This window comes from Hoplias malabaricus, chromosome 6 (genome assembly GCF_029633855.1).
Source record: "Hoplias malabaricus isolate fHopMal1 chromosome 6, fHopMal1.hap1, whole genome shotgun sequence".
Classification (NCBI taxonomy): domain Eukaryota; kingdom Metazoa; phylum Chordata; class Actinopteri; order Characiformes; family Erythrinidae; genus Hoplias; species Hoplias malabaricus.
The window spans coordinates 23,611,503-23,755,681 of NC_089805.1; the positions used below are offsets into that span (position 1 = coordinate 23,611,503).

Consider the following 144,179-nt stretch of genomic DNA (forward strand, 5'->3'; position numbering starts at 1 on the left):
TTCACGTTATTATTTAATGTCCTAATATTGTGGTGTGTCTCACTTGTCCATTCATTCATTACATCCAGATCAGACGTATGATTTATATGATTTATGTGCTCTCAGTGAGCTCTGTCATGCTACTGAAGTAAGTCTATAATACTGCTGTCAAGCTTCTGACTTGATGGAGAACATTGGATCACTTTACACCTGAACGTTGACCACTGCACTGGTTATTGGGTTGACTGGACATTAGATTGAAATAATGTTTTTAAAAATGGCTTTATGGTTATGTTCCTTTGTACCTTACTGAAATGATTATACACTCTTAAAAAATAAAGCTGCTGTAAGAGGGTGTACAGTTTATATTCTCTGTGTGTATCTGGTGTGCTGATTGAGATCTACTGGGATCAGGGCTGGTTGTACAGTCTACATTGTGTATTTATACACACTGAGCTGTTTGGGGAAGTTGTCTGCTGATGGGGGGGGGGCATCTACTAGGAATAGTGGTAGTTAACATGTGTAACGGCAGCAGGAATGAAGCCTGTCAATAAATGAACTGACCAGGGCTGTCAGAGTCTCATGCATGGAGGTTGTTCTCCAGTATCTTCCAGTCAGCTGTTTGTATGCTGCTCTCCCAGCAGAGCACTCCTTATTATATGGCTGATCAATAAATGAAGCAATTCAACTATTGGATGCATATCTCCCATCCCTGGAATCAGTTAAGTGAATGCAGGTTTTACAAACTTGCCACAGACCCAGACAACTTTAATAAAATTCATATTATTAAACACATTTATGGTCAGTGTGGTGGCCCTTAAAAAGACATTTTTAACACACAAAACTGAAAAATAATGTCCATAATTGTACACACTCCATGCTCCAGTAGGTCAGTCAGTCAGAGAAAGACAAAGAAAATAATCACATCTCAGTATATATTATAGACAATGGTGCAGGCAATGATGTTGATATTAAAAATGTATTCACTGTTGATGTAGACATTGTGAATGCCCACTGTGAGAAGTATCTGTGAGTTTTGATTAGATAGTTATCAAACATGTCAATTAAGAGAATCTGTGGACTTCTGTGCATAACCTGAACATTGTGCTCCGATATTAATTTGTTCTGTTGAAAAATTAATAATTAATTTCTTAAAATTGTGAATCAGTCATATATTATTAGGAATATAAATGAGATGACAAATCCTAGAAGACTTCAATGTTAAAACACAAAACCAGAATGTTTTGATATTAAATAGTAAATAGTTCGTAGAAATAAACACAGTTAAAGGAACTCTTGCAAATTTGGAACAAATCCACCGGCATTCATCACTCTATAGAGACTAGAGAATCAAAAGGGCCAAAACTCATAGAAGGAGCTTGTGTCAGAATAAATGCCTTTAGCTTCCAGAGTGTGCAAAATGGGCTGAGTGGGCGGGGCTTAACATTAGCAGCCAATGACTGTCTAGATCCCGACCCCGTCAGAAGTCAAAAGCGAGAAATTTCTGGAGGCGAAAGTGGAATGAAAATGAAAATGGATTCTTCAAGAATATCAAACTCAAAATAGTCGATTATATACACAAATATTCTGTTTACGAACCATTTTTATAACTCTGAATATTAATGAGAGTTTTCTCAGTTATAAAATGACATTTATTGCTTATTGATTATTTTTTTTTGGTTCTCAGAACTTTAGGACCTATTTTGACGCCATAGGTTTCATGAATCCCAGCGAGCACACACACACACACATCTGAAAACGCATGGTGCTATCCCCAGCAACAACCAGAAAGTATAATCTTGTATATAAAAAGTATGCACAACACTTGTACATTTAAAAAAATGTTTTATATAATGTTCTGTAATTTTATAACTTAACAGATAAACAAAAGTGAACTGGATGAGTATTAAAAATCCTCTTCATTAATACGAAGACAACAAAAGACCACATCTACACCTAATACCAAAATCTAAAAACAAAAAGTCCACATTTGAAAATTTCTGCTACGAATGGAATGGATGACTTTCCATATTCTATTAGTTCTCAATTTTTGGGATTTACAATTTTATATTCCTGGTTTCCCTGGACTTGAGCTGCCCCAAAGTGGTGGTTTAAAAGTTTAAAAGCAAACTCCTTATACAGTAAGCATCATCTGTTTAGTAGGGTAGATAGTGCAGGAGGTTTAAGAGTTATTTGGTAAATCAAGTCGGAGGTGGTTAACCAGGCTCTGTTTTTAAAATGTTTTTTTTTTTCTTTTTTTATATCAACAGCTGAAACGTATGTCTGTGTAATAATATACAAGCCTTGATTACATCAGAAAATATATTTCCAAACTGTAAAAATAATTTTTATTCCTGTCAGTTCCATCTCTGTAACAGCTCTCAGGTTCAACTCTTGTACTGAACTACATAAATGCTCCTATAGCAAAGTACGAAGCGTGCCAGTGTTCCCACCCTCTGTTTACAAACTTCTCTGGCTGGGCTTGTGCTGTTGGACCGCACGTCACTTGACACACTGGTTTCGACGCTGCAAGGCTCCTGGCACCAAGAAAAAACTACCCCATAGTTACTCTTAGGTTGTGATATTAGCAAGTAGTTACTAATGTTATAACATGGCTCACGTCACTTTGTGCTAATGCACACAATTCTGTTTTTCAGACTATATTTGTTAAATGACATCGGACATATGTCCTATATATTCACAAAGAATATCTCTACAAAAAAACACCACAAAACAAACAATTTGTCTTTCATATTTATTTAGCCTGGTGAACTCAGTCGTGGAAAGATTAAAAAAGTAAAAATCGTTTCCATGATTTTATGCCAACTGCCTGGCTTCTCAAACCGTTTAAGATATGGAGAGTTGAAACAATACTCTGTGATTTTTACTTTCTGGACCTAAATTTGCCACCTCTGGGGGAAACATATATGAAATATATATGGCATTAAAATGCAGCTTTGTTTCTATAAACTAAATTCCACATAATACATAGCATATTTGAAGCTGAAATGTTGCTCTCTCTTAACTTGGCACTCAAGCTACTATTATATACATATACACACCTCGTGGTTTGAAGCAAATCTTTATTCACTTACGAGTTACAAATATGCACAGATCTAAACTACTGGATAAAAGCTTCAATTACTGTTAGCTGTATGAGCTAACAATGTGGACTTTTATTAAAGTATATACATTAATTCATTCATATACATGTATAAAACGATGATTAATTAAAGTTTAAAAAAGAGTCATTAAGGAATCATCTCATAAACATGATATAGCAGCTTAAAAGTATAAGTGCAAGCCATGCTCTTTGCAAGTGGTTTTTTTTCCCTTTTAGCTGCCATTATTACTGTTCACGTAAAAATGATTTGGGCCTTTACAAAGACAGGCACTTGGTTTATAAGAACGGTGCAAAGGCAGTGATGTCTTTGCTCAATTAAGTGTTTTTAAGCAATAGGCACATGAACTAAAAGTAGACATTTCCCTGAATCAAAGTTATAAAAATATGTACTAAAATGACAACTTTTTGCTCTTTTAAGTCCCTCCTTAAACATTCTATTGTTTCTGTGTTTCTCATTGTCCAACGCCAAAGACATTTAACAAAGCCATACTCCAATATGCTTAAACCAATACAAAAACAACACCAAAACTCCAAATTATTAAAACATATGGCCAAGTAATTGTAAAGCTCTCACTTTAACAGCTATGCAAGACCACAACTCAAAATGCATCACCAATCATTCAATAAACCATGCCAATTATGCATTTTAGGTATGATCTAAATATAACTTTTTACAGCCAGAATTGTTGTTCTCCGAACATAATCTAGTATCTCTACAATGGTAAGTTGACAAGAGAAGGTAAAACTTCTCACCACTATGAACATACATGCAGAAACTATGTATAATAAATCATTCATTCATTTTCTGTAACAGCTTCATCCTGTTCACAGTATCAAGGTGGGTCACTGGGCACAAGAAAGAAATACACTCTAGATAGGGCTCCAGTCATTCACAGGACATCACACGCTCCGTTAAAAACACACACACACGTGTCCACTTTTACACAACCAAGCCACCTGCCAACATGAATTTATTGGATTGTGTTAGGAAACTGGAGCACCTGAAGGAAAACCATGTAGGGCCCTGGACTCTGCAGCTGTGCAACGGTGACACTACCTGTTGCACCACCGTGATGCCCTATCGAAAAAATACGTTTTGGACCATTTGTATTGATTCTTTCATTATAGAGTTTTGACTAAAGTTTAGGTTAAAAAATAAAAAACCCACAAAAGCATGTGAGGTTTTGGCCTGACAGCAACAAATAGGAATATTCGTTGCTATGCTGGGGGTACAGGTTAACTATATAAGTATGAGTGCCTTCTGAGGATTTAATTGGTGTTTTTCTGTATCGCACAAGTAAAACAAGTTTTACTAGCTTTTTACCTTGGTCAGTGATGGAAGAGAATTTTGAAATATTGTTTTTCTGTTATGAAAAATGTCTTTCTAATAAGTCTCACAACAATTTTCCTTGTTTTTCACTCATCCCATTCATCCTCAACCCTAAGCATACCAAACATGTTATTCAAACCAGTGGCATGAGACATGCCTCCTCTACCTCTGTTGCCCCTGCCCCTTCCACCACCTCCCCTTCCCCTTTTACCTCGTCCCTTTCCTTTGCTATTGCCTGGTGTTGGAAGTGGTGCAGAACGAGGAGCTTGAACCTGGTCTACTATGCCCATTATCGCCCCGAAAAGGATAGAGTACAGATGGAGAGCAAAAGGAGACCCTGCTAGCAAAGATTCAGGCAGTTGACCACTTCTAAGTGCAGACTCCAAGCCATACAAAAGTGTGCCGCTGAACAGCCTGAAGAGTGTGAAGGAGAAGGAGAGAGAAATAATATATTAGTTGATATTTATCAAAATCTATTTGTAAATATTCTAGGACATTACAGAGTTCAAACACTTTTGTATTAAATAAAGCTAAGAGCAGGTAAAATATGCATATCCACTTATCCAGTGTAAAGGTTATCAATATAAGCCCATACTTGCATTTAAAATCTGAAAAGTTACAAATACTGATCTGGACAGTGCATCTATAACTGCGCAAACAGTCTGTAAAAGCAACATTGGCACACCCTGGTTAGTAACATGCCAATACTAGTAAGTTCACATAGATTAAAGCCATACAGTACCAGGCACTTTGAGGCTCAGGAAGTGGGAACAACAGCAGCTGGTTCAAATAAATTCCTGCCCACATACAGGTCTGCCATTGGCTAAGATTATGAGCCACACCCAAGTCTAGGCCTCTCTTTTGACCAGAGTTCAATCTCAGTCGACCCAGTCGCTCACAAACAGAGGCAGTGCCAGCACAGGAACACAGTGGATCTATAAGATTAAGAACAAGAAAAACAAGAAGTGATGAACCACTGTGTGTCTTACAGAATTGCAAAAGTTTCATTTAAGTATTGGCCAATCATGATGGTCGTTATTTTACAGGTTCACATTTAGTCTAAATTAGGGCAGCACAATCCTGTTTGTTTGTGAGTTTTCATTGGTGACCTAGCCATTCACAATACTGATCAAACATAATGTTTCCACATGCTAAGGAATCCTCCAAACAATCAGTGTATTGCAAACTGTGTCACAGTTATAACATGTAACAGTGAGGTATGCGTTAAGTATTAGGTGTACAAACACATTTTAAAGAGTTTCTGGGTAACGTGTAATTGTAATTCAAAATGTATACCTTCTCTTTTGCCGTTTTATGGAAACAAAGAAAAAGTAAAACAAGTTCATGACCGCTAACATTTAAATTACTATCTTTAAACTGTCTAATACAAAACTCACATGCAATTTTGGATACAATATTATTAATTTAACTAATAAATTCTTCTCTCTTGCCATTTACAAACTACTTAATTAGGTTTCTTTTGTTGTTGTTGTTTTTTTTAATACTAAATAAGAGTTACTAAAAATTACAAAAAACAAGAAAATATTTGAATTCTGCAATAAAATTTTATGTTACACAAAAACACTTTAATAGTTATCTGTATACCTAATGCATTGTGCTGATCTAAATACAACACACGGAAATAGCCGTTCTCACCTCCAGTCGAGAGCCTTAGTCGGCAGAGCTCCCCATACACCAGCCCAAGTAGTAGGCCTTGAAGTACTGAGGGCCTTGGCTTCGGTTTGGAAGAGTTCATCCAGAAATGTGTTACACACACAGGAAGACACAGGTGTGGAGGTAAAGGTTGCAGCACAAACTCCATCACCCCCAGTGTACTTAACAACACACTGAGTCTAACTGGTACTGGCATCTAAATGATAACAGGGATATGATTTTACAACAAATTACACTTGAAAATAGCTCATAAATGCTAGGATTGTCAGTTACACCATTTAAAATAGTTGACATTATCTATGAATCAAAAATGATTAGGCGATTTCCTACTGAGCTCACTCACAACAATAAAAACAACAAATGTATGTACACAGCAAAGTGGTTTCCTTCTCCTCTAAAGTTACTCTTTGCAGAAACATGTTTTTCTTTGGGCAGCGATGATACGCACTGAACAATCACTGGATTAGGAACACCTACCTTGTATCTGCATTCATTGTCCGTTTTATTAGCTCCACTGACCATGTAATTGCACTTTGTAGTTGTACAATTACAGACTGTAATCCACCTGTTTCTCCGCATACATTCTTATCCTCATTGAACCCTGCTCTTCAGTGGTCAGGACTGCCACAGAACAGATATGATTTGGGTACTGGGTTCATTCTCACACTGATGTGAAACTGGTGTGTTAATGTTGTGCTGGTATGAGTTGATCAGACACAGCAGGGATGCTAGAGTTTTTAAACCACTCAATGTCACTGCTGGACTGGGAATAGTCCACAAACCAAAAATATCCTGCCAACAGTGTCCTTTGAGTGGCGTCCATGTGCCCACTGATGAGAGACTAGAGGAAGACCAACACAAACTGCACAGTGCCAGATGAGCTACTGTCTCTGATTTTACATCTACAAGGTGTCTAACGATGTAGGTGTGTCCAATAAAGTGAACAGTGAGTGAACACAGCGTTTAAAAACTCCAGCAACACTGCTGTGTCTGATCCACTCCTACCAGCACAACACACACTAACACTACCTCAGTACCACTGCAGTGCTGTGAATAATCCATCACCCAAAATCATACCTGCTCTGGGGTGGTCCTGTGGAGGTCCTGACCATTAAAAAGCAGGGTGAAATGGAGTTCAGAAAATGCAGAGAAACAGGTGGAATACAATCTGTAATTGTAGAACTACAAAGTGCTCCTGTATATAGTGACGGGCTTATGGAAATCACATTATTGTTCATTAACCCTTTACTTCTGAATAGATGTAGTCTTAGCTTACCTTGTCTAAAGTGTTCAGATTCAGTTGTGGAAGATGGTTGGGGAGGTGAGCTTCCACTGGAGATCTCTTCAAGGTAAGGTCAAGCCTGTCATACTCTTCCACAACACATGGGCCACTGGAGACCTGAGACTGCCCGCTCGGTGCCCCTGTACCCTTCCCCCCTTTTCCTCTACTTTTCTGTCCCTTTTCAGGATTACCTCTCATAGCCCTTTCAAGTAGAAGTAAGCCATAGATGGCCTTGCGGATGCTCAGTGAGGCTTCATGACTACTGGGCAGACGAGTGTTCTCCACTTGAGCTATAAGAAGAGCTCTTTGAAGAACTAGCACATCCAGCACAAGAGGAGGCAGCCTGCATGACATAAGCGCCCTCAAGAGCCACTCTGGTTGGGACATCAAAGCTGCTGGGAGAGTCTGGATGTCAGGCAGTGCTGGTCGACTGGTAAAGAACTGAGCCAGGCTGCTGTTAGGGGGTAGCTGATAGTTTTGAATCCCAGCCAAAAGCTGTGATCGAAGGTTCCCTTTCCGCTGGCCACCTAGGATCTCAAGCACTTCCTCCAGAGCTTCCACCAGGCTTGAAAACTGAGACAGCCAGAGCAGCAGACCCTCAATTCGAGGGTTAGAATGACTCCCCCTTCCTACTGGGACCCTCTGTAACTCCACTCGGCTAAAAAACATCTCCGGTATTTTTGCAGGTGTGTAGTCATTACCAGTGATGACAGCAAACAGGGGCAGCAGCTGCTTGTTCATGTGGTTGAAGTGTGAACAAAAGCGGTTAACAGTGAATCGACGGGCAGGGATATAACGCTCTGGGACCTTGCCACAAACATTTTCCCACTCAAAGAATGTGAAAGGCAGGTAACCACTGTTCAAATCAAATATGTAGAAGTCACTGTCATTGGTCAGCACAGGACATTTCCACTGATGGGCCAGAGAGGCAATCTCAAAATCAGCCTCAGAAATACACTGCACCAATGGAACACCAAGCTCACTGAGGACCTGTCTAAAGACTTCCCGTGTGAGCAGAGGAAGAACATAGCCATTAGACCCTCGGGAGAGAGAGTGAGCTTCACGGATCTTGCTCACAGCTCGCTCACGCAGAGTTTTGAACTTCTTGTCTGTATGGTCCATCCCACCATCGACAACCACGAATGGGCGTATGTTGCATTCTGAGAGTGCAGAGAAAAAACGGCGCATCAGAACCGCAAACAAATCATAGTCTCCACCTCTCACTTGGTCCAACCCAGAGCTGAAGTATAGACGGAAGTACAGGCTGCAGCCATCAATTACAAGGTGGGTGTTTTTCAACTTCAGGTCTGTGAAGAACTGTCGATTTCCTTCCACGTAACTTGTCAGGCCATGAACTCCCATATTGCAAAATATGCTAAGAAGAAGAAGAAGAAGAAGAAAAACACACAAACCTGATTAGAACAAATTAAAGCAGTTACTGTGCTCAACAAAACTATGAAAACAGTAAACACATGGAAATATTTTGGTTTAATATCTGGTTTCAGAGGTTTATGCTCTTACTTATTTGATTATAAAGAAATAACGTAGCCCCATTCTGGCCATTGACTATAAACTTCAAAACACATCTATTTATTACAATGAGATAATCAATTTATATTTTAAAAAAAATAATCTAACGCTTTAAAATGGCTAAGATGTAACTCTACACTTTTGTTCACTTAACTATTAATATGCAATTATATTCCCTATCTCTATCTCCACTATACCCTGGCTCCCTATGTTGCACGCCCATTCAAATTCATGAGAATGGTTTCGTGTTTATGACATCAGAAACACTGGTGGTCTGATATCGCCCATCTGAGAGTTTTTTGGAACACCAGTTTCAAACAAGCAATGGCACTAACTGCTTATTTTATGCATGTTGTGTCTTGCATATAAATCTATGAGAATGCACAGACATGTTAGAAAAAAAACTTTCGGTGTAAAAGAATTTTAACCCTTAAGACTGTAAAGGGGGATTTAATTTCTCAATTAAAAAAAAAATTTAAATCAATGTTTATTCCTTAAAACTCCCGACATCTTGAACCCATCTACGTTTAATATTAAGCTTTGTCTCCGCATGATGTAAACAAAGTTTCAGGACGTTCTCTCCTGATTAGCCTGTTCACTTTAGCTAGCCTCTGTCAGCAGCTCTAACGGTCACCTCATATGCTCTTTCTTCTTCGACTCCGGTGGTACATTGCTAACATTTGTAAACCTCTCCAAAGCTTGAAATGTCTTACTTTAATCAAAACGTCTACACAGAAAGCTCATATACAGTGAACATTTTCTGTTTGTTTCTGTTCTTCCCGCACTCCCCTCAGTCGCTGCTTCCTTCCACTGGAGAGGATTACACCACCCCGCCGCTTTAGCGCCCTCTGTAGGTTACTGGAGGAAATGCCTTTGCAGCGTCCCCTGACGGACGGAGAGTCATAATATATTACAACTGAAAAGTAGTATTTTAGGTTTTTTTTTTTTTACACAGTTAGTTGTTAAGTGGAATCCTTCAGTGTTGTTTGATGTAAAACCGCGCGCAAACTTAACCGTTAGCTTTTTTTTTCTTAAGTGGGACTGTACTAGCACATAAACGGTTTTATTTATTACCGAACTTGGGGGGAGGTTTTTGTTTCTTGGAATAAAATAACCACCCATACTTTAATATTCTGAAAATACTTGTATGTGTGTTTAATTAACATCAAGACCTTTTGGAAGTTTTTTTTACCCAAATGCAAAATATGGCTGTTTACAGAAATTAAATGAAGAAAAACTTCTTTCTGCACACTTCCCCCAATTGATATCATAAAAGTGACCAACGGTTCACAAATAAAATAACCGATGTGTGAGGACCATATGTGTAAAAGAATCACCACTTATTGGAAAAATGGAATGTTGGAAAAATGTTTTAAGACCAAAGGCTTTATTCTACAAAGCAGATTTTTCACTTAAGTTAAAAGTCAAGTCTAACCAATAGAAGTTAGTGACAATTCTGGATAAAACTCCAAAATTCTGCTTTGTGCTACCCTCAGGTGGACCATTTTTACTATCCATAAAACAAATGATTATTTCTATTTGCGCACAATTAAACTTATTTAAACGTGTCTATAGAACAAATTATAAATAATATTAATTTATTACAATTTTCCCTCTCGTTTTTACCATTTTCACCAGTGCCTGAATCACCCAGACCTTAATGATATAATATTTGAGTGAAAATAAAAAACACAAAAATAATCTTAATTTTCTCCTTTATTTCAGCTTTGCAATGGGAGCATTGTGTTTCAAATCATAGTTCCTTTATTATTTATCCCTTGTAATTTTTCTAGAAAATGACATTTTTTTTCTGGCAACCTTTATTCAGCAGTGTAACAGACCTGTCCAAAACACAGACACACATAGGCCGTTTATGTTCTCTTTCTCTCTCACACACACTCACACCTTCACAGATAACAAAACTAAACAAAAACAAAGGCATACATCTTGTGTTGAGCTGATTCAAATGGACATGAGGCTACTGCAGGAAGGGCAAAATGTTTGATGAGGTGTCAAGAGGTATATACACACAAAGTGAATACCAATATGCATACATCTGAATGAAATATATGTTTTTAAATGCATGATCAAGAAAAAAAGTCACATATGACAAGATGGGTAATATGTAGTTCCTTTTCACTGTATGTTGTATGCAAGTTTGTCCTTGTGTTCTGGGCAGACCTCTTGCTCCAGGAGAGAAGTGCTTGACACGAAAGCAAGAAAAAATATTAAGTGTTAAGGAGACCATTTTAGATCAACTCAAGAGCAAGAAAGGAGAATAATGCTTTAGACAGGTCCAGAAATGGAACTAACCACAAAAAGAATGTCGACGATAAGTGAACAATCCAGCAATTCATTCAGAAGAGAACTAAGAACAGGGCAGGCTAAAAATGGTGTGCGAACTAAGAGGAAGCTGTTTGGCTTTTACCACCAACTGAAGTTTGGTAGGAAGGGAGTAGTTTATGGTAGAACAGTGGTTCTTAGCTCAAGGCAAGAGAGATCACTGCCCTGTATATTTTCAGGTATTCTCTTACCCGGCACAATTCATCCAGGAGCAGAAAACATCTGAAGGTGTGCAGGGCAGTGGATACAAAGAATGGAGTTGAAAACCACTGTGCCAGAGAAATTGAACAGTTGAGTAGAGGACAATGAGAGGATATTTGGGGAAGAATTTGTAGGGCAGGGATAACGAGTGGATATGGTTTCAGCTGCAGGAAGGGGATTTCTAGGGTTGACCTGTTTAAGAGAGAAATGTGCAGGGCAAAAAAATAAAAAATAAAAAGGACTACAGGTGGTTGATTTAATTAGTATGATTGAACATATAAGTAAGATGTTTTAGTATTGCAATAAATGAGATAGAACACAAAAGTCTATTTGATACATAGCTACTGTCTCCTTCCTGGTTCAGTATGGACTGGCATTGGCCCTGCTGACTCGATGGCTGGATGTAGCGATATGGGCACGAGGTGAGAGAGAAATGGGTAGCTGGGAGGAAGGTGAGGGAGACAGGGCTAAGGAAGGCGGGAAAGAGAGAGAATCCTGAGTTTTGGGGACGGCTGGTTTGCAGGCAAGCATTTGCAGGCCGGCGGGGTCCATGTCCAAGTGCTGCTGATGTGGTTGAGGGGTCCTCGGTGAGAGCTCCAGGCTGCCCACTGAGATGCCTGAGTCCGTGCTCTGGCTGCGGCCGCTGGCCGTGCACGCATCCTCCTCGGGATCCATCTCCTCTTCGTTTTGTAGCCACTGGAGCTCTGTCTCCTGCAAGGGGAATGACCTTCGCTCCCATGGCAGCACAGTCTGAAACAAACACCCAGTTCAAATAAGGCTCACAAATGTGTAAATGTGTTCTTACAAAGCTAATGCTGTGAGGTTGGACAAGCCCTAGAGAACATTTAAAAAAATTCCACTATCCTTAATGACATTAATGAGAAAGGGTTATAATGAATAGATTGTGTTAGTGTTGCTTCTTCAGTCTACAAAACAAGCTACTTTAGCATGTCTCAGGTCACACTAAGAGCATTAGGTTACTTTTCAGCACCTGAGTCTGTTTACACATTAAGCTGAGTAAAAGGTCTGTCAGTGTTCTATAAACTGTATCCCGACTGGCAACAATATATTTAAAAGGCAGCAACAGTGTGCAGAGTACAAATATGTATGTTGTATTTGTACAAATCTCTATTAGTAATGACTCTATTAGTCATTAATTTAAATCAACTTAAATATTCAAAAAGGTAAACAGTCAGACATCTCTCACCACTCGCACAAAGATTTATGACATCATTTCTGAGAATATGAACTTCAGTACAATAAGGTTTACTGACATCGAGAGGGGGAAAGGAGGGGGCTCAATACAGATCTTTTCAGCTTCATAATCACCATGGTAACAGCTAAAATGAGGTATCTGAATGAAACATTAAGTACTTAGCACGCATACACTCTGGCACACACACCTGCTGTTCATCCTCCATCTGGTAGAAGGGATCATCTGCTCCAGAGTACAGGGGGCTATATGGCGAGGTGTCCCCCTCAGCAAAGTGCCCCTGCTTGGGGTCTGGTGAGCAGGGTGAGTGCTCGAACCCCCTGGAGCTCTTCCCATCCCCATGATAGGAGGAGGTGGATCTGACAAACAAATTATGCTGCTAAAGTAGGGTGAACGGATTTACTCCGGATTTAATTATGATGATGTATAACATTTATATCACATATAAAAAAATTAGTCACAGTTTTCTGAGCATATATATATATATATATATATATATATATATATATATATATATATATATATATATATATATATATATATATATATAGCTGTTGTAGTCACATGCTATGCTTCCTTCAACAAATATCCTGATGTACAGTTTTCAAAATTATAATGAGTATTTGAACATTTGAATATTCAAAACTAGATTCATACCTCTTAACACACAGCAGAAAGATGAAATATGCGCAAAATACTGGCCTGTACAATAAAGGCTTGTATTGTGAATACAAACAGAAATTCTGTTCAAAGAATTCTAAGGTTTTCCTCTGTTGAAAGGAGGTCACATATTGAAAAGTACAATATGCTGGGATTTTATTTTAAATAACTACATCTAACAATGTACAGTTTGGGGAAAAAAATGTAATTGTATTCAACTTTATTGCTATGCCTTTATATAAAATCTGTCACTACTAGTGGATTTTTTCCATTCCAAATTTTAAATATGAAAGAATACACTCATTATATGCATTGATGATATGATGTGTATTAAGATGTCTGAAAATATCACAATACGTTTGCCATGGCAAAATGTAAAAGATCATGAATGACTGTTCAGACTCTCACTTACTTACATGTACGTGTGTGTGTGTGTTATATATATACAAACAAACGAATAATAAAAAAAAAAAAACTCTCTCACACACTTTCTCTCTCTTTACCTGCCCCGGCGGCGTCTTTGAGCCCAGCTCCCCCAGCGGCTCCTCTCTCTGCTCTCCCATGCAGCATGCCGCTTCAGAAACACAGCGTCAGAGAGATCTTCCACCTAGGTTCATGCACAAACAAATACAGGTTGATGTTTTTAAAGCATTCTGAAGTGTAAATTATATCATTCAAATATTCAAAGCCATTAAACTTACTTTGAAAATCATTAAATTGCATTAAATTTTGCTGATGCCTGCATATACCCATTATACATAAAATACTCCAAAACACACATTTGACCACACATTCACACAAAGAGTACTGTAATGTATTACAATAAATACAAAAACAAATACAGTAAAATAAGGAGAGATCTGAAAAGAGATAAACCAACACAAACAGAAAATCCATCCATCCATTATCTGTAACCGCTTATCCAATTTAGGGTCGCGGGGGGGCCAGAGCCTACCTGGAATCATCGGGCGCAAGGCGGGAATACACCCCGGAGGGGACGCCAGTCCTTCACAGGGCAACACAGACACACACACATTCACTCACACACTCACACCTACGGACACTTTCCGTAGTACAATATGCATCCATCCATTGTGATGTGTGTTTTTGGACTGTGGGAGGAAACCGGAGCACCCGGAGGAAACCCACGCGGACACGGGGAGAACACACCAACTCCTCACAGACAGTCACCCGGAGCGGGAATCGAACCCACAACCTCCAGGCCCCTGGAGCTGTGTGACTGCGACACTACCTGCTGCGCCACCGTGCCGCCCACAAACAGAAAATAATTTATTTTATTTATTTATTTAAATTATTTTGCACAGAATTGTATGTATGTATGTATGTATATGCTTTTCCATCCCCCACTAACCTGCTTGTTTAACACAAACAGAGTGGTCTTCTATGCCAAATATTTCACTAGCCAACCAAAGCTATACTGCTGTACTCCCAAGATGCAAACATTGTCCAACAGAGTACTGAACGCTGTGGATATCCCTTTCTGTCCTTTGAGTGCATGTCTCTGAAAATAGTTGCCAGGAATTGGATGAAACTGGGTAATTGTCCAAAGTCAACTGAGACCTTTCTCATTTTTCAAAGTTGTTGCTGACCTCTCTGATAAACCTCCTCTGGTACTTGGTTTTGGCAGTCTGAGGGTAGTACAATACCTTTTATACTCCTTAATGGCATTTTTAAATGTACCAAAAAGCTTTAGAACTACAAGGTATATTTTCTTATCCACTATCATCAAATTCAAAATGGGCAAAACATTTTTCAAAAAAAAATAAAATAAATAACATTTCTCAGTTTCATCATGTGAAATATTGTCTTCAATTGATTTTCAATTGAATAAGTTTTAACTTATTCACACATCATTGGTTTCTGACCCTGACCCTGACCCCAACTATCCTGGCAATAGGGTTTGCACACACGTTGAAAACTAAAACAGGTAATTGCTCACCTCAAATTTCTCTTCGGGTCCTTCCCCATTAGATTGGTGGGATACTTCTGAGAATTTTTCAAAGTGACCGCCTGCGTCCACCTGTGCCTCCGAGGCCCCACAGACCGAGACCAGCTCTCTCCAGCTATAGACATAAAGCAGACAATTTAGGGACATGGAATATGTACAGACAAAAAAATGCATGTCTATGTTTTAATAAAAAGTGTTTTTATAAACTGTTGGAAAATAGAAAAGAACCCTACACTGTGCATGCGAGATGCAGAAGGATTATTTGCACAATGACAGATCACTACAAGCCCTACATATTAAAAATGTTAGAAACAGACATAAGCAACATTGTACTGTACAATGTCTGTGTATATTCACATAATTTTGTTTGTTTTAAACACAGTATCCGCAGACATATTTGCATTTGTACTTATTATGATCATGAGCTGTTGTGGGCTATGCCTTAGCATTAATTTGGTGCAATTTACTGATTCTGTAATTTAAAGATTCATTTGAACTTGTCCTTAATAATAAAGTCCAAAAGATCTGCTGTTTTAATTCATTTTACGTACGGGAACTTTAAATTTGGAATGCAAGCACAGAAATGTTAAAATATTAGTTTTACGAGCTGTTAAAATGTCACATATTTTTGTGAGTCCTACATGCACTGAATACAGATATTTCTTCATCACCTGACAAACTTTTGCCTGGGGATTCCAGTGCAGGATTTATACCATAGCACCTTCAGAACCCTGACGTCAGCAGTTAGAACAGATTACATGTTGTTGACCCATGCATTTTAACAACCTTTTATTAGTTTTACCTGGGGGTGATAATCTCTTTGTACTGCAGTTTCTGCACTCTAGCGCCTAGTCCAGCCAGGCCCAGAGGCATTACCAAGTTATCAATGTCAAATGAGCTCTCTCCTCTCCTCCTCCGCAAGGGCTGAAACAGAAATGATAAAAAAGAGCAAGTATCAGTTACAGTGCACAAACACAGTTTACATACATACAGGAGAAGGGAAAAAAACATAATTTCAAGTAATTTTGGAGTATTTCTACTGTGATGGACAGGAGAGGAACTAAAAATGAATTGAACTAAATGAAGAACTAAAAATGGACATACATGTTTTTGATTGGACTGTGGTGATACACACAAACACAGACGTATTTTGACATTTCCACCTTAGTATTTACCTGTGTGGGTGTATCTATGGCTGGGGGTGTGGCTGGCAGAGAAGACATATCAGAGGCTCGATGAGGGAGAAATCCTGGGCCGATCAAACCTCTCTGGATCCTACAGCTGGAACCACCTAGAAAACATGTTTTTATGAAACTGTGTTCATATTCATGTAACAGTACCTTCCATTGTAGTCATTATCAACTTCAATAACAGAAAACTGTTCATGCATGGTTTACTTAAAAAACAAATTTTAGTCTTAGACATTTTAGACATGTTTTTATGATGCATTCTGACAGACTGCAAAAGACTACAAGAATGATTTGGGGCTAAATGCCTTAGTTTAGCATTCTGGGATGGCTTATTCTAAAGGTCACAGCACACTGGATGTACTGTGCTATGTCACCCAGCATCCAAAAATCACAACCAAAGGTTTTTAATGAGGGTAAAGCACTGGTGTGGACATTTGGTGACAATGCATGGTGGAACTCAGTGACAGCATTTTAATTAAATAAATGACTCAAATAAAACCCACAATTAGTGTTCAGAAAACCAATACTAGACATCTTACCTAGGTTAAGCTAATAGTCTTTTGTTGTATTGTGAAATTTTAGTTAGATGATACAAATAATGGCTAAAATGATGTTTATGAAGAGCTATAGTGCAACACATTCTATGTAGTATAGCTACGCTTTAATAATTATTTTTTGATTGTGACACGACAAGATCCTATGTGGCAAGGCAGGGCCAGTGTGTTGGTCTTCAGAAAGTAAATAAATCCAGAATTCTGCGCTTTGGAATTTTTTTTTACAGCCTCAACCACCTTTTGAGGGAAAGAATATTTAACAGGTCCTTTTATGTAATTATGCTGCATGCTGAAGTTCCTGAAAAACTGAACTCAAAAAGCTTCATGATTAAAGAAGATGAATTATAGTTGTGCTGTAATGAAGCTAAGTAAGAGAAAACTCCAGACCAAAGGTATGATTTATTGTTTCACTGATAAATAGTCAAGAGATTACAGAAATATTATAAGTCACAGACCGAAGAAACGATTTACTTCTTTTCTTACCAGTGTTGAACAAAGGGGGTAATGCGTTAGGTGGTCGAGGACACACCAGCCTCCGCCTCGCTCTTCCCGCCCTCTGAGGGCCTTGGCCCCTCCTACTCAACCATGGCGAGGATGCTGCCCACTGCACGGCACTGTGTGACTGAGGCCCGGCCAGCGGGGGCATCTCACAACGTAATGCAAGAGGGAAATCTGCAAAAAATGTAAATAGGACTTTAAGTAAAAGAGCAAGGTCACGTCTCTATCATCTGGGTTTCAAATGAAGACAGATAATGTGAACTTGCCACGGTGACCCCAAAGATGCAAATTTAATTTCCTAACCAGTAAATTTAGAGTGTAAAATATAAAAGACATTGATTAAAAAGTTATTTTAGCCATGGAATAAACACAAACACATTCTGTGTCTGAGAAAACATTTTTAGGAAAAATTGCACTCTGAACTGAAGTGCCTGCTATGTTTACACTGACCTCCTGTCAGTTATTTTAAGAGACCCACATCAAAGCTCGTTACTCAGCACTCATCTTAGAAAGCATGGCAGAACCCAGTAAGTGCCCCATACCAAGAGGTGCTTATACTGTGGGTGAAAAACCATGCTATGCTGCCAAAAGGACTAGATGAAAAACGTGATGAAAACAAGAGTGAAACAGTGAAAGTGCTTCTTCAACATGGCGAGAATTATGACAATCTATACAGGGAATGATACTGGATGATGATTTAGCCACATTCCTCCTGGACAAGTGTATAAATAAGGGCAATCAACACACGTTAATGCATGAGATTTATCTGGAAACATTAACGTGTGAATAGTTTTTAAAAGATGAAAATAATTTGACCAAATTTGGCCAAACCTCCTCAAATAATTAATTAGTTTAACAGAGCCTAGTGACGTGTTAGCAATGTAATTATTAGGCAATGTAAACACAGTGTTGCTACTGTTGAGATCATCATTTATGCTGACATATTGATTCAGTTTCATAACTAACTCTAAATCTTAGTCTCTCTCTGTCTGTCTCTCTCACTCCTCATATTCGGCACAATTTTTCCCCCTCATGACTGCTTTGTTCTGCAAATGTATCTCTTATAAAGTTGTTGGAACTGGAATATGGAGATATTTAATTGTCTGAGCTGTGAGCTGCATGCTACAGTTTTCTCAATTACGGCTTGTGTCAGAGCGTTCGTGTGTTTGATGTTAATTCTCTTACTGAAAATTTTACTCAGAAATTCCATTTCAAAAATAATAAAAACGGCTTTAAAATTATATAAATTGAAAAGGACAGTTAACTCTAATAAGTTTGTCATGCATACCACCCTATACACTCATGTTTTATCTCCCTTCCAAAAAATAAGCAAATACTAGCATTTTAACTTTCGTTTAATGATAATAACAATGTGCAATTATTTGTCATTGTACAGTATACAACAAAACCGGTCTTGTGCGTTTATCTGCGACAGTGAGCACACACTTCTGAACTAGGGGCTGTGAACACACACCCAGACCGGCAGGCAGCCATGGTTAATCATGATTTAATCACAGAATCGTTGTGATTTATGCATTTACATTTCTTTATCGACTGACACCGCTGATGTAAACACATTCTTCCTAAAATACAATGACAGTCTTTACAACAAACCTTTGTTTTCATTACATAGCCAGGTAAAGGTTTTGAAAACTCTGATAAAGTAATCGATCTACTTAGCTGTGAGAGGTCCCACAGCTTGAATCTTGATTAAAGCACCTTTAATGCCAAATGTCAAAAGAAAGCGTTAGAACTATAATTTATGGAGCACCCATAGGGTTTCATTCCTCACATGTAAAAAAAATATATGTGGTTGTTCAGATTCGCATTGCATTGGTCAAACGTAAATCATTTCATGCTTGTGCTCAAAGTTTCTGTGTAAAATCGCCACCATAAATCCTAAGCAAATCAAAAATAGTTACAGATTTTATCAATTAAATTGATATTTCAGCTCTGCTCCACACTTTCAGTGGTTCACAAAATCATGATGAACTCATCACCTCCAGAATGTTTCCGCATTTACTAATTCAGTTGCATATTCACTCACCCAAACGTAACTTATCAGTCTCAGACATAACAACATATTGTTACTGTCTTCGCTCTGGGAAGCAGGCTCAGGGATTGCATTAAAGCTGGGTTAATATGTCAACTGTGCTATTGTATATATTGCTTTAGATTCAGCATATAGTGCACTGTGTCAAAAGCAAATTGCAAATGAGACACTCCACTCATAACTTAACCAAAAAACATACTGTAAAACCACTAAATTCAAGGTCAAATAACTGCTTCTGTCTGACGTAACCTTACAAATAAGTCATGGAATATAATTTACAAGCTATTTAATGTAGGACAGGCAAAACTCTTTGTATGCAGCACTGCGATTAGCTTAGAGCTAACATAAGAGTAAATTACCATATGAGTGGTAACAGAAACTAGCATTGCTATCAGTAACAGTACTTGAAATTTATAACCTATAGTGCCACAGGGTTGCAGGCACATACAGCTCCAAAAGAGACTGCAACAGTTTTGAGAACTTTATAATTCACCTTCCAATATGTACTTAAATACCTCTACTGGTCAAGAAGGATCATGGTCAATACATTTTATCACATATTTACAATAAGTGATTTGATTACATTTTATTAACATGTAGATGACACCCACCCTTTTTACCTTATTTTAAAGTTCTGTATTATATGAATGCATTCTTTATTTTATATTTGAGTAGATAGCTACAGCAAAAATCACACATCATATTTCACAGTGATACATTTTACATTTAATAATTACAATACCGACAAAATAAAGCAGCTTTTCTATGATTAGCTTACCAGAGGGCATGGAGAGAACAGAATGAACACATGGATCCAGCACAGGCTGATGCATCCACGCACACTTCTCCTTTTTCCCTGGGGGGTGAGGGGGAGCAACGCCACATAAGACACACACCGTCGGGGGTTCGCAGCAGCATGGCAAGGTCACAGGCTAGAAAAGGACAATACACACAAATAAGGGTGGGGGAGAAATAGAATATATCAGCTTTGTTTCTGCATACTGTATCAGTAGTGGAGATATATATGTATACATACATATACACACACACACACATACCAGCTGAAGAGACACTGCAGCTGAAAAAAAAGTCATACAGGCTATGACAAGTTGTCTGAACAGAGCTGTCACAGCTTCCTTCATATAAAACTGTATTTCCGTTTTGTCCCCTTCTTTTTCTCACTCATTGAGTATGCAGTGGTTCACCAGTTTTGGTAGATTCTATCCATGGCACACTGGGAACCTGCCGTCATAGAGAAGCTCTGGCCAAACATTATGACCGTAAGTTTTCTAATTCGCTCAGACACTTAGACTTAAATTATGTCACCTACTGCATGGACTTAGCTCCTGATATTCTTGTTTGTTAGCTGAGGACATGAGTCAGAATAGCTCAATCAAGAAAAGCACCAAACTCTGAATCCAGGTCAAAGTGTAGATTGGGAACATCTAATGCATCAGGATTCTGATCAAAATAATGGAATTCATGACAGTACCAGCATTATCAGGATCTTATCAATCAGTTTTGTCATTTCAGGTCCAAGGTTTATATTGGAAAGCTATTTATGGAGTTTTAAACTAAACGTCTTCTAAGCTAGTCACCTTTGATCCAAGGGCAGCACATCCCTCCAGGCGCATAAGCCTGTGCCGGCGTTGCCGCAGTAACGGGCGAACCCGTGCTGCAGATGAAGGTGGACTAGGTGGGGCTTGTGTTGAGTGGGTGAAGTCTTCCATCTTCCTGAGAGGATCACCAACAGTGGATAACCTGATGGACATCATCATCTGTCAGCCCACATGTCTAACTTACAAAGACTATGTGCATGTGTGTAGGTGTGTGATCTGACCTGCATTCAGAGGATGCATGCGGGGGTCTTGGTGCTCTGAGGGGTGTTTCAGGTATTGAGTGAGTTGCTCTCACCTATGAAACAACAAATACATTAAATTTCAAACATCCAAAACATAAACCTCTCTCTTTAAAAGGGATTGCTCGTCTAGGAAGAAAATTCATGTTCCTCTCACCCCAGCTGATCACTCTCATTGTTATTGTTCAGTGATTTTATTTTTATTTTTTTACTGGCATTCTGAGCTTACAGTTGCTTGTCTATAACATAAAATCCTCATGACTGAAAAACTTTATTATTTACTCAGTGAAGGGAGCTGAAAGAGACCTGACGCAAAGACACCACCTTCTTGTTGGACTAGTAAGTAACAACATATTGTTGCTGTTTCTGATGTGTTGCTGCATTCGTTAGTGAAAAGTATTGTTGACGAAAGTGCTATTTTCAGGTTTTTGAAAGATACAGATAAGTGAGCTTGAGCTTGTGGCTGCTAACTTTAACCTGATTAGTGTATATTTAGCTTTAAGTATTGATTCTGGTAATAAGAGCTTTTCTCTAGTTCCTGTGTGGTTTTAACAGCCAGAGTTGCACTTTGTGTCAGTGGAACCAAGCTTGTTCATGACAGTGATATAATTTGCTTTTTTTGAGCATTACCAATGAATTCAAACATTTAGCAAAATTGCCAACAGAGAGAGCAAGAGCATGAGTGAGCAAGTGAGTGAGTATGTTTATCACAAGAAGCCCTGAGAGCTAGTGGTGACTGATGGCTCAGAGGCTCTGTGTGTGTGTGTCTGTGTGAGAGAGCGAGAGAGAGATGGGTGTTACTTCACAGTATGGTAAAACCTACTCAACAACAGGTAGGGTGAGCCCAGGACACAAACAAATAAATTCCTACATAGTATTTTTTAAGCTGCCTAAAATAAAGCCTTAGAAGAATAAAACGTCTGATTTATACTTCTGCATTGACTCAAAGCAGAGCCCTCGCCATAGGCTACACAAGAGCCCTAAGCGGTTGAGCATTTATAATTCTTCGTTGGTGCCTGAACTGTTCTGCAATTACACTGCCACACCACTATGGATGAATCTCAAACAACTCCATCTACACCATGTAGTATACAATGCAGTGGTGTAGTAGGTTTAGTTTTATAAGTCTTTAAAGTGCACTATTTAGGGAATAGGTCTTTGTAGGGGACACAGCATACATGGAGGTGCCAAGAAAGAAACAAATACAAAGCCAGCACATTTTCCCTGTGTGGTCCTGCTTCTTGTTGCTTTATATTTCTTCCAGGAGATGATCGCATTTTTCCTTTGTTCAACATTTTTATTCATGCCTGAAATCCAGACCATGTCTGAAGAAACCTCTTGTAATTAATTTGCAGTCTCTGTGTGTGGAGAAGAGGAGTTCATGTTTCTGAACTTCCTTGGTTCCAACTTAATGTCTGTCCAACTACTGACCAATCATATTCATGGTGGTCTGCGACACAGTTACATTTCTGGAGAGGTGCACGTCAGGCTACGGAGTAGATTTAGCGTCGCCACTTTGCCTATGGTGTAGGTTTGATGCAGAAGTATAAATTGGGCTTTACTCCTACTGGTTTTATTGATGCAACATGGCTTCTCTATTGTTTTAGAACAGATGTTATACATGGGCACAAACCATTTTGTTAACCATTTTGTCTGGCTTCCAATTCCACATGAAAACAATAAGAAAATATCAAAATGCTCAAATACCTTGCCCTGTCTGAGGTGTGTGTAGAGTTCTGTCAGCGCACGAATCCGATATTCCAGCTCTGATACCTGAGCCTGTAGCCACACCCACCTGCTGCCCAGCCATGCCCTGTCCCTCATCCACTGCCATTCTCTGCTCATACGACTGAAAAGAGAAAAAAAAAAACTGTCAGACACTTGAGCTATTGATGGTTGAGGATTGAAAAAACAAAAGCAGCATTCAATGTTTCAAAGCATGTCTGACTGAAAAACCAACATCTGAGCCAGAATTAAATCATCAAGTAGTAAGTAAATCAGTGTGACCAGATGTGTGATTTAGAAGACACAGGGCCTCCTCAAGTGTCTTGGACAATGTAGAAGACATGGAAAAAGAAATGGGGCAGAAACTCAAAGGCAATAGATGGAAATTCCAGGAATGAAAGAGCACTCCTAGTTTGGACTTTTGTTAAGTCATCAAGTGCCTGGCTGCTGAAGGTGGAATTGCTCTGTTGTTCCTAGAAAACGTATGTATCAAATTTCTTTATAATAGGATCAGTAACATGTACTTAAATAAATGACCAGCTTTTAACATATTAGTCATATTATGAAGTATTCTGGGTTTCAGCATTGTATCCCTAAGCCACACTATGTTGATATAGAATGGGATCTTTTGAGTTATTCACCAGTTATTTCATTGCAATACCCAGCATAAATTATGCAAACACATCATAAAAACTGAGAATCCCATGCTATAAGATGAGAAAAAAAATCCAGACTGTTAGTTTTACCTCTAATGAATACAGTCATTATCTGTGGCTTCATATCTGTACCTGTACCTTCTGCATTAGCACCCTAACTTTGGTGGGGGTTGGGGATGGGGGGTTCGAACCCTGTCTCCGAAAATCCACCCGATAGCATATATTTCTTCTGCCCTTCAAGATACATCATAAGATGCTACTTTTTCAAATCTGAAAATCCACCATAAAAATTACTGTGGCACCACTGTAGAAAGATAAAAAAATAAATGGAAAACATGATAGGTTACACAGTGGATTATGTTCGTGAAAACAGGACTTTTTATACTGGTAGCTGCCATTATAATCACCATTTAAATACAAATGTGGGATCCTGCTATTTTGATTGACTTTCTTTTCCCTTTGGGCTCATGTTAATGCTCTTCCAGTGTAGAGAGGATGGAGACAAAACTTCAACTGCCCATACGAAATAAACGGTAAAAAATAAATCCATCAATTCAGGAAAATGTTTAATATAGTTACACGCACTAAGAGACTAATACAGTATACAACCATGGCCAATATTTCACCTCAAATGCAAGGTGACATTTGCCTTGAAAATCACAGAGATGTGTAACCAGATGTTACAAGAAATAAAAACAAAAAAGGTAATTCACCCTGATATTTTTCAGGGGAGGAGGAAGGAAAAAAAAAGAAAAGAACAAAAGGAAATAAATAAATAAATAAACAAACAAACACATGGCTTATCTGTATGAAAAATAAATCACACAGCAGCATCTGTATAAAACAAAATTACTGCAGTACCTCATGTGAATCCTGTTAAGGTTTTGAAAAATAGACCTAAGTGTGAATGCCCAAATTAGTAAAAAATAAATTACTTTTGTGTCTGAACAGATTTTTCCATTTGACAATTGCCACCATCCTGCAGTGTGGCAAACAAAATGCTAGCACTCCACATCTGACACATTTTGATAATAAAGGTATTTAGGTGTCCTCTACGACAGGCCTTCTGATAAACGTTCTCAGCAGTGTTAGCTTGCATGAAGCTATACATATATTTCAAATCCTAACTGTCATACAGAGGATCCGATGACATTCAGTAGAAAAATCTATGTACAGCAATATCCATATCGGTTTTGGAATCTTACCTACAAGATGTGATTTATTCTCCCAACAGAAAATTGGATTATTTTTTACCACAGAAAAATCAGCGTAAACTTTGAGTTCCTAAAATGAGCATGACACAGACCACAGAATTATGTAGCGTTCTTGGGGTGTATAGCCCTGCTCTGCCCACACATAGACTTAAATTCAGGGAGGCTTTTCTTATTAACTGATGTGCAAGAGGAAAATTAGCAAAAGCAATGTTAGCTACTATTTTTTTATTATTCTCAAGTAATTACTTTTGTGTCTCTGTAAAGCACTTAAATTTGCATTCAAATTCTATAAATAAACTTCCCTTGGCCTTACTACGAGGCCAGGGTTGGAAAAACGCTATACTAGTGCTATGACTTTTACACCCTGTTACAATAATCTCACAGCCTCAAGGACTAAAGTTCATGTACACTAATTAACAACAGATTAAAATGATCGTGTTTCTACACTCACCATAAAGATACACTTTAGCCCCCTGTTTACCATGTTCACCAATGATCAAGGCCATTACAGAGCTGATTTTATCTTGGCAGTGGATCACTGTGACACCGACGTGGTGGTGGGTGTATTAGTGTGTGTTGTGTTGGTAAGTAGATCATACTCAGCAGTGCTGCTGCAGTTTCTAGACATTGACAACACAGACACAGGAGCCTTGAGGGTCCACCTTGTAGATGCAAAGGCTCTGGTCACTGAAAGCTGCCAACAGGACACTGTTGACTGGTGGACAATTCTCAGTCCAGCAGTTACACAGAATGGTTTTAAAAACTGCATCCACTGTTTCTGATCCACTTGTTCCACTGCAACACATACTAACACGCCAGAATGTCAGTGTGCAGCATGGTGAATGACCCACCACCCAAATCATACCTACCCTGTGCTGGTCCTGACCACTGAAGAACAGAGTGAGAGGGGACAAACAATGTATGCAGAGCAATAGATGGACTACAGCCTGTAGAATGTAGAACTAAATTTCAACTTTATGATAAATGAAGCTGACAAAATGGATAGTGAGTGTAGAAACACGGAGGTAATTTTAATATTTTTGCTGATCTATGTATTTGTTGTGTATTATTCATGTTTAGGATTTGTATACTTATAGCTGACCAATTTGGGGAAAACTACTACCTGTGCTATTTCCAACCAATACTACATTTGCTATTAAATAAATAAATATCTTTTTAAAGATTAAGTTACAGGTCTGTTTATCATCGACAAAAAATACCTTTTTATTTTTGGAGAGATTTTGAGCCTTGAATATAGTGTGCCAGACTGCCTGTTAATGAGCTCTTCCAATTTATGTTATTAGAACTGACAAATCACACCATTTCAAATTTTGATTTTCATAAATTAAACGTAAAAAACAACAACAACAACAACAACAACAAAAAAAAACACAATTTGTCTTTCATACTCCTCCTCTCCTCAACCTCAGTTAGGCAGTGAAGCACTTACACTGATCTGACAGGAGCTGGTAACGCATGTCTCCTCCCTTCTCTCTCCTCCTCCTCCTCACTGTCACTGCCCCCTGCAGAGCTGCTGGCTGTGCGGTCAGAGTCCAGTGCTTCCTCTGCTGTGCGCAAGAATTCTCCACAGCTCCTTGCCAGCCTACTCAGCTCCAGTGAGCTCCGGCATCCAGAGGTCCTCCTGTGCAGACCACTGAGCTGCTGCTCCACATGCTTCTCCACCTGCATGACCTGAACAGATTGTAGTCGCCGCCAAAGCCGGTCCGTACGCTCCTCCAGTTCCACCTGCCTGCGCCCCGCCTCACACTTAGCATCCTGCATCTGGCTGGCTGCGGACGTTGGCCCGTCCCGCTCAGCAGGGGGCTCACCGTTCAGCTGGGGGCTTCCGTTTGCCACTGGAGCCACAGAGTTTGAAGTCTGAATTTCCAGTTCAGGACCACCACCTCCACTCACCCCATTCTGGTACCCCATGGAAGTGGCCAGAAATGAGCGCACCCGGCAGAGCCTCACCCGTCCTCTGGCCGTCCCGGTTCCATTGACTTTTGCTTCCCTAGGAGGACTGGGCACACACGAGCCTCCACCTTGCCTTGAGCATGCCCCAGACTCTCCACCGCAGCACACTCTCTTAGCAGAGCGCTTGAAAGCACAAGCACGCCGCTTACATGCACCGGGCTCCAGCCTACTGTCAGCAGCAGCCAAAAGTCCCTGACCCCCTGAGAAAAGCTGAAAAAGTACCACAGGATCATATAGGTTAGAATCACTATATGTACTCCCTGTATGTATTTTTTTAATGGATTTAAGGTCCGACAGAAATGGATTTGTTAGCATAGAAAAAAACACAACAACACAAAAAATGTGGTGCTCCTGGCACAAGGACATGAGCAGATGTTTTATGATCTATTATTTAGGTAACAGGTACATTTTAAAAGTGAAATGTGCAGTCCATACAGAAGGCAAAAATAATGAGAAATGATATGTCTCTCCAGCATCATAATGAAATTTGGATGATGAGAATTCCTGCTGAATAAGGGACTTTCAGGGTATTGCAGATATTCACTCATTTTAATTTGTACAGGTTACAGGCTTCAGAGAATATTAACTATGAACTATTACCTTAAATATTCTTTTTGCAAAACATGATTTTTTTAAATAGAAGGACACAAATAATAAAATAAATCATTGGTCATATTTTAGGGTAGTTATAGCATTAGAGCAGTTACAATGGGCATCTACAGACAGAAATGCTGCTCAAATTCAGTTGATAGCCTTCATTACTGCTTTTCAGCAAACATATAAAGATCAGCCAAACCATTAAAAATTGCCTCCTTGATCGTACAGCCTTTAATTCTCTCAGCTGCACTGAACATGCAGGAGCACGTTGTAGTCCATCTGTTGCTCTGCATTATTTGGTAGCAGTTTTTCACCCTGTTCTTCAAAGGACCACACAGGACCACCACAGGGTATTGTTAGGGTGGTGTATCAGACACAGCACTGCTGCTGGTTTTTAAATCCCTAACTGTCACTGTCCACCAACCAAAAATAGCCAGCCAACAGCATCCTGTGTCGAATGATCAAGAAATAGAAGACAACCAACACAAATTGTGCATCAACAGATGATCCTCTGTCTCTGACTTTACACCTACAAGGTTGAGGTGTCTCAGGGCATATTATTTGCACCAGGATCAAAGTACATTATACGTTTGTTTTTCACAATGGTCACTAAACCAGATTAGACAATAAGAGAGACATATTGTGGCCCTGAGATGGGAGCATTACACATTTGATGCCCACCAATCATCACTTACATCACATCATAAGTCACCATGGAGGTGGGTCAAGTAACTGTCAGTCATGACTACAGAAGAGCTGTGTGTAATATGGGCAGTTTTGGGTTCTGAAAAGAAAGAGAAGATGGAGAAAAATGATTTTGGATCTGTTCACAGGTATCACACACATGAGAGTATGGGCTGTCTACCTTTCAAAGGGAATGTCAAAACATTACAGAAATGTACCATGTTCACTGTATGTAAATAAGGTCTCGTGGTAGAAAAAAAAACAAATATCAGTATTTGGAATTGTATCTTCTGGTAAATGAATGTACAAAGAAATGTTTTAATATGAGGTGGGTATGAGTTCTGTTCACAGACCACCACCTCTGAAGTGATAGCCTGTGTGTTCTGTTTACATACAAACATCACACAAACTGATTCAAGGCATACCAGTTGTGTCACTGGGCATCAGAAAATGAACACAGCATTTAAACATCAAACAGACAGGGTTATTTCTGCCTCATCTCAACAAACATTTCCTCAGCAGCAGCATCCCTCTTCCATGTTTACATAATTGCACCAGATAGCACTGTCTCCTCCTACATGGTCAACATCAAGGAACATGATACAGGAGACCTTAAACTAGGTGGAAATACACAGAAGATTCTGACATGCTAGAATCTCATCAGGGAGTTGTGGAGCATCCCAGACGCCACATCACTGTTCTTTGATTATATCACATTGCACAGCCCATTCATCGTTACCTACACTCATATTCAGGACAAAATCAGGCCAAACTCATCTAGTCTGATCCCAGCATTAGGGTCACAAACGTTGCTGAGAATGATCCACCTCTTAAATGCCCCCTGTTCCCCGTGTTCATCAATGGTCATGACCACCAAAGAGCTGGTATTATCTGGGCAGTGGACCATTCTCAGAACTGCAGTGACACAGATGTGGTGGTGTTACGCTATTTTTTGTTGTGCTGGCACGAGCAGATCAGACACAGCAGTGCTGCTACAGATTCCTGCCTACCTACCTTGAAGATCCACCTTACTGACAGTTTGTGTTGGCCGTTCTGTAGTCCTTAATCAGTGGACACTGGATATTTTTCAGCAGTGACAGAGGGGTTTAAAACTTCCAGCAGCTCTGCTGTGTCTGATCCACTTGGAAAAACACCATATATATCACCACATCAGTGGCAATGCAGCGCTGAGAATGATCGCCCAAACAGATAACACCTGCACTGTGGTGGTCCTGACCATTGGAAAACAAGGTGACAAGGGCAAACAAGGTATGCAGAGCAACAGATGGACGACAGTCTGTAAACGTAGAGCTAAAAAGTGCTCCTGTATGGTCAGTGGAGTCGATAAAATGAACAATGAGCGTAGAACCAAGGAGGTAATTTTAATATTATGGCTGATCGTATATGCTGTTGTGCAGGACACATTAGCTGCATTTACAATGTCTGTTATACCTACTCCACATAGATATCTGTGAATGAATAGAAGTGGGACACAAACAGACCCCATGAGTGGAATCCCCCGTAAAAACAGCGTTCGTAGTCCCGACCTCATGTGTTATTCCAGGCTTTTCGACCACCCAGCCCCTCACTCGTCCACTCACCGTGGTCGTGGTCCTCATCGCGGTCTCCTCGTGATTTCGGTTCCGTTGATCGATCTCGGCGCGAGCGACTCCGCAGCAGCAGCACTTCGTCCTCGCGCCCTCGCCTTCCTCCCGCGTGACGTCCGCACGCACAGCACCAGCTGCTGTCACTGCGCCGTTGGAGAACACTCCGTCCTCGCGCGCCTTCCTCCGCAAACTAACGTCGTCCCGGGCCTCTGCCTCCTCCTCGCCAACGGCTCCGTTCAACCGCCGCCCGCAGCAGCCTCCCTTTCCACCGCCCTCTCTCGCTCCCTCTCCGTCGTATTCTCCTCCTCCTCCTCCCCCGCAACAGCAACCGCCGCTTTCGAGCCCAGGCCCGCCGCCGACGGCGCTCATTTCCGCGCGTCTGCAGTAGTAGTACATGGCCGCGCGGTCAGCATGACCGAGGCGCGCGGCATGAGCACGCGGTCGGGCTCCTTCGTCGATCCGCTTCTTTATCTCTCCGTGTTTCGCAGAGGAACGCGCTCTCCGCCCCGTCTCGCGCCGCTCCCCGCACTGCCGCCGCTAACGCGCCCTGAGCGCAGCGCGCATGCGCACAGTCACGGCCCTGCCCACACACACCAGGGAGGAGGAATTTGGAGGAGGCCCATAAAAAACATTATAACGAGAAAAGCCACACTTTCTGTTCGTTTATGACTTAAGTGCGTTCGTTTATAACTTACTTAATATTATATTAATATTTCAGTCTGTTTTTCACAGTCAGATTCATTTATTTGCTGTTTACCAATATACATTCTATGTATTGTAGCCTTTGATTTGTGTACTTGCCCGAAAGCAGACATGACGCATCTTTTCCCGAGCTGTTCACACTGTAAACACTCCAGTGCAGACATGCAGAAAACACAGACTGCCTCCAAGACCGCAGACCACAATAAGCAGCCTATTACTACAGCTTTTGTAGCACTTTTTGCAATATAGTGTGTGTGTGTGTGTATATACAATAACTGGACCATCACAATGACAATGATATATATATATATATATAATAAAGTAACTCTACAATTCAATATGCACGACCTCTGCATAGCATTTAGTCCACATTACAGTCTCAACTTACCCCTCTGATACTCACCTTCAGCTCAAAAACCCCACCCATAAGTTAAAGTGATTGGTTCCTTGGGTTTATGATGTAATAAAATCTGGTTGTCAGAATCCGGTCATTTCAGACTGACTCTGCAACACTATATTTCCAGAAATGTTTATGGCACTGACTTTATTTCGCGTATGGTCTTCTAGCCTATAAACAACACAACACGGCCTTGATAAGAAGGTAATTATTTTTCACGTTAGGGAACTTTAAAAACATACATTATACACCAATGAATAATGTATTTTATAGATATGTTTACTGCTACATATAAGGCGCACTGACGTATGAGCGGGTTCGGATGCGGCCATGTTCCGCCGTAGCGCCACCCTCTGCTCGCTCCTCGCGAGAGTGACGGCGGGGCGGAGCGGAGCGGCTCTCGGCGGAACAATGGCGACTCAAAGCCCCGCAGCGGTACAGGGCGGCGCGGGCAGTAGCGCGGCGTTTAGCCGCAGAAGAGACGGGACCCCTAGCGCTCGGTTCTGGGAGAGCGCGGAGACGTTGGCGCAGCTGGAGGTGGTGCGCAGCTGGATTGGGAAACATTACAAAAAGGTCAGCGTCTGTACACGGACACAGCGCGGGCTAACGACAGCGGCTACGTGTTTACATCCTACTACTGTCACTGGTCGCGTCTCAAATAGAGTCATGATTCCTACGTAGTGCACTTGAAAGATCACGAGTACTACAGATTTCTGAACATCTACAGTAAAGTACATGCTGTAAACACATGACAGAATATTAATAGCTTCATATAACACACTGTATGCCCTTTGTAGACGTATATTCTATCACTGTATAATTCACATATTGCACTAAATGGAAAGTATGTAGGGAGTACGGAGCCATTTGGAATGGAACCTGAGGTTTGACTGTCAGGCAGCTCGTATTCATTTGCTATGATTTGGATTTTATTTTAATTCGTTAGGCACTAAGCTGCTCTTTATTTATGGGTTAACAATAAATTAATTAAAACATCTTGACTTCAAGGTAACGAGTAAATTGACACAATTTGCTAGCCCAGCTAGTGACCTCACCTAACGGTTCAGGAGCTGGGTTGTGATTTGAAAAAGGAAGCTGTCACCAACCTTCTTCACCGTTTGGGACACACTGCATGCACATAGCTAGGTTAGAGCCTGGTGATTCAGTCCATGGACACACCCCCGCCATTCTTTTGTTAACTGTCATTTTAGTGTACTGTAAAATCTCTTTAGGGAAACGTTATTCACCTTGTTTCCTACGTTGTGTTGAACTCAGTTCGTTCATGAGATTTCCGTGCTTTAGGTTTGCCATTTCTAGTTATTTTAACTGCTAGTATTCACTGCAATAGCATGTCCTGTTTCACACTTATTTTGCTATTTCTCATGGACCCTAGTAATTGAACACAACATTTTTTTTCAAGCAGACACATTTAAATCTCCATCCCTCACCTTAAATGCTTTGGATTCAAAGAAAATGCCAAAGAAACTGCATGTCTGCCATGCAAATAATTATTATCAATAATATTATATTAATATAATTTACATTTATATCAATTTATAATTTGTATGTTTACATTTATTACATTAACATTAATGTTATATCAGTATATCTAATAATGTACAACAATTATTATAATTGATACGTGTAAAATACTATAATCATAATATTGTTATTATATTACGTGCATGTTTTGATTTTAACTATAATTATGTTTTTAGTCAAATTAGTCTTGATTTGACTAAGCAGTCTTTCAGAAACCCCAAGTGGTGGTGGATAATTGGAATAAAACAGTAATAGTAATATACAAACCCCATTTCCAGGAAAGGTGATGTGCTTCCTAAAAATGCTATAAAACTAAAACCTTAAAGTTAAATTCCTTGAACATTGTTAAACTGGTCAAAGAATAAAGAAATATGTTTCAGCATTTTCACTGATGAACAGTTTTGTAAATATAAGTAAACACTGCAAACATTAGAGACAGATGCAATGTTAAATACGGCTAAACATTTATAGTCACACTGTTTTTAGAGGCTCCACAATTAGCAGTTTAACTGGTAACAGCTGAAATATATTAAGTATAAACATAGCATCCATCTTTTTCTTACAGGCAAGTATGGGTTGTGGTTCATATGCCAAACATTATGAGATAACTGTCTCAACATATTATGACATAATATGTATTATATATCATTGCTTTCCAAAAAAAACATGTATCTCCGTTTTTGTTTAACATTATTTGAACACAGCAGCTGTCCTTCACACTGTGTGAAATATTTATGTTGAATGAACCAATAGAAATACTCCAAAATTACACTGAACTATAACTGGATTAGGAAGGCATACATTGTATCCACACTCATTTTCCATTTTTTCAGTCAAGTTCAAGGTAATCAGTATGAGGCATATTTCTTTTAAATATTGGTTCATCAGAAAATACAGGAATAACATACACTAAAGATAGGAAACACACAGTTGGTGTTGTGTGCTTTTTGCCAATTTGCTGTTGCGAAAATGGTCTTAATTTTGTCTTTATGTGGTATTATAAAGGGCTTAAAAATCTTACATTTAATTTCCCCATACCTGCAGATACCCTGCATACAGGAGCATTTTGTAGTTCTATATGTGTTGGTTGTCCTCTAGTCCTTCATCAGTGGACACAGGCCTCTTTTAGACAGATCATTTTGGTTGGTGGACTATTCTCAGTCCAGCAGTGACACTGAGGGCTTTAAAAATGTATCCACTCTTACCGGGATCACACAATTAAATCCTTTAATAAAATCTTCTTACATTGACTTCCACTGAAAGTGAAGAAGATTTTTTTGTTCCTCTATAAAGTTACTGTTTTGGAGATACATATTTTTTTTGGACAGGGGCCACAAAACTGAAACAAACGATATATGTGTGGGTGGGATGGGGTGGGGGGTGTCTGAATAATCTGAAATTTTTGATGAGTTTCATATTTCATGAGAATGTCTTGGAATTTTTGTGCTATACCCTGCCATGTCTCTCATCGCTGCTGACACACTAAGCCATTCATTCAACACTGACATACAGATCTCAGGAAGTCTGCAGCTCCACATATTTATTTTATCTGTTCCCTTCTCCAGTATGTGCAGGCTGATGCTCCTTCCAGCAAGTCTCTCTCAGCACTAGTTATCCAGCTTCTACAGTTTCAGGAGGATGCATTTGGTCGCAGAGCAAGCAATCCTGGCCTCACTAAGCTGCCAGTGAGTTTCCACTTTTTCTTTATTTTCTCAAGAGCTTTCTCTCTCCTCAACAGCCTTTCTTCGGTTGAAATATGTTTTGGGGATTATAGCCACGTTGGTCTTACTAATCCTGATATCATATGAGTTTTCAATGTGCATTTAAGCGGTTTGCATTTAAATTAGTGATGCACGATATATAGGCGGCCGATTTATTATTTGCAGATATTTGATTTTTTTTTAGTTACTGTTATTGGTCCGATATTAGAATTTTAGCTGATATTTTTGTGCTTGTGCATATGCACTGATGCTTGTAAATACACAGCTATGTCTGCTGTGTGGATGTTTTTCACAGTTTTTACAGAGAACAGTTTCTGGGATTAAATTTTATTGTGAAAATCAATTTTAAAATATCAGCAACGCTCAGTACACAACAGACAGCGGCAGGTTAAATGACAGAAATAGACTCTCAACCACCACAGTGCAGGAGCCCCTTATAACACATGAACATAGATATAGAGTCATTCAGCGTCTGAATTTATTACTGAAACACGATGATAAACGATTACAAACACTCACTCAGACACACTGTCCCTCTCTCTCTCAGAGCCGCTTTATGCCGCTCTCACCCTCAGTCTCTAAAACAAAGCCTGTGCTGCACTAATTAGCGCCCCTCTAGAAACCATTCAGGCGGAACCAGCTTTGATTTAAAAAATGAATAAATAAATAAATGAACTACAACAAACATATTTAAAAGATTAAAAAAAAAAATTTAAAAATTTAAAAACAATTAAAAAGTACAGAAGTGTACAAATACTGAAGAAAAGGCTTGTCCTAGGACAATCTGTGAGTTAAAATAAAAAAATTGTTTTGTTTTAATCTAATGTTAATTTGCTTTAATTGCAAAAAGATTAAATAATCGGTTATTAATATCGATATTGGCTACTCCAAGGTGCTAATTATTGGTTATGGTATTGGCCCAAAAAATTCAAAATCGGTGCATCCCTAATTTAATATTTATGGCATTGGAAGGATTTGCATGGTGTTCCTGTCCAAGCTAAGAAAGAAGCCTTAGTCTGCTGTGTGGAGGACAAAGAATTTAGGTTCACAGAGTCATTCTCAGGACTTACATCAACACTTAATATTCTTTGTCATTAATGGTATACATAATATGCAAATCTTGACAAGACAAAATACACAAAGTAGTAGAATATGATAAATATCAGCTTATTGTTGGCAGTAATGATATAACTTTACTAACATTAGTTAAAATAGTAATTTTGCTACTTGGTGAGATAAGTATGTTAAATTAAAAGATATTGACAGTTATACAGTAATATGGTGTAAACTATAGTTACATTTGCTATAATACATAGTTAAAATCATTGTGGTGCTCCACTGAAATGTAATAGTCTTTAAAGAGCTTCTGCGATTGTTACTCTGGGCTCAGCGCTCCAGAAACTGCAACATAAAACACTTACAGGATGACAGGAAACCACACCCCCTCTCTCCCATTCCCCATTGATTTCAGTCCAGTGCTGTAAGAATTACACTGGGGGGATCCCAGGAACAAAAACCCAAATCTTACCAGGTGTTCCTTTAAGTAGGTGGCTCTTTGTTGCAGAGGAATTGGTTCAAACTCCACTTCGGGGCACTGTTCTTGAGGAGTTCTGAGTAGGTTTCCTCTGGGTGCTCCTCTCACAGTCCAAAAACTCATGCTACTAGGTGGATTGACTGTGAAGTTGTCTGACAGTGAGAGTGTGATCACCTGTTATGAACAAATTATGATGGGTAGACTCCAGACCTAGGACAATCCTTATCAAGCTATTACATAAGATGAATTAATGGATAAGTTAGTTATTAACAAACTGCATGACATATGATTGTCTGTGATTGTCAAAATGTGATGTAGGTGTCTCAGTGAGATGACATTATTCACATTCAGAATAATTACTTTTACTCTGGAGGGATATGTGATGGATCAACGGTGGTGGATCAAAAATGATGCCAACCAATCCATACCTACATTGAGTATTCCTTAAGGTACTTTTAGTATATTGTAAGATGTATTGCAATCACATATCATGCATCTATAAGCTCTCTTATTGGTTTTTTTTAATATGAGAATATAAAACACTCTTGGTTTTTCTCCCTCACTCTGAAATCTGATAGAATTTCAGGTTTCTCACTAATGTGTAGGTGGGTAGCAAATGGTTCCTTTCCAAAATGCTGTGTGCCAAATACCATTGCCAAAGTTCAAACAGCTTTATTTACAAGCATTGTTGGATTTCTGTCTTTCCACAGGCAAAGTGTTTTTTGGACATGAAGCCTGCCGGTGGTCTCTGCCACATCCTTGGCTCTGCGTATAAGTTTAAGACAGAGCAAGGCTGGTGAGTGCTTCTTATTTCAATTCTCTCTTTTTTTAAGAGGGACACCCATCTTTTTTTTAGAGAGAGAGATTTTTATATAGAGAGAGTACATCTCTCTAATTTTAAGGAGAATTAGTACACACAGCCTTATGCAGTTCTTTCAAAATATAAAAACATCACAAAGATCTTTGTTTAAACATTTGAACACCCAAGCTTTGCGAAAGCTCAGATTTTTAAAATTTACATTTAAAAAATATATTTATTTATTTATTTCTTCATTGATTTGTTTATGACAAAGATTGTAAGATATTTATTAGAAAAGCTGAGTAGGCGATTAATTCTACAACAGGATAATGATCCAAAACCTGCCTCAAAATTCATGGTGGACTACCTGAAGGGACACAAATGGAAGGTTTTGCAAGGGCTCTCACATGGAACTGTCCATTTGTGGATAGACCCTACACAACTGCAAGAATTAAAAGACTTTGAGCTGGCTAAAAAACATTTGGATTTCTGCCCAAGTGGAATTTTCCAAACTATATTGTGGTTTAAGTTTGATTAGCTAAAAAAATGTGTTTACTGCTTCTCATTTTAATTATCCAGAACAAATGTTTCATTTGAGCAGTGGTGCCCAATGAATTAACAAAAGCTTGCAAATTTATGTCCACTTTCACTGACTCTAGAAATGACTAGATTTAGAAATTATGACAATTTTACACTATATTCTCTCACATTAGACCTACATATGCTAATCTAGAATCAGGGACAATGTAGGTATGTGTACCTTTTAATAATTTAACATTTTGAAGAAAAAAATAAAGTGCTCTGAGTCAAAGCAAAGTGCAACTTAAAATGTAACTATTATTGAATAATGTATATTTGTTTTTTGATTCAAAGTTAGCACTCTTGTAATTTATTTCCTGATAGCTTCTGTAGCGATATGACATGTAATTCATTTATGAGTGTATGAGTTTTTGATTTATGATGTTTGATTTTTATGATTTATGAGTAATACATAGGTATCTTAAGTGTAAGTTTTTAGGTCATTTCTGTTACTGTAGGAGGTTTGTAGTGTAAGACTACTATGTTAATGTCCTGTTTTTTTCTGTTTCTTTAGGCGTCGTTTTGACCTGCAAAATCCATCCAGACTTGACCGGAATGTAGAGATGTTTATTAGTGTGGAGAAAACTCTGTTGCAGGTATTGATTAAGTGATGGGTCTTCCATCAAAACCTACTGGACATGAGTTATGCACGAATTTGAGTAAAATGCAGTTACCAGCTACATTTAAGTATGTATGCAAAGTTTAAATAAAGGTTTACAAGTATGAAAATAAGTATAGTCTGCCCAGGCAGAAAGGTTTGCACAATTATATGGAAACCTTTGTGACATCCTGCTCAGGTACGTGTCTCGGTACGTGAAAGGAATGAACATTGATATGAGCCCTCTTTGGGAACCATGACATTCAGGACTCTTATATATTTTATTAAATCTCTGTGTATTTTTTTTTTACCTCTGTAGAATAATCTGCTGAGCAGACCCGTGATCTATCTGTCCCCTGAGCTGGAGCAGAAACAAGCCAATAAACTCAAGGACATCATCACGCGGCATCAGGTGAGGAAGAATGTTAAGCCGAAGGAACATTTTACAAGAAGTTCACAACTGACATTAACATACGACTGGAGTGATATGATTATAAGTGGACAGTACAACATACAGTTGTGAGAGGGTCAAAGTTATTCAGTCGTTCGACACTGTTCACTTCACACATAGTTTGGTGGATGTGTATGACACATGTAGGTTTGAGGGGTGTTTACATCGTGCCATCTACATCTTTTCTCTGTGTCTTGCCATGCTTAAACAGATCGTTGAAGAAGTATAAATCAGATTTGTCAGTCCATACTCTCTAACAGCTGTTATGTAAACATGTACAAAGACGTAAAATAATCACAGTTAAGAAATAGCAATAAAAGTGCAATACGCCTCCTAAAGCTGCAAAATTTGATCATAAGTTGACTTTGCTGACACACTCTAGACCCATTTCAAATAGTTAACTGTCCTTAACTGTTTAGTTTTGCAGGGCGTGATTAGCTCATTGTTTTTACCCTCTCCCTCTCCCTCAGGGTTCAGTCACAGAAGACAGATTACAGGCCACGCATCAGATCTACCCCTCTCACTCTTCAGCTGATGAAGGTAGATGTGGTAAATAAAGTAAAAACCCCATTTAAAAAAGGTTTGGATGTGTTGTAAAATGCAGTAAAATCTGTGGGTTTTTGCTTTTAATTTTAATTAAATTTCTTTGCTCTCCTAAACCATGGTTTAATAGAAAAAACACAGAAAAGATGTCCAATGTTTTCGCTGACCAAGTTGATTTCATTTTCTGATTATAAACATTATTAAAATTTGATGCTTGCAACACACTCCATAACATTGGGACACAGGTGTGTGATACATTTTTTCCCTTTAATTACACTTTAATTACCCTTTAATTAATTTAATGTATAATTGTTAGGGAAATAGGGATTCAAATAATAGATGTTTGACAAGTGGAATAAAAAATACAGTCCTCAAACTGTATCAACATTTCCACATATTGGTGGCATTTCTACAAATAACTGATGTAAGATTTTCTCCTAATTTAATGGTTTTTTGGTTGCATTTTTTGGTGCAATGATGAACTGTTAAGTGACATGTAACACACATGTAACATTATTTAAAGTCTCGCATTGCCAGGCTCTCTAGGGAAAATCTGGTGCTTTTCACCACTTAACATGGCCAAGAACCACCTACAGCTGCAAGAAAAGAAATTTGACTGACATCCAGAAGAACCAGTCATAAGTCTATTGCTTTGGCATGACATGTAGAAGGAGGCAGCCTTTATGACTCAAGCCAGTAAGACAAAAACAATACACGCAAGTGTGTATACGCTGATGTACAGTGAGCCAATCAGAATGCAGCTGACAGAATCCTCACAGTGAGGCCAGATTAGTGCACTGAAAGTCAACTTGTGGGCAGAGCGTCTCTGACTGAGACTACATTATTTATACCTGTAGCGTGATGGTTTCTCTTGCAGTGCCATTTGAGAGATTTAAAGTCATTTACATTTAGCAGTTGTTTCTGGCCTTGCTCTTTACTGCCTGAGATTTCTCTATATACTTAATCTTTTCACAATATTATGTACAGTAGATGACGAAAGAGAGTAATGCAGGCATCAAATTCTAAATTTACTTGTAATTCCAAAATATACACGGTCCAGCTGGTCAGTGAATACAGTAGCAATTTTTCTTCGTAGTTTTTTCTTTTTTTTTTCATTTAAAGGAGCAATCTGTAACATTGATACCAAGCGTTTAAAAATGGAACCATAATACAGTTTCAAAACAGTGGAGAGAGCTGTCTGCCTCCTCCCTGTCCTCCCCAGATGTGAAGTTCGAGCAGGTTGCCAGTTTGAGGAAAACTAAACAAACAAGCAAGAGACGAGGTTAAAAACCTGGGTCGTAACAGCTAAAACGAATGTGCCTTAATCAACATATTTACACAGAAAAGTGTTCCCATTTCACTAAAGCATCTACATACGCAAAATAGTGAACGAGGCTGCCATTTCCCTACATTTACAAGCCTTAACTGTCCAAAATCCACCTGATATATTTCGACTAGACAAGGCTGGTGTTACTTATCAATTTTCCCTTCCACTATAAATGTCGTTTAGGAGGAAGATCTTATCCACAATTTTTATACTCAAACATTCTGTTCCACCTTCCATGTGTCCGTTCACGCGTCCTAATGGCGTTATTCACCAGGTTCTTGAATTCTTACTACTTAATTTGTTTAACACACACACCATGGAGAAACACACATGAATTTGCCTCAATTTCTTTAAAACAAATAATGGTACTTACACTTTTCAATCATGTTGTTATTCACCTTCTTCCTATAAAACACACAAGCTATGTGTTTACTCCATTAAATGTTTTCATAGGCGTCTGTACTTGGACACACCCTGGACATTTTTTCAGAAATGATTGTTACCTGTTCAGGAGGAAATTAGTCAGCTCTGGCTCTGTTCTGTATTGTTGTTGCTTGTAACCTGCCCCAATTTTTCAAACACAAGCCCAATATTTCCTCTCATTTTACTCCGTCTCTCGTCATGGAGATTTTTAGAAGGGCAGTGGGGCTTTTTGCGTCTGGTGAAATATAACATTAACTATGTTCACTTGGTCATTTCATGGCTGTGAGACACTGTTTGTAGACCTGGCCACATGGTGCACTGTAAAATGATTGGACAAAGCGCGTTATCACAGGCAGGACCTCGGAGGGCGAGATCTGTGAGCTCCGCTCCGGACTGGGCACGTCTTAAGGAGAATATACTGCTTTAGCAATGCCGTGAGAAGCAGCAGTGTTTCAGCTTTGACTGTTTCCTTAATCTATGATCACACACCCTGGACATTTTATGACTAAGTACAGTAAATATCCTACAGATTTCTTCTTTAAAGAAAAGTTCAAGAGAATTAACAAAGTATATCGTTTAATTTTTGTTACATTTTACAAAATGTCCCAACTTTTTGGGAAATAGGGAGTGTATAAGTGGATGATATTATGAACAAAAAGAGCAGCTGCATGGGATTGCATATGTTAGGGTGCTTGTGGTCTGAATATCCAATGGTTTGTTTTGCAGAAGAGTGGCTCAGACCTGTGATTCGAGTAGATCAGGATGTGTTGGTACACTGGGGCATGTACCCAGACAGGTACATAATGCAAACACTCCAGCAGCACTGCTGTTTCTGATCCACTTGTACCAGCACAAGATATGCTAACACACCACCACAATAATATTTTTTTTTTCATTTTTTAGTTATGATACATGGATGTTGATCAGTGAAGTTGATGCAGATGTAGAGGAACCCCCAAGTTCAGATCAACTCTGGAAGGTGAGCTGGAAATCACACACACACACATTTTATGTTTATATTTATATATGTTTATATATATATATATATATATATATATATATATATATATATATATATATATATATATTAAATTGATTTTAAAACGACTTGTCACTGCTGCTGTGTAGCCCCACCTTGCCTCCTGTGCATTTTCAAGAGTCTGGGTTAGCTTCCACTTGTTGTAATAATATAAAACACAGCCAACAGCAAGAGGGCAAGTCATGACACACAACTATCTAAACACTAAACGGATACTAGTAAGAGAGATTACTTGGCAAAGAGACATTTGGATATGACAACAGATATACATAAGCAAAATACCACAAGATTTACATCCAGATCCTGTTTTATCAATTTTATTTAATAAAATAAAATAAATAGCACTTCTAATTAAACAGGGATTTCCTTTAGTTGTTCTTCTGAATTATATGAAAATTATTTATTTGCATTGCAATTGTAACAAATATTTATGAACACGATTTGTGTTATTTTGATATGCATTGTGCAAATAAATAAAAGTTTAAAATAAAAACAAAAAAACATCACTGATGTTTCAAATTCCTCTTTAGGTACATGCTAAATGGGTTCTCGACACAGACACGTTTAATGAATGGATGAATGAGGAAGACTATGAGGTGGATGACAACAAAAGGAGCGTGAGCTACCGACGACGCATTTACCTACGAGATGAGGAGGTAGACCAGTTTCTGCCCTTCTGGCTTGTTCATCTCTCTCTGTGTTCCACAGATGTTGATTAGAGTGTTCCTCTTCTTTCAGGAGCGCAAGGTGTCTGGGAAGAAGAGGAGGCGCTCCCCTTCTCCGTCTTCATCAGAGTCCAGGAAGAAAGGTGGAAAGAAAAGGTGAGATCACCTCATACATCAACCTCTACAAAACGTAGCAAGACGGATTCTAATAATAACAAAAAAAGAGAGTAAATCACATGCTTTTGTTAAAGGCTTCTACTGGCTTCTTGTTTAGAACAGAATTGAAAGGACTTATATATGGCCTAGTACCACAGTACTTCACTGAATGTCTGCTGTTATTTTTACTATGTATGATTTGCAGATACTGGCTCTCTTCTTATATTCTGTATAAATAAAAGAATATATGATATGTATTTTTTGTCAAATTATGGTTTTATTATGCATTGGATAATTTCTTAAAGTATCAGGATTCAGTAATTGTAAAATCAGATATTCACACACTACAGAGTCATAGTATTAACTCTTCTTGGTTAATCTGGAATTTGTAGTTCAGGGTCTTACAAGAGACGTGGTCAGCAGGAGGAGGAGCCAGAGGAGGACCTGACTAAAGACATGGAGGACCCAACACCTGTGCCTAACATGGAGGAGGTTATACTGCCCAAAAATGGTGCGTGTGAGATAGTAAACAAACATGTTGTTTAGAAAAATATCTTTCAGCTTGATTGATCAGTGAATTAATGATAACGTTTGATTTTCTCACTGCCTACAGTGAATCTCAAAAAAGACAGTGAGAATACACCAGTGAAAGGGGGAACCATGACTGACTTAGGTAGGGGTGTGTCTGTGTGTCTCTCTGTGTGTGCATGCAACTCTTGGTTTATTTGCAGTGCAGTGTTTGACGTTGTAAGTTATATTATTCATGCATTTTGTGCAGATGAACAGGAGGATGAATTTCTATCTGGAGTCAGAGTATGTATTCTCTGTTGTCATGACTAATTCAAATGGATTTAATACCCTTATTTTAGCAGTCACTGAGAGAACTGTTATTTTCTTTGAATTTGCGCTGACTCAAACTCAGTTAAAGGAAATGGCTAGTTGTTGTGTTTTTAAAATGTGTTAATTGCTATTATTTGTGGACCAATGCCAGTTTTTATATATATATATATATATATATATATGTGTGTGTGTGTGTGTGTGTGTGTGTGTTTTATATAGGATGAGGAGGACCAGGGTAGAGAGTTTGGCCGTGGGTTGGATAGTGAGGAGAGTGCTACAGAGCAGACACACCACATCATCATACCCAGCTACACCTCCTGGTTTGACTATAACTGGTAAGTCTTTTCTAGCCCCCTGACTTGAGAGCCATTTTTAAAGTTTAAATATAGGTTGAGTTAACTGAAGCAAGGGTGTGCAGTTATGCTTTAAAATCAGTGTTATTCATAGAAATACTTCACGTTTTGTATCTCCTTCTGGCATTGCATTGAAGGATATATACCACTGAGTTTGCGTATAACCAGGTCAGCACTTTAAACCTCACTGGAGTTTCAATAATACATGTGAGGAGGTATCAAACTTTCATAGCACTCACATTTCGGTTTGGATCTTTGTGTTTTGGTATCTGCAAAGATGGAATGCGAAAAAGAAGAAGTAAAAAACCATGCTAATCAGTCAGAGTTAATCGATAAATCAGTTTTGTTGTTTTCGGGGGTGGGGGGGGTATTTATTTATTTATTTATTTATTTATTTATTACATTTTTTCATTTTTATGTTAAATAAATCTTAAGTGTGTATCAGTGCTTTAATTTCTGTGTCTTTGTGTGTCTCTCTCTGATAGTATTCATCGAATAGAGAGAAGAGCACTGCCTGAATTCTTTAATGGAAAGAACAAGTCTAAAACACCGGAGATGTGAGCATTTATGCCCATATTTTAACATACATGTATATTATATTTATGTAGATGGATGCATTAAAAATCAAGTGACCAATCACTGTGCCATTGTCATGGTTACAGACCAAACAAATGAGAAGGTGGTTGAACAGCTTGTCTTGTTCATTGCAAAAAAGCTTAAAAATATTCAAGACACTGAGAAATAAAATGTGGAGTTTAAAGAAAATATAATCTCTTTTAATGAGAGGAGCAACATGCAGAAGCAGAGCCTCAAACTCCCTCAGTGAGCTTTGGAATCACTGCTGAACTCCCCGTGTTGTTCTGGAGACTGTGGGGGGTACAGTGTGTGTTTAGGTACGGTGTTTAAAGTAAAATGACAAATTCATCATCGCTCAGACTCAATAAATTCATGTATTCTTCCTCTTACAGCTTCTTCCCCTGATTTTGACAGACATGGTGTGAAGGTTCCACTATGTTAAAAATCACATACATTTTTTACTCTGTGTGAAAAGGCCTTTAGTTTGAAAACATGGATCAAACTGATTATTCTGAGTCTCTCCAATCACGGAGCTAGTCCCGCATTCATGTGAGAGATTGAAGATAACGTTTAAAAGCAAAACACAAAACGAGCACAGAGAAATAAGTTTCTTTATTAAATACGGCAAAATGAGAATGGAGAAAAAAGAGAACAAAAAAAGGCCAATAACCAGTGTTTGTGCTCCTTGTTCGTCACTCCTGGGTGCTTTATGCTGAATTGAGCTGTGGCTCATTCCCATTTAAAGGAACATGTTGAAACTGGTTCTTCTGAACATGTTAAATGTTAACTTGTGAAAAAGCTGTGTAATATGGCCACATTAAATATTTTGTCAGATATTTTTTGTTTAAAGGTGGCTTTGTCTGGATATGAAATAAACTTTTCGATATAGCTCATATTTAACAGCCAATAAATGTATACCTTTGTTGTGTCCATATTTTTGATGTTTGCAGATTTCTAGCCTATCGTAATTTTATGATTGACACATACCGGCTAAACCCTCAGGAGTATCTGACCTCCACTTCCTGTAGACGCAACCTTACAGGAGATGTGTGCGCTCTTATAAGGTTAGAACACTCTCTGTGTGTGTGGGTATGTGTGTAACTTTATATGTATGTGTGCTGTTTTTTAACTTTGATATATATACAAATATTTGAATTGCCTCTCAGTTATTTGCAGTATTTTTAAATGTTCTGTCTATGCCTGGGATTAAAATCACTAAGTGTGTGTGGTTGTGTGTGGTTGTGTGTGTAGGGTACATGCATTCCTGGAGCAGTGGGGACTGATAAACTACCAGGTGGATGCCGAGGGCAGACCTCTGCCAATGGGCCCGCCCCCAACACCACACTTCAACGTCCTCACAGATGCACCATCAGCTCTTGTCCCTCTACAGCACAGACCATTACAGGTAAACACTCAAACAAACAGCTTGCTTTTTTATTTGTTTTTGGGTTAATATGTTTTTAAGAGTTTTATGGTTTGTGGTTGTAGGTTCCAGCCTCTCAGCATATGCTCCATTTCCCAGAAAAGAGCAAAGAAAAACCCTCAGACCTGCAGAACTTTGGGCTGCGGACTGATATTTATGCAAAGAAACATCCCAAGGTCTCTCTTATACTATCAGTTGTTTTTAGCTTTTCTTATATATGCTTCAAAATAGCTGTCCATGGTCCTGAATTCACAACTCTGAGCAGTTTCTTTTCGGTGTGTGCTCTCTATAGACTAAAGGAGCAAATGCAGGACGAGAGTGGACAGAACAGGAGACGCTGTTGCTCTTGGAGGTGAGGGAGGCAAACTGTGCACTTCTTCTAATATATAATTTGGTTGGCCACAATTACATGTATATTTCAGTATATAAAAAATATACATGCCTAAAAATCCACAAATTCATTCGTTCTTTCTCTTTCTCTTTCTCGCCCAGGCATTAGAGATGTATAAAGATGACTGGAATAAAGTCTCAGAGCATGTAGGCAGCCGCACACAGGATGAATGTATCCTGCACTTCCTGCGATTGCCCATAGAGGACCCTTACCTGGAGAACTCTGAAGCCTCACTGGGCCCTCTGGCCTACCAGCCTGTTCCCTTTAGCCAATCAGGAAACCCCGTCATGAGCACTGTGGCCTTCTTAGCTTCAGTAGTGGACCCCAGAGTGGCCTCTGCCGCAGCCAAGGCAGCCCTGGGTGAGTTTTAATGTGTGTACATCTACCTTTTAACCATTTGCAAAGATGGCAGAGGTAACTGTTTAGATCCACTTTAGTTATTGTTACTATAGCCATCAGACCTTTAGCTCAGGGTATCTGGTTGCATCTGAATGGGTTTGGTATTACAAAGGAAAATATAAACAAATACAGAGGAGTAACTGTTTAAGATTTTCCAAATATAAACTTCCTTTACAAGTTTAGAGTTTGTTATACTGCAACTCTGATATGGATTAAGCAGCAAAGAAGATGATGATGATGATGATGATTTTAAGTTTGAGATCTGACCAAAATGTCATTTTGGAAGGCCATTCAAACCATGATAAGGGTTTAATTTCATAAGCCTTTAAATGGTGGGTGTTTCTGTCTCACAATTAGATTTTGGAGCTCATCCCATTCAAATGAGCTAATGTTAAAGTTAACACTAGAGCTAGTCAGAACAATGTTAGATACTAAAAAGAATGCACCTTGCTTTTTAACAGACTTTCACAAGACATAAAAAGAATGGCATAATTTCTGACGTACAAATATGATCGCTTGCATTTTTAACTTCAGAAACAGCTACAGCTACCAGGCTTGTGTCATGCATTTCTCAGTCTAATGATTCAAACTTGTAAGCATTACTGCGAGCGTGGTTCTTACTGCGGGTTTGTTTTGAGGAGTACTCTCAGAGTTTGGTGGGGTTTTTTTTTTTGTTTTTTTTTTGCTTTTGAGTGTTTAGAGATGATGGTGATTGTTTTGGGCCCTCCATTTTCGTATCTGGAAATTTTGTATGTATTTTTTCATTTCTGTTTGTGCTCTTAAAGGGATACAGCAAAAGAAACAACACTAAAAAGCATTACTAAGTTCATCAGCTTATAAAGCTATGCCTGTGTTTGTGTGTCCATGGATTCTTCTTTTCTGTTCTCAGAGGAGTTTTCTCGGGTGAGAGAGGAAACCCCTCCAGAGCTGTTCAACATCCGTAAAAGTCAAGAGCCCGGGAGAAGTGTAGCACAAATTGATCCTAATTTTGGGATGCCGTCAAGTAACATTTCAGGATCCGATTCTGAGCAACTAGAAAAGAGCGGTATGTGTGCAAACATGCATAAACACAAATACACTAGGGCTGCTTCCATGCAGCCAGATATGTACTACAGGACATTACCAACAGGGGGCAGCATTAGTGTCAGCATGTCTTAGGACTGCAGCAAAGATCACATAAACAAAATAGTAATATGGTTCATTTTTTGGTTTCTGTATTTATTTATTTATTTTTATTTTTTTGTAGATGGAGCTGGACTGGAAAAAATGGAATTTGAGTCTGAACAGCATGAAAAGGTGTCAAAAACAATTTCCCTACATAAAGCAACTTGTGTATTTTGTCAGAATGCTCAATAAGCTCAGTTTACAGTATGTTGCATTCAGTTAATATATGAGCATGTAATCATCACCCTCTTTTTGTTTGTCTTATTTTTTCAGACTGTAGGAGAAAACACTGCAGGAGAGGGACAGCGGGTGAAGAATGAGGAAAGAGAAGAGAGTGAAGGAGAGAAAGGAGAGGACAACATGGGAGGTTTGTGTTCCATCAATGCAACACCACTCACAATTTAAGTGTCTAATGCATGTGCAGTCAGGTTTAAGATCAAGGATGGGTCAGTGAAAATATTCTCTGGTTCGCTATTCTTCTCCAACTAACTCTTCATCTGTCTCTTTTTTCTCTCTCTCTCTCTCTCTCACTCTCTTATTTCTCTCTCTTAAAGAAGAAGCGCTAGAGGTGGGCTACACTCAAGGAGAAGAGGAAGAAAGAAAGAAGAGGGCAGAGCTGGAACTGGTTGAAGCAAATATTGCTACTGCAGCTGCGGCTGCTCTAGCTTCTGCTGCCACCAAAGCGAAAGTAAGTTTGTTCTGTGCAGTAGAGCGAAAAAATGATGGGGGGAAAAATGATCATATTCTGTAACTCCAATGGAATATTACATTTTAATGTGCAGTTCACTCTCAGACACGAGCTATTCTTAGACACTGCTAAACATTCAATATGTTTATTAAATGTATGCATCTACTGTCAAAGTTTATTTATGTTTAAAAAGCATATATTTACATTTACATAGTTAATGGAGCAACCCAGTATCTATCAGTCATGCAGATCTAGTGATATTTAGATGCCCTTATGTTCTAAAATAAGAGCTGTAACCCCAATTGAAGCATGTGATGAATAAACTGTGAATTTTACATTTCACACCTCAACATTTTTGTCTCTCATGATCTTTTCTTTTTAAGCACTTGGCTGCAGTTGAGGAGAGAAAGATTAAATCTCTGGTGGCTCTGCTAGTTGAGACTCAGATGAAGAAGCTGGAGATAAAGCTGAGGCACTTTGAGGAGCTGGAAACCATTATGGACAGAGAAAAAGAGGCAGTATGTTAACAATTCATGTATTCCAGTGCAGTCCATTGTACTTTATTTTCTTTGATTTAAAAAAAAATCTTTATTACACAACATCATCTTTTTAAGTAAAAAAATACCTCCATAAACAAGCAGCAGTCTGAAGTATTCTCTGCGATGTTCAAAGTAGCAGTGTGGGGGTGTCGTAGAACTTTCTGCCAGCACAGTACACCTGTGTAAGGACCTGCTTATACCAATTTAAGACTCTTCATGAACAGTGACCGTCCTTCTTTCACACCCTGAAACACAACAGTGCCTGCTCAATATGACACTAGTTAAGGTCTTTTCAGTTTTGTCTATTGTTGCAAACAGCTAAAACACCTTACAAAGAACAGAAATCCTGCCAGGCCAGCATTTTAAATAAGATTGTTCTTTATATCTTTTCTGCTTAAATAAAACATTTATTCAAATGTGTATTCTCCAGCTAGAGCAGCAGAGGCAGCAGTTGCTGTCAGAGAGGCAGAACTTCCACATGGAGCAGGTGAAGTACGCTGAGCTAAAAGCTCGACAGCACTTGGAGCAGCAGCAAGCTGGAGTTTCACAGAGCGGTGGAGCAGCGTATAACCCTGCACATCATGGTTCGTACTCATACACTTTCATTCAAACACGTGCATGATTATAGTAATGGACACTCAGCTACTCACACTACACTCAATGGTCTCATGCAGTCCATAACAGCAGATACAAGTCCCAACGTTCAGAGACAAAATCAAAATGTGTGCTTCTAGGCAAAACAACTAATCACATGTTTTCTAACTTATTGCAGTATTACATGAGCAATAATATACCCTATAATCCTGTTACGTTTCATATATATTTTCCATTATATTCGTGTAATATTCTTGTTCTATTTCACAACTGAACATTAGTGATGCAACACAGAATTTAACTAAATGCATTTTCATCTGCTGGAGAGATGTGACTTTTGAAAACTACAGAAGTTCTTAATACTGACTACTGCCATGACACCTTTAGAGCACAGAGAGGAGTTTATGTTCTGTTTCTATCTATCTGAGATTTGAAGCATAACAACTATAAAGAAACACAGGTAATCAGCCCAATAAGGCACAGCTAGCAGTCAAAAAATTCTTGATTGAGGCAAGTCTTTGGTCTTCTATCAGGTCGTCCAATCGGCAGTGGAGGAACAGGGCCGATGATGGGCTCTCGACATGCTGGTGCTCCTAATGGCATGTGTAAGTAAATCTTTAACGTTCTCATCACTCCTTTATGGGCATTAGCTAAAGGAAATTATTCTGGGAAGCTCCTAAAAAACCCTGCTGACATTATTTATTATTATCTTTAGGATTTGCAAGGCTCTACAGTTCAAGTTTATGAAATCAGACCGTTAAAGACTAATGATCATGTCGGCCATTAATGCACTGTAACTAAAATAGCTTGAATATGTTTCATTTTTATCCAAAAGACAGTTATTGGTATCAGAGAAATATGATTTTTTTTGTTCTTAATATTGTAATTAATGGCTTATTTATTTATTTTTATTTTATTGTTATGACCCTGATGAGTTTTCTTTGTTGATATATAAACATTTTGAATTGCTTTCTCTATTTCTTTTTTTATGCGTAGACCCAACTCCACCCTCCTCACAACCTGAAGGAGCTACATCCATTCCCCAAGCTCCAGTGGAGAGCTGAAACCACATTCTTTACAGTTCACCTTCCTGGCTTTCTCAGATATATCCAGTCACAAACAGTTAGAACCATTTTCTTTAGCTATGGGTCATACACACATCTGATCTGATTAGTCCAGTCCATCAGACGTTAGACATTTTTGAAGGACAGAATTGCCAGTTTGGCAAATTGTTTCATGTTCAATTCTTGTGATGCAATGGACGTGTGCAGACTTGAGCTATTTGTAAATGTTACTTTATGTTACATTGGCTTTTAATATCTGTGGCTTTTTGTTGGATGTTTGGTCTGCATTCAATGTTTCTAGCTTGTTCTAGCTTTTTTTCTATTGAATCAGAAAATAGGAATCAGAAAATAAGATACATTCAAGGATCAATAAATTTTTTTTTATTAAACTAATTTGTGTATCTGAATTATTTTTTTCAGCTGTGATTTTCAAGATGGAAAGTGGGAAACAATAATTCACTGACAGACCACAAATTAGACCTGATGTTGCCATTTTCTTTCTAACAGTAAAATTTAAAAAATAAAATTTAGTTGAATTGAGTTGCTTCATTAGTTTCAAACTGGAGAGTTGGGTGTAATGAAGCTAACAAGTCATAGCAGCTTAATATCACCTGCTCTCTCAAAAGATGTGATTTTGGTTATATAAACCTATGTACTGACACCTGCAAATATTTTATGTGATAATACACCATACATTGGATGTACACTGTAAAAAATTGCTGTAAATTTACAGCAAGTCTGCTACAGTATTTTATTGTAATACTCAATTACAGTAATATGCTGTAAATTTGAAATACAGTAGTGTTCCTGTAAAAATACGGTAAATGCCTGGGAACTGCCAGTATTTTACTGTAAAATTTACAAGAACTTTTTTACAGTGTTGCTTCATCTTGTGTGACTGGATGAAAATGAAGTTCATCGGTGATGTAGATCCCTAGAAAGATTTTATATGCCCACCCAATGCCAATAACCTACACTAACCTGATAGTGCTGCTTCCATTTTAATTCCAAAACAAAGGTTGACTTGTTTTACAGTACCTATTATTACTGACTTCATTCAGCTGATAATCATCTTTAAACTGTGCAAGCAGTCATACTCTTAAACTGAGGAGATTAATCATCATCTCTTACTTACAATGGAATTGATTAGTTCTAATAAGTGTCTGATTAAAAGCCAACACTGAATGAATTGCTCTGATGAGATGGACACTGATACGTTTGAATAAGAATTTATCAGTTTGTAATAAAGTCGGTTTTAATGATTTAATTGTCATCAATTTAGCACTGACTGCAGGCTTACAATTGTGTCAACAAAAAAATGTATACTGTTTAACACTCTATAGCTCATAATTCAGCCATACAAGCCTTGCTAGTATATTTTATCACACTGAGGGCCATCTTTTTTCAGCTTGACTAGACAGACTATTACTTAATGGTTTTAAGGTTTTTTATTGTCTTTAAATCCTTTATTTAAAGAGCCATTCCTAACTAATGGGGCCTCTGTATGGCATGTATTGGAATTTTTCAGTAATTTGACCTTTTGTTACAGTGTTGTTGGTGTGTCTGTGTTTGTGTATTTAGGTTTAGAGTACATTTGTGTGTGTGTGTGTGTGTGTTTGTGCTCACCCAATTTCAGACACTCTTTTCAATGGAGAACACTTTCTCCCAAACTACAAACACTTCAGCTAAAGACACACTGTTAAAACTGAAATATTGAAATAATGATTTGTATAACTGTTGAATTACTACCCACAAAATAAAAGGGAGATCTTTGCTGATATCATGTACATTTGTTTTAATCCTAATTATTAAACATTTCGTTATATATATTAAACATTAGCATACAAAAAATATTATAAACCATTGTCCTAATTCCACATGGATTACAATCACAGACAACTGCGACCTGAAGGAGCTACACCCATTCCCCGAGCTCCAGTGGAGAACTCAAACCACATTCTTTACAGTTCACTTTCCTAAATCATCAGGCTAGTTTATTGCCTTGACTCACTTCGGTAAGAAAAATTGAATTAAGCATGTAACTATTGACTGTTATTTAAACTGAGAATTATTTATTTTAGTTAAACTTCCTTCATATTGTGTTCCCTCAGATTAGTAATGGGTTCCCTCACTTTTGAGGTCCCAGAGTAATGTCTTGTGCCATTTGGCTCTTTGGAGCTGAAAGATGTGGCTAAATAATTTGAGAGGTCGCTTTAGCTAAAGTGAGGGAATGTTTTATGAAGCTGAGAATTTGGGAGTTAGTCTCTAAGTTGTACATTTGTAGTCTTTGGGAGCTCTGCTCTCTGAGGGTGTTTTCTCGCTAACAAACTCCAGCAGTGTGTTTGAAGAGCGGGAGCGCGCCCCCACGGTATGCTACGTCACCCAGCAGGCAGTGCGCGCGCGAAAGCAAAACGGAGAGAAGACGCGCGGGTCTGCGCTCAGATCAGCGGTTCGGTTCAGCGCCACTCTGCTGAGCTCCAGCTCTCTCCCCCGGACACGGACACCGCCTCTCACTCGGCCCTGCGGCGGCGACCGGAGCCATGGGACCGTGAGAGACTCGCTGTGGGCCTTTAAGCAGTGAAACGCCGAGACAAAACAAAAACTCCTAGACCACCACACACACACACACACAGCACTCCGCACGGGATCATGGAGAAGAGAGAGGGAGCCTAGCCGAACAGAGCGAGGACGGGAGAACGCGGCGGTGGTTTATAGTTATTCGGTTGTATTTAACGTGTTTTAGCTGTGTTTTTTATCCGTTGAAAGAATGGACCTCAGAGGGACTCTCCGCTGGGAAACGGCGCTGCTCTCCGGGGGTCTGCTCCTTCATCTGACTCTTCTCTGCGCGCCCGGTAAGAAACCTGCTGCTGTGTGTGTGTGTGTGTGTGTGTGTGTGGACTTCGTTTACACTACACTACACTTTCAGACACAACACAGCGCCCAAACAAAAGAGGAGGATCCGGAGAATAGTAAAGGGGACTACAAACACACAGAGGATTAGCCTAAATCTTTAAATGAAGACACCATCTAGGCAGAACAGCACAATGATTAGGAGAAAAAAGGGGATAAGGGGACAGACGGAGCTGCTTTGAAAGAAAACATTAGGGGAGAACACAACAATGTGACAGGATATAACACCGCGGTTCAGACAGAGACACTTCAGACACTGCTCTGGAATACCGTTGGAGCTGTAACCTCTTTATCTAAGCTACTATAAACTTGATGTTTTCGCTGCTGAGAGCTGTCTAATGTTACTAAGTCTCTTTTATCGTTGGGGCGAGCTTCCTAAACCTGACTGTGTTGAGACTCTTGGGTCTCTGAACAGACGCGTGTGTTATAACCGGGTCAGCAGTGTGTAGTCTGTGGCATTGCGGGATAATGTCGGTTATTTCTGTTGAATGTGGGTTAATGAGAGCGCGCTTCCAGCGCTAACGGACTCCGCTCGTTCACGGTGCGCGTGCGCCAGCCAGCTCCTCGCTCGCTCTCGTGTGCGCGCACACATACATGCGTTAGACGACGAAATTATACATGCAGCTCACAGTGCAGACGCCTTTGAAGCTCTTCACTTTCTCTAATCTACATAACACCCGCTATTCTCCTCTACAAACCCCCTCACACTCGCACCGTCCTTCTCTCTGGGTCGCTGCGCAGCGGGGGGCACCATCCACCTGCCTCAAGTTCAGCGTGCACTTCGACTCGTTATTTACATTTGACATTACACTGGACTCGTTTTCCCACAACACACAGCCTATATACACTCATGTTTAAGACAGTTTATAACAGCAGACCATCTATTTGGGGGACAAGAAAACAATAAACCAACAATTATAGCCTTATATCAAAAAGATGTAACTTTCAAATTATGATATACACTATATTTTATTTCTTAGAAAATTTAATGCATGGTGGCTCAACAGGTAGTGTCGCAATCACACAGCTCCAGGGACCTGGAGGTTGTGGGTTCGAGTCCCGCTCCAGGTGACTGTCTTTGAGGAGTTTGGTGTGTTCTCCCCGTGTCTGTGTGGGTTTCCTCCGGGTGACTGTCTGTGAAGAGTTGGTGTGTTCTCCCTGTGTCTGCGTGGGTTTCCTCTGGGTGCTCCGGTTTCCTCCCACAGTCCCAAAACACACATTGGTAGGTTTGATTGGCGACTCAAAGTGTGTGTCGACCTGTGGAGGACTGGCGCAACCTCCAGGGTGATTTCGTGGAGAATTGGAGAAGTGGTTACAGATAATGAATGAATGATCTCTGACTGGAGATTGGGTAAATCTTGGCCAAATCAGACATCATCGCAGATTTGGGCAGCCCTGGTACTTTTTAGCCCTAACCCTGCAGTAAATAAAGTAAAGGCAAAACCTTGAGAAGTGAACTCCAAACATTATTACAGATATGTTTTACCACAAGAATATTATATAATGTTGCCCAGTTGTCCTGCTGTTTGAATATACAGGTGCTGGTCATAAAATTACAATATTATGGAAAAAGTTTATTTATTTCACTAATTTCGTTCAAAAGTGATACCTGTATATTATACTCATTCATTACACACAGACTGATATATTTCAAGTGTTTATTTCTTAATTATATTTGATGATTATAACTGACAACTAATGAAAACCCCAAATTCAGTATCTCAGAAAATTAGAATATTACACTGTAAAAAAAAATCTGTTAAATTTACGGTGAAATACTGGCAGCTGTGGTTGCCAGAACTTCACCGTAAAAAAAATGTTGACAATGTAAATAACATTACGGTATCTTTTCTGGCAACCGTAATTTTCAACAGTTTAAAACTGTTGTTTAATTACAGAAAATTACTGTAAATTTTAAAAATTATATTGAACCTGTTTACAGTACTATGCTGTAAAATTAACAGCTATTTTTAGGAACTTGTTTACGGTGAACAATTAAAAAACAACAGTTTTACTGTAAAATATTACATCCCATTTCCATGATAAACACATTACAACCATGATTATTTTACAGTATTTTATTGTAAATTTCAACTTTACAGTAAATTACCGGCAGCTGTGGTTGCCAGAATATCCTTGCAAAAAATACGGCATTACACATTAGGCTTTACACTTTTTTGCCATGGGTTTTACAATTACTAATTGAAGTTACAAAGGCAAAACAAGTTAGATATAAACCAAAGTACAGACTATTATTGAGGCATTTGCATTAGTACATTCTCAGTGTAAAACAGATCCAACAGTGTAGAACAGATCCAATAACTTGCCCAGTATACTTACAAAGCAGTGGTGAGATCATGTGTGTCCAAACATATGCACTAATCCATGGTGGAATGAAGAAACATTATGAAAAGTGTCTACTTGCCTTAGTTCATCAAAAGTAATGTCACTGAGTCCAAATGTGGCATTTAACATGGGACAGAGTCTTACACAGACATGTTCAAGACGTGTTCAAGAAACTGGAAATAAAAGCGTGTATTGCCACCAGTTCTGCTTGAAGACTCACATCTCAGGCATTTGCTGCAGACTGACATGATCCTCTCTGCAGCCCAAAAGAAAAACAAAACAAGCAAAAACAACATTAATAATATTAGAATTAATAATAATAAACATAATAACAATAACAACTTTTTATATTGCACTTACACAGTTGCAGAGTGCTTCTCAAAACAAAAATAAAAATACAAAACATTAAATAAATGAAACAAGACAACATTAAATTGTTAACAAACAGTATGTTAAAATGAATTGTAAATAATAAATAAACAAACAAACAAGAGAGCAAGCCACGTTACAATAAAGATTTCATGAGCCACCTAAAACAATGAATAGACTGAGAAAATGAAGGAGACTGAAGGAGCTCAGTCTGTGCTGTCTCCAGCCCATAAACAAACTCCATTGCATCTTCTGAACCAGATTATCGGACCAATAGAACATACATAAATCAAGCACAACTGCACAAGTTCGTCACTATGACAAAAATCACCTGACCTGTCTCCAGTCTGCTGTGACAGCAATCACTCTCCATAAGGAATAAAATACCTAAATCCTCATAGTTAATAAAATCACTAATAATAAAAGATTTATTAAACAGTTATCAAAACATCTGAAGAAAGGGACTAGAATGGGTGAAACTGAAATCACATTAGGTTATATAATTGTGACCGTGTTTAGCATCAGCAACTGCATACACTGTTTGAACATGAAATGGCTACACAGTCTACAAAAAGAGATTAACCCAAAGCCTTCTGTCATTAAATTAATGTACACTGAACTGCACAACCAACTACCACTTTTTATGGATGTGATGTCCATGTCAAGAAAAATCTTAATACCTGAAACAAAAGTAATAAAAGACAAGGAGATGCATTGTTCTAAGAAAAAAAACATACCACATATTGTTACTGTAGCGGGCAAGGTTCAGTTTTGGCATGGGCCCTTTGCATATCATCCCCTCTTCACTGTGTTGGTCTCTCTACCACAGCTGTCAAAAAAAAAGGAAAAATGGCAAACAAATCATCTTCTAAAGTATCAAACAACAAAAGCTTGATTTTAAATGAATGAGAATGTCACCATTTTCCTGGGTGTCACAAAGGCCAGCACATTGTTCCTTCCACAACCACTCATAGGAGCAATGCCTGAAAGGTGGCAGGAATGAAAAATTTAAACTGCAACAATCGTTATAAAAATAGTTTATAAAACCAAACTGTGTACAGATAACTATGACAATGCAGTCATAACACGATAAAACATTTGTTATATATATGTAGTTTTCTTACCTTGAAGATGCCTATCTTAGCAATGCTAGCAGCCTTCAATCTAACTCTGAAGATTCATTAAAGCAATCAAATAAAGGATCAAATGTTCTCCAAAAAATTTTATTAACTCAAATGCATGAACAACCAACAAGCTCTACAGTCTCCCTGCTAGGAACACGCATATATATTGCAAACCAGGATCCAAAAATTTGAATACCTTTAATAAGTGATGTAAGACGTTGAAGAAGCACGTTGCTGTTTGCCATTTCCAGAATTATGCAATCGAAACGGGTCTTCCCTTCAAATTGTAAGACGTAACTGAAAAAACAGCCAAACAACAATAAAAAATAAACAAATAATTTTGCCTTGACCTTACTGAAGAAAAAAGAATCAAAGGCAGGATGTGATGTTCTAAGATGTGAACATAATCGCGCGAAGAGAGAACAGAGTCCGTTAAAAACAAAAAAACGAGCCGAGGCCAAAGCCTCTCCTAACGTCTTTGCAATAGACCTACTTTGGGCAGCGGAGGAATTCCTGCCGCTGTTTTGACTCATTTATTCACTCTACCGCCTCTCGTTTTTTTTTTTAAGTGGGGGAAAATATCACCACGTAAACACACAGAACCACAAAAAATGCATCAAGCCCAGCGGTGTGCACTGTTCTGATGACTGGCTCAAAAATAAAAGTCATACGTGACTTTTTTACTTACTTTGGTTTGATTGTCAGTGTATAGTGGGAACATAAACCAATCCAGGGCTAAAATTTAACAATCTATGTAGCTGCCGAGAGAACCGAAACAAGTTTGAACACATTCTTAACGTTAGTCAATAAGTAGTGCTACCTATCCTGACCTAGTTAGCTAAACAAACTTAAAGTAACGTCAATACACACACAAACGAGCCTTAAACAAAGTTTTATTCTCACATTTTGACAATTTACGTGAAAAACTTACCTCAAGAAGATTTTTTTGTCACCAGCAGTCAGGAAACATTCCGTCAGCATCGGAGTTAGACTAAACCCCACAGATGCGTAAAGGTTTTTGGCGCGCAGAAATGGAGTTATTTGGTTTACATGGGGTCAAAAGTTCAGTGTCCGTTAGTATTGAACAGTCTGTCGGCTCGCTCGTCCTTTAAATTAGAACATTATCTTGAACTCAGAAGTTATTTTAAAGTAGGCATAATAGAATTGGTGATGCATGTTTCTATTTATTTATTTAATTTTAATTAAATTTTTATTTTGTTTATTATTATATTTAAATGTATTCTTTTACACTTTCCCAGGCTGTAGGGTTAACATATATAAACTCATGCTCATGCCCAGAAATGTAATGAGAGCATTCTTTGTATTTCTATTTTAGCAAACACCTGGTAAAGTAAAGCAACCAACAAGAACATCCTTTGGCAACCACATTATACACCTAGTAACTACTTATAAGCACTTCCAATCACCTATGGATCCCTGTACATCCCAACAATCTAGAAATGCTGACAACCACCAAGTACATCATAACAACTATTTGGTACACTGTAGCAAACTTTGCAACAATCCAACATTCGCTTGTGGCCACCCAGAACACCTTAGCAACCCATAAACACCCCGGTCAGTTTTTACATCTTAGCTTATATTAAGAAACTAGCAACCCATATATGGTTACATCCTAGTAACCACCTACTCTGAAAGCCACAAAAATGGTTAGCATTGCTGCCCAGCAATTACTTTACAACAAAATTTGTGTCTTTCTATTTATTTTTAAAATATTCCATTGCAAATAGAAAATTAAGTGGTATATATAACCAATATTTGCAAAGACAATTCCTAAAATGACATTCTAGTATACTTAAAGATATATAGCTACTTCACCTTACAACACATGCCGTATTTTTTAACATTTTCTTTCTGTAGAAATCAAGGTATTATTTTGTTGAATAATGAACGGTTTAATATTGTAAATTTAAATGTGCAAATCAGCAAAATCTTTAATTTAGACCGAATATTTCTGTTATTTTTAGGGTTATACTTTGCTTATGATATTATGGTATTTTCCAATATATTTTACATAAAGTAATAAAATTAACAGTAAAAATGTGTATATTATAAATATTATGTCAGTAAAAATTAATGTAATATTCTATTTATTTATTTAAGGAAAACTTCTTTATATGTTACGGTGATATACTATTTTCAAAGTTATGATCTTTTACCGTTGCTATTTTATAGTTTATTACCGTAAATTCTACAAACATTTTTTACAGTGTACTTAAGACCAATACAAAAAATGATTTTTAGAAACGCTGGCCAACTGAAAAGTATGAACATGTACAGCACTCAATACTTAGTTGGGGATCCTTTTTCTGAATTACTGCAGCAATGCGGCGTGGCATGGAGTGGATCAGTCTGTGGCACTGCTCAGGTGTTATGAGAGCCCAAGTTGCTCTGATAGTGGCCTTCAGCTCTTCTGCATTGTTGGGTCTGACATATTGCATCTTCCTCTTCACAATACCCCATAGATTTTCTATGGAGTTAAGGTTAGGTGAGTTTGCTGGCCAATTAAGAACAGGGAGACCATGGTTCTTAAACCAGGTACTGGTAGCTGGTTTAATGTTGAATCTTTTCACAATATTCTAATGTTCTGAGCTACTGAATTTGGAGTTTTCATTAGTTGTCAGTTATAATAATCACATTAAAAGAAATAAACACTTGAAATATATCAGTTTGTGTGTAACAAATGAGTATAATGTGTAAGTTCCACTTTTTGAAAGGAGTTACTGAAATAAATAAATCTTTTTCATGATATTCTAATTTTATGACCAGGACGTGTATGCTCTCTTTATATATGAGTTTTTTTCAAAAAGTGTCCTTTGTCATGGAATTTTTTTCCCCTCTTAAAAAAAGGAGGGTTCTTCATTGGTGTTGATTAAAGACGATGGTTTTATTTGTTCTGAAACCGTTTGTTATATTTATATATTTCTCTGTGTATATATAAATATATAAATATATTTATATATATATTAGCATATATGTTCTTCTGCTGATGTGATGGACAATTTGTTGAATATTGTTTCCTCTAATGTTTACTTTCCATCACGCAAAGAATCATCCTAGAACATACACCATTGTCTTTAAGAAAATTTGAAGATCTTTCTTTTTTTATTAGTGTAGTTTAAGGTGCATCCATATGAACCTAGTGAGAACAATGCTGCAGGCTAAAGTCACCATACAGTCTTTACGATTAATACTAAAGTGACAAGAGATATAGATCTATAACAATTTTGATTAAGTAATATTTCTGTTTCAACTGTTGTCTGTCTTAAAAAAAGCAACGAAATGTTGCTTTAGAGTGTAGTACCTAGTGCAGTCCTGGTCTGAAAAGTGTGTTATGAATGTAGAACCTAAGCATGGTCCATGGTTTAGCTTACAAAAAATATCAGTGGTGTAATTAACATCAGCTGGATTTGTATCAGTTAGCCAGTGTTATAATTCTGTGTTTATCAGCCGGATTAGATCAGCTGGGCAGCAAGAGTATACCCCCTCCACACACACACACACACACACACACACAAACTTTCTGATTTTATCCCACCCCAAAACTTATGGAAAGTCAAATAGTATAATTTGAGAACAAGACGGTCATGAAAGTTTTGGTAGTGTTTGGATTGGTTGTACTTAGCTATCAGTGTCAGGATTACAGAGAATAATGTTATTTTCAGTATCAGATACAGAGCACATGAGACAGATTATGCAGCACAGTGGCTAACTTGTATTTACTCTTGGGGATCATGAGCTGTGAAACAACTGATGAACTGCTCAAGTACACTTCATCATTCATATCATCAAAAAACATGTATTTTATTCCAGGTCATTTTGGAACATTTCTATTGGTCCACTCTGCTGTGTCCCAATAATGTAGTAAAATTAAAAATGGCCTCCCACAGTCCAAAAACACACGTTGATAGGTGGACTGGCGACTAAATGGTGTCCATTGGTGTGAGTGAATGTGTGAATGTGTGTGTGTTGCCCTGTGAAGGGCTGGCGCCCCCTCCAGGGTGTATTCCCGCTTTGTGCCCAATGATTCCAGGGTGGCTCTGGACCCACCGCGACCCTGAACTGGATAAGGGTTACAGATAATGGATGAATGAATGAATTAAAAATGGCAAAACTTGGAGATACATGTTTTTCATTGGATAACGATGATATGTATTCCTATGTTTTCTTGTTTATTTGTGCAGACATTAAGTGAAATTAGGACTATGTCTGTTTTTGTATTTTCATGGCAATACTTAGCTCCATTTTCAAAGTGTTGTAGTCACCTCCTCTTGCCGACGGGTAGGAAAGAGGTGAAGAAGGTGACAGAGAACTCATCTCAAGATGTGGAAAGCTTGTACATTCTGATATGTTGTTTTATTTGTTGCTTAAATGCCATGTGAAATGAGCCAAACCAAAGATTCCTTGGGGTGCAGACTGCAGTCTGTTCTGAGACCAGTTGTTCTAGAAAACTTCTTCTAAAATATATACAACCCAAGTTAAGCAAAACTGATCCCTGAAAAAAAAAATTCCTGTGGGCACTTTCTCTCTAGAAATGTTCCAGTCGTTCCCGGGCACAGCACGGGAAGCCATCTGCCAGTGAGGTCTCCTGACAGTGGAGGCTGTCAGTGTGCATTAGCATCACAGCACTAGTGTTAGCGCCCTGCCTAGCCTGGCCGTCTGGAGCTCCGAGTGTGGGCTAACAATACCTACCGGACACTCACACTAGAGCTGCGCAACCTGTTGGACACGTACTGTAGCTCTGCACTCCCTCTGGTCACTCACCCTGGAATTATTGGTATTGTGCACTAAAGGATTCTGTTCACCTTTTGGGGTCTCATAATGGAGATAAGGTGGTCCTGTACCCGAATGATCTGACCCTGATTATGTAACATGTCAGTTGTTGAGTAAACAGGTAATTAATTTGTTACTTCACAGGGGACGTGAGGAAGCGCAGTAAAATGGTGTCAATTGAAAAACAAGCATAGTCTTTCAAACATTTCACAGCACCATACAGGAAAATATATATCACTCTCTGTGACAAAAATGTGTAACTATGTGTGCTCCTCAGGCTCCATTCCTTTTTGTAAGACACTGTCTTACAAGCAGAATATTTATAGCATAAACAAAACAGAAAATAAGACATTTCCAGTGCATTTATCGTAATGGTAAATGTATTTTTTTTAAAATGAGTAATTTGCAGCAGTATTTCAGATTATTACACCACTGTTCTATAGTTCCTCATAAATATAACATAATCAGCGGTCAATTTGGAAATATACACTTCACTGACTGTATACTGTAACAAAATCTGTCTCTGTGCTGGTACATTTTGCTGTCTCTGTGGTGGTACCCTCAAGGGAACATAATTGTATCTATTCTATTATAATGGTAGATTTTAAAATTGTGTTGATTTCATACGCCCCATTTCATCTCCAGGGCTTATATTACGTTTTTTTAATATGACCCATTTCTTTAAGGAACAAAACCGGACTTTTAAACACCTTTGTACCTTTAAAGGTTCTCTTACACAGTTTGTAGCTTTAGTGATAATGTACCTCTACCGTAGCTTTTTTTCTGAGAGTGTAGGGACTGTACCTCCACCTATTGACCACGGAATCCATTTCAAACAAAAATATAACAAGCCAAGCTCTCCAATGCACAAATATTGCACAAGCATTCTGGAACTTGTTTCCTTTGGAATTATCTGCTCTAATAACTTCTTTTACTGGGAAGCAACATGGGTCCAATCAGATTAAATTTTGAGTAATCAAAAGCGTATTATGCAGCTGTTACATATGAATGTAATTTCACTGTACTGAGCAAAGCCCAAACATCAATATACTTTACATATAAATACATTTTAATGATTTATATTTAATACTAGGTGCATTAGTCTGATTCTGAATGTCAGATCAGTCTCATTACAGTACATATCTGTGTATCGCTGAGACGTACTTCAGTGTAGTATAGTACATATTCATGTATGTTCACTTTAAACTACTTTAGACACATTATTATATTCTGTATAAAGAATAGTGATTGGTGGCAAGAGCACAGAGGAGGTTCTAGATATAACAATTTGGGAAGTTGGCACTTATTACCTTGCAGGCCTGGCATCACTGTGTGTCTGTCCTGGTTCATCCTGGCACCACTGGGTATCTACATGCGGCTGATGAAGCCAACTGTGTCTGTGCCAGCTCCCCTGCCTCCCATTCTCAATACACTATTTATAACTTACCAAATGACTACAGGGTGTGGACATTCTTTAGCAGGGATTAGTATCATAGAAGCGGAGGTTAGCAGCAAAGATGTAGGTTTACTCTGGCATTTACAGGGCAAAGCACATGTTACGGCAGACATTTGCACATCAGTCATTGGTTATGAAAGAAAACGTGTGATGGGTTTCAGTCCTGTGATCTGGAAAGATGGATGCATTTATTTCATCCACAGCTCCTGAATCTTACAACACTCAGTAACATCAAGGGGTAAAGAATCTCACAGTGTAGAATAATGATGAGAAAAAGACCATTAAAATCTGTTAGCCACATTAGCATTTTCATTATAGGATCTAATTAAAAACTGTTAGCACATCAGACTGTAATGCATTTCTCTGCCCTTCTGACTGAATCTGAGTTTAGTTATTCGTGCACAGGCTCACATTCCCCTATTGAACTATACGGGTTCTGTATTAATAGTTTTGTTATCTGTGATGTGCACTATGTAGGGAGTATAGTGCTATTTGTGACACATCCAGAGCTCCTCTATTGATTGACAAAGATGAACAGAGCTCTGTGACACAGATAATGGGTCAGGGATCAATAGTTATGTATTTTTTCATTTTAATGTCTAAATGAAGACTGAAAGCAGTGACAGAAACATAAAAAAAATTTAAATATCACCATTTTTAGGCATATTCAGACATTTTATTAGGACTGCAAGATATATGTAATATATATATTTATCATTCATTCATTCATTCATTATCTGTAACCGCTTATCCAGTTCAGGGTCACGGTGGGTCCAGAGCCTACCTGGAATCATTGGGCGCAAGGCAGGAATATATATATTTATTTTTATTATTATTATATTTTTTTATGAAATAATTGGCCAGCATTTTATATGTTTATTTATTTATTTATTTGGGCAATAACACTTCTCTAGTCAAAAAACAGTCCGTTTTGTTTATTTTACTTTTCAAATACTTTTTTTTTTGTGATTTATTTGATTGTTCTTCATCACTGACCTTTAATAGGGGGATATTGCTCTTGAAACCACTTTCAAAAGGACCACAAATGCATAAAGGACAGGTAGGGGGAAGTCAGGCTAGATCGATAGGACAATGATCATGTATTAACTTTGACACTTCCAGAGCTTATTTATTTTTTGCTGGAGAAACGAACCTTTTTACATTCTCAGGAAAGAGGTAGATTATTGTCACTAAAGGTACAAATAGTGGTTTTAACGTCCAGTTGTGTTCGTAAAGGTATATTACTTCTGAAAATCTACAATTATAATAGAGTAAGGTACGATTACGTTCCCTAATTAAATGTAATTAACATGTACCATCGAGCATACCACTGCCGTAACAATTTTTCTGACAGTGTAGAGAGAGGGATTTTGGTGCAGAAAAGCAACTATTGTTAAACACTCTTACAAATATACAATTTAAAACTATACTAGTGAGGTCATGAGAAAAAGGCTTGGGTAGAAGTTGTATTTCTCTCTCTTTCTCTCTCTCTCTCTCTCTCTCTCTCTCTCTCTCTCTCTCTTCATTCCATTTCTCCTCCACTTCCTTGCTTTCTTTTGCTTTCTGTTGCTCAGTGCCTTGACATGCTTACTAAACAGGGAGCAGAAATTTCTCTCTGAGGGTTTGGCCCCGGTCTTGAAGGAGGCGGAAACTGAGATACACACTTTCTCACTCTTCTGCCTCCTTTACGCCCTGAGGGCAAGTGTTTAAGTGAAAATGTTCTCTCACTGCTTCTTTCTCACAAACTTACATTGAAAAAAACTAATTGGACCCACACCTCATAAGTTAATCTAAAGTACACCATGCAAAAGACATTTCTTAGTATCAGACTGGGACTACGCAGAACAGTTTTAGTCTAGAGAATAAAGTTTTACATTCTGTTAGATTTTCAGCCGTGAGCTTCAGATTCAGCTGCCAAATTATAAATGTAATATTACTCTACAGATGTGATTTTAGCTTATACCATATATGAATCATAAACTTGCTGCAATAAAATATGTTACTATAAAATAAAGTAATATAATGCAAGGAATTTCACTTTAGAATGCAAAGTTTAGATGAGTAGGAAAAAAAAACGTTTCATATGCTAATTTTCATTGGCAGTGCATTCTGAGAGGAGACGGTGGGAACGATTAAGTAGACGAATGAAAGAGAGGAAATGAAATGAGGGGAGGGGACAGAGGAGCCTCTGTTCCTCATGGCTTTTCAGAAGGCAAGCACTTTATATTTTGCCTTGGCAACCAGCGTGTGTACGTGTGTGTGTGTGGGTGTGTGTTTTGGGTTTCTGTGATCGGCTGGGGGTCGCTCACATCCAATTCACAATGAAGCTGAATAAGACCACAAACACCCCACGGCAACTGTGTTTTGCACTGCCAATCACATTTAGACAGGAAGAAACTGATAGGAGTGTCTGTTAATGGAAAAATAAATCTATGTATGTAGGCATTAATTGTGCATACATATGTACATGTCAGTATCTCTTAAGTAAATATCTCAGAAGTTATTCTTGCAGGTTTAATTGCTTTAAATCAAAACTCCAGTATGAATGAGGGTGATTTTCAGGTTGGAAGAACTGTAATCATCCGTAACTGTAACAAATATTGACCCCAGCTTCCTTATGCAGTTCTCCTGTGGCTTTTAACCTGAATTGTTGGAAGGCACAAACACAGATAAAACAAGGACTGAGGATTTGAAATTGTGCATGGGTGTGAGTGTGTGATTCCCTGTGATGGCTTGGTGCACAGTCCTGGGTGTGTTCCTGCCTTGTGTCCAGTTATTCTGAGTAATTATGTTAAGTATATACTTGTCTTAACAGGTTTTATGTGGGAAAGTAAACTGGCATTTCAATTTCCCAATCACAATATTTGTCAGAAAAAATTTGCACATTTTCCGAATCTGAATAATACCCTTGGTGGAGCACAAAGCTCAGATGTTTCCTGGTTCCTTAATATGAAAATAAAATGAAGAGAGAACTTTATTAGCTCATTAAAGATCTAAAATGTCCTTTATTTTTACGCTCAAATCAATGATTCCGGGTAGCCTCCGGACCCACCGCGACCCTGAACTGGATAAGAGGTTACAGATAATGAATGAATGAATGAATGAATAAATATTTGTTCATTTGAGCCTGAGGTGTATCTGTCATCTTTTAGAAGCTACTTAGCCTCAACATCTAGGAAGCAAATAGCTAATCACCCAATTTTGCCACTTGTAATTTATTGGTACATATACTCATCGATAAAAATAAGACAGTGGAATAATATTGCAGTTTTATATATATATATATATATATATATATATATATACACACACACAGTACTGTGCAAAGGTTTTAAGCACCAGGGATTATTAGATTTAAAATTGTGTTTATCTGAGCAGTAAGTGTTTAATTTCTAAAAAACAAACAAACAACAAATAACACCCAAATAATTAAAATAAACCCAAATAACATTATTCCAGTGTGATATTCTGTGTGTGAATGTGTTGGTTTAACATTTTCCAAATCTCTCCTCGTGGCAGTCCATATTATTTGAAGTTATCATCCAATACTTATTTTACCGGTTAATAAATAATATTTAAATCATTTTAAATAATGTGTGCTGTTGATTTAACAATGTATGTTAGACACAGGTCAAGAGCAAAGACTTAATATGTTGTGTGTTTTTCTGTAAGTAGGACATCATGAGAGCATTGACATAAAGCTGTCAAACAGTTCACAAATGAACCACTTGGCAAAGGGAAAAAGTCAATTAGGTCAACGTGATTTTACAGTGGGAACGAGGGATTCCCTGATGTGTGTGTGTGTGTGTGTGTGTGTGTGTGTGTGTGTGTGTGTGTGTGTGTTTGTGCATGAGTATTTATTTTTGTGTGTCTGAGAGCGGTTTCCTCAACCCCACGCTCTTCCAGATTGACCACTGCAAGTCTCAGCCTATAGCCCTAAATCCTAATCTAAATCCTGGCGCAGGCTCAGGAGAGTACATTAGTAAATCAGAGCTCCTAATCCCGCCACCACAAGCCGCTTTGGAAAGAAATCGGGGACCTCGCACACAGCAGGCCATAATTAAGCAGATGTGTGTGTGTGTATGTATCTGTATGTGTGTGTATGTGATTACATAGCTGAGAGAGACACAAAGAGATCGACAAAAAAGCAGAATAGGACACAGTTTGTGTGTGTCCATCTTGCTTGTGTGTGTGTGTGTGTGTGTGTGTGTTTCTCTTTGGTTTTTCCTTTTCCTGGGGTGCAGAATTGCTGAATGTGCAGTATAATAATGAGATCAGTGATAGCCAGGGGAGAGAGCACTCATGCTGCCTGCCTTTATCTCAAACCCAATCCCATTGTTCTTTGCTACTCAATACACAAACTCAGCTACAGATAAACTGTGTACTGCATACATATGACAGACAGACAGATTACACTTAAATTGGAAATGAATCTAGATCTGTTTGGCCTACCCGGTTAGAATGTAGTTGAGTGAGAATATGGAGAAAGAAAGGTAATGTATACAACTGTGATAGATTTGACAGAAGGCAGTGCATTGGAATTAGTATAAAATCTAAAGCACCAGCACTCATAAAACTGAGATGAAGTATGCATGTCAAAATATTCATTCATGTGGCTTTATCTGATGACTTAAATGACAAAAATACATTCACTTATGGTTAGAGACATTATAGGTGAAACAGGGCTATCACTATTGATAATGAGAAGGGAAACAGTTCACCCATTTCATGATTGATATTGGTGTCAAATATGCTACCATTTCTTAAAAAACATAATTATATTCCACAGACTTTCTTAGTATATTGTGAAAAAATGGTAGAGCACTACATAGTAGCTTATGGTGCTTTTCAACTGCATGATATCTTTTCCTCTAAGCAAATCTGTTACCTGGTATGTTTGAGAGACTTGTCCATGGAATGCAGACATCCTGCACAAACAAAAAAATTGTAAAATCTTCATGTTACAGTAGAGATCACATTTGTTTTTATCCAACTCACAAAGGCCAGCTTGACTACACTGTGGTGTTCTGAAGACGATCAAAGGCTTCTTAGATTGATTGGTGGCTGATGAAAAACTCCAGGTGTGCAACAACAAAAAATATTCTGCTGATCTGTGAGAACTGGGGAGTGGAGCCATGTTCAGTCCCAAAAAACAAAAACAATAGGGCCCACTAAACAACTTCTAATGTGAATGTTACCGCCACTGTTGTTTTCAAAGCCTGCAGTTATTGTTAGAGATGGTGTTTTGAGACATCACTGGCATCAAGCCATACCAAGCCAAGCTGAATAGGTACTGTGCAATGGGATAGCACCATCAGTAACGTACATCAAAAAAGAACTTGAAATTGTCATTGGAAAACAATCGTGATGATATAAAATGTGCTTACAAAACATTCTAATGTAGATTTATAGTAACCATCTCGCACATACTTCTCCAAATTTTAGGTAACATGTAGTCACTAAACATGCTACAGACTCACGCATCATAGCACAGGTTTGATTTTGGTTCACTGAAGCTCTCAAGTGTATACTAAAGACTGAAAACTGAGGGAGCAAATCTATGCTGTCATATGCAAAGCTGTTAGACACACTTGCTATTCTCATTAGCACAAAAAGATAGCGAAAAATGAGTTTAACACAGGTTCAGTTCCAGCTGCTGCTGCACTGAGGCACATTAATATGATAAAAACCTCAAATCTGTGAATGATGTTGAGTACAATAAAATTGTTGTGTGCTGTGTTAGCCTGCTAAGCTAGCTAAGTATAATTGGATCCACTGTGCTCTCCTTATCAATTTTACATAATTACATATTGCAGAAGTGCTGCAATTACACGGTTGAAGGTGAAGAGAAACACAGAAGGAGAGGGACATGGTGAGGCAAAAAGTAAACGAGAGATCACTTTGACTGAACTTACTCTGAGTGCCGTGTTGGTTTTGGTATCTGAAGTCAGCAAGGCGCTCTGAGTCAGTCACAGCAGTAAAGTTAGTCAGTTGGTCACAGTGGTCAAATAAACAGACAGCTCTCAGCGCTTCTGCTATTAAATGTGTAACTAGAGTAGGCTGATGTTATCTTCTTTATTGGTTTTCTCTTCCACCTTAAATGTTAAATTAGCAGCCAGGCATTTGCTAGTTATTGCCAGTTTTCATATTCCGAGGTTTAGTTTCACCTAAATGGGTCATTTTACATCCTCTTATTTGAATAAGGTAAATAAATGCAAGTTGATAGTTGGAAAAGCCATGGAGGAACATGGGGTAGGTACCTAGTGCACTTTTTTCTTTTGGAAAACTAAACATTTTGAAAAGAAAAAGAATTAAAAACAAAAGAAAGGGTCTTTCTTATAACCTTGTATGTAGTTTTATGTAGGACGTTCCATTAAAAGAAAAGTTTAAAACAAAATCTTTCTGCATGTTGCCATTTATATTTTTTAGAAGGAAAGAAAAATGGCAAAAATCAGAATTAGCCAATAAAAATTGCAATCAGTGTATCTCTAATTGAAATATTCATATAGTGGGTATACACAATATTAGACACATGAAATACATGATTAATGGTTATCAGTATCAAGCTAGATGAAGTAATTTTAAAGCAAACAATTTAGTGTGGTAAAAGCCACATTTGCTTAATTAGATTGTTTATGTTTGTATTTTATAGGAGATGCACTGGTGCTCAATACCACCCAGCTCAACTCCTCCAGCTCTGCCTCTGATGAGTTCAGGCTAAAGCCATCACATCTTGTTGAATATACTCCACTTGCTCTGGCCCAAGTTGAGGAACCTGGCAGCGGTGGACAAAGTGATTTTGGACCATTCACCAGCGCCACCATAGATATTAATGTTGACTCGGCTGAACGTGAACATTTAATTGTAGGTGGAATGGGCGCAGGTCTGCCTACTCTGTCTGGCTCTCGACATCATGGCAGAGCCCAGCTAGACTTCAAAGATGAAGATTCCGATGACAGTGCTCCCCGCTGGCAGAGTGAGATATTACAACCTGATGGAAGTGTGGTTGACGTTGACCAGCATCAGCGAAATACCCCTGCTCCTTCTGATTATCCATCAACATCCACCAATCAGCCAGACAACAGCCATGTCATGAAAGTGGGTTTCTATGAACCTGAGGAACATCACCAAATCGATACACCGCCTCCACCTCGGCTGCAGGAGCTTCAGGGTGGGGATCCCACTTCATGGACGCTTTCAGATTTCTATGATTATTTGTCCCCTGACTACTCCACCACTGAGGGCTATCCAGACGAAGAGCAGCCCACACCTGTAGACATGGAGGATGAAAATGTACGGCTTGTTACCAAGGCTGCACCCTCTAACTTAAGGCCATTGGCCATTGACGATGGTGCATCTGGAGGGTTTGACCTGACAGGACCTGCAGGTGCTTACGATGCAGAGGACAGTTCTGGCTGTCTTTTAGGATTCATACGTAGAAATGGCACATGCCAATCACCCTGTGACCTCTACATCAATTACTGTTTTAACGGAGGACAGTGTTATGTGGTAGATGGGATCGGAGCATTCTGCAGGTAACTATGTTTTCAAATTTCTTCCTATTTTTCTTCCTCCATCTTATAGTAACTTTTTTGGGGGATAGCACAAGTCACAAAATTAGATCAGTCAGCAAGACTGGCGGCAGGTCTGAGTCAGACTGAGGTCTACAGGATTTGATTAGTCACATTTTCCACATCACAATTACTTTTATTCATATGGAAGGGATTCTGTTAGTTTAATGTTTTGCAATAAAGTTTAGTTCTGGTCTCATAAATTTGTCAGAGTCACTCAGAATCAGTAATAACTGTCTGGCACTGGGCCAGAATGATGCCAGTAGCAGAGAGCAGGTTATATTTCAGGGCGTATTGTAGTATCTTGTAGAATCTTGTAGTATCTTCTAAATCAATGGTCACAGGTTCAACACAAAAACGAAATAATCTATAAGCTTAGCAAACACCTTATAGATGCAACATTTGATCTGAATTCAGTAGTCTGTAGAATATTACACCAATATCATTACACATTTTATAGTAGAAATATTAGAAATTCTGTAACACAGTGAACCAAAGGTTAAACCTAAAGCATTTTACTGAATGGTAAGTTATTCAGAATGTGTGTTCCCCTGAGAAGGACTGGCACCCCCTCCAGGGTGTGTTCCTGCCATGTGCCCAGTGTTTCCGAGTAGGTTCCAGACCCACCGTGACCCTGAACTGGATAAGTGCTTACAGACAATGAATGAATGAATAAGTTATTTGAATAACCTTAAAATACTGTTAGCACATGCAGCTGAGAGGGTTTTGCTGACATTTTCAAGCATGGATTCGAGATGGTGGGACAGGGTGCAGGGATGTGTTGTCCCCATCTGTTCTCTGAGAAACCCCATGCCGCCTGGATTAGTGAAAGAAAAGTATGTTCATGTTCATTTTTTCCACTTGTTATGTTTTTGTTCTTTCTTCAGCCTAACGTTCACATTTCAGTATGATCTGAAGTGTGCTTAAAAAAGATTAGTGTCTAATCCTGTTTAGTGTTAAAAATATTTCAATAAAGGATACAAAATCTTTCAAAAGTTTGTTCTAATAAATAAACAAGGTCTTGAGAAAACGAAAAAGTTGGATTTCTAAAGAAACGAGGAATAGGTCACTCTTTACATATCAGAGAAACATAGCAGTGCATTTAAAACTACAGAGGTCATAGGCCACCAGCTTTAAACACAAATGATTTATAGGCAACTCCTTCAAATGTGCTTTTTCATTTTTATTTACATGTATTATCTGATCCTATAAATAAACTTCCTAAGCTAAAAATCACTTTTCATCAGTGGTAATATATTTAGTTTTGGTCACTAACAACTACTGACTTTTAATGCTTTTTATATCATAATCTTTTATAATGGAATGTTATCAAAACAGTAAATGTATGCAGATAAATATTTATTCCGTTTATATTTTTGTCTTATTTGTAGGATGTGAATATATTACATTTCATGATATAAGTTACACTGATGATGCTTCTGCATTTACTCTTCCACAGTGTGCTTCATTTTACATTTGCACGTATGCACACACACACACACACACACACACACACACACACACACACACACACACACGCATATATGTTCTCCTGCTGATGTGATGGACAATGTGCATGTGTCAACACAGCAATGTGGCTGTGCACATTCAGCATTATAAAATCACAGTGTTTTATAATGTGTTAGGAACAAGCTTATAAATTGAATATACACTTATGCTCAGGGTCCTGTCCAAAATAGGAATTCAGATTCAAATATAGATTCCTGTGCAAACAGAATGTATGGTCTTGTATTGAACAATGTATGCTGAATAGTTTTGTCTTATGGCTAATGTAAACATTCATTATTTATTGATTTTTCTGCATTTCTGATATTAACATTACACTTATGTAGCGCCTTTATACCCATGGATGCTTTAAAATCCACACTCAACATTAAATCAATATTCAATATTACATTTCTTCCAAGCAGTATAAAAAATAATAAATAGAAAAGGAAAAAGTGAGAGAGACATTGTTTGGATCAATACCTACTATATGGCCCAGTTCAGCTTTGTGTGGCTGGATTTGTCTCTCATGGCAGGAGCGTGTGCACCATTCAGTTCAGGGACTGAATGAGTTACTAGAGTGTATTTTAAAACAACCACAGATTGATCTCTTCTTCAGAGTCTGTGCATGGCCCATTTTGAGGCGAACAGTGATTTCCTGTTAGCTATTGATTGGCCTCTAATGCGCTGTAGGTCAGTGAAACCCTTGGGCTACTTCCAGATGCTTTATGTGTGTGTTTATGTTTCCAGCAACACATGTCGCATACAACATTCGCCCTCATTCCACAGGTCTGTCTGGACCTTCCTTCTGAACTCACTGAGGAGAAGTGAGAAAATTACAGCTAGTTAAAGCAAAAGTAAAATTAGTTTAACTGCCCCAGATCTGTTGCAAAATGTCCAGGTGTTTGTGTCACTGATTCCAGATGTGTGGGCTCTGTGACTGAGGGTACAGGATGTGAGCTTTGTTTAAAGGAGGCCATATGGCTTTAAAAATAGGGATGCAAAATATACATTTGGTTAAACATTAACATGGTTTGCAATGCACTCTGAGCACCTTAACCAATCATAGATGTTCATCCTTATTTTGGGTGCTTAGATTAATGAAAAATGTTCACACAATCTGCTTAAGTCTGGACTTTCTGTCCAAGTTCTGAACTGGCCTGACCCACAACAAGTTTTGAATCTAAAATTGGTCCATGTCCAACAACATTCTGTCCAAAACTGACTCAAACAGGCCAGTTGAACTCAACATAGCAGGAGAGCTTTGGGTATATTTTTCTGTAATGATGTTAATAGCTGCCGTTATATTTGTCCTTGCCTTTCAGTGGTGAAATGATTTCTCCCCTGAAATCCACACAGCACTGTCACTCAAATGATTCTGCTGTGGCCTCAGGACTTTACAGACAACTCTTAGGTTCCCAACTTATTATACTCAATCATATTGTTTTTACATTTCTGTCATTGTGTCATTTTTGTGTTATATATTCTACCTCCCTGTGTATCACTTTGACTTCTGCTCTTTAACATGCATTTACTAAATCATCATTTTCACTAATCAAGGGTCACAGTGTGTCATAGGGTGCAAGGCAGCAACACACCCTGGACAGAGCCAGTTCCTCACAGGGCACCTCCAGTGGACAGTTTTGTATAATTTTACATTACTTTTGATCCAAAATTAAGTTAAAATGAAGCTAATAATACGTTAAATGAAGGAAACCAATTAAAGTGTGAGAACTGCACAGTAAAATCTGTTCAAAGTGGGAGGTGGGTTGTAAACATTCAAATGTTTTTTTTTTTTTTCAACAAAATCTGAGCTCAACATGTCTGAGCAGTCTCACATTTTTTTCTTTTTCCTGTTATCTCTCTCTCTCTCTCTCTCTCTCTCTCTCTGTTTGTACGGTTTCCATCCATATGGATCTCTGTCAAAACATCACGCACCCCTCTGGCACAGGCTTAAGCCCCAATTTGCCCCATTTCCTTGATTCTTTCTGTCTGTCTGTCTGTCTGTATCTCTCTCTCTCTCTCTCTCTCTCTCTCTCTCTCTCTCTCTCTCTCTCATGCACACACACAGAGGCACACAATCTCTTTATCTTCTAAACTCTCCTGTTCCTCTTCATCATAATAGCATTTCTTTGTAATAACACGTGTACCTGTATAATTCCCCCATGTTTGCAGGTAAATCTAGAACGGATAAAAGATTGTATATTTCTAGAGCTCACAACTAAAGAAAGCTGCATTTTCTGTGTCTTTATGTGTGTCTGGAATGTCAGCCTTGGCACACACCCAAACAAACATGCATACTCATAGAAACAGATTGTGCTATTAACCTTTAACCTTCTCCCTGTACCCTTCTTCTTTTTTGCTCTCCCTCTCTCTTTGTAGGTGCAACATGCAGAATTACATCTGGAACAAAGGCACCAGATGTGAGTCTGTAATTACAGAGTTTCAGGTGATGTGCATTGTGGTGGGCGGAACTTCTCTCGTCTTGCTCCTCCTCTTTATGGTAATCGTATTTTTCTCCAAACGGCTCCATCTGCTAAAGATTGAAAACAGACGGCTGCGCAAACGCAGGTTAGTATGTGCAAACACATGAAAACCACACATAAATCACTTCAAATGACACTGACATTGTTAACCACCGCAGCTTGGCAATGGGATGCTTTGAGGAGCTGGAGATATTTTTTTGTAGATGAGAAAATATGAGCACTAGAGCATTCACTGGTTTAATCAAATGCATTCCAAAGATGTTCAGAAGATGCTGTAGTGGTGTAAAATTCAGCTCGAAGCACAATGATGTCACCCCCTATTTTGAAAGTAGGCCAATCTAACACAGCAGTGTCAGTGTGTTTGTGTGTGTGTAAGAGTGAGAGGGTGACCTATATACAGCTGTGCAGCCAAAGGCATTTAAACACAGTTCAAAAGAGAAGAGGAGAGGAGAGAGAAGAAGAGAGAATGGATGAGAAGAAGAAAAGAGGAAAGGGGAAAAGAAAAGTATGGCAGAGAAGAACAGCTAAAAATTAAGACACAATATTCACATGGTCATGAGTGTGTGTGTGTGGGGGGGCACTACAATATCCAGAGATCTGCAAAGTCTGATGCAGGGAGTAGCTCAGTTTGTGGATGTGAAGGTTGAGTTACAGTGAGAATGATATATTCTAGGGTTACACAATCCTGATACAACATAATACATTCCTAATGTGATCAGCAATCAGACAGTATATTTTTGTTTCTGGTCTGTGTAAAAACTTGAAAAGAAAGGGAGATGTAATAAAGGCTGTGTACACAATGAAGTCAATTTTAATGTCTTTGTAAATGTGAGAGCTCAGAAAAAGATAAATACTAATGTTTATTCAGTTTATAGCTGATGAACACGATTTTAATCCAGTACACTTTTTATAAAATTCAGATTCTATTGGAGCGTTTCCTCTTCATTTGCAAGCTCTCCAGTCTGTTTGTGCACTGTAAAAAGTTCTGATCTTTCTACACAGTCCAGACTCATTAAATGGGAACAAACTTAGTGTGCTACAAAACAAACTTTAGCAGTTTAGTTTTATAGCACACTACGTTCTAATGGAGTTTCTGTGGTAATTCAAAGAGAGAATACTTACAGACGAGATAAATTTCAACCACAAATAGACATAATATTACACATTAAAAAATGCAACAATTTACATTACTCAAGGTGGGAAATTTGGGAGACTAGAACTAAATTTTCGTGAAAGTAAAAACAATACAACAGGATAAAAAACAGCTTCTAGAGAAATTAAAACATAATGGGGATAAAAACATATGGGGAAGTTAAATTTCAACCACAAACAAGTTACAGTCAACTTCTTACTCAAGCATTCCACCTTAAAAACAAACCCGAACTCGAGCTTAGCAATGACGTACATGGATTTGAAGGGCCAAGTTTCTGATTTAACAATAATGGGATGAGGGAGTTTGCTGTGCTGTGAGAACTGTTCTTTTGAATTATATATATTATTATTATATATTGCTCTTAACTTGACTTTTTAATAAACGTCTTTAAAGAAATCGGAAAGAATTAAGTTAACTTGCTGAGTTAAATTTTCCCATGTTATCTATCTATCTATCTATCTATCTATCTATCTATCTATCTATCTACTGCAGTAAGTACAGGCCCCAGTCGGAGCAGCACAATGACAACTTCTCTCTGTCCACCATTGCTGAAGGCTCTCAGGCAAACGTAAGGAAACTGTGTGACTCGCCTAACCCTCCCCATGTCCGCGCTTTGGCTTACTATGATAACATTATCTGTCAGGTAACTTTTCCTCTCCTCTTTTTCCTCTCGCTTGTCCTCTACGCATGCGTATGAGTGGCGACTCAGCGGGACTCTTTCTCTCTGACGTTTTTTCTATGTGTGTCGCTTTCTGTCTTTCTTTCTTTCTATCTGTTTTTCTCCATGGATAAAGGTGGTGCACTCTCATCATTAACCTTTTTCACTGTTGTTGCTCTGCAGTCATGCATGAGAGTTGTTGAACTTTCTCTGTTATTTCTATCTATCTCATAGAAAGAGAGTGGGATAGATAGAGATGCTCTGCTTCCTTGTTATCCCTTGTTCTTTCCCTTCCCTTTTTACCCACCTGTGTTAAAGTGTCATATTTGCCATGTATGATGCAGCCTGCATGTTGCAATGATGTTGTTAAGATCTATGTTGTCTTTATCAGCCATAACATAACATACATAACAATAGATATAAATATTGGAGGGGTTGGGTGGGTGGGTTGGGGGGGGTGGGTGATAAACCATATCTAATGGAAATCTTTGTAGAAAATTTTTGTTGCACAAATTTAGGCTGCTGTTTCATAATTAGTTAAACTGTCAGAAAGATGCCAGACTAAGGTCCTGGGGGGTTACAGCACTGCAGAGTTTAAAGATATACCTAATTTAACATAACTGATTCAAAAATATTTAAAATAATTAAAATTCAATTTTTGCAGTCTTACTGCCTTCCAGGACCTGGATTTAACATTGTCCTGTACACATACCATGTCCTGTAGGGTGCTAAAATCCTATGTGAGATTTTAATGTTATGTTCACCACCCCATCCCATAGAAAACCATGAGCAAATACATTTGGGAGTATAAACCCAATGAAGAGCCCAGTGGTGAGGTAAGATGACCGGCAACCTGCTGTAGCATCCTTTTTGGCTCTCTTCTACATCCTCACTAACCCCAAAACATGGCTCAGAATCCTGCTTTCTGCTCTTGCCTTGCTAACAACTAAATATGGCTTAGTATCCTGCAGTTCCCTTATGGCCATTCTACTGCAGTTCAGCCATCTTGGCTTAAATATCTGTTCTTCCTTCTGCTGATCAGTCATCTAGAGAGTCACATTGACCAAGACATTTTCATATTCACAAACCTAGCATAGCAAAATGCCATACATTTTTTCTTGTTTTTGTTGTTGATTTTTCAGCTCAACAATTCTTTTCTGCATACTGTGCTTTATAATTTATTTTCAGGCTGTTTGCAAATAAGTAATAATTTCAACACATTAAGCCAGCATTTATTGTTGTCAGGAGGGACATTATTCAAAATTAAGGATGAACCCTGCAAATCTGATTCTCCCTGCTTAAATCATATCTTTGCTGAAGTCCTTCTGGTAGTAAATACTATACATTTGGAATTAAGACTGATTGTTATTTAATATAGTATATTGCCTCAGTAAAATCAGGGATTTTCTGATCTTTATTTTTTATGAGCCCACTGGCTAATGCATTATATTTTTTGGATTAATTTTTATTAGCCTTTGTCCTTAAACCTGAAGCTCACACTGTGGAAATTGAACACAAGAAATTCTCAGCCCTTTCCAATTCTTGTTTAACCAAAGCTACAACATAGTTAACTTTCTTTTACTGAGACTGACAGACTGACATTCTGCCATAATGGCATTTTATCAAAAATGAAAATAGAATTAAGCAAAAATACACTTTGTTTATGCTATAATGAGATATATTGGCACTGGTGTACTGTGGCCATACACAAGATTGCTAAAGATCAGTACACAGGTGCCAATATCTCACATTATAACATGAACAAACATGAATGTTTGTATTTTTGTGATTATACCATGTGGAAATGATGTAAAGTTTTGTCTAAGTTCAGAGTGAGTATTTTAGAGTATGGCTCCAAAATCATCCTCCTGGGGTGGTGAATGAGTGCAGTGGAGTAAAGGGACGGAAAAAAAACCCTTGACTTACACTTTATTTTCAATTCAGAAATCAGAGAATGGGCCCACTGCACTGTAACTCCTTAATCTTGTACTCATTCTTGAGCTGTATTTGCTGACGGACGTTGTCACAGTTCAGGCTGCAGTAACCTTTAGTCCCAGCTGGGAGCTAGCATTCTAGGTTCCAGAAGCTATTTATGTTTGTGAATTGCACCGAACAGGAACTAACCCTGTTCACACGTTGGTGGACGAGTGCTATCAGTCTATCAGACACCACCAGACCCCCAGTCTTGTAAGCGCTGGCATTGTTGCTAGGTCAGCCAGTCATATTGTAGGGTCGAAACTGTGGTATTATTGCTTGTAAAAATCATTCAATGAAGTGATATATTTACAGTAATAGGCAACTTTATATTTAACACAATGAGTATGTATGAGTAATGCATGCATGCTTGTGATATGCTATTTTGGTACAGGTGTAGCAGTACCAGTGAAATTCATTGTGAATGAACATACATGTTTCCTATGTCTCATGTCCCATATCAGATATTTTAAAAAGTCACATTTAAGTGTATTTGCATGTATTTGCAATTGCATTTCTATCTGCTATAGCTGCCAAAGTTAAAATGAAAAAGGGACCTGGAGATTGTGGGTTCGATTCCCGCTCCGGGTGACTGTCTGTGAGGAGTTTGGTGTGTTCTCCGTGTCCGTGTGGGTTTCCTCCAGGTGCTCCGGTTTCCTCCCACAGTCCAAAAAACACACGTTAGTAGGTGGATTGGCGACTCAAAAGTGTCTGTGAGTGTGTGTTGCCCTGTGAAGGACTGGCGCCCCCTCCAGGGTGTATTCCTGCCTTGCGCCCGCTCCAATGATTCCAGGTAGGCTCTGGACCCACCGTGACCCTGAACTGGATAAGCGCTTACAGATAATGGATGGTTGGAAGTTAATATTAAAAATGGAATAAAAAATCTTCAATTTTCCATTGCAGTTACTTATCATCACACACTACCAAAATGAAAATGTAGTTGCCACCCTGTTTGCAGCTGCATTTCCATTGTCAGAGATTGTAGGAGAGCTTGTGGCTCTCGCAAGTACAAATATTAATATTTACATTGTATTTACAAACATGCATGAAGTGAATGACAGAATATAAGAAAATATTTGCGTCTTTAATTCTGCATGGATTATAACCTTTTAAAATAACTTTTTTAAAAATATGCCCTTTTGCGACAAAGGTTGAACAAGCTTTTAAAACATACATTTTACATTTTGACTCAAGTAATTTTATAATGTATACAGGCCTGTCTGAAAAATATGGCTATTGTTTTATATAACCTTTGCTATCTGAATGTATCTGTCTTAAAGATGTATAGATTCCTCCTAGTGAAACTCATATTGTAGTATAAAATGGAGCTGACAGCACTTTGACCAAATATATACTCACACACGTTGAGACCAGTTACCCAGCAGCCCTCAAACTTGTCACCAGACATCAAGATAAACCTTCAGAACTCATGAAGACAGCAGCCCATGTGCCCTTTACTCTGATTCCTGTTATTTTTTTCTGTACATGTAAAAAGGTGAAATGTTTATACCTTTCTTATTCAGCTCCTGCTGATCTTTTGATAAGCTGTGGATAAGATTGAAGGGGAATAGGAATGTTTGGAGTATTTTAGTGTCAGATAGCACTGCATCCAGTCAGAGTTATGAAGAAAAATTAGTATTTTACTGTCAAAGCCATTTTAGAGAAAAACTGCATCAGTGGTGTCTTCAGGCAAGTTACAGACGCAGAGATGCACACTGTTTACTGTGAAATTTACAAAATCTCTCAACTTTTTTGGAAATGGAGTAAATGTATATACAGTCATGGCCGGAAGTGTTGGCACCCCAGAAAATGATTGCCATTACATGTTTTGTTAAACACATTTATATCCTTTGATTTCCTTTGTGTGTATTGGAACAACAAAATTGATATAATTTCACACAAAACTCCAGAAATGGGGCGGACAAAATTATTGGCACCTTCAAAGTAATATTTGATTGTACACCCTTACACCCTTATCTTGCACCTCTCAACTGAAATTTTGGACCACTCTTCTTTTGAAAACTGCTCCAGGTCTCTCATATTTGAAGGGTGCTTTCTCTCAACAACAATTTTAAAATCTCTCCACGAGTTCAATGGGATTTAGATCCAGACTCATTGCTGGCCACTTCAGAACTCTTCAGTACTTTGTTTCCATCCATTTCTGGGTGCTTTTTGAAGTATGTTTGGGGTCATTGTCATGCTGGAAGACCCATGACCTAGGACTCACATCCAGCTTACTGACCCTGGGCCCTACATTGTAACCCAAAATCTTTTGGTAATCTTCAGATTTCATGATGCCCAGTGCTAGAGGCAGCAAAACAACCCCAAAATATATTTGAACCTCCACCATATTTGACTGTAGGTATTGTGTTCTTTTCTTTGTGGGCCTTTTCGGTAAACAGTAAAATTATGTGCTTTACCAAAAAGCTCCTTCTTGGCCTCATTTGTCCACAAGATGTTTTCCCAGAAGGTTTTTTTGGCTTCTCACGTACATTTTGGCAAACTGCAGTCTAGCTTTTTTATGTCTCTCTGTCAGCAGTGGGCTCCTCCTGGGTCTCCTGCCATAGTGTTTCATTTCATTCAAATGTCGATGGATAGTTTGTGCTGACACTGATGCACCCTGAGCCTGAATTTCTTTGGAACTTGATGGAAGATACTTATCCACCATCCTGACTGTCCAGCGTTGCAGCTATTCATCATTTTTTCTCTTCCATCCACATTCAGGAAGATTAGCTACAGTGCAATGGGTTGTACACATCTTGATTATGTTGCACACCATGGACAAAGGAACATCAAGATCTCTGGATATGAACTTGTAACCTTGAGATTGTTTTTATTTTTCCACACTTTGGTTCTCAAGTCCTCAGACAGTTCTCCTCTTCTCTTTCTGTTCTCCATGCTTAGTGTGGCACACACAGACACACAATGAAAAGCTTCTGTCCTTTCTATATGGTTTCAGGTGTGATTTTTACATTTCCTATTACTTGCCACAGGAGCTAAAAAGTTATTTACCCATAATTTTGAAAAGGTGCCAATCATTTTATCCAGCCCATTTTTTGAAGTTTTGTGCTTTTCTTTCTCTGTACTTTTCTCAAAACAAAATTGATGTCTTTGTGATAAAACTAGACAAAAATAAACTCAATTTGACCACATTTATGTTATTTCATATAAATACAGCTCTTTCCCAAAAGTAGATAACAGGGTGTGAACATAGCAGTGCTATGTGTATCAGTAACTTAAAGCTTGATTGTATTAGTGCCAGTGTACTCTGAGACTTCAAAAATCTGGGAAATCAAATTCTAGAATAAAACTATTTAATATTTATTGATGTACACTGCAAAACATCATTGTTTTTGTTCTGAGTGTTTATTTAGAAGACTAGAAAATTGATTAAGATTATTTGAACATATTACCAATGCACTAATTTTTGGAAGAGAGTTATCTGTTTTTATCCATTTTACATTTTTATACATTTTTTATAATTTAAAAAAAGATGAATACTAATGCTACTCTAGGGTTAAATGGGTGACATGGCTTTCTACTCACTGATTTTATATAGAGCGCAATGAAGTAACTCATATTTCAGAGGATAAATATTCATGTTTTGCATGTAATAAAAGCTTAATGTGACTTATTTCTCATTGAGCGCCACTCTGGCTCAGTAGCGCACAGCCCTCAGTGAATGCCGCCTTCTGAACTCGCTCACAAAGATGGGAAATCTCTCATGATGAAAAGAATGAGCTTGACAGGCTAACAAGAAGAGAGGGAAGAGAGAGAGAGGCGGGGGGAGGAGACAAAAATGAAAGACATGAAACTCTTCAGATCCTAGACCACTGATATGCTCCCTGTCTTTTTTATTTCTTGAAAAACATTTTTTATGGAATCCCTTGTGTTTTTAGTCATGTGTATTTGTTTCTTTTACATGAGAAGAGAATTTTCGCGTGACTGACCTAGCTATGCAATCTAAACCTTCCCTTTTGTCCTTTCATGGGTTTTACCACAGGTAGCATGATGCCAATCACACTACACATGCAGAAGTGAACCTTGCTGTCAGTGAATAAAATTTAATGATGCATTGGTTCAAATTCTGTGTCAATTGTGCATCGATTGGCAGATTCTGAGTCTATAATGACATTCTGGCATTCAATAGCATTTAGCGGTACTAAGTGTTCTCATTGTTCTGACCTAGGTTCAGCGGTACAGTTCTAAAAATTCAACATTAGAGCATGCCTTTCATAAAGACTTCTGTGCACAGTATCCTCTTGCTTCTAGAAAAGTGAGAATTGCTTTTCTAGAAATGTATAATAGGGGGACAAAAGATGCGTCTCTTATGTCTTGACATACTTGTAAATAGACACAGAGGAAAAAATGTGTAAAAAGTGTAAAAGATAAATATTGATTTGTTAAAAAAACTGTTAGATATGGTTCTGATCTTGTGGTTGACCCATGGTAAAATATTGGCTAGTCGCACAGTTGTGCACGATTTAGTGCATGTAACCACTGAATTTTAGTTTAGGAAATGTCTTCTGATTAATCCTCTCATAACATAATGCAGTTTCTGAAAGGCAGCCAATTCAGAGTGATTCACACTATCCCTTGTACATTAATAGAACACAGAGAGTTTTCTGCAGCAGGAATCAACACAGCATGCAGGCAGTTTAGTTTGACATAGATTTTTGTTTTTTGTTGCTATGGTAATGTCTGTAAGTAGTGAGTTTAGAGAGGAATGATGACTGGTTGGTGGTCTGCACAGGAATAACTAATTATGAGTTTTGTAGCATCAAACATCACTTTCATCCACCACTGCTCTGTCCTTGGGCTTGCATTTTCTCTATATTTTTGAAGAACCCAATCTTGCAACCCCCCTGGGTCATGTTGAGACCCCAAAGAGGTCACAAACCCTAGGTTAGGAACCCCTACTATAGGAATAATAGAGAAAGACCACCATCTGGCAGGGTATTATTATGCAGTAACTTGGGGGGTGGGGATAAAGAGGGATACTGTGGGGCCCGTTCTCATTTCCATTTATGTGTGTGTGTGTGTGTGTGTGTACATGTCTGGACCCTGCAGGATGACACTGCTAAGCTAGAGGAGCCAGTAAAATCCCCCACAAAAGAAGATGAATCTCTGAACATCCAAAACTCAATGACGCCCATACTTGAGAACAACAAGGCCAATGGAGAAGAAAACGCAGAGGAGGTAAACTCGCTGCAGAACAACATGATGTAGTATCAACCTCCAGCTACTGGCTGGTGCCATTGATGGCAACAGAGCACATGATGGAAAAAACAAACAAAATAAAAATCAAAACAAAAAAAAAAAAACTATGAAATACATTGCAGTAGCCTTCAGTGGTTCAAACTGGTGCCACCCAGCTTAATTCAGAGACATAGAATTCACATCCCCAAGCCTCCAGCTGTATTTTTCATTTCTGAAACACAGCTAATTCAAGCAGTTTCACAACAAAACACCTTCACCCCATCGTCTCATGCTGTTGCAGGATGGCCTGCATAACTATACAAGAACATCTGAGCAGTGCATTACTGCAGCCACTGCCCTTTTCCTCTTGCTTGCTGCCACTGTATTGCTACGTCACGCGAGTCATGCTTTGTTATGCTATGTCATGCTGTGTCACGCTAAGCTATTGAACACAACCTACAAATTTACCTTTAGCTCCTGCTGCTGTGAGCCTTCCTCTCCTCTAAACCCAGTTTTTCTGCACTGCCTTACTCCACGTCGGCATGCATTGGTGTTATTTTTGTACAAAAAAAAGAAAAAAAAAGATTCATAAGCAAAAGAAGATCACAGAAACATAAAGTATGTTTAACAATGATGTCCTTTTGACTAATTGAGTGTGTAGGCCTATGTATGAATATATATTCATATAGTGCTTGGATTGATATTTACATACATTATTATAGAATATAAAAGCACATTTTGTCTTGTTTGTTGATGTGATTTCTAATCCTTTTGATGTATTTGAGATTTTCTTTTTGTACCTTTTTTGGAAACAGACCATGACAGATGATAAATACAGAGTTTGCTGGAATAAAACTTTTTAACATTACTGAGCTGGTCCCAGTGTAGTCCTCTTCTCCAACACTGCTGCTTATCTGCTTTCTATCCTTCTCTCTCATGAAGTGTCTTGCTTGGCTATTTTGCATGGCTTAAACATACTTGAGCTGCTGCTAACAATACTGAGTTTACTGCTTCTAAAAAAACTTGGCAGTTTTTTTTTTGTGGCTTTTATATCGTTTATATCAAAATCAGAATTATGTATCAACCAACATTAAGAAATTAAATGTGATATACTGTATTTTGGCCATATCTATGGAGTCAAAAAAGCATTAAAAAGATTTAGAGCTTGTAAAACAATACTCACAGATATAACGGAATTTGTAACTGCATTTGAGCAATTACATACACGTAAAATTCAAATCCAAAAATGTATTGGAATGCACAAATTTAAGACAACAACAACAATAATATTAATTTAAAATCAGAAATGTGAATTTGTTAAAAAATATCTGTAATATATAGAAATAATTTTTAAATGTGTAGAAAAGATTTGCATTTGTAAATCAAATGCAGGACCTATCAGATCACAAGATTTGTTTAACCAATCAGAACACTGATTTGTTGCTGTCAGCTATAGCACTTTTCCACCAAAAGAAGTCTGGTTCTTGAACCGGTTCCGGTGAACTGTCGCATTTCTACACGTCTAGAGGGGAACCAGGAATACGTCGTCCGGGGTGGGGGGGGGCTCTACCAGTTTGTCTTTGGCGCTGGTGCTGTATTCAGACACAGCGACATCCCCCCGCTGATGACGTATCCCTGGTTCCCCTCTAAACCTTTTGAAACAAGGTGGTTCACTGGAAAGAACCAAAGTTCTAAGACTCAGGAATGGAATTGGTTCAAGAACCAGAGTTATTTTGGTGGAAAAGCGCTATAGTTGACAACAACAAATCAGTGTTCTGATTGGTTAAACAAACCTCACAATCTGACTGGTCCAGCTAGAGCTTTCCTATTGGTCCATCAATTGGCCGTCAAAACAGGGTCAAAATCTGCAACTGCAAAAAGAGATTCACACAAGCAGTAGAGAAGGTGAATGTGTGGATTTTTCCACCACGTTCAAAAACTCCCACGTTCACATTTGGAACCTAAAAAATGTTTGCTCTGGCACATTTTAAGCTGTTTGAAAGGTACTGGTTCACACTTTAACAATATTTGATTTACAAATGCAAATATTTTTTACACATTTGTGAATTTACATTATTATTATTGTTGTTGTTTCTGTTGTTGTTTTAAATTTGAGCATTCCAATACATTTGTGGATTTGAATTTTACGTGGATTCCGTTACATCTGTGAATATTGTTTTACAAGCTTAAAAACTTTTTGACCCTTTTTTTCACCCAATACGTATCGTGCAGCCCTAATTCACAAGAAAGAGAGATTTCTCATTTACTGTTTTGGGTTCAAATATGAGCTGAAATCCAGTGAAGCTAGTGTTGCAGATCGCTGATGTAATTTAATCTGAATACACTTCAGATCTCAAATGATGAATCTGAAATATTTTAAATGAAATTAAAATATTCCACATAAATGGTTTAATACTGACCTCTATTTATAAGGTTAAGAGGATAAATAATCTTACCATCTCAGTTCCATACATTTTTCTATCAATGTAATCCCCAGTTACTTAAAACAGAGTTCATATCTGGGACTACTTTATGAATTTATCAACATTATCTATGTACACTATTCAGCCAAACATCTGTTTACCCCTGGGTGTCCAACATTTCTCCTAAAATTGTAGGTATTAATGGAAAATTTGTCTCACTTAGCCACAATAACAACTTCTACTCTCCTTGGAAGTCTTTACACTACTATTTTCTGTGAGGATTTGTTAGCATTCAGCAATCCTACCATTAAGTACCGGTGTTGGATGTTTAGTTTTGGATCACAGACATTACTCCAACTCATGCCAGAGGTACTGAACTGAGTTCTGTCACTTCAAGGACTGCGGTTCTAATGCTTCACAACCCATGTATATCTGCTTCAAAGTGTTTCATTTTATCTCATGCATTTTTGTGAAAAACATTCCAGCTTTGTGCATGCATTTTAAAGCCTCTGTCTAGAGTGGGCACTGTAGACACTGCAGGCCAACAGAAAACATAAGTTCATAATCGTTGCTCCTACAAACATCTGTTAGGACACCAGCAGCTCCTACAGGTAAATTATTTTATATTATGTCTAAATTATCATGCTGTATGCCCATGGATTCTCTCACAATATACAGGTGTAATTACACGTGTAAGAATTAGATTAGGTGTACAAATATGTTTCAGATTTTGTGTAATATATAGTTGTAATTAAAAATGTCAAACATTTTGTCACTTAGTGTGTGAGTGTGTCGTCCTGCGAAGGACTGGCGCCCCCTCCAGGGTGTCTTGCAACCGTTGATTCCGGGTATGTTCTGGACCCACCGCGACCCTGAACTATATAAACAGTTACAGACAATGAATGAACAAATAACTTTTTGTCATTTTAAGGTAATCATTCCATAGCATTACAAACAAGAATTGTCATTTTATTTTAAAAAGACAGTATTAATATGCTATGTTCACAATCGCTAACATCAAAATCACCATCTTTAAATCGTCTAAACCAAAAACCGCAGACTTTTAGATACAATATTATCCCCAAGAGCAGAACAAATTGATGCACATGCTTTTGCAGCACTTTTTTCTTGATGAAACTCATAATGAATGCAGTGACAAATTCTTCTCGATTGCAATTTTCATATTTTTATATTTCCAATTGTCATATTTAATGCTCCATAGCAGTTACCATAAAATGACAAAAGAGCAGGAGAATGTTTGAATTATAATTATATGTTAAAAACAAACAAATCAAAAACTTACTTGTACACCTAATAATTAAGTAAACAAAACTAATAATTACCAGGATTACATACGCTGGCATTTATATGTCACTATGTAACGCTTTTATCAAGTGTACTTACTGTGCAAATTCTCTGCATCTATAAATGTACAACTACAAGTTACACAAATATGTACCTGATCAAATGGACTATGGGTGTAAACACAATACAGTACATTAAAGCCTGCATGGCAAAACAGACACTGCAACAGTTTACTCTGTAACATGCTCCATAAATAACACTCCTCTTGCAAAATGTGTCCAACAGATGAAACCCCTACAACACTTGGTGTAGTGTTCACAGTATATATTTTGAAGCCACTGTTGCACTTTAAAACTATGTGTGAATTATGTCTGAAATTTTTATTTCTCTGTATATAATGCTATATATGTATTATTTCACTTTATTTATTATTTCTGTGTTTCTGCTGCCATTTTGTGTACTCCATGTGTCTGTTGCAGTTTTGTTGTGCTTGTGTCTCTCTCTATATCTGTGCATGTGTGTGCGTCCAGGGTGGTGTGACCATCGACCTCGAGCTGCTGCTGCCTAAAGAGGCGAAGACACACCCAGAGACCAGCGCTCCACTTCACTATAATGTTTTCCTCTACAAGCACCCCAAATCGCCCAAAAAATCCCCTGTGCTGCGCCGACCACCTGGACGCTCTGGACAGGGCAGGTCACTCTCTCAGCTGTGTCCCAGGCGAGGGTCTGAGTCGGGGTACAGTCCAATCAGCACCCGCTCTCTGCCCCCTATGCCTTCCAGGACACCCAACCCTCACCTGGGCAAGGCCTGCACCCCATAACATTCTTTAACAGTGGCCACTATCACAAAACCAGAGGCTCTGCGGACGACAAAATCGACTCGGTCCAAAATTACACACTTTGACTTGGCCGACATTCATTCTGCTGTGACGCATCTAACCCCTAGTGAGTTAAATGAGACCGATTGTAGCTGCAAGACAAACACAATATTATTGCACACACAGCGAGCTTGAAAACATTCAGGATTTTACAAAAGACCAAGAGTCAATAGCAGGAGGGCAAATACACCATGAATGGAGTGACCAAAAATGAACCAACCACATCACCTACAATCACTCAGACATTCCTGAACATAAGAGACTATCACTGACTCCAAACAGATATGTATCCACCTCCCCCTGGGATGATTTCTGCTGTATTTTGGCAGATTTCTTTTACAATACACACATCATTATTTTCCACCAAACAGCACACGTCTGAGACTGTAAATTTTGTGGTAGCATACATTAATGGAGATGACTAATTAATTAACACGGTGCTTTTTCATGTTTTTAATCTCAGATTAATACTTTTCATGTAGAATAAAGAATATTAAAATTACTTGATTACAAAGTAAGACTTCTGGTTCTTTGGTCTATACATTAAGGGATTTGAAATTGACACAAGTGTTCAATATTAACTTCATCAGAATGGATTTATTACTTCAGTATATCAGTAAATTATATGCAGTCTCATGATTGTTGTAACTAACATCCCTAAGACATGGAACAGCACAGAATGGTCATGTAGGAAACCACTTTAGTGGACTCGCTTGACACTTTCCAAAGTTTCATCAGTCTATCTTGGTGACACCTGCTTTTGCCAGTCTGCATGCTGTCCAGCAAAGTTTGGCACCAAGACGTTCTTAGCAACAGATCCTTTGATCCCTGTTTGTTGATGCAGTCTTTGTGGTTCATACAAGTTTGTACAGCACATCCCACAAATGCTCACTCAGACTGGGATCTCTGGAACCTTGAACCCTTTGTCATGTTTCTCAAACCATTCCTGATTAATTTTCCCAGTGTGACAGGGTGATTTATCCTGAGGCTACTGTCATTAGAGAATGCTGTTGTTATGGTGGGTTGTACTTAGTCGGCAACAGTGTGTAGGTAGTGTTTTCAAGCACAATATTGCCCAGAACATCACACTGCCTCCACTAGCTTACATCCTTCCTGTGGTGCATCCTTGTGCCATCTCTTCCACAGGTAAGCAGTGCATTTCCACCCATGGCCCTGCTGCCAATTCACACATTGTCCTTCCTTGGTCGGTTCTCATAATAACCTTCCAACAGCTACATAATGGGAACACCTCACAAGACCTGCCATTTTGAACAAGCCCTGATCACCAGTAGATTGACCAGAGGAGGATGGGTCACCCCTTGTGAGCCTTGGTTCCTCCCAAGGTTTCTTCCTCAGCTGGGGGAGTTTTTCCTTGCCACTGTCGCCCCTGGCTTGCTCACTTGAGGGTTTTACATTTGTCTTTACATTTCATGTCAAATCTTGTCTTACTGGAATTCTGTGAAGCTGCTTTGTGACAACATCAGTTGTGAAAAGCGCTATATAAATAAATTTGATTTGATTTGATTTGATCAAAACATTATAACCATCACAATTTTGTAGGTATAGCAACACTACCTGTCAGCTCCAGGGTCTTGGGGTTGACTGTGTTCTCCCTGTGTCTGTGTGGGTTTCCTCCAGGTGCTCTGGTTTCCTCCCACGGTCCAAAAACACATGATGGTAGGTGGATAGGTGACTCAAAAGTGTCCATAGGTGTGTGTCTGTGTTGCCCTGTGAAGGACTGGTGCCCCCTCCAGGGTGTGTTCCTGCCTTGCACCCAATGATTCTGGGTAGGCTCCGGACCCACCATGACCCTGAACTGGATAAACGGTTACACACAATGAATTATTTCATATTTCATTATTTCATATAATAATTAATTTGGCCCTTGTCAAAATCACTAAGATCCTTATGCTTGGTATTTTTCTGCTCAACTGAAGGAACTGAATGTTCACTTGTGGCCTAAAATATATCCTCTTGACAGGTGTCACTGTAATGTGACCATCAGTGTTGTTCACTGTGTGTGGTTGATGCTTTACTATCTCAACTGCTATTGAAATCGTTTGCAAGCATCAAATAATAATAATAATAAAAGAAAAATCACAAATCATTTGTGATCATTTGCATTTTCTATATTGTTTCACCTTGTTCCTAATGCGGGGTGGTGTGTATTTCTGCTCGTTGCGTTGTATATTTAGACAACAGCTTCTCAGTCTAGTAGGCTTTTTCATTGCGTTGGTTCGTGCTCTGAAAGGCTCTCGCGCTGAGAAAAGTGGGTCATTGGCTCTCTCGACGCTCTCTTCATCAAAACGAGTGAAAAGCGGCGGAGATGGCGTGAGTGGACTGCAGGAAGAGACGGAAGCGTGGGCGTCTCAAAGGAGCAGTTCCGACACTTCAGTGCGAGAAGTAGGCAAGGTCTGTTCGGAGAGCTGTACCGAGTCCTCAGATTAAACAGTGCATGGAGAGAGACAAACAAGCACGGGGTGCTTTCTCTGGGTGTGTGTGAGTCCTGATCACTCTCATCTCTTTCCAGTGCTGGAGAAATTCCAACCACTGCCTTATACAAGTGAGCCAAAGCGCAGCAAGTTCATATGAAAGTAATAAAGCCTCGCACAATTCATATGAACTCAGTGACCTCACGTAACCTCAGTCCCCCGGGTCCTTTATTTCTCTGGGTGGGTGTGATATTTGCTGCCTCTCTTAGTGACATGGACCCAATAACCCCACATTTTGTGTTTGAGGGTGTATTTTAATGTACTGTTTCTGCTTTAAGGCCAGTAGAGCGCACTGACATCATTCACACAGCTCCAGTAACCCCAAAGAAACGCGCAAACACACACACACACACACACCACATACTAGCTCACAGCGCCGTCTTGTGGCAATGCAGCAGAATAGCCTTTTCTCTCTCACACACGAGCCCATGTGCTGAATTTTCTGCAGACCTAAATTGTAAATGAAATCTAGTTCACTCAGAAATTAAAATAATAACTGGGGTAGATGTGACTGCTTAATTATTATGCTGATACATGGCCAATAATAACGGTGGTATTGTCTATGTATTAACTTCTAACATAACAAAAACTCTCTGGTATAAAAAATCGCTGGTACGATATGGTGGTCCGTAGCAAGAGAAGTGTTATGCTTATAACCACCAAAACCATCATAACACTGGATACACGTGTTCCCGTCGTGCTGTGATTGTGGAAAACCTGGAGTGACCAGACGTCCTCTTTTACCCGGACATGGCCTCTTTTTTAGACTTAAAAAAATATCCGGCTGGAATTTCACAAACGTCCGGGATTTTGTTTTTCTAGAGCTTACATAGAACTTCGAGAAACGTTTCGTTCACAAACTAGTCCCGCCCTCCCCTACTCCGATTGGTTCGCTTGAGTGAGAAGGGGGCGTGGTGAAGTAGCCTAGACTCTTCTGATTGGACGGTCTGACTGTAGAGCTACCGTTATTGGTCGATAACCTTCTCTGTAAACATTTAATTGGTCAGTCTGCACGTCAGTAGTCCACCCGGAGACGTGTCCTCTTTTTCACCATCTCAGATCTGGTCACCCTAGGAAAAACATCATTGCGGTGTAAGCTGGTATGCTGGTTGACCAGCAGGGTCAAACTAACATAAGACCAGGATCAGCCTACGGAATTTAGGCTGGACTATGGTGTTTAGTAGAAAAATAAAGTGGTATGTGTACATCTCAAATATAAACAATTCTAATAGGTGTTTACACATATTAACCATTTCACACTCCAATTTAATGCAAGATGAGGCTATTTCAAATACGTAACAAGGACACTTCATCACTCACATGATCATCTTTTCCTGTTTCAGCATTGTTATCTTAGATAAGAGTAGTTCAAAGTCAAATATTTTATCAGTGTGTTGGCCAAATACATGATTACAGTAGGGGCACAGCTGTCCATTAGTTACTAACTGCTAACGTATTCGTGACTATTAACTCTTTCTGTACTGTGTTTAGGTAAGGTGCCAGATTACCTCTATTATTTATTATCTATTATCTGGGGGCATCTGATTCCACCCCTCAAACAATTCAAAACTCATCCAATAATGATTTATGTAAATGGCACAATAGCAAATCTGCACGTACAGAGTTCACAAAGTGCAACAAAGACGGTAAAATTCAGTTACTGATATTTAATATCTGGAAGTTTAGAATATACTAGAAAACATAAACCATGTATAGAGACAAAGAGAAAAAGCAGAAACACATAGAAATTTCTTAAATCCCGATTCAATTTTTCAAAAATGACTAAATGCAAGAGAAAAAGTATTAGTTTACATGTATAAAAGGTACTTTAAGACTCATTCCAGTTTTCTAGAGAGCAACAGAGCAGGTCACTAAAATTACTGCATGAAAGAATTGCACCTAAACAACTAAAAATACAATTGTCATTTGTTAAGTATTGTATCAAAGACATCAACTTTGTATCATGTCCCTTTTCTAGTTAATGTTAAACCCCAAAGTTGTCAACACTCATCTTAAGTATCTAGTTAAATGAAAATCACTATCCTTACCTTCATCATAAGGACTAAAGTGCTATTTCAAAAGCTCGAGAGAAACAGAGAAATTGCATAGTTAAGTGCAGCAATGTGTTGTCTTTATCATGACATGTAGACAGCATATAGGCTAAAAGAGTAAGGTGAGGTATAGTGTTAGCAAATATAGTGCCAGAGCCCTAGTGCTACATATTTAGATGTATGAGTAAGGCTAGAGTTATAAGTCTTCTAAATTTATGCTGTGCACGGGTCAACTTCAATTAAGAAGATTTTACGATTTATTTATTGTCCAGTATGTGTCTATGTCTCTGAACAAATCCCTCCAGAGTCCATTAAGCTGTTTGCCTCTCCAATCTCTCTCTGATTCCCTTTTCCCAGCAGCATTTATACTGGAATCATATGTAGACACATCCCAAGTGGGTTCACTGTCTTTACTCCCATCATGCTCTTGTGCCTAGTTAAGGTTATGATTGTAGCCATTGGCTTGTTGAGGTGGCTGAAGGCTATTCTCTGGTATGACACCAGGCTTCTGAGCTTCTCCCTGGGGGGCAATGTTGAGCCTGTCTAGTTTTTCCTGAAGAAAATCATGACCAGCACCTGATGTGGCTGGTTGGGATGTTGTTTCAGATTGTGAGACACTTGGCACATTCCCTGCAGATATAGGAGTCAGGACATTGCTGGGGGTTGCCTGATTCTGGGGAAAAGACTGAGCAGGGGAAGGTGTCAGGATATTAGCATGTACAGGAGGATTTGGATTGTCTATCACATGGACACCTGGTCCAGAAGGTGAGGCAGGAATGTTTTGAGGCAAATTATTCGGATATTGCGGTGGCCTCACCTGTTGGAACATGGGATTAAACTGGGTCATCCTGGGTTGCTGACCCATGACATGCTGAGAATTGGGTGGTCCCGCTTGTACATTATATGGCAGTGCAGGTCCAGGAGGCATTTGATGAGGATTAGGTGGCTGATATGTAAAAGGCACTGTGGGATTTTGGGCAAAGGAAATCTGAGGGGTTGTCTGGGGTACAGGTGTTTGATTATTAACATTTTGAATGGATCCTGGCATTGGCTGAGGTTGAGAAGATGGAAAAGTTGGAAGAACATGGCTTATTTGAGCCTGGGGCTGGTTTTGTAAGGGCTGTCCTGGATTAAACTGGCTTGGAAGACTGGAGTGAGGTTGCCCCTGGGAATTGACTGGAATGGGTGCTCTCTGAGGCTGAGGCCCTGGCTGGGACTGGTTCTGAGGAACTAAAGGAGGCCAAAACACAGGAGCTGGTCCTGACTGGTGTTGACCCTGACCTGGCATCATGGGTTGGAACTGCCCAGGATGGATGGGTGGCTGGCTTTGCCCTGGAAAGGCAACACTAGGCATCTGTGAAGATCTGCTTTTCCTAGGCTGTGGTACTGGGACCTGAGTTCCTGGAGGGATCTGTTGAGCAAATGAAGGCGGCAAGCCAGTTTGCATCTGTTGTCCAACAGGATTAGTGAACTGCCCACCTGGCATGGGAACCTGGTGTCCAGGAAATCCTGGTCTTCCTGTAGGCTGTGGTCCAGTCAGTGGGGGTCCATTGGAAGCCCCTGCAACAACAGGAAAGGGAGCACTGGGTGCTTGTTGCCAAGGAGCTGGCATGTAGCCCTGGAAAGGCACTTGTGAAGTATTTTGAGGAAGAGGTGTGCTCCCTCTGAGTGGTCCAGGCTGGAACTGTTGTGGTGGGACGTAACCTGGTACAGGAGGATGAAAAGGTGCAGTTGGTTGAATTCCTTGAGCTTGGTTATAAGGGGGCTGATTAGGGTATGGCAGTTGCTGGTTTGCAAATGGAGAAGGGGCAACAGGGGCAGCCCCTGGTGGCCAGGTCTGATGGACCCCACCCTGTGGGGAGATGTTTGGGAGTTTAGTGCCTCCCGCTGAAGCCATATCTGGTGGGAGGCTGCGCAGCTCCTGAGGAAGATCTTCAGGCCTTACAGCCTCCAGACTAGAGGGGCCAGACCCAGGGCTTGGGGCTTTACCACCAAGCATGGGCTTCTGAGCAGTAGGTCTGGGAGGATGTTGTTTTCCCACCTCCCTATAGGACCAAGGCATAAAAGAAATAAAGTTAAGACTTATAATTGAGGAACGGTGTGAAACAGTCTTTGTAGCTGTCTTACTGTTTAACATGTTCAGTTTTGCCATTACCAGCTATATATATATATATAATTCAATGTAATACCAAGCTCACTGGACAAAATATTAATGACCTTGTGTGTTTGAGGTGGTAGTAACTTCTCATTCCTACAGATGCAGTTGCATGAGGACGATCAGGCTTTGTGATAGGATTCACAGATTGAGAAAAGGTGGTACAGTGCAGTGAATGTCTTGTTCGATGACTGGCAAAAAGGAGTGACTGCATTTGGGTGTGTCAAAGGCCATATAGTGAATAGGTGTGTCTCTATGTGAATGATGCTAGGTGTCATGTTCATCATAGACCTCAGGAAGCCATGGATGAGGAATGTGTGCAAAGTGTGGTTCAAGATGGAGGAGGCTCTGTGATCTTCTGGGGTTGTATTAATTATGTGGAAATTGGACCTTTGGTTGAGGTGACAGTAAATTTTAATCACAATGACTACATTGAGCTACTTGCCTTTTGTTCATCATCTTATCGATGATGGAGGAACATACCATTCCTATCCCCACATATTCAAAATGTTCACAGTGCTTCAAATGTGACTGATGGGCATGATGAACGTTCAGGAGCATTTACACATCTGAATTTGCTGGCAAAATCCCCAGATTTTAATTTGCTTGAAATCCTGGAACGAGTAAACGCCAGGGAAAGCATCCACAAAATCTGGCCAGACTTCACAATGCTTTGATGCAAGAGTAGCTGAGGTCACCTACATCCAGAAACCTGTCTAATCCATTGCAAATTAAATCACAGCTTTATTTGTGATCTCTTACACGCTATTAAGTATCATTCAGTCACAGGTGACAACATTTTTGTCCGGTGAGCTTATAACTTCCATTAGAAAGATTTAGCTATTAGACTTGATACAGCCCATTAGCTTTGCTGTTAAAATAACATGACTTTCATAGGGGTGTTGGCAAAAAATTGGCTGTCTAATCCTAACTTTCTTACCTCTCCAGCAGAACAATTCTCTCCTGCTCTCTGGTCTGACAGAAAGCCTTAACTCTGTCCAAGAGGCTGGAGGTCTTTTTCTCCAAGTCCTGATAAAAGTTTCTGCCTTCCTCAGCCTTCTTCACCAGATCCTCATATGCTTCATATGAGGCCACAAAGCACTGAACAGAGCTGTTCCACCTGCAGGACAGATGATCATGGTTACAAGAATAATACCCATAGGTACCCTACATGCATCCAGGATCATTTGCTTTAGTGACAAATATGAAAATACTCAAAACAAACATACTGTTGCTCCGAGAGGGTGAGTGTCTTGCGGACGGCAGCATACTGCACATTAGCCTCTGTTAGGGCTTTGAGGATGTTGTCCTGAGCTGCCAGATTCTGTTCGATGTATCCCTTCAACTGATCATACTTCTTTAACTGCTCCTCAAACAGTGTCTGAGGAAGATAATACAATAATGAATCAATTGGTCTGTGATGTATAAATCATTTAAACAGCTTCTTCTCCTCATTGGGATCAGTCACCTTCATCTGATAACGTTCAGTTGTCACCAGAACAGATGTCATATCATCTTTCTGAATGAGATCACGGAGCTGCTTCTCCAGTGAGACCCTTTGGTTACGCATCTCATTGACCTTATCAAGAATACGTTTCATTGTCTCCAAGGATGACATGTCCTCTGAGGGGCAAAGAGAATTTATAAAGTCTACAAACAAACCCAGTGTTCACACATGTCCACAAAAAATAATCTTAATAAGAAAATAGTCGTGCACATATTCTCAACATGGGGAGATGCATGACTTCATTTAACCTTTTTGCACACAAAACTCCCTCACCCTGACTCAGATCTGGCTTGGGCATGTTCTTCCTCAGATCCTCCAGTGGTCCCTGGAGAAGACGCAGATTAGGGATGTGCTGATTCATGGCGCTGTGGAGCTCAGTGTTGGTCTGGCTGGCTTCCTCATGGACTGTTTCATATTTCTTCAGCTCTTTCTGGAGCTCCTGTAGTGCTGGAGGCTTGGGTGGCAAGCCTTTCTGCCCCACTACCTCTACTACACTCTTCTCCCCAGCCTCATCCTCTGCCAGAGCACTACGCACTTCCTCCAGAGTTGAGCCCACATCAGTGTATACACTAGACAAAGCTGCAAAGCACATATAGATCTTATAAGAGTCCAGATGAAATGACATGCTTTTGGCCAAGTGTTCATCACAAGCAATGATGTATAATGTATAAATATTTACTTACATTGCTGTTTAAAAGATTGGAATCAATGTAATTCAAATTTTGTACACGTAAAAGCAGATAATAATGTGATGCCACTATATTAGTACCTTACAGTACCGTACATTAATAAGGTGGGTATAGTAAAGTAAACATCCTGAATATCTTAATTAGGTAAGCAGTGATCAAATTTGAGGCAGCACACATCTCAAGAAAGGATGTTAAATAGAAACTTACAATTTATACAATGAAGTATGAGTGTTTCCTCATTATTGGTTATAAATTGTAAAATATACTAATATATCTTAAAATACCTTCTGTTATGTTTTCCCCCCAGATTTTTGTATTTGGTCTACACTGCTTAAGATATTATTAAATAAAATAACAGCAATAATTAATATTACAACCAATTCCAAACTTCTTAAGAGTTGTGTATGTACGCATGTTTTCATGGTGCACTACACACCCTGCATGGCCTGTGCTAAGCTCTTCACAGCATCTGTTCGGACGCTGAGTGCAGCACATTTCTCCAGTATCACAGAAGGCACAGAGTTGAACATTTCTAGATTATCCACAGAATCACAGTTCAGAGAGTCCATAAACCTCCTAGATGAAAAAGTTTAGATCACACATGTAAATAAATATATATTGCACTAGAAAATGCAACATACAAAGCACAGCATCTGAAAAATAAATACCTGCCCCAACACTTGCTGTTTCTGTGTGCTCACTGCCCCAGTGCAATACTGTTTCTGTGTGTGCATGCGTGTGTGTTTTCACTGCCACAGATGGGTTAAATATAGAGGTAAAACTTCACTGTATGTTGTGCAATGACAATAAAAAATGTAGTTTATGTCTTCACAAGAGGCTACACTGCAGGCTGTGTTATGCTCGTAAAAGGGGCATCTGTGTGTGAAGATGTAACTGATACATAGTGTTTTCATTTGTCTCTTACTCTAAAATCTGGTTCTTGTCATCAATCTTTGCCATTACTTCACGAAGCAGTTTTGCTTTCTCCTCACTGAAAAGAGAAATAGAGAAAAGCTTTGTTTTCAGGTAAAACTGAAATGAACAATACAATAGAAATTAGAGTCTGTATAATGCAGGGGTGTCAAACCAGATCCACGGAGGGCCGTGTGGGTGCAGGTTTTCTTTCCAACCACGCAGAAGCCACACCTCATTCCACCTGTTTTTAATCATTGGATCTAATCAATAGATCTTCACTTTCAGTAGTGTGGGGCTTTTGCGTGGTTGAAAAGAACACCTGCACCCACATGGCCCTCCGTGGATTTGGTTTGACATAATGCTTCAAAGAAAACTAAGTATATCCATTTTAGTTAATAACTCAGAAAATGTCCTTTAATTCATTTATAGTAAAACAGCCATTTAGTAAAATCAGATATGAAAAAATGTCACAGGTGTTTCTGTCTCAGCTCATGTTCATTTGTTTGGGAACAGGGTTGTTTGTAGAACCTGTAACTGAGACAAGAAACTAAACTAAAAGGAAGAAATCGTAAATAAGGCCTGAAGATCCCAGACTTCAACATCATAGAATGTGTTTGAGATTATTTTGATCATGAGAAGCAGGCAATGCAACCAACTTCAAAGACCCAAACCAAGTAGAAATGTCTTTAAAAATGGAAAGTAAGCCTCAAAACAATCCGCAGTAATAAAAATAACAGATGGACTCAATAAAAACGGCCACCTTTTTGTTGATGAGTCTTCTGTGTTACGCTCTGCTAAATATATGATGAAGATTACTGAAAGATATTTAATTAAAGATGTTTTGAATGGAGATCCCATAAAGGAACAGTTGTCCTTGGTGCTGTTTTGTTTTAACTAATAAGCTAAAGATAGACAATGCAGAATTTATGTACAAATGTGAAGAAATTCTCACTGTAAGTAACATATTCTGAGAAAGTCAAGTGCAAGTAACCTGTAAAGTGAAGAAGCCTCATGAGTGGCCATAGGAACCAGTTTGGAGAAGAGGTCAGGGCCGGTGACAATAAGGTCCGTCGGAGTCACAGGGAGAGGCTTGACCAGCGAAACACCTACAACAGAGATGTAACGTTCCAGACAGGGTTAAACGCTCATTACATAATTATTATACTTTATTTTGCCAGTTTTCATTTAATATTAAACACACAATCTCTTAAGATAGATTCATTAACATTATAAACATCTATCATCTACCTTTTACTGCAGGAAGTGTTTCCAGTTTAGGCACAGATTCGTGGTAAATAAACTCGTTGTCCTTTTTAGCAGAGTTATATCTGGAACGGCGGGAACAAAGGAATAGCATAAAAAGAAACATAGTACACCTCATTTTTGAATGCTTAAATAATATAATTAAATAATTAACAAGGATATGTAGCGTTTTTGATGCAAAGCACTAATTAGCGCCCCTTGTGGAGCAGTTCCTAGTGCTTCAATGATTCTAAATGATTATTTGTTGGCTTTTAAGCCACAACTGTTTGAATATTTGTCACTGTTGTATGCTCACAGTAAAAAAGCACAAGTTACAAGATGTCTTATATTTGTGAAATAGACCTGATAGGGGCAAAAGGTCTTACTTTCCACCAATGATGTCCATTGTGAACCTCAGGGCACTTGGTATAGAGCCTTGTTGACCCTGCAAAATGCAAAGTCAAATTCAATCAAACTGTACATGCATGAATTTGTGCAAAAATGTATAGACATTTCATACAATTGGTTTTACACATAGCTTGTGAATTCTCTAATAAAGCATGAAATATAATGCGATGCCCTGGAGTAGCCACACATGAGTTTAAGGTGACCATGCCAGGTGTGTAAAGCCCAAGGCATTGAGCTGTTGACCAGCGGAACTCTCAACAACCTGATGAGTAGAAAATGAGTAGGCTGTTTTTGTGTTCCAGACCTAATCATCCAAAACTTCTGCCTGACCTTACTCATTTTCTCTCAGCTGAGTAACATCAGAAATGTAATGTAAAACCTTCTCAAAAGAGTAGAAGCAGTTACTGCAGCAAAGTGGGAAAAACTACCTACAATTCCTGAAGAAATGTAAGATTAGCAGGTGTCCCCAGATTTTGGCCATATAATCTGTATATTAATTTACCTTGCTTAGCTTGATGGCTTCATTTAGTTGGTCAAGAGCACTTTGGAAGTATGCAACCTGTGCAAAAAAATCCATACACAATTCTATAGTCATTGATTTGCCAATATTTGTTTTAACATAAAATTTTCTATTTTGAAATATGAGTTTCATGTAGTATTTAATTACTGCTAAGGTTCTAATATGTACTCTCCATTCCCCAATCCATATGTGAAAAAAACAAACTCTACTGGACTCACTTACATACTTTTAGTTTTATATACATCTGTTAAATTTGCACAGAAACATGTAATAAAAGTTATCTTGGATTGTACAGTACTCTACAAAAGATTTAGGCACCTGAGAAAATGAGATTTGAAATGCTATTTACCTGAGCAGTAAAATATTATTTGCTAATAAATAAATATCCTTAATATTAGAATAAAAACAAATAACATTATTACAGTAGGTAGTGATATTCTCTGTTTGAATACGGTGGTTTAACCCTTTCCTAATGGCATTCAAGTGTGCTGTTGATTAAAAAAATATCTATATGATGACAGCTAATATCTGGAAACAGCTCCTCTCACTAGTTCACAACACATCTACTACCTTTACTGCATTTATGCTTTTGAATTTAATGTAAATATATATAATTTTATACCACACTTATTAAGATGATAAATGATTTTAAATAATAATAATCCTAATATATTATATAATAATATAATAATTATATAATAATCTTTTATGCAGCTGATGTAGTAACCAATAATAAATATAACAGTCACAGTCTGGTCAGATCAATACACACACAACCATACGTACAGCTTCTCCAAACTTCTGCTGCTCCTCTGAGTTCTTGCCCATGTGTAACTAAAAGTGAGTGAAAGGAACATAGTAATTCAATAAAAAGGTTTATTACACAAGGGACAGAGTTTAATATGTTTTAATGTCAGATTTTTGTTTGTGCCGTGGTTTCTGTTCTTACTTGTGTAATTGCACTGAAATAGCTGATTTTCATGTAGATGAGCTTCCTCCACTCTTTTTTCCCTAAGGCACAATCTGAATATTCCAGTGCCCTCACACAATCTTTATAGTACTCACACACCTAAAGACAGTAAAAGCATTAGTAAACCAACAAGAAGAAACCCTTTGAGTGTCCATATGTAGTGCTATGGGAAAACCTCTGAATTTCTACACACATCCAACCCAAACCACATCATGCCTTAGTCAAAAGAGACTTGTGAAGACCTCAGAAAAAAGCAGTTAATTCTCAATATGTTGCAAGAGTTCTTGAAATGTTTGAACTTCACAAACCCATTGCAAGGCAGATAGAGTAAATTATAAAAACAATCTACATAATTGTCAACCATTGGTAAAATCTAAGATCATCTGCAGGCCTCTGCTGCACAGGCTAATGGAAAGGTTCCTGAGTCCACCATCAAACAAAGAGTATCACAAGGATATCGCTATCTAGCTACAAAACAAAAATATGTATATTTATTAGGTTACTAGGTCTTATTACTTGAAAACAGAAATGTATTATTTAAATGAGAAAACAAGTATGCCAAAAATAAGGTCTGGGTTTGTTTGCTGCCACAGCTTGACATAAGAATTTTGGATTGCATCAGAAAATTCAAAAGTAAAACGTCAGAGCACGAACTGAGGATCAATAAAATACCATTCCATCTACCAAATGAAGGTTGAACAAACTGAAGAAGTAGACGAAATGTAATCAGTTTTTCAAAAATTTCTAGCAGCAGTGTATATGTGTAAATATTTCTCTGTGTAAAATATAATGACAATAAATGCATCTCACCTGCGCACAAACGCGTGCAACCAAGACACTCTTCCTGTTGTCTAATAGAGTTTTCTCAAGAAGGCACTCTTGAGCCTGGGCCTACCATAGAGTAAAAAAAAAAAACGTGCAAGAATGTATAACACGAGTTACTAATAACTGAATGACAGATGACTGGTTGAAAACAATTCTGTTATCTGTGAAAGTTTTTGACCAAGGTAGAATGTTTTATGTCTTTATGATGAGAGATTTTAAAAAAGACTATAAACTGGTCACTGTTCTTCAGAGAGCAGGACCATTACAGAACAAATACGTCATTTTCAATGCTGCAGTGACACTGACGTGGTGGTGGTTGTGTATGCTGTGCTTTTATAAACAGATCAGACACAGCAGGGTTTCTGTAGTTTTTAAATACCTCTGTTACTTCTGGGTCAGAGGGGGCTAGCGACAGGTGGACTACAGTCTGCAACCTTAGAACTACAAAGTGCATATCTATGCTAAGTGGAGCTCAAAAAGTTAATAATGAATGTAGGAACAAGGACAAATGTTTGTAGTAATCAGCATGTGAGGCGGAGGTGTTTGTATGTCCTTTACCAGCATTAGGCTGATGTTGATGGAGAGTGCCTGGTGGCTTATGTCAGAACTGTAGTTAAAGTTGTGATGATCTCTGATATATGAGAATGCTCCTGCAGAGCACTGGAAATGAGTACAAGACGTCTTCATCCCCTACAAAATATCAAAAAACATAAATACCCACCACACACAGCTATGAAAGACAGGGAGGCCGTAAACCCCAGCTTGCCATCAATTCAGCAGGGTTACTGTATCAATTTCTCATTATTCTTTTTAAAGTAGGTTTACACAGAGATATAAACATCCATTAGATTGATGGAAGGACTGAGGAATTGAGATATTCTCACCTCCTCAGACACCCTGTTATCCATGGCTCCCAGAAAAGAGTGCAAGGCAGCTGCAAAAAAAAGACAATAACAATTTTTTACTAAAGGAACGCACATTGCTGTAAACATCCAGTGTCAACAAGGGCTGGTGCACAGCAACTTACAACACTTCGATTTCTCTGAGCACCACAGCTCTACACTTAGCATTGCGTTAATGCATTAATGTAAACCCAGAGTGAGACCACAAAAATCAAAGATGGGTGACATGTAGCTTGAAAATTACACAGAGAAAGACAGTCATTGTCGATCCCTTTTGTAGTTATAAGTATTTATCCTTGTTTGTTATCGCACTTATGATATGTTCTCACCGCGACCCTGAACTGGACAAGCCGTTACAGACAATGAATGAATAAATAAACATGTTCTCTCATTATTGACATAACTGACTCCTGTTTCTTAGTCCAAAGTTATTTAGAATGTAGCCTATATGTACTGTCCAGGTCCAGTTTGAAAACATTTTCCTAAGCCAAGGTCCGGAACATAATGTTTAACCTGCATTATGATCAGTGGCATATCCTGCACGTTAAAATAACCTTAATTTTATTGAGTTTATTGATTAATTTTATGAAGTTAACAACTAAATGTCAAATCAGTTTACACTGTCAATTACATTTCAACATATTTCAACCAGATTTATTAATACTTATAAATAGCAAATAGTCTAAACAAAATGTCCTTTTTCTTGTTTCAAGTAAAATTTACAAATAAAACTGATTTTGAAAAAAAATACATATTTTAAATAAAGTCCCCAGTGACTTTTTTAGTTGCATTTGACTTTACTGCTTTTCTATAATCAGCAGTCTGATTAGCTCCAACTGCTGGAGGGCAGGACTTTATCCATTAATGGCAAGCTGATTGGCTTTTTATACTGAAGAACAAGACTATACATAAACAGAATCCATGTTCAGCATTATGTCGTCCCGAAAGTGTCCCAAAAGGGCTTTTACCACGTCCCTTTCGCTATTTTTATTGGCCCCATGGCAGCGGTGTCTGGAGCCCTGCCCTGTGTGTGTCACTTATTCGAGTCATCTTATGCACTCATCATGCATGCACAGATCTCATTGGCTGACTAGCCTCACAAGTGATATGCAGAAACGCATGCGATTAGTCTGAGAATTTCCTGGAGCCCTAAAACTGAACTGTAATGACTATAAGAGGCAAGCCACGTAAAACAAACACTCAATATTAAACAATATTTTTATTATTAATTAAACTAATCAATTATTAGTTTATTAGTTACAGGTCCAGCTATTCATGACCGCTGGTCTAGGACGTATTCTCTGAACAGATGACAAAGCACATAGTGTAAGTGGCTCTAGACATATGTGTCTAATAATGCTGAAAAATGTAAATATCAATGCAGTCAAGGCAACATGTTTATGATAAGACCACAAAAAATATGATAATAGTTTATTAACTAATAATACTCGACTAGCCTTTTTCCACTCTATTTTGGTATGCAACAAGTTTGTGTATAGTCTGTTAACAGATATCCAACTTAATAAATTTACTATGTATCCTATGTAATAAAGCTGCATGTGACACCTGCTATGTGATGCTATGTTACATGATATTACACTCTATGAATCGTCCTGTTTGTGGCCAATTACAGAGCATATATACATGTCTCACCCAGGTTATAAAGTACACAGGCTTGTTCATAGTTTACATCTTCATGTGTTATATCTTTCCCTGAGAATATATCTGTCCTGTAGAACAAAGAAAGGAAGCACAATGTTACAAATGGTAAGACAAAAGTACTAGATGATATATACTGGATTAAAATGATTCATTTCATTAGATAGCGGACACAAAATAAGCCATTTACATCTTCATTTACTCACCATGTCACTGGTACAGCTGCTTCCTGTCCCTTTGCCATAGGGACACGACTCTGAAGAAAATACAGCTGACCAAAGTATTTCCTGAGAATATTGCAGCCTTCAAAGTCCCTTGGGACATTTGCTGCACTCTATATGAGAGAGAGAAGGTTGATTATAATGATTAATTCAGCAAGTATCTGGGCTTATATACTTACATAACTTTATCTACCATAATTATTTTCTGCTTATTTTAAGACAAACTAAGATAAAACATGATAAATTCCAAGTAACTTTACTGCACTGTATATATATATTCTACCATGTATGGTGCCATTTAATAAATTCTTCAGCTAATCAGTCCTTCATTAAAAATAAATCTGCGGACGTTGGAAACTAAAGGAAACAATGTTTGAAACACACAAGCAAAATGCATTCTAAGCAAAAAAATAATATACGTTTTAAATTAATTTGTTAATTTATTACCAGGTTTATTGTATTTTTAAGTTATTAGCTAAAATACACTTACTACAACAAATGTTCCAAGTTTTCTAAGACTGTTACAAAGTAATATTTGTTACACATGCCCAAATAAAACTTAATATTTTATTTACATGTTAAGTAAAATCCTCCCACCTGTCTAAGCTGTTCCAGTGTCTTAAGTGCTTCACTGTAGTTCTCAGGATTTTCACCATAGTTCCTGTTGATGTACTGAAGACAAAGAGAGCACCCAGAAATATCAAGAAACATTTCATGTCAAAGTCACAAGGACACAACACCTCTGTCCTCCTATAGCTTTGATGAAAGTAATCTTTTCTTATGACTATCTTTTTTGTGCCTTTACATCTGCACAAAATTAAAAGAAAACAACAACAACAACAAAAATAAAAAAAACATAACTGTATGTTAAATGTATAAGGCCAAGGACAGCCTGTCATAGGGAAAGTCCACAGAGCACAGAAAGGTCAGCTGCCGTAATCAGTTTTGCTTATTCATTTGAGAACAAGGCCACAAGGTGTCATAGACGCAAAGCACAATAGCATCCACTTTTGGAACAATCTTGAAAAATAAAGGGAGCGTCTACAATTGTGAGCAATCACAGTTCTCTCTGATTGATTACACTGTTTACATTCATTCATTCATTCCTCTTTATAATATCCAAATAATCATCCTACAGTTTAGAAGTCTGATGCTTATAATTACTGTTAATATTTAGGACTAAAGTTAATCCCAATCTGATTAAAAATCATCATTAGTGTTGTCGGTTTTGTATTTATTAAATCACAAAATCTCAGTTAATGTGCTACAATATATATATATATATATATATATATATATATATATATATATATATATATATATATATATATATAAGTTTGCACAACTCCTTGTATAAGTCAGCTTCAACTCCTTGTCAGAAAGCTCCTAAATCTGCCTTCTGACTCACTTCCCTTCTTCCTTTTAACTGCTGCCCATTTGCACTTTTTCTGAACTTTATCTGAGGCCTACTTTTCTTGTAACACAAGTAAATAAATCTTGTCTTGATTTAAAATTGCTTGTCCTATATGTCACAGCTCACATATAAGAGAGGCCATTTTTGGCCATAACATTTTTCAGCAGGTCACAACAAACATATTTTTCTATTCATTATGCCATTAGTCATTATCTAATGTACAAATAAGTGTACTATTGGCTTACATTTGTATTACACATAGTTTTACAAAACTAACTGATTAAAATGACATTACATTTCTTTTTTCCATGAATGTATGTTACAATGACAGGATACGTCTATACATTCTAGACTCTAGGTGTAGTAGTCCATATCAGTATTCATACATTCTTAAGTGATGATTTATGATCATATAACCCCTGTTGTTTTATGCCTTTATAAATATTTGTTTTCAGTTTGACTAAAAATGCATTCTGTTTAGATTATTGGGCTGGCCCCGAATATTCGGATACTCGTTCTATGGGTAGGAAATCGGTTTATAATTTTGAGATTCAGATATTCGTTTTTTTGGATAAATGTGGCTATCGATGTGAGGTAACGCTCCACTCAACCCACATTCAGGCTCTCCAGCGGTAAAACCAGTGCTCTCCCCACTCCACCCATATTCAGGCTCATCAACATAAAACTCTTTGTACAAATGAAGCCTAAATCTCAGTCATAAAAAACCTAACTTGCTAAAACAACAAACTTACAACAAAGCAATGCCACAGTCCATATAGCTGTGCACAGCCACATTACACTTCACATGCTTTAACATGTTACACTGAATAAATAAATTATTGTAATTCTTAAAATCAACAAAATGTTACTGGTCTTCTAGGTGATAGATCATCTAGTATTTATTTTTCAATAAAACAAAAAAGATACATTTAAAAAAAAAACAATATTATGAACACAACTTTGTGCTCCTTTTTTCATTTCTGCATTTATTAGTCCTGCCCTCCATATTTTCTGTACAACATAATCACATAATAAAAAACCACATGTAAACAAAGACACTGATATGAAGCACCAAAACTTCTCCATACATACTTCTCTAATGACAAGGGTATGTATTTTGGGCTTTCCTGTTTTTGAAACACCTCTGTGACAATGACTATATGGCTAATGGCGGTCTGGCAAAACTAGGCTTGTCTTTAGAATCAGACTGGGTAAGCTACAGTTTCTCTCTTCATGAAAACACAAACAGGTGAATACAGATAACTGTTAGCCTACCTGGCAGCATTTCAGATAAAGGCTGCCTTAAGGATTACAGAGAGTAGAACATTCCCGTGTGAAAGGTCCAACATGCATTTCCAACAGGCTAATGCAGCCCCAGTTTACAGCGAACATTGTGAACAAGTTATTCTGGTTTTTTTTTTTTAACAAAAGCTAGATAACGCAAGTCTAGTTTGAACTATGTCCAAGATATGAGTCTCCCTAAATTATTTCTCAGTTTAGTCTTAAAGAGCCCACAGACGGCAGAAGTGTTTTTAAAATTAATTATTTTGGATTGCTTTATGTAAACGGCCTTAGGTTCTCATCAGTTGTTCTGTAGTGTGTCTCTTTGGTTAAAATGTGTTCTTGCTGAAACACTATCACTAACTTAAACGTAAATGGGCGGAGCTAAATTGCTAAAGGCAGGGCACGTAGGCCTGTATGTAAATATGAGGGTTCGTGTGACACTAAAACAAGCTGTTTTTTATGTAGAGATAGCTGTATGATTTGAAAATGTAATTATAAATACGTTAATATATAAGTTTGCAGTTAATCTGGATATTATGGTAAATATAGCAATGTCCAAATACTACATAAACTGTTTTTATTTAAAAAGAGAACTATGGAAATTCAGTATCCCAGTATATGGGCTGTTTATCTGGAAATATTCTCTTCCTTAAACACTCTATCCCGCCTCACTCTATCGTAATTCCTCCTTTAGGCAAAACTCCGCTTGTTGTCGAGTTCAAATCTAACCTCTCTCTCTCTCTCTCTCTCGGCTTTAGTAGTTATTATACTCTTCATTTACTTTGTCGGTGAGCTAGCTAGACCTAACCTCACAGCCTCTGTCGCTGTTAAACTGGCCTCGTTATTCCCCAGCAGGAGACTGTTGGAGCTCTTGCGGAGTCTCTCACCTGTCTGACAGCGGACTTGAACTCAAATTCTCCGGCCTCTTTCTGCTCCAGCCAAATCATCGGCATCCGTGGAACAGCCTCCATTTCTCCAGAGACACTTTTACAGCCCACCGAGTAGAATATCGCCCACTGTCATGAACAAAGTAACTGTCAAACCTCGTTGTTTTGATACGAGAACTCTGCTTGTCTGCTCCTTCCGTTCCCACCTTTGATAACGCAAGACCGTAGGCATTAGGCGTGTCCCGCTTTGGATTATGGGTAATGTAGTTTACTTACGTCTTTCGCACGAGAAGAGAAAATATCTGAGAAGAAATAACGACGACATTTTACATTTATTAACGTCTTTTTAACGTTTATATACACCCACACAACTTGTCGCGTATAGTTCTGTAATTAAGTCTTTTATATTCTGCTTTCGAACCAGTGCCTTTAGTTTCTGAAGCGAACGCTAGATGGCAACACTTGCTCGGTTTTCCTAACGGTTTTACTATCACCTTTTTTTTGAAAACTCTACAATACTCAACACCTGTCAAAAACCAAGGAATCTTTTACCTGACATATCGTAAATGAGTGGGGAAGTGAGTGTGCTGAATCCATAATTTGTACGCATTTCATATTCATGAGTCTGTTTCAAAAGCATATTATTGAAAGTTTTGAACACATTTTGGTTTGTTTTGTTTACATATTATACTAAAACTGAGACAATAGCACTACAATTGTGATCCATAATATGTGTATATTAGCTATTACATTATTTACTTCCTGATAGATACCAAAAAAACCACATTCAAAAGCAGATGTGGCTGGGAGTCTCTGAGACAGATGCTTCATGTTGATTAAGAATCTGCTGGATCAGACTCACCTCACCAAACAGATGTCCTTGTTAAATATTCCTGTCCTGTACATCAACCCACGGATAAAGAAGACAGGTGATAATGAATTTATCCATGTCTAAAAGCAATGACTGTAACCCAAACTGCATGCTACTCTATTAAGTGTCATGTCAGAAGTGTACTGACCAGTAGAGAATTAGTATAGTATATGTGGTTTTAGACAACCAAAGAGAACAGTGAAGAAATTAAACTGGATCCAACAAAGGGTATATGTTCATTATTATACGGCATACATGTTAGAGCCTGCCAAAAATTCACATGTCACATATATAGACCCCCCCCCCCCAATATATAAGCACACGTTTAATAGGGCTCTCACACCTGGCTGGTGTCAGGCCTTTGTGTTAGTCCTTTGTCCTCTTTTTCTCTGCCCACAGCAGCTAAATGTCTTCCTTTCAGAGTGCAGAAATGTCAGCTGTGTGTGTATGTGGAGTTCATATGTGTGCTTCAGGATGATGCAATATTTTCAATGCTGTGATACTCAGAGACCAAGAGCTCAGCTGCATGCTTGACTTATTTTTGCTGGCCAAAAGCATAAAAAAAAAACCCAAAACAGTACAAATCTAGCAAATATGACAGCAAATACACTTAAACGTTACAAATATTTTTAAAGCCTTTTCCATTTTTCTACAGCAACGTTTTGTTAACTAATGTTATCTAGAACTCTATTTATGGTAGTCTGCTCATTCTTTTTGGAGTGATCGAGATTTATCTAATGTATACATCAGCTAAATGCCTGCATCTGCTGATGTCTGCATTAGTGAAAGCACTTAGAAAATGTGCTTGTTCCTCAAGGAGTCTGCTGCCTCTATGACAGAATCACAGATTAATGTAATTGGACAGCCATCAGTCTCTTGGCAAATTTTATGGAATCATCACACTTAGAAGATGTTCACTGGAGTATTTAAGTTCATGACAAGGGGTTTGTGGGTTCGAGCCTGGCTCTGGATGAGTGTCTGTGAGGAATTTGTTGGGTTTTCCCACTGGTAGGTTGAATGACCAGGCATCCATAGGTGTGAGTGTATGTGAGTAATGAATGCCATCTCCGTTGGTCTGTAATCTGACATAGATCAAAAATGAAAGGGTAATTTAATTGTTTTGTTCAGGCAGTCGTCTTTATATGTTCCATTAGTACGGCACCAGACAAAAGATCCAGCATCATCTCCTTGTCCAGTGCATATTCATGACTCATCACTGAATATCACTTTAATCAAATCATTCACATTTCATGCTTTCTTATAAACTAATCCCATGTCATTTAGCTACATTTTTACAGATCTGTCTCAACTCTGACTTCTTTTTCCACATCTGCTTTTTATTGGGGTTTTTTTGGTGCGTTTTCTGTTATCAAGTTAAGTTTTTTGACATTTTGACATCTTCATTGGTCTACCTGTACTTTTTCCTTTTCTAAAATTCCCAGTTTTTTAATTTATTATTTATTAATTTATTTTTGAGGGCAGCATAGTAGTACAGCAGGTAATGTCACAGTCACACAGCTCCAGGAACCTGGAGGTTGTGGGTTCCATTCCCGCTCCGGGTGACTGTCTGTGAAGAGTTTGGTGTGTTCTCCCCGTGTCTGCGTGGGTTTCCTCCAGGTGCTCCGGTTTCCTCCCACAGTTGGTAGGTGGATTGGTGACTCAAAAGTGTGACTGTGTGTGTGTGTATGTGTGTTGCCCTGTGAAGGACTGGCGCCCCCTCCAGGGTGTATTCCTGCCTTGCGCCCAATGATTCCAGGTAGGCTCTGGACCCACCGCGACCCTGAAATGGATAAGCGCTTACAGATAATGAATGAATTTATTTTTTACCTAATTTTAAACCCAGCTGACTGGGAAAAGTCAAAACCTTTTGTTAGACTTCCTCCTTGAAGGAGTTTTACTGTCCTTTTCATTGTTTCAGCTGACAGCTCTCTCTAGGTAGGGCCATGTTTTTTTCCTATTAGCCAAGTCCAAACTGCTCAATAAGGTCTGGAAGCACAGACTAATTTGTGTTTTTGACTTGTGCAAGTAAACATATTTTTAAGTTTCAGTACTTTACCCTTAATATTCTCAACAAGTTCTGTATATTTTTCATAAACATTTAGTGATTTAGTCACTTCCTTTTTGGTCTACATTATCTGGAATAAATATAACATTTATTTAGATATGTTTGGATGTGTTTCCTGTGTCAGAATATTCAGCTATTAAACTATTATGTAATAGTCTCTGGATCTAAAAATCTGGGTGAACATTTTGCCAGGGGTAGTAACAACTGATGACACAAGATGCACAGGAGAAAGTATTCCACCCGCACCAACCGCTCCCCGTCCCCTGCCTCCCTCCACACCCGCTCTCTCTCTCTTTCTCTCTGCACCCTGGACCTGCCCATATTGATTGTGTAATGTCCCTCTCGAGCCCAGGGCCCATCCCCTCGTGCCTCTGCAGGGTGGGCGGTAATCCGCCTGCATGGGGTGGCCATGACATTTACCCAGGAAATTATGAGAAAGTGATAAAGTCTTAATCAAAGAGCTGCGTGGCTCCGTCTCTCAGAGAGGTAAAACGAGTGGAGAAACAGACAGGGCGGGGGTAGGAAAGAGGGACAAAGAGAGGATAGATAGATAGATAGATAGATAGATAGATAGATAGATAGATAGATAGATAGATAGATAGATAGGTTGATTGATTGATTGATAGATTGATTGATTGATTGATTGATTGATTTTTAAAATTCATTAATGAGAATGTGCAATAATGAGATGATTAAATCTTGGCCATAAATAACTAAACCTATAACACTTTACTATCAGTAAATCATTTATTTATCTAGTTCTCCTGCCTTACTAAGGAATCTCATACCTGAACATTCGGGACTGTGTCCCTGCATTCAATTTAAAAGAGATTATTTTAATAAATAAATGTTCCCCAGGTCATGTTTGATTAAGACATGTTCATACTGTCTCACTGCTGGATGGTAGGGAGGTAGATGGATAGAGCAGTACATAGGACTACTGTCCTCCGCCTTCATCATCTTAACTGTAGCATCTTTAATTCATTAAATGTTGGTGGCCATCAACCGTTCACTCTGTAGTCAACAACCCAGGAATCGAAAAAGCTACAAATTTACACTGATGACTACAGTCACCTGCTCTGAGCTGCACTCAGCCGTTTCACTCTTATCTACACTCGCAATGTTAAAAGTACATCATACGATTGCCGTTCACTTTGATGAGCTGCAAATGGTTGGCCAATAATTAATAAGATGTTAATATTTCATATCACATCTCCCATAAGCCCAGCTGGGTCCTAACTGGATGACTGACAGCCAGCAGTCTCTTAGTGGTAACCATGGCGACACCTGCTCTCTCCTGGACTTGGGACTGTGAGTGTTTAATTGAAATTCACTCAGTTGAATCCGAATTAGAATAAGAATGGCCAAAATGGATTATAAGTAGTGGAAGGGAGAGAGAGGGGAAGGAAAATAACTGTTAAATGAGTTACCAAGGGAGGAAAGTATTTTTTAGTGATGTAGGCTGTGTGAGTGTGTGTGTGTGTGTGTATGTTTTAATACCCATAAGGGAGACTGTTGAAGGGGTGAATGCTGGTCATAGTGAAGATGGATGAGAGGATGAAAGAAGTTTTTTTTTTCTTTTCTGGAGAAGATGGTGTGGTATTGTGGTTGTGATGATTGGTTTTCCTTATTCCCAAATGGCAATGTGAGTGAATGTGTAAAAAAGTGTGTGTGTGTGTGTGTGTGCGGCCAGAGTCTAATGCATTAATATTAATAGATGCTAATGTGCCCAGCCGGAGAACAGTGCATGCTGGGTAGCACAGGAGCACCGACCACGGGATTTCTCCGGCTTGGAAATACCGGCGTTCCGGATTAAAAACCCCCACCCTTCAACCTTACAGACACCACACACATACACACACACACACACACACATAAGCAGACTCCATTATTCATATGTGGATTCTCTGAACAAGTCTTGCTGTGGCAGGTTATAAGACTGGGATGAGTTTTAGAGATGCATAGAAGAGAGCAGGTTATTTCTGTGCCTTTGTGATTTTGTGTTTAGGTCTTGGTGGGAACCAGCTGTCCCCAGGATGATGAGAAACATGGTGGCAGAAGTGTACCTACTGGAGGGGGAAGGTAATTGCACTGTGTTGACCAGGCTAAACATAACTTTTGTTGAACCCACCCAAAACAGAAAGAAATTATTTTATTAGCAATAACTTTTGTACAGTAGGGGGCATTTTTACACAGGCACATATTACAGCAGCATTTTACTCAGAGCCCAGTGATCTTTTGTGTCCTGAGGTAAAGGTTAAAGTTTGGTTTAGGCTGCACACTGCCTTTCAGTGCAGTCTCACAGAAGTCAGTGGAAATTTACCACAAAGATAGGGAAACCAACCATGTGTGTGTGTGTGTGTGTGTGTGTGTGTGTGTGTGCATGCGTGTGTGCATGTGTGTGAGTGATCGTAGGAGGCTATCTGAGACATTTCTGAAGCACTGGCTACAGAAACACCCCACCGAGGGTTATCCCCCCAGAATGCCCCTCTGAAAGATCACCTTCAGCAAAAATAAATAAATAAATAAACAAAGCCTAGATTTATAAAGGACAGTTTCCAAAAATAAACAAAAGAAACTCATGTCAAGGAGAAGAATGAGCACAGATATGTACAGTAAATATGTGGACGGTATTGATAATTATTTTCATCATTAGAAAAGATGGACTAAATGTGATTAACATGGACTAACAAGGACACACAATTTCATTGATTTCATTAATTTAGGCGCAATTCCTAAATTAAGTGAGCGAGTATGAGTGTGTGAATTAATTCCAAACTAGTTACATGAGGTGTTTGCATCTAAAAATCCAGGAAGTGGTGACACTTGGTTGATTGTTTATGCAAAATACCTTATACTGAGTGCAAGAACAAAATGATTCTGACCACCTCCCACAAAACTGGAACACTTAAGTTGCTAATTTATTAAGTACTATATTCTTTTCATAATATATTATGAAATTACTATATCAAGTAGTATAATGCACAATATGACCTACTATATATAGCTCTAACAGGAGCTGCATTGGCTAGCATTAGCACTGCTGGATTTAGCATGCTAAACACAACCTCATTTGAACCTCATTTATGTCCTGCTTCTACTGATGTTTAAAACAATTTATCCTATTATATTTGTCCTGTACTGAGCATAACTTGTACTGTACTGAAGCCCACAGAGAGATCAATGCCAATTATGCTGTCTTGGAATTTTTGACCATACATGAATGAATCTCATGAGTAGTGACTTTACTTAATTCAACTTTATTGGATGTCAGCAGGAATTATTTTATAATAAAATATGCAGTCAGTGTACGGTTAGTGGTGGAGGTCCCTGCGGTGTTGATATGGACTGAAGTGAATTGAACTAAATATTTATATCACTGCAACAAAAACTTGTATCTCCAAAAAGAAAATTTCACACAAGACACAGTGTGATACACTGCTGTATTAATCAGTGTAGCCTTTCAGGCTGGCCATGTGCATCACAGGGCACCACGGCAGCTCCATTCGCATGAATCTTAAAATTACGCTTAGGGCTATTTTTGATAAATCTTGCCAATCTAGTCGTTTCTATGCAGGTACAGATTTTAGGGCTCTTACTATGGAATATAGGCCAATAAACATGCCAAAAGACAGCTGTAAAACTGTAAAGCAGCATTTCAAGTGTTCAAACCCTGACCTTGTACAAGTAATGAGACCAACAACCTGAGGTGTTGGCAAGTCAGGTTTATATTGTTGGGTTTTTTCACACAAAAAGCTGTGATAAACTTTTGCCAGCAGTGTTTATTTAAGCAATACACATTAAAGATATTTGTAGAGGGTATTATTATGGGAAAATACAGGGCAAACTGAAATCACATTTGTCCCCCAATGGCGCATCCTCTGTGAAATAACAAGTGTCACGAAATAGCTCCACTGCTCCTGGGGCGCTGCACCTCTTCTGGTGTGAAATGGCATGATGGGAGAAAAAAGACCTCACTCATATTCCTTAAATTTGAATGAAAGTGGATATTTTGGAAAACAGCTATTTTGTTTAGACAGTGTTGATATGTGTGTTCATTTGAATGAATGGTTATATAGAAGTGGTCTTCAGTATTATGAGCTGGTGTCAGTCTGAGCTCAGTAGAGCTGCCTGTGGTGCTTGGCATATACCCTGGCTGGCATTTTGAAGGAAGCAAATCCTGCTGGTGTGCACACGCACACAAACACACACACCCTGTCTCTGACATGTCAGTTTGAACCCGATATTCAAACACACAGGGAACTATATCTGTATGTGCATTTGTGTGTGTGAGTGAGCACAGCAGCAGGGCGCAGGGTAGAGCAGGTGTGTATGAAGGAGGGGGGCAAAATTGTTTTGAAGGGAAGTAAACTGATCAAGAGTGATTTGGATAGGAAGTCAGATGAGATGAACTGTGTGTGTGTGTGTGTGTTGATGGGGCTGAGGCGGGGGGCTTGCAATGGCATTACCCACAGATTCTCCTAGCACACGCACACACACACACACACACACACACACACACACACACACACACACATTCATACATCACCAAAGCACAGATGTGCTGAGGCTGGGGATGGAAATAGAAGTAAAAAGCCAGCCATTTTACCAGCTCAAACAGAACGTCAGATACAAGTGAAACCAATACGTCAGTTCATTCCAATACGTACAGGCATTCACAGTGGTCTGAACACCCCTGCTCAACCAGTTTTGTTGACTTTCAGAGAGTACCTTTAAACATGGAATTTTCTGAAATGCCAATGTGTGTTAAGCTGCTGCTAGTGAATCAGGAACAGCCGTGTGGCTGTAGTTTTTAAACACTGTGCTCACTTACAGTCACTGTATAAGAAACTGCTACATTACCCTTCCAATTCATGAAATGTAGGAGACAATACCTTGTATGTGTTAGTCTTCCTTTGGTTCTTCAGTGGTAAGCTTTGGGCCACAGGATGTGGTAGCTGGATATTTTTGGCTGGTGGACAGTTCTCAGTCCATTAGTGATCCTGAGTGGTTTAAAAGCTTTAACAGCACTTATGTGTATAATGCAATCTGTGCAACACACTCATTAACACACCACTACCATGTCAGTGTAAATCAATCACCAGTGGTGGTCCTGTGGGAGTGAAAAGGGGCTTACAATTTAAGCAGAGTATCAACATGGACAGAGTGTGCCTATATTATACACTATATGACCAATCATTTGTGGCCACCCACTCATTCAAAGTTCTTTTCTGAAATGAAGTGCATTAAAAGGGAGCTGACCCCACTTTTGTTTTTTTGTTTGTTTGTCTTTGATCTTCTGGGTATGATTTACAGCAGGTTTTGGAACATTGCTATGAGGATAGATGGCAGTCACCCATGTGAGTATTAGTGAAGTAAGGCACGTTAACACATGCCAAAATTATAGATTGGTGCTCTATCAATCCAGAGAACACAGTTTAAGTGCATCACAACTCAAAGCTGAACTGGACATTGTGACTTTAGGCTCATTTGCTTTTCTATGCGCTGTACAAGCTGTGTGTGCAACTGAACACTTGTGTCAGCTGTGTGCGATGAAGTAGCTAAATTCACTCATTAGAAGATCTGTCCAAAATGATTGGGCCATAGAGTGTGTGAGCCTGCCTGCCATAAAACAACATGCAGTGTGCGTAGCCATAGGGGCTTGTTTAGGAAAAGCTTTAACAAAACCGCATCAGCACTTGAACAGCGAGAGCAGAGTAGTTCAGTGCGAAACACAAATGAACAGAGGTGCACCATGCTGTTTTTAAATTGACCTGCATTTATTCTCTTGTCACCTTAAAGGGCAAACGAACCCTAAAGAGAGCAGTTAGAGCTAGAGCTGTCTCGTATGGGACATCAGAGGCGAAAGATAAAAGGTAAATACACTGAAACAGTCAGGAGAGGGGCTTGTGAAGGACACAAATTACTATGCTTGTGAGTCAAGGGAAGAAAAACAAAATCCCTCGAGGCTAAGGCACCGCACAGCAGCAGCTGAAGCAGCAAAGAGAACAATAACTGGTATGAGGAAAGCTAATAATCCTGTGAACAGTGTACGATTACATAACGTGTACAGAGGGCTAGCTTTATTAAAGGCCTTTTGAACATAACTCATCTGTTTGGGTCCATCGAAAAATGCTTTATGTGTCTACGGCAGGTCAATAACGGGACAATAACAGTCTTTATTGGCTTTGTCGTCAAACATGAATGTTGTATTACTGAAATTCAGCCTCCCTAAACAATAGGGTTGTGTCCTTGTATCAGGTTTTCCCATCACTGCAGGGGCATTTTGTTACAAAGTACAGCCATCCTCAAAACCTACACTTCACTACTTTTTACACCAAAAATGACTGGAGAGTGCCTTTTCAAATCCATACTCTCCCTCTATTCAGATACACTTCTCCACCTCCAGCGGTCTGAAAATAGAATGGTTCTATATGGTACAGGCAAGTCACAAATATTACATAATCACCTGATTACAATTATCTAAGCCCAATGCAATTATTTCCCACATTCATTAACTGTCAGAATGCTACATCTAAATCAAAACAAAAAAGAATATAAATTGGATTTGTTTAAGTTCAATAGAATTGAGAAATGGCAAAAGCTATAGTTTATATCATAGAATTTTATTTCCTCTGTCTTCAGTATCAACATAGCAACAAAACCTTTCAATTTGGACACTATAGTGTATATCCTATAGGACTGCACTTTAATAGCTTCATAAAATAACAAACCAAATTAGTTCAGTCATTATCTGTAAGCGCTTATCCAATTCAGGGTCGTGGTGGGTCCAGAGCCTACCTGGAATCATTGGGCGCAAGGTGAGGACACGCCCTGGAGGGGGCGCCAGTCCTTCACAGGGCAACACACACACACACACACACACACACACACACACCTACAGACACTTACAGCTTATAACAGCTTATAAATTTGTAATTTTGATGAACAGACATTAGATTTCAGGGGTTTAACTGATGACTGGAAGGGGGCTTTCAGAGTAGCCATTGTAAGGTCTATTCTAACTTTTATATCCAGTGTGGCATTTTTCAAGGAAGCTTTGAGCATTCACAGAGGAAGTGTAAAAGAAATCTTGAGAGTGACCTTTTACACAAAATATGGTGAAGTAAGAGATGGGGAGGGGTGGTACGAGGGGGTTATTTTTTGAAGGCACACGCGCACACACACCTTCCCTTCATCACTAAGCTTCTCTTCATGCAAGATTAATGCTGCGATTTACTCCCCTCACTTACAGAGAGAGAAATGTCAACCATTGTCAGCATCTTCCCCCACCCATTCCGTCCCTCTCTTTCTCCCTGTCTTCCTCTCCTGGACTAATGCACAGGGGTCAGTGTAAAGTGTCCCAGTAGAGCTTCCTTACAGACATATGCTGTCATGCTGATGCATTTCCAGCTTCCTATGCGTCAGCTCGATCTAGTGCACACCCACAAATAGCCAAGGAATTGCTGACCATGCACACAAACACACATAACCAGCTGGCCTATCAAAATTTCAGAAATCAATCAATTGTCTTCTCTTCAAACACCATGGGACCAACAGAGAACCTGACCCTCTGTTATTTTAGACCTGGAAAGTGACCCTGTCCATTTAAAAGCCCATATCAGGGGGAAACTAATATTTCATGGCTTCTTTGAAAAGAAAAGCTTTAAGGTGGTTAACACTGTAGCTCATATAAAAATTATAATATTCATCTATACTGTATATATCCTGTCGCTTTCCAAAGAAAAACATGTATTTCCATTTTTGTCAATTGTTAGCTTACTACATCATTTGAACACAGCAGCTGTTCTTCATACTGTGGTGCAGCAGGTAGTGTCGCAGTCACACTGCTCCAGGGACCCGGAGGTTGTGGTTTCGATTCCCGCTCTGTGTGACTATCTGTGAGGAGTTTGGTGTGTTCTCCCTGTGTCTGCGTGGGTTTCCTCCCACAGTCCAAAAACACACGTTGGTGGGTGGATTAGCGACCCCAACGTCCGTGTGTGTTACCCTGTGAAGGACTGGCGCCCCCTCCAGGGTGTATTCCCACATTGCACCCAATGATTCCATATAGGCTCTTGACCCTGAATTGGATAAGCAGTTACAGATAATGAGTGAAAGTTAAGATTTTTTTTCCTTGTAAAGTTATTATTTTGGAGTTTTTCTTTGGACAGTGATGGAATAGGGAATATAGATAAATTGCAAAATTTGTCATGCATTGTTTTTGTGATGTTACAATATCATTCAGAAACCACCTAACCAAGGAACTGTAGGTTACGCCTACTGATTCATACTCAATAGGTTTCAGTCTGGGCAGCTTTTCGTTAAGACGCTGCACTAGGCCTGTCAAAAATAGTTAAATGAAATTAAATTATAGATGTTTTTGTGAGCTAAGATCACAGAGCTAAACCTGGGAGTGGGGTTTATGAAGAAAGGGACTTTTATATATCCTTATTTGTACTCATATAGCATGAGGAACTGATTGACCCAGAGTCTGGATTCAAGGTGTATATTCTTGTGGTAGTCACACATCTTTACCTCTTAAACTAAAATTCATTCATTCATTATCTGTAAGCGCTTATCCAGTTCAAGGTCGCAGTGAGTCCAGAGCCTACCTGGAATCATTGGGCGCAAGGTGGGAATACACCCTGGAGGGGGCGCCAGTCCTTCACAGGGCAACACAGACACACACACACTCACACCTACGGACACTTTTGAGTCGCCAATCCACCTATCAACGTGTGTTTTTGGACTGTGGGAGGAAACCGGAGCACCCGGAGGAAACCCACACAGATACGGGGAGAACACACCAACTCCTCACAGACAGTCACCCGGAGCGGGAATCGAACCCACAACCTCCTGGTCCCTGGAGCTGTGTGACACTACCTGCTGCGCCACCGTGCCGCCCTAAACTAAAATTGTACTGAGTAATTAAGATAAAATATTTACTATGTTTGGTAAAAACTAAACATGAACATGTTTTGTAGTTTTGAGAGTGAAAATGAAAGTGTTTTAATGGTTTAAAGCTTGATTGCTGTGCTTTCACTGCGTCTCATATTGGTCCAGTGAAAAGGCTAGAAAACTTGAGGCATACACTTGTCGTCTAAAGAACCACTTGGATGCAGTAAGCGAAGAGTTCATTGATGAGCATCTGGCTGACGACCCAAAAGTGCAACTCGCAAATTATTGCGTAGCTTTTGTGGAAAAAAAATCAGCAAAAAAGTTAAATATGCCAACTCAGGCAGGAAATGACAGATTTCCCAGTCTACTCCTCACTTGGCCATGTGCTCATCTTAAGAGAGTCTGACTCAGAGGGCTGTTTGCAGGTTTTTGATATAATTAGTTATATATTCTGATAATACACTTTGTACGTTTGTACATATGCTTCATAATTAATGAATTCCACTGTCTTATAGTACACACACCGTGGAAACAAATGTTTGAGATGTTTTGCACAAATAGCTTTTAAAATCAGATATCCCTAATGCCAAATGTTAACTAAAGGGGAATGATAGCACTGGACTGTGAAGCAGTGTTCTCTGGAGTGATGTTCCATCCAATATGTTTGTGATCTAGAACTAATCCAACATAAGAACCCGACCTCACTAATGTCCTTGAGGCTCCATAACATTAAAACCTCATAGAATCAGCATCCAATTTCAGCATTTACTGCATGTATGTTTGAGTGGCACGTGCATTTAGTAGATTGATGCTGAGAAAACTGTTAGCGGACTTATGATTTATTTATTTATTTTTTTATTAATTTAACTTTGCTCATTGTGCATCTCTAGCCCCTACCAAGCCACAAACTATGAAATAAAATAACTCCGTCTGTTTTTTTTTTGTTTTGGTTTAAGAAGGAAGAGAAGAATGTGAAAGAGAAAATATGGAAGACTACCACCCAATAAACAAAATTAAATAAATCAGGACCAGACAAAACAGAGCTTCTGCTCTTTTTACCTCACTCTTGTGTGCTTCAGAGTAAAGTGAGCTCTGGTTCATTTTCAATTACCTTAACAGACACTTAAATAAGCTGTTTAGACCGTGTGGTTTGATTCTACTGGTGTTCTGAATGAAGCACATGACAGAAATTTCATTAAGAGCCCAGGGTGTCTATGGTAACATTTGTCAATCAAATGTTATCTTCATAGGAGCTGGTTAGATATTTGTAATATTTCTACTGGTCTAATCAATTTTTGAAAATATTTTCCAAGTGCAAATTAATATTCAACACTGATGTTTTGATATGGTGGTGATATGGTCTAGGTGAGCCGACTAAATCAAGGATCACAAAGCAGTATTTATCACCATTTTGCTCTAAACTTTTTGAAGCTAATCTTGTAACAAACTATTTCTCTCTTTAAAGAACTTGTAGGTAGTATTTTTCACCTTAGAATTACAGCTTTAAAATGTGTGACGCTCCATTGACCTGTAAAAGGGAGAGCACAGCCTCTCTCAAATCGTACCTAGTGTTCCTATAAACCTGTATTGGCTGTCTTTCTGAACACATTTGCTTTTTCTTTCCTGGAAGCATCATGCTCTCAACATGTGGTACATAGCAAAAGATTTTATTAAAGGCATTTTAATGTTTACATATCAACAGAAGCCTGTATCCATTCACACAATTTTTAGACAATCTGCTGTTCAGGAGCTTGTTTTCCAGCACTTTTGAAAGAAGTATATGTTTGTATGCGTCAGTTCCACAGCAGTCCACATTGTTGACACTAGCCTTTTTCACATACGAATTGTCCGGAAAATGTCTGGATGTATCTCTCTGGAGATTTTCCAGAGATGCCCTTTCACACATGTAGCATACAGCCAGATATTTTCAGTGTCAGATGCATTCTCACAGCTGGAAATGTTTCACATGGTTCAGAGGTGGAGCAGGAGACACTGCATGAATTCACTGGAATATTACCGGCTCTATTCACACACGAGCACAGTCAGACATCACCTGGATGACAGGATAAATCCGGGTTATGACCGATACAACTGTTATGGACATTTGCATTCACACATACATTTCCTCTGGGTCTGGAAACGTTCCGTCAGTCAGTCCATCCGGCATTAAGCATTCATATATTCATTATTCATGTGGTGACACATGTAACACATGGCCATTTATAAACAGGCTTAGGAACTGACTGCACAAAGTGTGAAGTTGTAACATCACTCTGGAATTGGCTCCCCAAACTGAAACATGTTCTCGTCAAACAAGTCTTCAGGAAGTTCCTCATCTCCATCGGCAAAAAACGTGGGGAAGGGTGGGTTTCTGTTTTTCTCCAGATGGTGAGGCAGAATGGTGTCTCTTATCTGAACACAAAGAAATGAATCTCAGGTTAATTTCAGTTCTACGGCAGTTTAATCAGGGTTTCACAGTCTGCAAAAATAAAATCTCTTTATATATTTTATTAAATAGATACCTCTAATATGAGAAGAATCACTAATGTCTGAAGTTTGTTCTGTATACGGAGTACACAGCAGTGTAACTAATGAACTGATAACACAAAAACTAAGAATTCCAGAAAAAAAAAAAAAAAATGAATTTAATTTTAATCTTTAGTCATTTTTAAAATGTGTCAAATCTTAAATTGTGTGTTGGTGACAAAATATTCATATCACTCTGTCCCTAGCCATGACCAAATAAGATTTACAAATTTGCATGACTGGATCAAAGCTACAAATCAGACCAAACGTAAACTCCACCAGTGTGAGTGTTTCAGCATTAGGTTGTATTCATGTCAAAGAAAACAGCATTCAAAAATATTCAAGCTGAAGTAAGCAAGTGTACTGAAGCTCTTGGGTGACTCAGATCTATTTAGAGTAATTGTGAGTGTTTGCACATAGGTATTTTCAATAACACACTAGACCTCAAACTGCTGACTGAGCGATCAATGTGCTGATAGTTATAAACGCAATATATACACACACAAGTGTGTCTCTGTATTGATAGAGATGGATGACACAGCTTCAGAGTGTGTGTGAGTGTGTGTGTGCATGCACCAAGGTCGCAGTGGCATGGATAGTGCTCTTATTTTAGGTCCACACCGCTGAAAACGAGGACTACAGCAGAAATAGTAAAATACTGACAAATATAGGGAAAGATGCATTGAGCAGAGACGCCAACAGGTGAACCCTAAGGAAAGCTCGAGTCCCTGCCCTTTTTCTCTTGGACTGTACAAGTGCCTTTATTGTAATTGTGTATATTTGTAATTGGCCATTTTGCAAGGTCTGATTCAGTAAAGGTTTGCAGTCTTATGCTGTGAATAGGTTTGTGGGTCACAAGCTGGCTGATATGCATACATCACAACAGCACTACAAATCTGCTATTAAAGCAGTATCGACAGGAAAGGACAATATAGTATTTGCGTACTGTTTATGGTAAAAACAGGGATTATGGCACATTGTTTGTTAAATTATGCTGTCAATTATATTGGGTTTATCCACTTAAATCCTTATATGAAAGTCTATTCACTCTGTGGCCATCTTGATAATGCTACCAGCCAGTTATTCTTGCTCCCAGGATAGTAACAACCTAGAGAGGACGCCAGTCCATCACAGGGCACACGGGGAGAACACACCAAACTCCTCATAGACAGTGACCTACAGGGTTTCAACCCACAATCCCAGGACCCTAAAGCTGTGTGACAGCGAAACTACCACTTGCACCATGTCCCCTACAAAAACAATATATACAAAAATATATATCTGAAATCAGTAGGTAAATCTAAAAAAAAAGTAGCATTTGGCTGAAATGATAAAAAATCATAACCTTAAAAATAAATGAGGGCTTTTTCTGTGAGCTGATTATATTTAAAACATCTGGATTTTTATGGTGTGCTGCTTGTCAGATAACAATGCTGTCAGACTATGACCTCTATTTAACAAGAGAATAATAAATTCTATTGTAACCTTGTAAAGAGGTGTGAGGAGTTTTGGGCAAGGTTTTTTGAGTGACAGTCAAGATAAGCTTCTGAGCTCCACCACTAACACGAAAAGCTGTTTGGACACATTTTAATGCATATTTGTTTGAACTGAAACATAGTTCAACTTGATCAGCCTGATTTGTAATGCATGTGTACTAGTGATGCAATAAAATGTAAATACTCGGCTAAAATAGAAACCAATACTCAGGACACACTGAGCTGAACACTGAAAATAATTATTTTAACTGGCACATTTTCCATAAACAAAAGAAAAAATACATTGTAATCTAAAGATATATTTGTATTGCTATTGTATTTCACATGGTTAAAACAGCCAACAATAAACGACCAAAAGAATGTTTAAAATTATTTTAGCATATTCTACAAATGTGACTTAGAGTAAGTGTGTGACCAGCTTTTTCCCCAAGATCATCACTCTATCAGGATCAATCTGCCAATCAGACTTACAAGAAATTAAGCAGTGTGGCGGGTGACTGAAGATAGAAGTAGCAAGGTCATAAATGTTTGGGAGATATTCTTCTAGTGTATTTTTCCTATTCGCATCATAGGAACTCATTTTTCTGTATTTTCTGGGTGATGTCATCAAAATATTATCGCTTTTCCACTGCACAGAACCTACACAACTCTAATCGGCACAGTTCTTTTGCTTTTCCACTGGCTAAATCTGGAATCTGGACACTAGCCACGGAGCCATGTTTAATCCCAAAACTAAAACAACACGCAAATACACGATGAGTAAACGGTGTCTAATTTTACCACCGCAGTTGTTGTGGTTGTCAAAGCCAGCGATTCATGAGAGACAAGGTTTTGCGACGTCACAGACTCCATAAAAAAGAAACAAGCTATAAGCGTGCCGAGCAGAGCCATGTCGAGTCGTGTAGAGCCGGACCCACGTGGTCGAAAAGTGACATAATACTTACATTGCCATAAAGCTTAAAGGTCACTCATCTGTAACATTTAATGACTTTTTAAAAGATTATTCTGGTTGGGATACCTTTTATTAAGCAATCATTAAGGCAATAGATTTAGGTTAAAGGTTTAATAATCTAAGCTGCTTGTTACAGCTGCTTCAACTGTTAAAATACATCCACAACGTCTGGCACAGGATTACACATTAACTTTATTAATTTTGGCTAATTTTTTTGGGCCTTTTTCTTTTTCCAAACAACAAAACATACAGATTTTGGATCATTTTTGGCTGAATTGTTTTGTGTATGAAATATCAGGGCATCTCAATATTTCTAAAACTGAAAGTTAAGCTGCCATCCAATTTTTTGTCTGTAAAATTTGCATATACACACCTCTAGGTGCTGTGTGTGTGTGTGTGTGTGTGTGTGTGTATAAAAGTGGTCTTACTTTGACCAAGCAGTTGCGGTGTCCTGGAACAGAACCGTTGACGTATAGGACGTTATATTTATTATTCACTCGCCAAACCTAAAACACAGACAAAATAATATCTGCATCTGAAACATAGTCATGCAGCAATATCATACTCAAATTATTAACAGCAGAACATTCTCTCACACACACACACAAAATATGAGAATGTAAGGTAGGGAGAGAGAGAAAAATGAATGCATTGTCTAGTTAGAAGTAGTACATGCTTGTTTGTGTGTGCGTGCAATTCCACACATCAGCAGTATTACAGTTTGCCTGAGAGCCACGGACCAAATGTGCAAATTATAATTATTGTGAAGAAATTAAAATGTTGCTGACCCTGGAAACAGTTGTGTGTGTTTAGTGAAGGGTGTATATGTAAAAACACCTACTGTATGTGGTATCAAGGGATTAGATTAAGACAAATAAACAACTAAACAAAAATAAATTATTAACAACCAAATAAATTAAATAAATAAACCTTGGTAGAGAAGCACACAGCACAGTGCGTTTATACCTTTAAACCAAACGCCGTGTCATAAACATTTCCCATCCGGCCTGGCATCTTCTTTCCCTTGAAAACTTTAGCAGGATCCTGTCAGAGATAGAGATTTCGCCATTAAGGGGTCCAGTGGAAAGGCAAATGTATGCATATGTATGCGCAGGCAGAAACACACATATACACTCACCCCTCCAGGTCCCAGGGAGCCTGGCCTCCTGTGGGTTTTGGTTTGACCGTGAGAGGCTGGCTGACCACTGAAACCCCAGCGCTTCATCACTCCCTGGAAACCTTTTCCAATACTGAAACACAATGCAATATCACACTCACTATTACTCACGTATTATTATGCCTTACATCTTTGCTATACATCAACATGTCTTTATATATCACAGTGTGCCTCCATTCCTTTCTGTTCTGTCCTCTTCTGACCAACCCCAGTCTCAAACCACCATCTTGGCAACGTAGGAGCAGAGTGGATTTTTATAGACTGCAAACAACGTTAATCTATCATTGTTTTCATATTTTCAAACTACATTTTCTGTGCGTGTTATATTTCACATTAAACAGTGCAACATTTAAGGAGAAACAGAAATTCTACCTGGGCCCCATTATGATTGCTGCACCATGTAAGGTAGAATGAATATGTATGTAGGTGAGAGAAAACTTGTGCGATTTAAGGAGGAATGAATAAGTCAATCCGCACCACATAGTAAATTCTGCTTTAAGGTGGAAAAGAATTTTCTGTAGGTGCCAGAACTTACCTTTAGCACAATTTAAAGCAGAATTGAACGTTCTACTTAGGCCAGAATGTCATTGCTGCTGCAATTAAATCGGATTGGAAAGACAGTAAATGCCAGTAACTGATGCAATTTTTAAGATGTAAAGGATAGTTGCATCAGTTACTGGCATTTAGTCAAAAATATCTGAAGTTGAGATGTGCATGAGCATGATACAGAGTTGCTGCTAGCTGCTGCAGAGTTGACTTCAGCAGAAGTCATTACTGTCAAAAAATATAAATTAAAATAAACAGTTATGAGAGAGAGAGAGAGAGAGAGAGAGAGAGAGAGAGAGAGATAGAGAGAGATAACAGTACAAATATACCAGGTAAATGCCTGATGGCTCCACTGTAGCCAAGCTACTCATGCAATAAACAGGTGCACGAGAAATGTGGGACCTGCAGGTGAGCTCAGACTGTCATAAGGCTGTCAATCACTTCATTCCTAATTGTAACCTTGCCTTTGAGGACATAGCTGAATAACATGCTCAAAAACTATTTCTGGGGGAAAATAAAAATGTGCCAACATTAGTACAGGGAAAACTAACTGCTGGAATTAAACACTAGAGATGGAAAGCTGTGAAACCGAGACTGAAAATGTGCTGCTTTGCCCTAGAAAACATAAGGGAAGGTGGAGCTACACATCATAATGCCACCAGCCAGCGGACACAATAGACCTGTGCTGGCTTTACTTTTAACAGATGCTGACTCCATGTTTTCTGCCGTCATTGGTTTATCCCAAAGCCTGACTGCAGTGATGGGGACTCGTTATTGAAAAAAAATGTGCTCTGACATCATGAAAAAAAAAAAAGTTACCCCAATATCCTGACTTAATCTCCCACTGTGGCCATTTCTGGCCTCCTAATAATTCCCATTTTCAAAAACTGGGTTAATCATTCCCAGGTCCACTTTATCTGATAGCTGAGGTGTGAGGATTGGCTGACATTGCATGTTCAGGTGGTTGCCCAATAAACGGGAGGATATATATATATATAAACAGGAAGAAAAGGTGTGCAGCAGTATCAGGTGCAATTCTGATGTCTTTACTGTAAATTTCCATATAGTCCTGATGTTAGCTACATAACATATCAAGGCACATGATATGAAACACCACCTCTTTTCACACTGCCACTATTGCTCCGTCACTGGACAGACCCCACTTGCTGGAGGTATACATTGTTTGCCCAGGTCCATTGCATTAACTGAAATTAGCCTGTGCTGACTGGCACCATGAGGGAAGGGAGCCCCTCATCCCACCCACCGAGAGTGAGGCCAATTGTGCTCTCTTACAACTCCTGACCTTGGATGAATGAGGCACCACTGGGGATCAGACAGGCAATCTCCCAGTGATAGCACCAGTGCTTAGACTGCTGGGCCACATTTAGATGTTTATGAATGTCTGCAATATTGCCTTTGGCAGCAACAGATAAACTATATGTCCAAAAGTTTGTAGACATCAAGTATTTCCTTCATTTCAGAGAAATGTTGTGTGAGGTGGGGTCCACAAATTTTTGTCCTTTTGTAATTATATACATGAAAATATAAATTACAAATCAGCCCCAAGTGATGAAAAACAAAAGCTTGTCTCTTAAATCTTAATGAGAATTGCACTAATATTTTGGCATTGCCATTTCAGACCACTGGCATGTTTAAATATATTTTCTATAATGTCAAATAAGAGGTGTGTTTCATTTGCCCATTAAAGCCTGCTGTGTACATACTGATCGGCCTCCCTTTGATCATGTGAGAGTTTAACGAAAGGACATCTCAGTCTGATCTGCTGTCAAAATGACCTACAGAGGCTCTTGGCCAGACCTGGCATCTTCACACAGATTTAAATAAGGCAGCAGTCATCTTCTGTAAGGAGGGCGAACAGGAGGGTTAGAAGGGAAAACTGAAGGGGCCGAGCTATTACATCATGATTGGGATTCTAATGAAGTGCAGGGTATGCTCTCGCTTGGAGGTTCAGTGTGTGTGTGCAGTATAGTGCTTGCTGTTCTAAGTAGGTGGCAAAGACCGGATTCTGGGTATAAAAAAAAGATCAGAAACCAAGAAGACCTACACCCCAATTTCTGACCCATAATAACATTTCTTTTACTTACACAAGGAGATATAACAATGTACACCAACATAGATCCTCAAGCTAAAAATAATCAGAAATAGAATAAGCCTTCTAGAGGGACATTTGCATGATCTATGCAAAATGCAGGTCTGGGGAGTAAACACTCTATTCTATGTCTGAAAGCTACTGCTGGATAGTCGACTCAACATGCAAAATTATTTACATTTTTCATTTATGACATTTAGCAGATGTTCATACCCAAAGCATACTACAGTTGTAGTCAGGTTACAAATGAAGAATAAAGCAGCATTAGGTGTCTTGCCCTAGGACCCTTCTTGGTATAAGAAGAAAAAACCCCAGTCCACTACAGGAAGGGTTGTGCTACTAGACAACTTATATTTATCAATCATCTGTATAATATGGGTGTATATCTTAACCCCCAGATATACCAACAAAAACAGCACAACAGACAATTAGAAAAATAACAATTCCATCCTTATAATTATAATAACATAACTATTGCACAGGATAAAAAAATATTACAATCAAAATATTTATGCTTGCAGTGGTGTCAAAATTAATAGGCTATTAGCATATTATCACAATAAGTTTTGCAATACTGGTTTTTATTTATTTTATTTTTGCCTCTCAGAATCCTCTATTGCTCTATTTTAACGGAAGCCCAGTTGCTACCAGAGCCCCTCCCCCCTAAGCGGGGGTCCACTATCCTTGTGAGTAAAAGGTGTAACTGGCAAAGACAAGAGACCAGATACTCACTTGTGTGAATGTGAACAAAGGAAATGTGAGAGTATTGATGAAAATTATGAAGAAAAAAAACTTAAAATGTAGTTAATGTTATGTGTGACTGGTATATGCTGCTGTTTAAAATCAATGTGAGATCATTGTATTTTGTGTTTCTTTTCTCAGACATTAGGCAGAATGTAGGCAGCTGACAGCATCCAAAATGCCCCCAGTTTCTGCTCATTCATTTTATTACACAATATTTTAGAAGATTAAATGGTATATTCACACTCAGTAATTCTATAAAACTAAATACATATGTAGATATAAACAAGTCTAACTTGTGTTATGAGATACTCACGTTTTGGCTGTAACATCCACATACTGTCCTGGGCGGAAGTGAGCAGCATAGAGAGGTGTGCCTAAGCAAACAGAAGAAGAGGATGATTAATAAGCTTGGACATCTTCTCTGAAATGTTTTGTTTGTAGTATTTCCCATTACTTATCGGAACTTGCCTGAAATTTTTTTTTTGAGAACCCCAATGATTAACACCACAGAATGATTACGTTTTTTATTTCTTTCAGCATGCAGAAAGCCTTTGTTTGACTGATGAAAGTACCTGGCTTGATGACAGCGTTGTCCGTCACACAGAAAGTTGTCAGCTTCTGTTTCGGAGAAACTCCAGCGTTCCGGAAAATTTCCAGGGACTCCTCTGACCGCTACAGGGAAACATACAGAAACTCTCAGCAAACACATCCATCTCTACAAGGGGATCTGGTATATGCTGATTCATCCAACAATATAATACACAATATGCCGCAGACCAAAACTATCACTAATATCAGTTTTAAGAAGCTAAAATTCTGATTTGTCATATCATAAACAAACAAAATTTAATATGGTAAAAAATTGGCAGTTGCCAGCTATGAACAGTACTGACAGTTTTTAATTGTCTCCTGCTGTACTCATACTAAAGGTTAGGCTTTGGGGGTATTCCAAGAAGCAAGCTATCTCTGTTAGCAATGACTGACTTTTCCTATTTGACAGGCTTTAATTTGGGCTCTGAGAAATCTCGCTTTAATGAATACCCCCTCTGTTTTGAGTTAGTGGGGGAGGGGGGGGGGGGGGGGCAGCAAAACCCAGAAAACACTGAATCCTCATTAAGCTCATTCCAGAACATAGTATCTGTCATAATCCTGGACGTACATTCTTTTTAATTAAATATTCAATTGACTGTTTATATTAAATTATTGTAGTGTTATAGTGTTAAGTGGCTAAAAATTCAGTAACAAAAAGAATATGTGGAGGTATGTTTTATTATGGGTAGGGTTTTTAAGTACAAGGCTGGATGCTGATGAGGTGTTTTCTCAGAATTTTTAGTCACATTTAACACAAACTCAACATGTATCTGAACATATATAATAAATACGCTAGTAATAGGATGTACACAATGTTTTAATCTCAATTAAGAAAAAAATGTGTGCACTTTTTGGCACATGCTGCTGTGGGGTTTGTGGGAATTGGTGTTTGTTGTTTGTAAACATTTATGCCCAAACAACACGGTGCATTATAAAGGGTGAGTCAAAAATTACAGGACACCTTTTAATCTGAATACCCACGCAAGTAATGGGTGAGGGGCTATGTCCGGAACATGGCCATATTGAAAGCTGCCTTACTGGATCAGGAGCAAATTTTTCCAATGGAAAGGTGGTTATGTAGAATACCAAAGCAATAAAAGGGTGCCCTGCGGCTTTTGACTCACCCTGTGTAGTGCAATTACTGGAACGTCAATTCTTCTCACATCTCCATTATGAGCATTGTCATTGCAAAATAATATCCCAATGGAAGTGATATTTTAGTGTTTGGATATTGGAATGAATATTAGAGTACCTGTGATCATCCCTATACCGAATATAAAACAATATATGAATTATTGCTCAGGATTTTTCCAATAATAATAATAATATTATTATTACTACTACTACTACTACTACTACTACTACTACTAATAATAAATGTATTAATACAATATAATACATTTATTATTCTCTAACACACATTCTTCTCTAAAATACCCAAAATGCAGTGACTTTGCTGAAGGTCCTAGTTTCTATTAAAGATTGCCATTAGTGCTTTTGTGGATAACTAGAAAAGAAGTGATTAAAAACATCTTTCTCCTTCTTTATTTGCTCAACTATACATTCATCACTATGCCTCCCTACTCAGTGGCAGCAATTTTCCTGAAACAAACACATCCAAGTAAAACCAATCAAACCAAAGATGAGGGAGCGGTGAGCAAGAGAGGAAGTGAAATTAGGAGAAATGTGGAGGTGAAAAGGAATAAAGTTGGAGAGAACTGCAAACTTAACCGCCTCGATTAATTCTTTGCAACACAAACACTTTCACACTCCAAGGTCACCTCCACACCCTCAGAGTAATTCTCCTATATGACTACTTCAGCTCTCATTATTCAGACCCTCCAGGCGGCCCACCACTCAGCTCTATTACATGAAAGTCAAGGGTGTGAATATGGGGGAGGAATTACGGATGAGCTTGAGCATGTGCTTGCCTTGCATATAACACAAATCAAGGGGCTTGTAAACATACACTGATGTGTGCAAGCAATCAGTAATAATTACTGCTTGAACTTACGTGAAAAGGGGGAGAGTTTTTACCCCCTACAACGAGCGCAGCAGTCTGGCCATCAAAATCTTCTTTAGGTATGTGCTTGATCACATGGCAGTCCTGCACCTGGGAGACACAGAGTGTACACCTGAGAATCAGAGTGCTGAGCTAAAATTTGCTTTCCCCATATAAGCATTTATTCAAACATGAGACCCTCCGACAATATCATATTCAAAATATCTGAAAATGTTTATACAAAATAATGTTAATAATAAATTGAATCCAATCTTAGCTGCAAAAGCTGTGTATATTTCATTAATAATGTATTAGCCTCATTCATAGCTGCCCTTCTTGCTCACAAATGGTCAGTGTGGCAACAGAGGTAGGACACCCTCACCCGCTTGTTTGTTTAAATAGTTGGTTTCAGTTTTTACATGCGATCGACCTCATGGAACTGCCCTATAATTATTTAACTCTTCAAACGAATGGCCTTTTACCAAAAGGCCTCTTAAGCGAACAAAATATTGAGTATATACATTTTTACAGATACTCTTCTATGTTTTAGCAGCTGAAAACATGAAACATTAATGATCAGTAGACTGGTAATATCTATCTGATATTTTTAATCAATTTGAATATTTATATTCACCACTTCTAAAATCACTGAAATGAAAGTGCAAAAATATTCTAAATATGGCCGGCTTGTTATGGTATGGGGCAGCCAAGCCTGAAGGGAGAAGCAGGCTTGGGAGCATAATGTCACCTATGGACCCAAGGCACTAATCTGGTCCCCGGGATTTGGAGGAGGTGGCTGTCTGCAACTCCTAGGGTGTGTGTGTGTGTGTGTGTGTGTGTGTGTGTGTGCAAGCAAAATGCTTCTAGTTTGTGTGTGTGTGTTTTTCTGGTTGAATTTAATCCATCCATCCATTATCCACCGCTTATCCGGATCCGGGTCGCGGGGGAAGCAGTCGGAGCAAAGAAACCCAGACCTCCCTCTCCCCAGCCACCGACGCCAGCTCCTCCGGGGGTATACCGAGGCGTTCCCAGGCCAGTCGAGACATATAGTCTCTCCAGCGTGTTCTTGGTCTGCCCCGGGGCCTCCTCCCCGTTGGACATGCCCGGAACACCTCTCCAGGAAGGCGTCCAGGAGGCATCCGAACCAGATGCCCGAACCATCTCAACTGGCTCCTCTCGACGTGGAGGAGCAGCGGCTCCACTCCGAGTCTCTCCCGGATGTCCGAGCTCCTAACCCTGTCTCTAAGGGAGAGTCCAGACATCCTGCGGAGAAAACTCATTTCAGCCGCTTGTACCCGCGATCTCGTTCTTTCGGTCACTACCCAAAGCTCGTGACCATAGGTGAGGGTTGGGACGTAGATTGACCGGTAAATCGAGAGCTTTGCTTTTCTGCTCAGCTCTTTCTTCACCACAACGGACCGGTACAGAGCCCGCATTACTGCTGACGCTGCACCGATCCGCCTGTCAATCTCACGCTCCATCTTTCCCTCACTCGTGAACAAGACCCCGAGGTATTTAAACTCCTCCACTTGAGGCAGGATCTCACTTCCAACCTGGAGAGAGCACTCCACCCTTTTCCGACTGAGTACCATGGACTCGGACTTGGAGGTACTGATCCTCATCCCTACCGCTTCACACTCGGCTGCAAACTGGTCCAGCAAGAGCTGGAGGTCCCGGCTCGATGAAGCCAACAAGACCACATCATCTGCAAAAAGCAGACATGGGATCCTGAGACCACCAAACCGGACACCCTCCGCCACTTGGCTACGCCGAGAAATTCTGTCCATAAAAATTGTGAACAGAACCGGTGACAACGGGCAGCCCTGACGGAGTCCAACTCCGACTGGAAACCAGTCGGACTTACTGCCAGCCATACGAACCAGACTCCTGCTCTGTTTGTACAGGGACTGGATAGCTCGTAACAAAGAGCCCAGTACCCCATACTCCCTGAGCACCCCCCACAGAATACCCCGAGGGACACGGTCGAATGCCTTCTCCAGATCCACAAAACACATGTAGACTGGTTGAGCAAACTCCCATGCACCCTCCAGGATCCTAGCGAGGGTAAAGAGCTGGTCCTGTGTTCCACGACCGGGGCGGAATCCGCATTGTTCCTCCTGGATCCGAGGTTCAACTATCGGTCGGACTCTCTTCTCCAGTACCCCCGCATAGACCTTACCGGGGAGGCTGAGGAGTGTGATCCCCCTATAGTTGGAACACACCCTCCGATCCCCCTTTTTAAAAAGGGGAACCACCACCCCAGTCTGCCAGTCCAGAGGCACTGCCCCCGATGTCCACGCGATGTTGCAAAGACGTGTCAACCAGGACAGCCCCACAACATCCAGAGCCTTGAGGAACCCGGGGTGAACCTCATCCACCCCCGGGGCCCTACCACCAAGGAGTTTCCCTACCACCTTGGCCACTTCAGCCCCAGTGATAGACGAGCCCCCCCCGGGGTCCCCAAGCTCTGCTTCCTCTGCGGAAGACGTGCCGGTGGGATTGAGAAGATCCTCGAAGTATTCCTTCCACCGTCTGGTGACGTCCCCAGTCGAGGTCAACAGTTCCCCACCCCCACCATATACAGTGTTGGTGGAAAACTGCTTTCCCCTCCTGAGTCGCCTGACGGTTTGCCAGAAACTTCTCGGAGCCGACCGAAAGTCGTTTTCCATGTTCTCACCGAACTCCTCCCACACCCGAGTTTTTGCCTCAGCGACTGCCGAGGCTGCGAGCCGCTTGGCTCCTCGGTATCTGTCGGCTGCCTCCGGAGTCCCCTGAGCCAACCAGGCTCGATAGGACTCTTTCTTCAGCTTGACAGCCCCCCTCACCCGGGGTGTCCACCACCGAGTGCGGGGATTGCCACCCCGACAGGCACCGACAACCTTGCAGCCACAGCTCCGTTCAGCCGCCTCAACAATGGAGGTCCGGAACATGGCCCACTCGGACTCAATGTTACCAGCCTCCCCCGGGATGCAGTCGAAGCTCTGCCGGATGTGGGAGTTGAAGATCTTTCTGACAGGTTCCTCTGCCAAACGTTCCCAGCAAACCCTCAACACACGTTTGGGCCTGCCAGGTCTGTCCGGCATCCTCCCCCGCCATCTGATCCAACACACCACAAGGTAGTGATCAGTTGACAGCTCAGCGCCTCTCTTCACCCGAGTGTCCAGAACATATGGCCGCAGGTCAGATGATACGACTATAAAATCGATCATCGAAATGCGGCCTAGGGTGTCCTGATGCCAGGTGTACTTGTGGACACCCTTATGTTCGAACATGGTGTTCGTAATGGACAAACTGTGACGAGCACAGAAATCCAATAACTGAACACCACTCGGGTTCAGATCAGCGGGGCCGTTCCTCCCAATCACGCCCCTCCAGGTCTCACTGTCATTACCTACGTGAGCATTGAAGTCCCCCAGCAGAACAATGGAGTCCCCAGAATGAGTGTTCTCCAGCACTCCCTCTAGGGTCCCCAAGAAGGCATGGTACTCTGAACTGCTGAATTTAATATGGAGTTAATTAAAAAATACTGTTTTAAAGATTATTTCATAGTTAATGATGTTGTTCAATTACCAATTTTACTATTTACAGCACTGATCATTATTGACACAGACTGCTTTTCATTATAAAGCCAGGCAATTATTAACAAATACATGTAGAATTAGGCTACAAAAATATCATGACAATGATATCTAAAACTCAAAAATGCTCTACAGTATCAACATATTACACTTCACCTTTAAATATTTAAGCAAACAATATTTAACACCAAGAAAATGATAAGTTTCTTTGACTTTTGTTTTTTGAGTGAAATTCTGTCTGTATCTGTGTAGCAGAATGAATAAATGTGTACCTCTGAGCAAACTGAAACCAAAGATTAGTATTAGGATACCAGTTGGGAGACACAAACAAATATTGAAAGCATGTAAAATGCTAGTTGGTCTAGCTTTAATTCCAAGTCTTCAGGGAGCTCATGACATTAGGTACCACCAAATTTAAAGTGACCAAAGTGTTACTGTGAACCAGCCAAATGCTACACAATACATATGAGTCTTTATTACCTGTAGCATTGTTACAACATGCCTTTCTCCAGATTTGGTCCACACAGGCATCATGCCCAACTTCACTGCAACAAGACCAACCCTCCGACTCTCTGTGAAACATAAGGCAGGATTCATATGTAGTTGAGACTGAAATGTGCAGGTCAGTCTTACTTTATCTTAACAGGTACACACAGCATTCTAATTCTCACAACTCATTATACAGAGGGTCAGACTCACTTTCCACCCATTCATGCCGGGGCCACGGTTCATCCTTCAGTGGGTTTAGTCTGTCTGCACTCAGCTGTTTGTATTCCTCTGCTACAGCCCTTCTCATATAATTTGCATTATCTTCTGTGAGATGCTCATCCCACCATGTAGAGGACTTGATAGTTCTGACAAACTGGACAGCAGCAATGCTAGTACAAAAAAAGGAAAATATAAATTAAAAAACTCTGGCCAAAATAAAATAAATTAAGCATCAGTATATCAGCTGTGAACATATCTACTGAACATGTATACTAGCTATGAATGTGTCTACTGCCATATAGTAGTGCTACAACAGTCCTGAGACTGAGGTGCTCCAATTTAAACTAGGGATGCACCGATTTTTTAGGATAGGATAGGATAGGATAGGATAAACGATAATTAGCACCTTAGAGTAGCCAATACTGATATTAATATCCAATAATTTTATCTTCTTCTAATTAAAGCAATTTCTCAAAAGACTGGGGGATCACACTTCCTTCCTGGAAAAAAAAGAGGAGGAACGTTCCTTTACAGATGTACTACGGTGTATGTGTAGCACGTTGTATTTTTCTACAACACAAATGAATTTCATGGGGGCATAATTAGGAAAACGGTGAAACATTATGTAATTTACACATAAAAATTTTAGATTTTCAGTTATGAGTAAAGTCCTTAATTAAGTAGTAAATAATTCAAGGTCATTTGGCATACCACCTCTTGCTGCTTCACGTACCACAGTTTGAGAACCACTGGATTAAAGCAAAACAAATTCTTTTTATCATAGGTTGTCATAGGACATAGCCTTTTCTTCAGTATTTGTGCATTTTTGTACAGACTTTTGTACTCTTTTTTTAATGAAATCATTCAATATATTGGTTCATTAGTAAATTTTATTTTTATCAAAGATTTACAGCTGGTTCCGCATGAATGGTTTCTTTAGGAGCACCAATTAGGGCAGCACTGCGTTTGTTTTAGCGAGGGAGGGAGATGTTTGAGCAAGTGTTTGTAATTGTTTATCATTGTGTTTCAGTAATAAATTAAGACGTTGAATGACTCTTTATCTATTGTGATGTGTTTTATATAATACAGGCTCCTGCACTGTGGTGGTTGAGAGTATCTTTCTGTCATTTAACCTGCTCTGTGATTTAACCAAAAATAAGTGTGTGATTACACTGCTCTGTGTGCGTGTACTGAGTATTGCTGATATTTAATTGGCTTTCACAATGAAGAAATTTAATCCCAGAAACTGTTCTCTGCAGAAACTGTGAAAAACATCCACATGGCAGACATAGCTGTGAATTTACAAGTGTCGGTGCATATGTGCATGCACAACAAATGTGCCAATTTATCGGCTAAAATTCCAACACCGGACTGATAACAATAAAATTAAAATAAAGTCCACATATCGGCAACTAATATATCAGCTGGCAATATATTGTGTTTCACTAATTTAAATACTAGAACACCAACCTTCTGATGGAGCATCTTGAATGTGGGAGGAACATTTCACAAACAACAAGCACTTTAAAATGCATCTCAATTGTTGTATAACTTACATATGATTTTCATTCTGAGCATTGCAGTGAGAACAATGGACCAAAACATTATGTAAAATTGAGGCCAAGAATTTGCATACACCAAGTTTACAGGTCAAACTCCATTTTACAAAACTTATCTTATAACTGGAAATAACTTGTTCACATTGGGGTCAATTTAAAGCTACTGATTAGAGACAGAATTATTTCACCTTTCACATTTTTAATGGCTCAAAATTTTACATACACCAAGATGACTGTCTCTATAAGCAGTCAGAAAGACTTCAGAAACGGATGTAATGAATTTTAGAAGCTTTATGCAATCTGCCAATTTAGGAATTAACTTTTGCACCTGTGACAGTATTTAAGGGCCTACCTTAAATAAAGTCACACCCTTAGAAGACTACTGGCTTCTATTTGCAAACCCAAGCCATCAATATTTTTATTACAACCAAAATGTAAAGCATGAGGGTGGGAGTATCAAGTTGTTTTTCTAGGGCACTTCTATTATTTAAGCAACAGTTGAAGTTACCAGCCAGATGGGTCTTTCAGCAGAAGAATCCTAAGCAATTCTGCAAAATTGGGACAAAATGGCTAAAGAAAAAAACAACAACATTGGCCTAAAGAATTTGCTAGAGATTCCCTAGAATCAGTAAAACTGAATTCACAAAGCTCCATCTAGTAAATTTAAGAGGCTTTGGAGTTGCATTTGTCCTTCAGTATTACTCCACCATCATCAGTACCTCACATGACCTGTGGTAGAAAGCAGTCAAAATCCTCAGTGTTAATGCCCTTTGTATATATTTTTGACATACATTATATACATATCTGTATACATTATATTCACTGTCCAGTCTCTCAGCTCCACTGACCATAGAGAAGCACTTTGTAGTTCTATAATTGCAGATTGTAGTCCACATGTTGCTCTGAATATTTTGTTTGCCCCCTTTCACCCTGCTTTTCAAATGGTCAGAACTCTCACAGGACCACCAAAAGGCAGGTATGATTTGGATGTTGGGTCATTCTTAGTGCTACAGTAACACCAACGTGGTGGTGATGCATTGATGTGTGTTGCTCTGGTATGAGTGGATCAGACACAGCAGTGCTGCAGAAGTTTTAAATAATGTGTCCACTCTCAGGACTCACAAACCTTGTTGGCCCCACTTTAAATGTAAAGTCAGAGACAGTGTCTCATTTGTTGCTGCACAGTTTGTGTTGATCTTCCTCTAGTCCTTCATTAGTAGACAGAGGTTGGCTGGATATTTGATTGATGTACCATTCTCAGTGACATAGAGGTGTTTTAAAAAGTCTAGCAGCCCTTCTGTGTCTGATCCACTCATACCAGAGCAACACACACTAACGTATCACCACGTCAGTGACACTGCTGCAGTGAACCAAGTCATACCTGCTCTGTGGTGGTCCTGTGGGTGTCCTGACTACTAACAACAAGGTGAAAAAAGGCAAACAATGTATGCAGAGCAACAAATGGACTACAGTCTGTAAATGCAGAACTACAAAGGGCTCCTGTACGGTCAGTGGAGCTAATAAAATGGACAATGAGTGTAGAAAAGAGGAGTTAGTGTCAATGTTAGGCAGGTTCGTGTTCACCTCTCCAGAGACGCTCTTCTGTAAACAGTGGGAGTCGCCCCTCTGAGCAGAATGTCGCCGAGTCTGATGAGCCTGCAGCACCCCGCCGCCATCGCTGTGTTTAATCCGGTTTTAAATTAATCCGGAGATTATTAAATCTGACTTTATTTAACTGAACTCATGCGCTCTTCCCACGTTTGTCCTGAGATGTCATTCCTCCGGCTTCCGGTGTCACGCTTTCAACGCTCCCTGAGACAACTCACAAACTACACATATAGTTCCGCTCAAACATCTGTAGTAAAACTAAGTTGAGATTTGTTTATACGATTAATGAATTCTCCTGTGAGTCCTAAAGTCATTTAATTAACAATTAGCGATATATTAACAATCTTGAACAACCCTGTTAATTTTGTTGATGTTGTGGCGTCGCCAGTGGTGATACACAGCATTTTGTACGTTATATTAACCTCCAACATTATCTCTGTACCCAACAGCATTCACAAACCAAACACAGCTACAACGCAACATGACCCAAGGAAAGCTCTAAGAGCTCCCGCACGTCATTATAAAAAAAATATATATATATATATATATATTGTGTTTGTTTGATATTCTTATTGAAAATATTCTCTACACTGAACATAAATCATAAATTCTTGCAAATTTTAACGTAAAATTATTGTTTTATGTTAAAATGCCCCCCTTTTATGTTCAGTAAATGCAAATTGTGTGCAAATCCTTATTTTGATTGTATATCAGTTTATATTATGAGCAAGTCACTGGAATGCTACACAAAGGTGACTGTGACATTATCAGTTCATGTGCTTCAGTTAAATATTGATGGATTTTAACCTTCCTGAGTAGTTTTAATGGCAAGTTTGGTTCCACTCAAGTATCTGGCATCTGCCTTGTTTCCCAGTGTTGGTGCATGGTGGCCCCCTTGGGTATGAAACTTCCACTTTGAGCTCTATCACACTCATCTCCATGTGGCATCATGTTCAGAGGGGATGATAGCCAAGCAGCTGTGCTTGACATATTGATCTACAAAGAAAAAGTGCAAAAGGTCCTAAAGTTCTGTATGGAGCTCCAGAGATTTTAAACACTCTACACACACAATATTTGTGGGGATTGTACTCTTCTAGCTTCTCACTGAGCATGGTAGCCTTAATATGGGTTAGGTCCTCACCACCGGCAGGGAAACTGAGGGTTTTGGGTGTGAAGGAACAGCACAGTCCTCCTTTCTTAATCCACAGGTGAGGTGCCCTTGATTAAGGCAGTTAAATTCCAACTGCTCAGGGTCATGAGGAACCTACCTGGAATCACTGGGTTCAAGGCAAGGAACATATCCTGGAGGGGGTGCCAGTCCTTCACAGGGTGACACACACACCTACATTCACTCACACACTGGCATCTTTAGACAATTTAGTGTAGCCAATCCACCTACCTATGTGTGATTTTTTTGGACTGTGGGAGGAAACCGGAGCACCCAGAGGAAACCCACATGGATACAGGATTCACTAATTATAAGGAATGTAAATTGGACGTACAGTTCATGGGATTTACTGCCAATAAAGTTAACTCAACATACTCAGGGCTAATATATTTATTCATATTCAACCTCTTCACCTGCAAAGTTCTATGGAGGAATATTAACAGTAAGACCATATTAACAGCCAGCCAAAATAGCTGTGGCCTGTGCATGGAATATAGATGCTTTTTTAATGTTTTATGGATTATTCCACAGACTTTACCATGCCCTTGTGGCCTGAAGAAAGATTAATTTATGATAATCTATGTACCTTAGTGTCTCACGCTGAGCTGAAATGATAGCTGAGGTCATGTATTTATATTGTAAAAGATTTCTGTCCCCGAACAGTGAGCTGAAATTTGAGGGCTCTCTGATACAAAACCTAATGTAGCACAAATGCTCTTTGTACTTCACAGGTGAATCCGCATTGACATCTTATAACTAAAGGAATTCATCATTCATGTGTATGGCACTAGTGTCCTACTCTGGAAATGAGGTGAGTGTAGGAGCTTAATTCCATACTCAGCTGTAATTTCCATGGGGAGAAGTTAATAATAACTTGGCCATAAGTTCCAGATTTCTCTGCAATATCTACAGGGGAAAATGAGAAAACTTTATTTTAAACTGCACAACATTAACACACAATGTGTTCGATATTAACACCAGAAGAATATATAATCTATAATTAAAATATTTTAGGAATAATACAAATTTTAATGAGTAAACATAGCTTAAAGTGATTCAGTGTAGGCTCTGGACCCACCGTGACATTGAACTTGATAAAGCAATCACAGAAAATGAATGAATGAATGACAATAACCATGAAGAAAAATGAATATGTCTCTTATGTTTGGTGCTTGCTGTCACTGATATCTGGTCTTATATATAAGAGATTGTGGTAGTGAATCAATACAGTGTTGTTTTAGATGGAGTTTCTACAGTATCTGGAGAGTGAAACTCAAACAGGGTTAGTGTTGCTGGGGTTACCTCGGTCTTGGTTTCTGATAAAATTCACTGCTGACACTGACTTCAGTGTTATAGTGATTACAGTAAATGAGTGTAAAATACTGTGAAGTACAGTATATACAAAGTAGCTGATAGGAGCTTGTAAATTTTAAAGGATGTTTTACAGCATAGTTTAATTATTCCTCACTTCTTTATTTTAAATAAACAATAAAAAAAACTCACTAATGGCCAGTGTATATTCAGAATATTCATTTTATATTATATTTAATAATTTAATATTTATTGGGGAAATTTTTATAGGCTGGTACAGGCCTTTTGATGTAAGCCTCTTACAGGAGAAATTGTACTGATGCTCTGAAGTCAATTCCTCACTCCAGTAAACACTTCCCCGCTTAAGAGAGAGAGAGAGAGTGTGTGTGTGTGTTACAGAAGGAGCAACCTATTCCAGTTCACCTTGTAGCCTCATAATTGATAAAACCCAGAGAACAATCTTAGCATAAGAATTAAAAACATCAAACTGAGGAGAATGTCAGGAATGATGTGATGGAGTTTGATGGCATGATATTGGTTTCCATGTTGATGAAACATCCATCCATTATCTGTAACCACTTATCCAATTTAGGGTCACGGGGTGTCCAGAGCCTACCTGGAATCATTGGGCGCAAGGCGGGAATACACCCTGGAGGGGACGCCAGTCCTTCACAGGGCAACACAGACACACACACATTCACACCTACGGACACTTTCGAGTCGCCAATCCACCTGCAACGTGTGTTTTTGGACTGTGGGAGGAAACCGGAGCACCCGGAGGAAACCCACATGGACACGGGGAGAACACACCAACTCCTCACAGACAGTCACCCGGAGCGGGAATCGAACCCACAACCTCCAGGCCCCTGGAGCTGTGTGACTGCGACACTACCTGCTGCGCCACCGTGCCACTCTTGATGAAACATGCATAAAAAAAAAAGGAATTCATTATATTTCTTATTTGAAATGTTCTAATTTTGAGAAATATATAAAAAAAGATATAACATGTTGGGCAGGAAGAACTGTCTTTGGGATGTGGCAATGAAACTGAAATAAATAATTCAGTGCCATTAGATGCAAACGTATTTATCATCCCAGTGAGAAAAAATAAACATATAGATGAACTCTCATTCATTCAATCATTGCCTGTAACCGCTAATCCAGTTCAGACCTGCAAAATAAATATGAAGTCATAGGCAAATTTTGGACTTTCCCTGTTAGAAATGTTGATCTAAGTGAAAATAAGTTAACACAATATCTATTTCTTCATTAAGTGTTACTCCATTATTGCTCTTTATCTAGTTATAAATCATCTAGAGACATCTATGCTAAAATAGTTTGCCTCAAAATGTGTATATTTCTACATGTATATCTCTTAAACATAATTCCCAGTTATTGTGAACATGACAGACCCTGGCTTTTAAACTTTATGATCTTATTGTTCTATGGCCAAGAGAATGCCACCACCATTATTTCCAGAACAATCTGAAAGGGAAACTAGTTAGACAACATTTAAATTGAACTGTATTTATTCATAGGCCCATGCAATATTTA

At 38.9% G+C, this 144,179-nt stretch overlaps 6 protein-coding genes across 10 annotated transcripts; 2 read left to right on the top strand and 4 right to left on the bottom strand.

The window, feature by feature from the left end:
• Positions 1 to 2,513: 2,513 nt before the first annotated feature.
• On the bottom strand, positions 2,514 to 9,761 carry aste1b (asteroid homolog 1b). Its single transcript, XM_066673496.1, has 5 exons — positions 9,633 to 9,761; positions 7,384 to 8,764; positions 6,090 to 6,303; positions 5,176 to 5,368; positions 2,514 to 4,847 (listed from the first exon to the last, which is right to left on the bottom strand). The coding sequence occupies exons 2-5, from the start codon at positions 8,749 to 8,751 to the stop codon at positions 4,520 to 4,522; spliced, it is 2,103 nt and encodes a 700-aa protein (XP_066529593.1). The 5' UTR covers positions 8,752 to 8,764; positions 9,633 to 9,761; the 3' UTR covers positions 2,514 to 4,519.
• Positions 9,762 to 10,636: 875 nt separating this feature from the next.
• On the bottom strand, positions 10,637 to 31,111 carry LOC136700506 (KAT8 regulatory NSL complex subunit 1). The gene is made up of 14 exons (XM_066675891.1): positions 31,021 to 31,111; positions 29,910 to 30,495; positions 26,504 to 27,237; positions 23,166 to 23,307; positions 21,441 to 21,514; positions 21,199 to 21,361; positions 20,379 to 20,532; positions 17,533 to 17,721; positions 16,481 to 16,596; positions 16,108 to 16,229; positions 15,297 to 15,420; positions 13,840 to 13,943; positions 12,867 to 13,035; positions 10,637 to 12,213 (listed from the first exon to the last, which is right to left on the bottom strand). The coding sequence occupies exons 2-14, from the start codon at positions 30,309 to 30,311 to the stop codon at positions 11,824 to 11,826; spliced, it is 2,883 nt and encodes a 960-aa protein (XP_066531988.1). The 5' UTR covers positions 30,312 to 30,495; positions 31,021 to 31,111; the 3' UTR covers positions 10,637 to 11,823.
• A 231-nt stretch (positions 31,112 to 31,342) lies between these two features.
• Positions 31,343 to 50,808, top strand: smarcc1b (SWI/SNF related, matrix associated, actin dependent regulator of chromatin, subfamily c, member 1b). 2 transcript variants are annotated; one of them, XM_066675100.1, is made up of 28 exons: positions 31,343 to 31,587; positions 34,122 to 34,241; positions 36,522 to 36,607; positions 37,704 to 37,785; positions 38,107 to 38,199; positions 38,709 to 38,778; positions 41,258 to 41,327; positions 41,435 to 41,510; positions 42,101 to 42,226; positions 42,309 to 42,391; positions 42,784 to 42,902; positions 43,005 to 43,064; positions 43,170 to 43,204; positions 43,451 to 43,566; positions 44,070 to 44,141; positions 45,111 to 45,224; positions 45,412 to 45,565; positions 45,649 to 45,759; positions 45,876 to 45,935; positions 46,076 to 46,334; positions 47,263 to 47,418; positions 47,620 to 47,669; positions 47,811 to 47,904; positions 48,092 to 48,225; positions 48,609 to 48,743; positions 49,195 to 49,348; positions 49,892 to 49,963; positions 50,355 to 50,808. In XM_066675100.1, exons 1-28 carry the CDS (start codon positions 31,345 to 31,347, stop codon positions 50,420 to 50,422), a joined length of 3,012 nt encoding a protein of 1,003 aa, XP_066531197.1. In that variant the 5' UTR covers positions 31,343 to 31,344; the 3' UTR covers positions 50,423 to 50,808. The 2 variants fall into 2 exon arrangements, with proteins under 2 accessions (XP_066531197.1, XP_066531198.1); XM_066675101.1 differs by having other exon boundaries at positions 48,095 to 48,225.
• Positions 50,809 to 52,829: 2,021 nt separating this feature from the next.
• cspg5b (chondroitin sulfate proteoglycan 5b) lies at positions 52,830 to 89,050 on the top strand. Of its 4 annotated transcripts, XM_066675146.1 has the most exons (7): positions 52,830 to 53,274; positions 70,074 to 70,956; positions 74,881 to 75,069; positions 76,630 to 76,705; positions 77,575 to 77,631; positions 83,840 to 83,968; positions 88,227 to 89,050. In XM_066675146.1, exons 1-7 carry the CDS (start codon positions 53,190 to 53,192, stop codon positions 88,515 to 88,517), a joined length of 1,710 nt encoding a protein of 569 aa, XP_066531243.1. In that variant the 5' UTR covers positions 52,830 to 53,189; the 3' UTR covers positions 88,518 to 89,050. The 4 variants fall into 4 exon arrangements, with proteins under 4 accessions (XP_066531243.1, XP_066531242.1, XP_066531244.1 ...); XM_066675145.1 differs by lacking the exon at positions 77,575 to 77,631 and having other exon boundaries at positions 76,630 to 76,780; XM_066675147.1 differs by lacking the exon at positions 77,575 to 77,631.
• A 3,596-nt stretch (positions 89,051 to 92,646) lies between these two features.
• ptpn23b (protein tyrosine phosphatase, non-receptor type 23, b) lies at positions 92,647 to 108,922 on the bottom strand. Its single transcript, XM_066675042.1, has 20 exons — positions 108,716 to 108,922; positions 105,728 to 105,802; positions 105,116 to 105,243; positions 104,904 to 104,980; positions 103,233 to 103,282; positions 102,907 to 103,038; positions 102,334 to 102,414; positions 101,503 to 101,622; positions 101,340 to 101,387; positions 100,536 to 100,592; positions 100,012 to 100,070; positions 99,632 to 99,711; positions 99,375 to 99,489; positions 98,394 to 98,459; positions 97,905 to 98,044; positions 97,053 to 97,358; positions 96,741 to 96,895; positions 96,502 to 96,653; positions 96,213 to 96,392; positions 92,647 to 95,162 (listed from the first exon to the last, which is right to left on the bottom strand). Exons 1-20 carry the CDS (start codon positions 108,797 to 108,799, stop codon positions 93,551 to 93,553), a joined length of 3,717 nt encoding a protein of 1,238 aa, XP_066531139.1. The 5' UTR covers positions 108,800 to 108,922; the 3' UTR covers positions 92,647 to 93,550.
• A 13,420-nt stretch (positions 108,923 to 122,342) lies between these two features.
• On the bottom strand, positions 122,343 to 140,355 carry mrpl3 (mitochondrial ribosomal protein L3). The gene is made up of 10 exons (XM_066674547.1): positions 140,123 to 140,355; positions 136,971 to 137,149; positions 136,752 to 136,843; positions 132,706 to 132,804; positions 130,673 to 130,772; positions 130,414 to 130,474; positions 126,662 to 126,773; positions 126,490 to 126,567; positions 125,952 to 126,029; positions 122,343 to 122,961 (listed from the first exon to the last, which is right to left on the bottom strand). The coding sequence occupies exons 1-10, from the start codon at positions 140,212 to 140,214 to the stop codon at positions 122,818 to 122,820; spliced, it is 1,035 nt and encodes a 344-aa protein (XP_066530644.1). The 5' UTR covers positions 140,215 to 140,355; the 3' UTR covers positions 122,343 to 122,817.
• Positions 140,356 to 144,179: the final 3,824 nt, after the last annotated feature.

Coding starts and splice junctions, on each gene's coding strand:
- aste1b (XM_066673496.1), bottom strand. CDS start 8,751: ATGGGAGTTCATGGCCTGACAAGTTACGTGGAAGGAAATCGACAGTTC. Junction 6,304..7,383: donor ATCTGAACACTTTAGACAAG/GTAAGCTAAGAC, acceptor GTTATCATTTAG/ATGCCAGTACCAGTTAGACT. Junction 5,369..6,089: donor ACTAAGGCTCTCGACTGGAG/GTGAGAACGGCT, acceptor TTAATCTTATAG/ATCCACTGTGTTCCTGTGCT.
- LOC136700506 (XM_066675891.1), bottom strand. CDS start 30,311: ATGTACTACTACTGCAGACGCGCGGAAATGAGCGCCGTCGGCGGCGGG. Junction 15,421..16,107: donor AAAGAGATTATCACCCCCAG/GTAAAACTAATA, acceptor TTATGTCTATAG/CTGGAGAGAGCTGGTCTCGG. Junction 13,944..15,296: donor GACCCGAAGAGAAATTTGAG/GTGAGCAATTAC, acceptor GCATGAACCTAG/GTGGAAGATCTCTCTGACGC.
- smarcc1b (XM_066675100.1), top strand. CDS start 31,345: ATGTTCCGCCGTAGCGCCACCCTCTGCTCGCTCCTCGCGAGAGTGACG. Junction 36,608..37,703: donor TTTAAGACAGAGCAAGGCTG/GTGAGTGCTTCT, acceptor CTGTTTCTTTAG/GCGTCGTTTTGACCTGCAAA. Junction 42,392..42,783: donor AAGAAAGGTGGAAAGAAAAG/GTGAGATCACCT, acceptor TGGAATTTGTAG/TTCAGGGTCTTACAAGAGAC.
- cspg5b (XM_066675145.1), top strand. CDS start 53,190: ATGGACCTCAGAGGGACTCTCCGCTGGGAAACGGCGCTGCTCTCCGGG. Junction 70,957..74,880: donor GGGATCGGAGCATTCTGCAG/GTAACTATGTTT, acceptor CTCTCTTTGTAG/GTGCAACATGCAGAATTACA. Junction 75,070..76,629: donor AGACGGCTGCGCAAACGCAG/GTTAGTATGTGC, acceptor TATCTACTGCAG/TAAGTACAGGCCCCAGTCGG.
- ptpn23b (XM_066675042.1), bottom strand. CDS start 108,799: ATGGAGGCTGTTCCACGGATGCCGATGATTTGGCTGGAGCAGAAAGAG. Junction 102,415..102,906: donor TCAACATCAGCCTAATGCTG/GTAAAGGACATA, acceptor ACTCTATGGTAG/GCCCAGGCTCAAGAGTGCCT. Junction 97,359..97,904: donor CTTAGCACAGGCCATGCAGG/GTGTGTAGTGCA, acceptor TGTGCTTTGCAG/CTTTGTCTAGTGTATACACT.
- mrpl3 (XM_066674547.1), bottom strand. CDS start 140,214: ATGGCGGCGGGGTGCTGCAGGCTCATCAGACTCGGCGACATTCTGCTC. Junction 132,805..136,751: donor ATGTTGTAACAATGCTACAG/GTAATAAAGACT, acceptor TGTGTCTCCCAG/GTGCAGGACTGCCATGTGAT. Junction 130,773..132,705: donor AAAACTCTCCCCCTTTTCAC/GTAAGTTCAAGC, acceptor GTTTCCCTGTAG/CGGTCAGAGGAGTCCCTGGA.